At 40.6% G+C, this 144,179-nt stretch overlaps 1 protein-coding gene across 1 annotated transcript; it reads right to left on the reverse strand.

Annotated features, from left to right (window-relative positions):
• Window positions 1-36,144: 36,144 nt before the first annotated feature.
• klf7b (Kruppel like factor 7b) lies at window positions 36,145-104,457 on the reverse strand. The gene is made up of 4 exons (XM_004568940.4): window positions 103,970-104,457; window positions 61,985-62,636; window positions 50,897-51,020; window positions 36,145-44,234 (listed from the first exon to the last, which is right to left on the reverse strand). Exons 1-4 carry the CDS (start codon window positions 104,069-104,071, stop codon window positions 44,183-44,185), a joined length of 930 nt encoding a protein of 309 aa, XP_004568997.1. The 5' UTR covers window positions 104,072-104,457; the 3' UTR covers window positions 36,145-44,182.
• Window positions 104,458-144,179: the final 39,722 nt, after the last annotated feature.

The raw sequence follows: 144,179 nt of genomic DNA on the forward strand, positions 1-144,179 counted from the left end.
GCACGCACGCACGCACGCACACACACACACACACACACTACTTAACCAAGTTCTTGGTTATTGCAGTCAGTTAATGTTAACTGTTGGAATAAACATCTGAAAGCAGTCTGTGGAAAGTCCTGCTGTCCACCCCATACTGTAGCTTTACAGATAATTACTGTGTTCAGTGCACAGAAAGCCATGGTTCAAAACCATTGGCTTGTTATCGTCTCCAAAACACTTTCTTTCCTTTAGTTCTCCTACAAATCATCTGAAACAGTCAGTTTCCACACACACTCTAATATATTTAAAGCCAAAAAGTTTGTCCTGTTGTGTAGTTTCACTTGTCCACTTTGTGCAGAGAGAGACACAGTTGTGTCCTTCTTCTTTTGCACAAAAGTAGGAAATATTAATGGAGAGTGAATAGTACAAGTAATAAACAAGTATCAAATAATTAAAACAAAAGTAATATAAAAGTAAAAATATATATACAAGTAATCAAATAATAATCATATCAATATATTATAAAATATATTAAACAAATAGCATGTTTGCTTCGTTAACTAAAATACTAAGGTAACATTAAAAAAAGGTTGCACTGACTGACTCGCTCTTGTATCTCGTAGTAATAAGTAGCATAACAATAAAGTATAAATAAAGTAAACAGTAAAGTAACACACTGGCCTTAGTTCAGCTTTTGTTGACATCGTTGGCAGGAAATATAAATGTTTTGTTGCTTAACACGCTTTAGTCTTTTTTGGATATTTCTGAAAGGTTTTTAAGTAAAAAAAAAGACTGATAATAATAATAATAATAATAATAATAATAATAATAAGAATGATAATAATAGAAAATAAAAATGTAATTTATGATAAGTACCTTTAAAAAATAATAATAAAAAAATAATTTCTCAGTATTGTCCACCTTCATTTATTCCTTACGTAAATATTACAATATATAAAAGAAATAGCACAAAGCCTTCACATCTAGACTGTTTCTTGCTGTTTTTATGTTTTGAATATTGCGATAAATCAATAAATTGTGCCCAGTGTGATAAAAACTCAGTCCCGTGTAGTAAGTTTGGCATAACCATAAAAGGAAAAGCAGGACATTTGTTGAAAATCTGGAGTAATCACTGATTTCACTCCAGTCTTTAGTATTAGTCATCCAGTGGGCTGCATTGGACCCTTCGGTGGGCTGTGTTCGGGCCCTGGTTTGACACCACTGAGTTCAAAGCCGTTTTAGTGTCTCACAACACGTGTTCACCTGAGACTTTGAGAAGAGTGAAAGCTAAACTTTCAGACCTCATTATCTTTATCACACAGACATTAGCTGTTTCCTGACAGTTTTCTCAGTCTTTAATGAGCAGCTGATGCCATTAATAAAAATCACAAAAATCCCCAAACCTGTCACAAAATCAATATTCTAGTTGCAAAAAAATGTAGAGTTTTTTTAAACGTTTAATCGATACTTCAAAATACCGAACACACTTTTCTTTACTACACCTGCTATTAGTTGTGTGGCACAAGTTTTATTAGCTCTTAAATTTGGTAATAGTATTATATAGCAGCAATAACAATAAAACTATGAAATATAGCTGTTAACCACATATTTCAGTGTAATATAGATTTTAATATAGTATAAAAGATTTGAGTGTAGCCACCAAAAAACCTTGTAACGGATGTGTGTGTGCATGCGTTCATGTGTGCTGCTCCTATCTCTTCCCTCCACAGTACATCAGTGGGAGCTGTCAGATCAGCATCAGGCCTTGCCAGTCAGATTAAGGATGTTACTGCCGCAGCACCCTGTCCGTCTGCAGATAGATTACACTCTCTCTCTCTGTTTATCTCCGCCCTGTCTCTTCCTCAGTCTCCGCCTCTCTGTCTTCCATGTCTCTGCAGGACGCTGCTGCTCCGTCAGCGCAGGTCCCAGGGTCGAAGGGAGGGGAGCTGAGGTGAGTGGCGGAGGTGAAGGGACAGGTGGCCCAGCATAGCGTCCCCCACAGCTGCAAATGAATCTACGTTAATGAAAAGTTCTATTATGATCTAAAATAAATTCATAACTCCGCTGCAGCTGCAGCTCGAGTGGAAGAATAGCAGAAATAGCTGGGGAGGAACTTGACAACAGGTAAACTTTCAGAAGCGTATTTTATTTGTTAATCATCAACCGTAAAAAAAAAGAGAGAGAAAAAAGCATTAAGTTAAGATTAATTACCATCTGCCAGATGCAGTAGTGACTCTATCAGTAATGCACAATCATTTAAAACCCACATGAGTTTCTAAATGTGCAAGATCTGCGGGGTGGAATAATGAGGAATTGTTTCCTGTTACTGATTTTACAGATGTGACACTGCAGATATTTACAAACACAGAAACTTGTTGTAAATTTTAGTAAATTTTACTGTGAGCTTAAATGTACTGTGTAGTAAACGTAGTAAAATGTACTCGAGCTTAGAGGTACTGTATATGATAGATTTCAGTTATTACTGAAATTATTAGTTATTACTTCCAGCTGTCACATACACTCTGGCTTTGGCAAAGGATATCACAGTGAGTGTAAGTTTATTAACAACGTAACTCTCTATGTGGGCTGGTGAGTGGGAGGTCACGTCTGGAGTACAATGATGTAAACACTGAAAATGTGAAAACTGCATGGTGATAGTCGCTGATGGCATTTGCAGTTCACACTGAAAAATCAAGGAAAAACTTATAGTGAATATCAATATGTTTAAATTCATGTATTATTCTAGGAAACTGTTTATGTTAATATTTATTGGTGTTGGTATTATGACTTGGACAAACAGAGTGATTCCCAAAGAGCTATTAGCTGAAAACTTGGGATATCTTAGCACAGTGTGCAGTGTGTCCTTAAAAGAAAAATAAGGAAACAGGACAAAAAGAGGGCAAAAGAAGTGGTAGGGCTAGAAACTATCTACAGCAGACCAACAGTAGTTGAAGGTCAAGTCAAATCCAGCAAAGACCTGACACACAACCTGAGAGATGCATCTACTGTTCACTGAAGCCTCATCAGAAATGGTCTTAATGGAAGGGAATGCTGGAAAGGAGACTGAGAGAACTGAAACCCTGAAAAATAGGTCCAATGATGTGATGATTCCAAATGTAAAATCTTTGCTTCAAATTTTTGTTTGCTAGAACGTACAGAGAAGGTCAGAAAAGAGGTACAACAGGTATCTAAAGCAGCTGGTTTAGAACTGCATTTAAGCCAGTGGTGTTCAGGATCTTGTCAAGACCGGTTGAGTTCTGAATGCAGAAAACTAGCTCAGATTTTGATCTGCAAGGCAATACCATCTTCAAGAAGTTCTTCAAGAAGCCTGGAGAGCTATTCTGGAGGACTACTTAAATAAGTTAGTTGGCTAAGACAGTTCAGGTTGTGTTGAAGAATAAAGATGATGATACAAAATACTGAATTTCAGACTCGTTAGAATCATACAAACTGCACATGCTTCAATAAATTGCTGCAGCTATTTTCTAATTTCCTATCAAATATAAAGAAATCAGAGGCTGGCTCAAGACTTTTGTGCATTGCTGAACCGCTTGAGCAAAGAGACCCAAAACCCAAATTCCACAACTAACTGAAAACAGTTACTGCTTTCTCTTCTTTGATAAGTTTACATGTCAGTTTTATTCTGTCTTCTCACATTATAGTGGGATACTACCAACAGTTTCCAAACTGTTACCAAAGAAAGTCATTCACATGCTTAGCCATGGATGAAAAGTGAAAAAAGGAAGAAAGGCAACAAAATCACCATACTTGTGAATCCAAAGCTCACTGATTAACAATGCAGCTCTTCAGTTGTTATATAAAAGCATTTTGTAAAAGAAAACAGCCTCATTAATGGGTTTATTGGGTTTTACATGATAGTTTATCAGTCACTTAATTTCCTCAATAAATTTCCTATAAAACACACCGATTCTCTGCCTCTGTTTATTTTTTAAGACATCCTGGTGTAAATAGGATATCTTCACATAAAATAAACCAGCAGATCCTATTATAGCTCTACTGGCCCGTCGCTGAACCTCAGTGTCTTTGTAAGACTGGTGTGTAAGATAAAACTGCTGTTATGCTTGAAGCTCCATTGTCAGGAAACAGCCTTCATGCCAGTCTGAAAGAGGGAGAGGAGGGCTGAAAACTGTGCACAGCAACAGCACAGAGGGGTTTTACTGTGTGCGACATGACCCTGTGAAGGTCACTCATCCATTTTAATAATAGGCTTGTATGACCAAACACAGTGTCTGCAAGTCAGTGATGCAAAGACACGAGGATATGATGTGAGTGCAGATAAGAACAGAGATAAACCCATGTATATGAGATATATGAAGCATAAATAAGCAAAGAGAAACATCTAAAAATCAAATAAATATATAAATGGAGAGCTCTCTCTCTGTCTCTCTCTCTCACACACGCAATTTCCAGGAATCCTCCAATCTCTCCGGCTCTCCACAAATCAGATATGTTTGCTTTCCCCGGATCAAAGGGAGGTCATCTTAATGACTATTCCCAGTGTGCCCTTCTTGGTAAAGTACTGACAGGGGAAGAGGTTTTTTGGCAAATTTTATAGAAGTACTAAGAAAAATGCTTTACATCTGGAGTTCAAGCTTTCCTGTTTACTCCCACTTTGGGAATGCACTGCATTGCTCAAAGGCACTTTTACCTCTACAACCATTGAGGTACCACTGGGAGAAATACAGTGTGACATGTGACAACAGTTTGATGTCAAGGTGACACATGTTGTTGGGTATCAGGCACCTGTGCTGCACCTGCTCGGTGTCATTGTTACTGAGCTGGAAAAATGCAATGGAGCGATCATCAAAAAGGCATGCATCGAAGTATTCCTTCATTTTTTTTCCCCATCATCTTTTGCCAGGCCACTTTTCCTCTGCCGCTAAAAGTGGATAAAATACACTTTCCTCATCTACATTATACTATTTATTTTCTGTAATGAATTACCAGCTGGTTCTGGTTGGTTGTCATAGTAACAAAAAATGCAACTTGAGAAACTATTTGTATCATTTTTCAACATTCTACATTCTCTGTGCACAAAATTCAGCCCACAAAGTATCTTTCCCAGTCTGGCGTAAAGACAACCAAACTGGCTTGCACAGGCTTGACCCCCAGTGCCTTTGGGATGAGCTTGAGCTTTGAGCCAAGCCTTATTGCCCAACATCGGTGTAGGAGCTCAGTAATTTTTTCGTAGCCAGTGAGAGCAAATCTGTACAACCAGTTTCACAAATCTGGTGGAAAGCTTGAAAAAAAAAAAGGAGTGGAACCTATTAAAGCCCAAACCAATATATGTGTGTGTATATATATTTCAAACTGATCTGCTCATGATGGGAAGTTATGTCTTTTCAGTATTTTGCTAAACAAACAAATATGCAAACTTTGTTTTTGTGTATTTAAAGGTCAAATGAAAAAGTACTGGGCAGTTTTCTGTGGGCTAAACAGGTTAGTTTGCAGTACTGTGGCAAGTTTGCACTGATGCACTATGTTGTACTGGTGCAGAGTGGCTGTGGTGTTCATGGTCAATGTTAGCTTACATGAAGGGTATAAGACATCAGTCTGAATATAAAGTGATGATACTGATTAGACTTACTCAGTAAATTCCATGGTGATACTAGCATTACTGTTTAACACAGCGGTCCCCAACCCGTGGGTCACGGACTCGTTTGGTACCGGGCCACGAGAGTTGAGGCTTGGGTGTGAAATGTATGGTTTTCAGGGATTTTATCGTTAGCTCAGTGTCCCTGGGTCTTTTCCCGTGTTGTAGTTGTGTGTCTTATTTTGAAAGAAATATTTATGCGTTACCATAGCGACCAAGTTACACAATTACACAGTGGAATCGCGTTTATTATTACATTTACAAAATACCATAGTTTTTGTCTTGATCGTATCATTTTATTTTGTTGTATTTATCCGCAACACCTTAATGGCGGGGGGGGGGGGGTGTTGCTCACTGCCGTTACACAAGGAAACACTAGGGCACGCAAGAGCAATAATTCTAAGGAATTCTTTTCCCAACACTGCACCAATAGGGTTTCCCCCACCTGCCATATTCCACTATAACCCCTATTATACTCAGTTTTCTGTTTAGGTGTGAAAGCGACGTTACCCATCTACAATGCAGGGAACAGAAATGTATTGTTTGTTTTATTTGCCTTTGTTTTTGTCTTGTGTTCTAGATCATTTTGGATTTCTCCGTTTCAAAAATTAATAGTATATTTTCTTCATTTAAACGATTGGATTCTCTTTGTCATTCACATGTGTGTTTGTTGAAGGTATGTCCATAATAAAAACAGTCTTAAAGAGACAATCATCTCTGATCCTCCTTTTTATCCCCAGTATGTTCAACTTCACTCTAACCTGGTGCATATAAATTCACTGATTTACATAAACTTTATCAATCCCATTAAATTCCATCTGTATTCACACTTCCACAGTCTTTTAACCAAGTTTCATTATATTGTGCCAAAAACAGCATAAACAGCATTAATGGTTAATTAGTCCACTGCATAAATTAGAATAAGGCCACAGTCTGAGGATAACATGTAAGAAAATTTATTGCGTAGACAAAGACACACACACACACACGATTATCCATAATCAGTACTGACAATTCCACAGCCCTCTGATTCTTGTTCAGTCCTGTGTGTGTGAGTCTGTGTATGTGTGACTGGAATAGCAGGTGACTTGTTTTGGTGCTGAGCCCCATATGTGCCATGTAGAAAGGACTACATATGCGTGTGTGTCTGCGTGTGTGTGTTTGTCTAGCTAATCATGTGTGGCTGAGTGCACTCAACAACAACAACACCCCATCACCAGACAGACAGGCTGGCCGGCAGGGACCCCTGTCCACCATCTGTGTGTGTATGTGTGTGTAAATGACACACACATACACACACACAATCACACACAGACTGGTGGTAGAGATGGTCTGGTCTCCACCTGTCCCCCCAGTCATTACCCAGGAGGTGATAGAGGGGAACAGAGTGAGAGAGAGAGATATGAGGAGGGAGGAGGAAGAAGGGCGAGGGAAGGTGGAATGGGGGAAAAATGGAGGAGGTGGAAGAAGGAAGAAAGAGGAGAGATAAACAGAAAAAGAAAAGAGACAGAAAGAGCAGAGAACTCAATGTGACAGAGTCGCAGGTGAAAAAAAGCAGATAGAGATGTTGAGAGACTGCAGAGCTGAGCTGATGTGGCAGAGACAGAGAGACGAGATGAGGATGGACAGACTGAGATGTGGATTGTGAGGGAAAGGATAGATCAGAAAGGAATGGTGAGGAGAGAAGGACTGAAATATATAAAGAGGCCCAACAGTCTGTTTAAGTGAAAAATATAAACCAGAGCAATAAAATCACCAGTGTTCAAACAGACTGAGAACAAAGGATGTGAAATTAAGATACGCTGCAAATGAGTATGATAGGAAGAAAATAAACAGATATTCTGCATTTTGTTCCTCCTAATTCAAATATTGCTCAGGGTACTTCTATTAGTGATTAAGTCACTGATTAAGTGCGTTAATTGATGGTGGCCCTGAGAGGTCAAATGCAAATTGAAAAAAAAAAGCTGCAAAAGCACAGAAAACACAAAGGAGGTTGAATGAAACAGAGTGTAGGTAGAAAAACCAGAAACTCACAAGACACAGGGATCTTTGGCAGCATTCTGATGTTTTCTAGCTAAACAGAGAGCAAATGTTTTTGGGGACACAATAATGTGACGGAACATCAGCGAAACCAAAACATGCAGAACACTAAAAACACTGTTGCATCACATTATTGTCTCCCCCAAAACACTTGTGTTGTGTTTTCTGACTTGAATCTGCAGGATGATTCATTCAAACTGAAAGTATCCCTTAATGGAGGCTGATAACAAAGTTAGCGAATCTAATTTCACTGTTTACTTTTCATCTCTAAAATAAACATTTTAACATGATTTATGTAAAAATCACATTTTTACCTTCACTACGACGGTGATTGACTTGGTTTGTTTGTCTGGCTGCAAGCAGGATTACCCAAAAAAGTTAAGACATGAAAAATGTGCCTGAGGTGGAGCTTAATCCCACACAGAAGTGATTAAACTGTGGAGTCATTTTGTATCCGCATCTGGATCCAAGAGATTTTGGAAGGATTCTTTACAATTGCAAAATCTAACATTTGCTGTTTAAACAGATTCAAAGCAAATGGAAATAAATAAATATTGAAAAACAAAAACTAGGGGCTGTTTTCTCACAAACTAGTCCAGATCCACACACCCATTTGCATCTTGGGATTTCATTTGTGCGGTATGTGGAGGGAATTTTCAACCTTGTGGTGCAGTATGATGCAGCCAGTGGCTTGTTACCCAAACATATACATTGTTTTTCTTTTTGTTTCTCCAGGTCTCTGCTATACAATAGCCCGATTAATGGGACCTAGACCAGATTAAAATAAACTAGAAATCTACTTTGTCTACGAGGCTGACCATGGTTGGTTAATGCGCTCTAATAAGATGACGTGACACTAATCTAGATTTAATAGTGTTTTCTCTGGATGTTACTGTCGTTAAACTCTAAAACATCTTTGGTAAAAGAAACACATTGCAGTAGTGAATATGGTTCCTGCATACTGGGGTGATGAAGCAGTTCATTGTCCATCTGTCTTCTGTTTAACTTGCTCCATCTGGTACAGCTAAGCAGCTACAGAGCAGCTGATTCATTGTTTCCTGTTATTCAGTGTTTCTTCACTGTTGGATATTTTTGTTTTCATTTTTTACCAAAAAATGGAAAAAGACATTTTTAAACTGATGTAACACCAAAACTGTTTACCAATCACTGTTCAGACTTTGATCACGGAGCTTTGTGGGTAAGAACATGATTCTGGCCACTGCAGGTGTTACACTTTGTGCCTTTAGAAACAATCCCAACATGATCCATCACTTTGGGGAAGATAAAAGGCATCTCTGTGCGCTATCATCTTGGCACTTGTTATAATCATCACTAAGGGCGTTAAGCAGGTGGATCAAAATCAGTGTTTGCACACAAACGAGCACTTTTGCTGCTTTTATGTGCTCTGCTTTGGGTAACCTTTAGGTTTACATAACAGCTTATGAAAGTGAGAATTAACCTTGAACTCATCCAGCAATAAGCCACACACGCAGTCACACACACACACACACACACACACACACACACACACACACACACACACACACACACACACACACACACACATATGCACACAAATTTCCAGGACTCCTCCCATCCCTCCAGCTCACCCCAACTCAGATGTCATATGTGTGTTCTCCCCGGATCAAAGGGTGGTCATGTTAATTAGCGAATTTCACACTTCTTTGCCAGCACGCACGCACACAAACACACAAACACACACACACACACACACACACACACACACACACACACACACACACACACACACACACACGCATGCTCCACTGTCACACAGACATGTTAATTAAAGACTTTAGAGCACAGCAGTGAGAGCTAATCATTTCCCATAGTCCAGAGTAACACGTCTGTTGTACGATGAGTTGTATACGATGAAGTCGAGTCTGACTGCCAGGTGTGACTTAACCTGATGTTTCCCTCGGCTGATTCTTCTTTCCCTAGTTAGCAACAAACATCTGTGTCGGCATTCATATTTTTTTCCTTGTTGTTTCTTATAGAACAATAGAGAAGTGGAGAAAGAAAGATTAGATATATGAAGTCCTGCAGCGCTGTAATAAAGCTTATTCCTAGTTATTAACAGGCAAATTATGGTTGCTGGTGTTATCCTTGCGCTTGATTGGGTGTGCCAAAAATGAGGCCCAAACTTTGGGCGCGTGTTGTTTCGCCTTGTTGGCAACGTCCTGATTTCTGTAACCTGGGGTTAAGGTCTCTGTAGGCACCCATAACCAATCAGTGAAGGAGGATAGAGATGGACAGATGGAAACTGCTACAAGAGGAAAAAACTTTCTGCAAATAAGCCCTTTACAAACCCCTCTGTGATCGCTTTGTTTCCAGTTTTAACTTCTTCTGTCCCACCTGTGAAGTTTTTTTTTTCTTTTTTCTGGGCAGCAACATCTGTGGTTGGAAGACTGTAGAGAGGCAGAGCCCAGGTGTAAGTATAACTGGTTACTGGCACTGTGAAGACATGACTGTGCATGGAATGACCAATGTGACCATAACCTCAGAATAAATGTTTGTTTGTTTTTTTTAAATATTTGACTGAAAGTTAAATTGAGGTATTTGTATAATACCCTGATAATCGTGGGTGTTCAGTTTAAACCTGGTTATGTCTGTGGCCTGTCAGGTTCAGTGTATTGTAGAGGCATATATTGAAAACATCATCCTAATGGAAATATATTTTACTGATATTCACTGAATGCCTAAGAAGTTATTGATATATATAAAAAAATATTCAGAAATATATCTGCATAGGGTTAACAACTGCTACAGAAAACTGCAACACCATGAAGTTAAAACCACCAGATCTGACAAATCTCAGTTTTCCAAATTCCCTCCCAAACAAAAGAGTTTGAAACCAATATGTGTTTTCAGAAACCGATTCAGATTAAAAACAAGAGTTTTGAAAACCTTCCCTCAGAACATTTAACTGTTGTTTTTACATAAACTTCGTTTGTCATCTAAAACTTTTTCAATTAAGGCAGAGTTTTTAAAAAGTATGAAAAATAATAAAAAATATGGCAGACAGTTTGCATGCATGATGCTGTTTACACATGTGCATATGAAAGACTCTGGAGACTCTGGCCATCTGTGCATTTGTTGTGTCTCTGCAGGATCCACACCTGGTAAACACTAAACCCCTCTCTCTCTCTCTTACACACATTCACCTGCATGCATAAGGAAACAAAGACATGTCGAACATAGATATGCGCACTCACTAAAATCAGGATTTTCTCTGTTTTACGTTACATTTCCAATATTTCATGTGAGATTTTGCTCGCACACAAAATCTCACATCACCTACACGGTCCAGTTCTCTGAAAGCGTGAGTGGAATCAAGTCAAAATATTTGCCCTTTCACCATTACTAAAGTGTGGCCTCATTTCTACAATATACTGAATCGTGGTTTTATTTCTTTAGGTTTATCAAAACTCCAGAAAAGTATCTGGTTTTCCTTCTGAACACATTTCATAGTAGCTGTTTAAAATTTGAACATCTCAAGGCAGAGAGATATTTAAAGAACACTTGGCCACTGATGAGGTGTGTGACGTCGCCAATATAAACTAAGGCCTCAGGCGTATATACTTGAGAGAGGGGTTTCAAGTGTGGGCCTGTGTAGGACTGTGAGTTAAATCCAAACGGTTCGTGAATTGCATAAAAAAGCAGAGACAACAGAAAAATGGTTCTGCACTCCAATTACTTTCTTTCTTAAAATATGTTTGTCTTCTGATTCATTTTATGATTAAATTAATTATTTAACCATTTGAAAAATGAAGAGTCATCTTTGGTTGGACTGCTTACAGCTTATAGATAAATGTGACCTACAATCAGGCGATATAAGTACACTTTACTATCTATGTATCGACACAACAAACCAGTGTCTTCTCCCATAATACTAACATTGCTACGAAGAAAAAAATTAAACCACACATAAGTAATGACTCTTAATGCTGCAGCTATACTCTGAGCTCTAAATCTGTAGCATGTTAGCTTGCTGACATTAGTATTTATCTGAAAGCATCACCTTGGCAAAATACAGGGAGTGCAGAATTATTAGGCAAGTTGTATTTTTGAGGAATAATTTTATTATTGAACAACAACCATGTTCTCAATGAACCCAAAAAACTCATTAATATCAAAGCTGAATGTTTTTGGAAGTAGTTTTTAGTTTGTTTTTAGTTTTAGCTATTTTAGGGGGATATCTGTGTGTGCAGGTGACTATTACTGTGCACAATTATTAGGCAACTTAACAAAAAACAAATATATACCCATTTCAATTATTTATTTTTACCAGTGAAACCAATATAACATCTCCACATTCACAAATATACATTTCTGACATTGAAAAACAAAACAAAAACAAATCAGCGACCAATATAGCCACCTTTCTTTGCAAGGACACTCAAAAGCCTGCCATCCATGGATTCTGTCAGTGTTTTGATCTGTTCACCATCAACATTGCGTGCAGCAGCAACCACAGCCTCCCAGACACTGTTCAGAGAGGTGTACTGTTTTCCCTCCTTGTAAATCTCACATTTGATGATGGACCACAGGTTCTCAATGGGGTTCAGATCAGGTGAACAAGGAGGCCATGTCATTAGTTTTTCTTCTTTTAGACCCTTTCTTGCCAGCCACGCTGTGGAGTACTTGGACGCGTGTGATGGAGCATTGTCCTGCATGAAAATCATGTTTTTCTTGAAGGATGCAGACTTCTTCCTGTACCACTGCTTGAAGAAGGTGTCTTCCAGAAACTGGCAGTAGGACTGGGAGTTGAGCTTGACTCCATCCTCAACCCGAAAAGGCCCCACAAGCTCATCTTTGATGATACCAGCCCAAACCAGTACTCCACCTCCACCTTGCTGGCGTCTGAGTCGGACTGGAGCTCTCTGCCCTTTACCAATCCAGCCACGGGCCCATCCATCTGGCCCATCAAGACTCACTCTCATTTCATCAGTCCATAAAACCTTAGAAAAACCAGTCTTGAGATATTTCTTGGCCCAGTCTTGACGTTTCAGCTTGTGTGTCTTGTTCAGTGGTGGTCGTCTTTCAGCCTTTCTTACCTTGGCCATGTCTCTGAGTATTGCACACCTTGTGCTTTTGGGCACTCCAGTGATGTTGCAGCTCTGAAATATGGCCAAACTGGTGGCAAGTGGCATCTTGGCAGCTGCACGCTTGACTTTTCTCAGTTCATGGGCAGTTATTTTGTGCCTTGGTTTTTCCACACGCTTCTTGCGACCCTGTTGACTATTTTGAATGAAACACTTGATTGGTCGATGATCACGCTTTAGAAGCTTTGCAATTTTGAGACTGCTGCATCCCTCTGCAAGATATCTCACTATTTTTGACTTTTCTGAGCCTGTCAAGTCCTTCTTTTGACCCATTTTGCCAAAGGAAAGGACGTTGCCTAATAATTATGCACACCTGATATAGGGTGTTGATGTTATTAGACCACACCCCTTCTCATTACAGAGATGCTTAATTGGTAGTAGGCTTTCGAGCCTATACAGCTTGGAGTAAGACAACATGCATGGAGAGGATGATGTGGACAAAATACTCATTTGCCTAATAATTCTGCACTCCCTGTACAGGCAAACATAGAGCTAGCAAATCTAGAAAAAGACTTTAAATGAGTCTTATTACCTAACATATGGTGCTTTACATGCGGTGCGGATTTTGTGCTATGAGCACACTTGTTGGCAAATGCAGTGGTCTGACGGCTCAGATCTAATTATTCAAATGCGAAAAATCTGACAAAATGAGCCTGATTCGAAAAATAAATGCTGCAAATTTATCTTGTACAATTACTCGGTCGGTGTGAATGGATGCATTAAGAACAGGTCAGTCCCCAAAATATTTTTAATACACATAATATTTGCACGGATGTGTAAAGGCCTTTACAATTAAATGCTTCAGTTTTGCTCACATTTCTGCAAACTTTCTATTTTTTGTCTTGCATTAAAACTGCATCAGTAAGCTGGGCCTTCAGTCCTGATTATCTGTGGTACCACAAGAATCTACAGTCTGTGTGAGAAGCACAGTCAAAATGAATTTTTCACCAAAGCTAATATATTTTAACTCGTGCAAATGTGGATTCCCCTCTATTTGTGTTGTGTGGTGCAAATTCTTGTCAAATCACCTCAATGCATAGACTCTGTATGTAAGTGTGCCCTGCAAAACATCCCTTTGCATTATGTAAAAACACAGAAAACAAATTAAAGTTGAACCTTTTATGTCCTTTCATCTTCTGTTTGTCTGTGCAAAGTTTAGAACTTAGAAATTTTCCCCTCAATATTCATATAAATATTGGCTTAAGCTGTCTGTCAGACACTTGGCTTTGTTTAACAATGAAATAAAGCACTAAACAATATTTATCAGTACTGAAAGCTTCATCACTAAATACAAAATTGTTCTGTGACTATAAAAGCTCACCATGCTTTCTGTATGAAGATGAAGCACTGCAACTAAATTCCAGACATGTTCCCTCATTGATCCTGCCAGCTCTTCTCTGCGGTGTCTTCACTCATTTTGCCGTGTTAAATTGAGTGCTGTAACATAAAGGTCAGAGGTCAAACCCTCAGGATGCTAAACAGCCTCGTGCAGCTGCTGCTCCCTTCGACCCGGGGACCCTGATGAAAAGGCCCAGAGGATGGAGACCAAAAAGGGGGACAACAAAGCACGGAGAGAGCAGAGAGGAGTGACTGCAATGCGTGTTCAAACACAAAAAAACATAAAACATTGTGATCATGTACACAATAACACAGATGCGCTTTAAAATTATCATTTTCTCTCCAGTTAGGCCTCCAATCATCGCTCAGTGTGCAGAAGGTACCCCGAGCTTTTCAAAAAAGCTCCTCTTGAACAGATGTACCCTGCCTCTCAATGGAGACCAAAACAGTTTTTTAATGCATGTTCATATCACATGAGAGGAGTGGATTATAAAGTACAAAGCAAAAACTGAATAGGGTTTAATATGTTTTTAATATATATTTGCAGTACTGTGCCTACAGCCATCTGTAAAACACAATAGAGGTGCCATTTTTCAGCTTGACAATGACAAACACAGTGACAATGCAGGTAAGAGCTTTCCTTATTAGCAAAAAAACACACAATGGAACACTATCAGTCATGGATTGGCCTCCACAGAGCCTGAACCCCAACATTATTGAAGCAGTGTGGCATCATCTTGACAGAAAACTGAATATAAAGGAGCCAACATCCAAAGAAGAGCTTTGAATGTCCTTCAAGAAGTCAAACGAACTATTGCTCAAGACTACTCAAAGACATTACAAGTTTGTTAGAATTGTGACTCTGTTTTTGCCTCATATACTGCATCACCATGTATGTTTGCATTTTTCAATAAACTGCTTCACCTGTTTTCCATTTTCCAAGCAAAATATAAATAAAAGAGGGATAGTTCAAGGCGTTCACTCAGTACTGTGTCTATTCAAAGTGTCCTTCTGCCTCAATACAGTTACAAGTAACCATTGGTAACAGGATACTGAGAGGCAGGGATAAATCAATCGTACTCTGGAGCAGACCAACAGCTATATATGTAGCAGATGTGCGGGGAAACATAAGTCACAGAGAAAGGTGGAGACACACCGAGGACATCTGCTGGACAGGTGGAGAATGGTGTCTAGTTACACCATGATAACTTCTGGCAGCAGGTATTTCTCCAGTCATGAAAGGTATCTACCAGCAGGTTATTGAAACAAAAGTCAGTCTTAGGAGAAGACTAATCCTAGACTGGAATCAAACTTTGAGCTGGGACAACAGACCTGTGTGGCTGTGCAGACCCATAAGTAAGTATTTGATCTGTTTGTTATCTGGACCATTTTCTACAAGGGCAAAACACGAGTAATAGGTCTGCTCCTCATTCAAAGATACAAGGATAAGCATTGATCTGATCATATCAAACTTGTCTCTATAAAACTCTTATTACTGGAAGTGAAGGAAATGCGGATTTGACATCATACGTTTGGAAGAAAGGCATAAAGTGTGGACGGGATGGAGAATTTCTCTTTCCAGCTGATTAAAATTAGTCTTCTCATAACAAAAGAACATCATGCTACGTTGCTTTTTCGACAGCTGCATGTCTGAAATGCTAACACCAACGCATCTGTGAGAGGAGCCCTCTCCAGACTGTCAGAGAAGGATTTTCTGCTAAAAGTCTCCTACGTTAGAGCAGCTCCACCACATGTAAGTGAGTGATGCCGGCATCAATCTGCATCATCCATGCCTTAAAACTTAACCGAGTACAGTGACTGGCATTAATCATGCTTTAGCTGCCAGAAACAAATATTCTATGGAATATAAATGGCACACTGTATATTGTCCGTCAGCATTTACGGATATGTTGCTATGAAGATTTTGAAACTTTGCACATTTTCTGATTATATAAAAAAAACTGTTCAGGCAGCATCATCACTTCTTGCAAACTAAGAGCATAGAGATGTAATTTCCATAAAACAGAGCTGACAACAGTGGAGCAGAGACATGAATGCACAGCTCAAATAAGGACACAATATAATAATGCAGTCTAAATGATATTAAAGTAATTGATTTTAGTGTCCAGATTTCCTGTTGTAGTGCTTTATATTCTTAAATAAGCAAAACACAAACACAAAATCTGGGCTCAAGGCTTCAAGTCCCACTGTTGCCTTCTTTGTTGATTTTAGCCAAAAACAAAATGCATGAACATCCTACAAGCTTTGGTTTAAAGCCCTTGTAGCTCTGACGATACAGCAAACGTTAATGGAGCAGTTTAAAGACAGAAGTTTCTTCATCTCTTCTCATCCAACACAGGGCTATACTGGAGCTAGGGTTGCCAACTCCCTGAAAAATAAATAAGGGACACCTCGTGGCCAGGGCCGGGCGACCCAGTTGTCTTCACCCTTCCCAGTGTGGTGAATTTTCTAGCTCTTTTTTTGTGTGTGAAATTATTTTTTTAACCATTTGACTTGAATTTGATTTAAGTACATGCATATTCTATTCTTTGTGATATGAACACATGTGAAACAAATGATCATTTAGCCATTTATTTTTAGCTCAAAATGACAACATTAACACAGTAAAACAGGTCTCCTTCTTAAACAGAAGCCTGTCATGCTTAACTTTTGAGAATATAAGTAAATCTTTCTTTAAAAGAACTCTGTCCTGCTTAACTTAAAATAATAGAAAACAATAGAAAGAAAAACATTCTTGTAACAGTGCACATTTAGTGCATTTAGTACAATTGGCTTCAGTTGAGGTATTATTTCAGCTTTTCTAATGCTAATCAGCTGCTCCTGTTTGTAAACCCGCTTGTTCCCATGATTACGCATCTTAACTCATCATCATTATTCATCTATGTATTACTTTTATGTATTAGTCATCTATTTGTAATCATCTATCCTTGCAGTTGTTTATTACACAAAATAAATTATATTATCACACTTCTGGCCACATAGCGCTGATATTCACTGCACATGCCCATATTAACTTTTTCCAGCCAGGTGTTTTCCTTTTCCCATTCTTCCCTTTCTCTGAGGGGAACAAACATTGCTGCTCTAATGCTGGGCTTACACTGTGCGGTTTTAGGCCCATTTTGAGCCGATTTTTGAGTGATCTTCATCGTGCATCGTGTAGTATACGTGGGGTAACGAGAAGCGATTAACACCTCACGACCAGCTCCCGATCATCAATCGCTCGTGAGGGTCTCATCACAGCCGCTCACACTGCTCGCGCGCAAACACGTAAACGTTGGTGAAAAAGATGGAGCAGCACGGCTGTGCAGCGTGTGATCTGGACACAAGCGACGGAGGCACAACTTGTAGAACTTTTCAAAGCTCATCCGAGCCTTTTCGATGTGGCCTCACAAAATTATCACGACCACAACAACCGTGAAAATAGTGGGATTTACACTGCTGCTCAATCACAGCTGCCTGATCAATGTTTTTCATTAGCAATTTAGCAAAGTTGATGGTGGTGGTGTGTGTGTCTGTGTGAGTGTAATGCTGGGCTTACACTGTGCGATTTTTGGCCCATTTTGAACCGATTTTTGAGTCGTGCGACCGATTTGGCGATCGGCCCGATTTTGGCCTTCATCGTGCGTCGTGTAGTATACGTGGGGTAACGAGACGTGATTAACACCTCACGACCAGCTCCCGATCATCAATCGCTTGGCCGTGAGGGTGTCACCGCAGTTTGTCACACTGCGCACGCGCAAACACAAATGTCAGCGAAAAAGACGGAGCAGCACGGCAGTGCAGCATGTGATCTGGACACAAGCGATGGAGGCACAACTTGGAAAACTTTGAAAAGCTCATCCGAGCCTTTTCGATGTGGCCTCACAAAATTATCACGACCACAACAACCATGAAAATAGTTGGATTTACACTGCTGCTTAATCACAGCTGCCTGATCAATGTTTTTCATTAGCAATTTAGCAAAGTTGATGGTGGTGGTGTGTCTGTGTGAGTGAAAGACAGAGGGAGAGCGCGACAGATTTTCTGTTATAACCTTCATGTTATGGAGGCACAGTGTGAGTACTCAGGTCGCATCAGAGCATCGGGCCGTATAGTGTGAGACCCTGCATCGTGACCTACCAACTTCTAACCCCTGCGAGTCAATTGTGCAGTTTGAGCAGGAGCTGAATAACGCGACTGAAAAAATCGCACAGTGTCTGCCCAGCTTTAGGTGTACTGTCGTCCGAGACTTGCACCGCAGTGTCGGCGTTTGTTTCCCTGTTGGCCATGCTTCTTGTTGTGGTCATCTGTTGTCTTCCGGTATTTTCTCCGTAAGCGACCTTTCCTCGACCAATGAGATGAGCGGTAATCTGAATTGTCATACTCGAATTGTCATAAGTGTGCTGTCAGCTCATTGGTCACAAATCAGGAGAGGGGCTGGGAATTATGTTTTCAAACAAAGCGTTAATTCCATTAACATTTATAGACTACTTTTGATTCTCACTGTATTACGGGACAAAGTGCGTCCCTTATTAGCTCAATACGGGACGTGTACTTTTGTTTCGAAATACGGGACGATTCCGTTTTTTAAGGGACGGTTGGCAACCCTAACTGGAGCTGGAGCCTAGCTCAGCTGACTTGCTATGAAACGCTTTGCCAGCAGTGCTAACCACTGCACCTCTGTGTCTCCTCTGTCCCTATCAGATTACATAACATTTTTCTCTGCTACCATGGTTACTGCATCAGATTATTAGGGGTGCAACGATACTCGTATCGATATTGAACCGTTTGATACAGTGCTTTCGGTTCGGTACGCATATGTATCGAACAATACAAAATTTTAAATTTATTTTATCAATTTTTCTTCTGACGATGCTGTCTGTGTTGAGAGCTCAGTAGATCTGCGTTCGACTTCTCCGTCCGCCTAGGCTGAGCGCAGATCCACTGAGCGCAGCACAAGCTAGCGAGACAGAAGCTAAGCTCGTTGCAACATGGCAAATTGAACCTCCCCCACCCTCATTCAGATCTGGCGTTTGGAATTATTTTGGTCTTCATGTGAAGTATGACCCTGAAGGTAAGTGCGTCATGGACAAAAGTAAAACAGTATGTCGGATGTGCCACGCAATGCTCAATTACATGGGTGGGAACTACTGCGTTAGCGCAGTTTGCCATCCAGCCCCACGCACGGGGCGATCCGCGGTAGCTCGTTAATGGAGATTTGCCGTGTTGTGGCGTTAACGTCATTTCAGATTAACGCTGACAGCACTAGTGGGAACACAACGAATATGACTGCACATTTACTCCGACAACATCGTAGTGCAAAGACAAGTGGAAGCAGACAAAAACAACAAGCACGCATGCTACAAACTTTACCCGAGTCATTTAGACAGCCGTTAGCACAGGATTCTCCTTATGGGGACCTGATATGTTTAATATGCTGCTGAGAATATACCCCAGAAGAAGCGTATAGTATAGCTTTTATTTTGGAAAGAGCCATTTCTCTGTAATAAACTCTCTTTTCCAAAGATGAGTGATTTCTCAGATTTATTTTTTTATTACTTTGTTGTTTCAGCAACATTAAATTTAAAAACTGTACGTTTGAGTTAAAATATATATTTATAATTTTAATAAATGACAAATGAAAAAAGCATGAAAATTTTTTTGTATCGAAGAAATATCGAACCGTGACACCAAAGTATCGAACCGAACCAAACCGTGAATTTTGTGCATCGTTGCACCCCTACAGATTATGTGATTTTAGGGACATTTAATGTTGCTTTTTTGACTGACAGGCATGACATGTTCTTCATTGTTCTCCTATCAACCATATGGAGTGCTATAAGTCATGGATTGGCCTCCCCACAGTCTGAACCTTAACATTATTGTGGGATCTTCTTGACAGAGAACAGTACAGAGTGTCGCCCAAGACGCCCAGATAACTATTTTGTGGAAACTACTTGAAGAAATATTGACTTTCAAGCTCGTTAGAATTGTATAAAGTGTATAAATTGTATAACTTGTCTTGTATACTTTATTATAGCACATATTTTAATACATTTCTACACCTATTTCCCATTTTCCAAGCAAAATGTGGTGTAGCTCAAGACTTTTGCACATTTTAGTTTTGTATAACAGTGAACTTGTGTGAGTGGCTTCAGCTGACCTGTATCTATTTCCCTTTAATTTACTCATATCTTTCAGCCCGACACTTGAGGCCAAGCAGCTTGTCAGGCCACCAGTCTGTGCCCCAATGACCAGTCTGCTTTTAAATCTAACAACAGTTGACATGGTGTTTGCACTTGTTGCTCTACTCTGAATTAATGTGCGTGCTCATCCGTGACTTCAGTACCCGATTAAAGCTATAGGAATGCTTCACAGCTTTATATGTACCTTTCAAACTGCAGTGCTCACCCAGCAGAGGAAGGCATGGAGTCAGAACAAGGTTACTGAGCTGCAGGAGCATCAGACTGGTAATTACTGAGGCAGCTACACAAATACACACACATTCAGACACACACACACACACACACACACACACACACACACACACACACACAGGCATCCGACATCTGCAGGCAACTGGTGCCATGGCAGCTAGCAGCTAATTGGATCATTGTCTGCAAAGGAGAGAGGAGGAGCCAGGATGAGGGAGGAAAAAAAAGGAAAAAAAAGAGTGGAAAGCAGGCAGGGGAGAGAAAACGAGATTAATGAGACCAACAGCTCTCAGAAGACTGCTGGGCAAGGTGAAACTTACCAGGGATAACAAGTGCTGTGGATTCATCTGTTTTCTACCAGTTATACGAAAAATAATTTATATATGATAGCCACACACATCACCTGGTTTTCTGCTAAATATATGCAACATTTAATCATTCCGCTTGGTTTGATCCCCGAACTAAAATACAACGAGATTACTGGCTGAGCGAAGAAATATGAGAATTTCACATGAAAAAATATGCAAATGCACCGTTACTTAAAAACTCCACTAATCAATATTCTTCAGTGAATCGAGCAAAAGTAGCGATCAGATAATCCCACAGCTCAGCGTAGCTGTTCGGGCCTCTTTTGGCGAGTGCTTTAGGTTTTATGACACATTTACTGCTTCAGTCTCATAACACTCGTCAACATTGTTTACGGCAACAGCAGGCAACTCTTTTCAGCAAACAAGCTCTGTTAAGCCCACTACTTTCTGTCCAGCGCCAAACAAACAAACAAATAAAAGCCTATTGAATGGCCATCGCATTCGTGTACATACGGCCATATCATCCACCAACCAGCAGGCTCAGTGGGCAGTTATTACCTCATAAAATGGGTAGTGAGAAAAGCAAGAGGAGGAAAAAAAAAGAGGACAGGGAGGGGAAAGCAAGATAGTGGAGAGTGAAGCAGATAATAACAAATAAATACAATACTAAATGCTTTTAGTCCAACCTTACCTGTGAGAGAGACACTTGGATAAAGTTAAATTTGAATAAATTAATTCTTTAGTTGACTTTGTTTAGCATTAGTTAACTCAGATAGTTTGTCCAGCTCTTCTGACCATGACTGATTTTAATGTTTAATGAGTCAGAGTTGGGGCACCAACACTCAACCTGCTAGTTAGCTAGCTACAGTATTAACACTTCATCGCCAGCCAACTTGGTGTTGGGTGTTATAATTCAATTCAATTCAAGCGCCAAATTGCAACAACAGCTGCCTCAATGTGCTTCATATTCTAAGTTAAAGACTCTACAATAATACAGAGAAATCCCCAACAATCAGACAACAGCGTCAAGGAAAAACTCCCTTTTAAACAGGAAGAAACCTCCAGCAGAACCAGGCTCAAGGAGGGGCGGCCATAGACTAAACATGGCCTCTGCCATTTATAGACTAATATTTTCATTGTTGTTATTTTTGTTGCTTGTCAGATTGTTTATAACATGATGGTGATTAGAGCACATCAGGGAGTGCCCCCTGGAGTTTTTGTACGGTACTGACACTGTATATGTGCTACTGGGTTAGGGTTACGGTATAAACCTTCATTTAAACGCTACTCATTATAAATATTTTCCAGCCAGACTTCACTAACAAAACTTCAAATGAGTCATTTTATAATCTTTCTGCTAAAAAAAATCTAATCTAATAAAATATGAATGACATATTGAAATACACTCACCAGACAATTTATTTAAATTGGATTGAGATGTGGTGACCTTGGAGGACATTTGAGCAAACTCATTGTCATGTCCTAGAACCCAGTTTGACATGATCTGAGAGCAGTGACATGCTGTGTTATCCTGCTGGAAGCACATGGGTACACTGTGGTTGTAAAGGAACGGCCATAGCCTACCAACAATACTCAGGTAGGCTGTGAAAATTAAACAATACTCAGTTTGTACAGAGGGGCCCAGAGCTTGCCCCCACACAATCACCCTACCAGCATCAGCCTGAGCCACTGATACAAGGCATTATGGATTCATGCTTTCATGCTGTTTACACCCAATTCTGACCCTGCAATCCAAATGTTTGAGCCGAAATTGAGGCTTATCAGACCAGGCCACATTTTTCCAAACTTCTGTGGTCCAGTGTGAGTCAGTGCAAACTATAGCATCAGTTTCCTGACAGTAGCGGTGCTGTACTCCTTCTGCTTCAGGGGTTGACTTGTTGTGCATTCAGAGATGCTCTTCAGCATATCTGGATTGTAATAAGTGGTTAAATTAGTTACTATTTCTTTTCTATTAGCTTAAAACGATCTGATCATCCTTTTCTGATTTCTCTTTTTTGTCCACTTCTATGTAAATCCTGGAGATGGGCAGGAAAATCTGAGTAGAACAGCAATTTCTGACATTCTCAGATCTTTCTTCCTCATTCTGATGCTCGGTTTGAACACCAGCAGGTTGTCTACACGCCTTATTGCACTGACGAGCAGTTGAATATTCCTACCAGACAAAATGACTGGTGAGTTTCTATTAAGGAGACAACTTTGGAGTTTCTGAAAGGTTTATACGAGCTACACTAGCATCTTCATATTGTGTCCCTGTGTGTGTTCTCTTTTTGAACTGTCTGACATCCACAGGAGTCACCTTTGAGCAAGTAGTGTCCTCCATTAAAATCGTAAAGCAATAAGCCACAAACACGATGGCTATCATATTTTCTAGTCTCATGATGCTGTTGTTTCTGACAGTAAGAGGAACCAGTTTCACAGAAACTGTGGAAAGGGAAGCAGACAAAAATCGAATTTTGACAAGTGAGGAGGAAATACCCACTGCAAGAGGAAATCATGCCCTTGCATGCCGCCTGTAAAGAGCTTATTTTGACTACAAGTGTTGATCTTTATTGTTAGTGAAAATAAGGGAAAAATTAGTGTATGTGTTTTTTTCTGGGAGCTGTAGGGGCAGTGTGACTCATATGGATCGTCTAGTGAGACAATGAGGCCCGCTGGAAGCTCCATTTGTGTGTGTGTGTGTGTATGTACTTGTGTGTTGCAGTGCTGATTGAGGGAATGTCACAGAGCACTGAGAAGGAACCAGGCCAACTGCCACCAGAGTGCTGGCGGTCAGCTTTGGACGGACTGTCACAGAGGCCCGCTTCTCTTCCACATTGCCTCCTTCTCCCTGTTGCTCTCCAAGCGCTAACAGCAAACTGTCTGGATGATCGGTGTGTAAGCGTGTGCACGTGTGTGTGTGTATGTGTGTTCACTGGCCTATATTTGACATCGGTATAGCCTTATAGCCAGATGGTAATGATGCCCCACTGGCCTCCATGTGGAAAAGAAACGCTGACACGTTGTGAGTGCTGTGGATGTGAAGCAACTATGAGCAGTGACAGGTCCAAAGCTTCTGCTGTCACCGCTGGACACAGCAAGGACAGACGGACACATGCACCAACAGCACACACACTGACCGAACAATTAAACCGATATGTGTTTATTACAGTTGAAACTCCATTAAACTCATTTTGTTAAAAAAACAAACAAAACAAAAACACAATATGTAAATCAAGTAAATGTCTAGAAACTAAAAGCCTTGCTGCAAAGCTGTATCTCTGGTTCACAGGCCAGACATGAATCAAGATGATTCGCTTTCAGTTCCTGAAATGCTGGCCTTAAAAAGGAAATGATGTTTAAACGTTTTCCCTTTAAAGTTGTGTCGCTCTGTTCTTGTAGTTTCTCGTGAATTCTCTGCTCTGAGGTCGCGCGAGGTCAGAAGCCTGACAGTCTTTGCTTTTAAATTCTGAGTCAACTTTAGAGAGTTAAAGGGCCACACTGACATTTGCTATGTTTTGGAAATATAAATGGAGGAAGTTCCATTACCTTACATCTGAATATGCATTTTGTATGTATTGCCCAGTGTATGGTTAGTAGTTCATAAATCATTTGCACTGAAGCAAAATTAATATTTGTGCACATTTTTGTATTTGGGGTTCTTTATTGTGTTGCTGTAAGTGATTGAAGCAGGAATTCAGAACTGTATACATGTTACTGGCATTATAAACTCTGATAATACTCCTCTTCTTTCTTGAAGTCTTGAAAATTACTTGTGTGCTCAACTTATATGTCATATCAGTAGGACTAATCTCTTCCTGTTGGTCTCTTGAGCAGACCGTGGGACTAGTGCACAGTATTTTGCTGAAATAACAGTCTAGCAAAATAAAAAAGAACTCATTTGTTGAGTTAGTCCAGCTAAAGAGGATTCTTTAAGATTTCACTTTTTTGAGTACCTTGCATCAACCTTGATTATTGTGATGGAAAACAGTTGTGTAGGGGAGATTTGTGTTGTTGTGCGCTTTGTTGCAGTTCTATCAGAGCAGATCCTCCATCGCTGACCTGAGACTCAGAAGCAGAGGATCATGTATGCATGTGAACTGAATTGCTCTGTGCGTTTGTGTGGTGGAGCATGCTTCCTCTTCCTTTTCCTCTTCAGTGAGGGCCGACACACAGGAAGCACCAGGTGCAGAAAACAGACAAATGGACTCGCTGTTGTGCTCTCTCTCTCTCTCGCTCTCTCTTTCTCTCACACACACACACACACACACACACACACACACACACACACACACACACACACACACACACACACACACACACACAAAAGAAATCTGAACAAATATCAAACGGTTCGTCTTCCTTGCGTTTCCCTGTTAGACCAAAGAGCGGCTCCTTCTCCAGATTAACAGACCTGTCCCCCCGCCGAGCTGGTCCTCCCTCTGTTGAGTCCTTTATCTGAGATCTCGCCACATCCACTCACCTGCCTGCTCACCTTCCTACGACTCTGTTCACCAGACTCAATCAGAGCAGCGGTCCCCTTCTAAGAGTCCTCCTCCGATCGATCAATTAAGCAATCGCACATGCCTCAGACACGACACACAAAATCTGGAACATTCTTGTGGACCGCTTGTCTGTAGACTCACTTAGATTACCTTAACTTCTCTCTGTCAGTGACACCAGTCCCTGTAAACCAAACTGTCCTCTGGAATCCTGTTGTCCTGTTGCTGTTGTTAATAAATCATCTGAACCTTGACTTGGTCTGCTTTGCATTTTGCTTTTGAGTCCACTTTGCTAACTACCCTTTGACACATGACATCCTCTGCAGCTAGAAAATGTTGGCATGATGAGCTTCTAAAGCTCAAGCTTGTGAAGCCAACTTTGTCTAAAAAGAAATACCTGTTTCCCTTCAACCATTTTCCTGTGAGGAGAAACGGGTTCTTCAGTAGCTCTTTGGTTTCCTCTTTTTTTTTTACACTGTTTCAAGTTTGATGATTACAGACTGACAGAAGAGACACAAAGAGCTCGAGGCTTTTAACTGCACAGACAGGAGGAATTCACAGTGCTCTTTCAGGTCTTTTATCAAAGGCTAGAGTCTGATGAGAATCATTACCTTTTTGATTAAAGGAAAATTCCCGTGTTTCTTTAGAACCTACAGGCTCTAACCTCTGCAACAGCGCTAGCACCGAGTCCATTAGGGAAAGTAAAGCAAGCTGAGAATCGACAAGTCTTAAAGAAATCCTGGCCTTGGTGAAGAAGACTCTTCCCTTCAAAGACCCACCATCATTAAAGTGATGTCCAGTGTTGTCCACTGTGGCTACAGAGTGAGAGAGTTTCATTTCCATGATGGACCACAAGCTTCTGCTCAAATACAGTATCGATTCAGCCGAAAGTACCACAGGGCACAGAACACTTTACAATATAGTTCGTAAGTTTCTCAAATACAGTTTGGTGCTTATAGCACAACAGGCAGTACCTTGTAAGTTTAGCTTGTTTTTGCTTTTTCAAGCAAAAAATAGGCTTGTCTGTAGACAAATTTCACATTTCCACATGTTTTAGCTGATCTGCTGTGCAATGACTTCTATGTTTACACCAAATGTTAGCTGAACACAGTGCTTGCTCCACATGAACGTACATGTTAAGTAAATTAGTGGCTATGAATTAGCAGCAGGAGTGAATGTAAGCCCGTTTGATATGCCCTGTGATGAAATCAGTGGTTGGACAGATTATAATAAAACTTGCTAAAGAACACTATATATTAGCAATTATAACTAATAATAATAATAAATGTTACAGTTTTTACTTATTTATATCCAGTTAATTGTTAGATGGTTTACAACTCAGTTATAAACTAGCTACTACACATTATTAGTTATGATTTAATTGTTTTTTGACAATAAGCTGGGAATTAAGTAATAAGGCTCTCTTCCTCAGCATATCTCCAAAAGTTGAATCTGTTCATCTGGACGTAGCGGGTTTTTTTTTTTTTTTTTTTTTGTGGGACAAAAAAACGCTACATCCAGATGAACAGATTCAACTTTCAGAGATTTACTTTCCTGGATGATTGAGAATGCATCAAGACGCTCCTCAGCATATCTTCGTACTGTCATCCTCTCCTCACTCCAACTGCTCCCAATAGATGGCTGCCCCTCCTTGAGCCTGGTTCTTGACATTTCTTCTTCTTAAAAGGGAGTCTTTCCTTCTCATTGTCACCAAAGTGCTTGCTTTAAGGGGGTCATATGACTGTTGTGGTTTTCTATGTTTTCTTTGTATTATTGTAGGGTCTTACCTTACAATGTAAAGTGCCTCGAGGCAATTTTATAAATAAAACTGAATTGAATTGAATGTTTAATGTGCTTTTAATTTCCGATGGTTGTTATTTGTTACTGCAGTTTATATCTCTGCAGTGGTCTAAATGTCGATGGTCTGAAACACTTGGAAAATATGAATCAGAACACTTTATTAATCCCTGAAGAAAATAAGTTTTCTTGTCCATTGGTAGGTTTGCAATGACGCTTTGACCTCCAGATCTCAATGCCAGTCCATGAGAAAGCATTATGAATTGCATTACAGTCATTAAAGTTCTGATAAGCGTGTACGGACTAGATAATCCACAGCTGTTGAGTAAAGTTACCACTTCTGCTGGCTACGGATTCATCTCCACAGAAAGACAAGGAATAAGAAACCACCCAGAAGACAGGAGAGAAGAGGAAGGAGGACAGGGTTTATTCTGGTAAACACTGTCTGAACTGATGTGCAGCGAGACGGAAGAGGAGAAAATAGAGGCTGTTGTTGAAGACAGCACCTCGCCCTCTTCCCTCTCTCTCTCTCTCTCTGGATCTTGGCATGCACTAAATAATTTAAAGCTTTACAGTACAGCCGGTGATAAAGTCAATCAAACAGCAGCAGCTCTGACTGAGACAGAGAAATGGAGGTAGAAACATCACTGCTCGATATTTGACTCTCTGTGATAAGCAGAACACGTCGCGCTCATCGTCTGCACAAAGAGGACAATTTCCAAGATTACTGTTCTCGATAAACCTGTAATGGCACCATATCAAATCTCAATTTTACCTTGTCATTTTTGGGAGCCTTATTTGAGCTGTGTGTCTGCTTCTGGGTGTTCGTCCTGTGCAAGGTGGAAGGAGAAGAGTATAACAATACTGTGCAAATACAAAAATGAAAAATGAAATCTTTATATTTGATATTGATATTATATTTAAATGTGGAAAGAATTTTTTTGCTGTCACTGATGATGACTATAATTTTTAACTAATGTGGTTAATATGTTTCCTGCACAGAAGACTGAGACCCTTTAAGACTGATGCTCTGGTGAGAGCAGACACTCTGCAGTGAAAGAGTCCACAGGTTATCCTTTTTTTTCTTATTAAAAATATTTTACTGTGGAAACCTTTAAGTTTCAGATAAAACTGAGGTCCCTTTGCCGTGCACATGAAAAATCCTCAGGTTGAAAGCTGCTTGCATTAACAGAAAACCTGTGAATTTAACTGAAAGAAATCAGAAATTATTATTATTTTTTTTTAAAAGACTGTTTTGCAGGAAACCAAAGACAAACTGGCTTTTCGTGTGCGTGTGTTTAGGTGTGTGTCTCTGCAAGAGAGTGTGAGAGAGCTATTGAAGTGGAGTGAGGAGGAAGAAGAGACTGACAGGGAGACAGAGATTAGCAGTGATAGCAGGCTAATGTGTGTTTGACCTCCTGAGTGGCTGTAAGCAGCAGATAAGGTAAAGACTTGATTGCCTGTAGACCTCTGCAGACACTCACTGTAATTAGTTCATCTATCTGAACATGTAAAGACAGAATTTACACAGACCACTTCTCTCTGCTCCAGTGGCCCATGGGAGTACACACTCCTGACCTTTGGCCTCTGCATAGTTAGCCGCTAAAGTCTCAGAGAAGTTGTTTGACCCTTCTTTCCTCCCACTGTTAGCATCCTTATTATGCAGGCACGCTTCCATATGTATAAAAAGAATATATGGTGTTGGAAAAATCTAGAGAACACTTTTGTTTCAGAGTATAATGACTGGGCAAAACTCAAACCAAGAGACGAGCAGTTAGATGCTGTCAACCTTGACTTCTTCTCCAAGCTTGTGTTTAAAACTTAGGAAGACAGAGTCACAGCTAATCAGAGTTCCCACCTTCAGAAGCTGGCAGGCGCTGTATTGAGTCTGGCAGCAAGAGATGAACCAGAGCACCAGGAGCCCAATAGCAGAGAAACACACCTGTCCAAGGGCAACACAGTGGGAGCTCTGGGTTCATTTATTGACTGCAAACACTTTACAAGGGCAAGATACTCCTCCGCAGGCCAAAGGAGTATTTTATTAAACAAACTGTTAGTATAGCTTAGAAAAAATTGGGTGGACTCGACCGCTAAAGTTTAAAGGTCAAACTGACCTTCAAGCTACAGAGCATCTGGTCAAAAGATTTTTACTAATGTTTCACATTATTTTTAACTATTAACTATTAACTTTTAAAACTGTAAATGGACCGATATCACTCACTGCCCATTACTGCCCACAACCCAGCTGTTTGTTTTTGAAGTTGATTCCATCTGCTCGCCAGTTGTTAATCTGTGAAGAGTTAGTATCATCACATATTTCCAACGGTTTTGAAGAAAAAGCTAGAGCCCACAGAAACTTAAGCTCTATTTAAAAAGTTGTGGTCAGTTCATCCTTTGCTTTTCGTGCCCCATAAAGACAACATTTGATGACCTCGCCTGTACTCGTACCTATACCAGTACATATCAACAAAGATGTGGTTTAATAACCATTTGAATAGTTTCTGGTTTTTGCAGATGTAGCTGCTAGCAGAGTCCACCATCACTAACTCCTGATGCACACTCAGTTATTTTGTTCTATACGCAGGCTCGAAATGTGACAGAAAGCACTCAAGGGCTTCAAGGGTTTCTCCTTAAGGTAAGTTAAGCTGTCTTTGGATTGGTTGCCCCTCCCAAAAAGAAGGTTTGAAGAGCAGGTGGGCGGGTCTGCTGTTCTCACAAGCAGAGCTGTGTTCCAGTGATTAGGGATGTCCACTTCCTTTGACGTCATTCCGATGCTTTTAAGATTTTTAAGATGTCGATGACTTTCAAATTATAAACGAGAGTACCTGATAAATGGTACTCTGGTTTGCAGGGTTACACAGCTGACCCAACATGTTTGTGCTTTAGTTCTGGTGAATATAATTCTAGTATTTTATCTGTATTTTGTATTGCTACCACCTGTTTCTGTGTGATGCACCTCAGTGTATGGATGAAAGTTACTAATCAACCTTTACCTGCTACAAGTGAGAGACATGAATAATTATGCTTAACTGACTGGTTTCTGATTTCTGCAGCTTAGCAAAGAAAGGTGATAACCACAGTTCTGAGACCAAATATCTTGAAGTGGGTTTTTAGGTTTTATCAAGCTTAATGCAGGGAAACTCTGGCTATGTCAAACTTGCTTTGTAGTACAGTCTCTTACTTGTGGGTATTTGTGGTTCCCGGGATATATAAAAGTATTTTACATTTTTCTTCTTCACTCAGTTGTTTTTGCTGTCTATATGTTTAATGCATCGAATCATTAGTTATTATTAATCTCTGGCTCTCTTCCACAGTGTGTCTTTTGTCCCGTCCATATTGTACAATATCTGTACAACACATGTATGATCCTCTTGCATCAGTCCTACTAATAGGGTTGTTGGTATTTGTTTACTGAATGCAGCTGGACACAGTGGCAGAATGCACTGATTCCTGATCCTAAACAACATCCAGATGTTATAAAGATCAGATTTACCCACTGTGACATCACCCACTGGTTTCATACACAGCCAGAAGTGATCACATTTCCACGAGAAGGTGGGCGATAAGTTACCAGCCAACAAGTTATACAAGTACAATACAAAAACACAAAGCTATTTTCAGCTGCTCCCTTATTTACAAGGAGTTGCTAACACGTGCAGCCCAAGAAATTTGTGTCTCCTCCTCACACCAGAGATCTTTTGAACTGCAGCAGAAACTTCTTGGGCTGATGGTACCTTGAAATAAGCCCCAGTATTTGTCAGATAAGCCTATTAAAATGCTCCAAAGGCACCAACAGCACAAACAGCTTCAGAGACTCCAATTAGTGGAAGTGGGGCCTAGTAGACGCCAACAGGCTACAGCTGAATGTGCTGGGACACCTTCCAATCAAGTCAACCCCCCCAGGTTGTAAACATGCTTTATAATATGAAGTTCGATATGGACTGACTTGCAGACTTATGTCATTTGCGCTACAGTTTTTGGCATAGGCAGTTACTCTGACATGCCACGTGAAAAAAAGATGATCGGTTGAGGGTACATTCATTACAGCAGTCCCTTTGTGTGCTTTCTTTTTATGCTACAAGCTAGGCTAACAAGTCTCGGACCTGTGAGCCGAGCACACAGAAATGACATTTGTGCTGATATATTTTCATCAAACTCGTAGGAAAAGCTTACTTCAAAAATTTACAGCATGTTTCCTTTTTGTTGAGCAATCAGAATTCACTTTCTCGTGTCACCAAGGCCGGTTTCTGTATAAACAAATTATAACGAATGTCGTGCTTCTTACTGCAGCGCCCATAATATGCACTAACACACTTACTCTGTCAAATTTCACAGCAGGCTGACTCCTTTCTATTAGACTCCAGCTCTGAGACAAAGAGCTGAGAAACGCTGCAAAGCTTCAGTGCTAACATATTATTTAAGAAGACAAGCATGCAGCGTGGTAGAGAACTGTAACTACTGTCTGTCACTAAAAGTCCATAATTAACTCAATTTGCAAACATTAACTGTATGAACATCTTTGAAATCACAGCCACAGTCTTCGAGACACAGTTTTGACCTTTGAACCAGTTAGATGCCCATCATGGCTACAAATTAAATTGAACTTTATTATATTAATATTATTGAAATAAATATTATAAATTTCCTGCATCTCAGTCATTGCTTAGTTGGAATGGAGCAGATATGAGGTGCAAGAAGACGGCACATTTTGAGGTTGACTAAAGGATTCGTGCAAGTTCAGTAGACTCGTATCTTTCCATTACCTAACTTCACTAATCCGAACAACTGCAATCACTCTAAGTGGTGTCATGGCGGTCTTTATCAAGTCATTAAGAAAATGAAGGGTTTCTAAATCATGTAAAAAAAAGCCATTGGGTCTATATGACCAATCATAAAGGCTGACAAGCGTACATGCTTCATCTCTCTTCATTCTTTACTATCATTGCACAGTCACACTGTACATCAGAAGCTGGGGTATTGTCCCACATCAGTGCGAGCAAATGACAATAATTAAATACCATATATACAGAGTGGTTCATAGTCATTTCAATATCTCTGCCCTAACATTATCATCATAATTACCAGTCTGTTTGACAGTGAGACAGTTCATACTTTCACTTGCAAGCCAGGCAACATTCATCGGTCTAAGAGTTATAAACAGTAAATCAAGTAAAAGAAAGTAAAAGTAAATAAAAAATAGTGATTCACATTCGTAAGTAAGGAAAAAAACGTATGTTCAAAGTTCAAAACATGCTTTGAAATGTTGCTAGATCTCCTACTGCCTACAGTTAGTTGTGAAGTAAAGCCAAAGGTGTGTGTATAGCTTTGTACACCACAATTACACCACAATCCTTGGATCTTTGTGAATTATGGTGCCTTTTTCCAAAAAAATCAAACAACCAAACAAACAGCAAAACCCTGGCAGGTCAGTAGGCAGTGCTTTCATACAACCTGGCGTAATGTTGCAGATTTAACATGTTTTGGAACAGGGTGGGACCTGGTCTAATTACACTGGCTCTTTATATAAAGAACAAAAAAACACATATACATCAGATATTTCTGCCTGTTATGATATAAGTTCTGTGTCATTACAGGAAGTGATGACACACTGATTTTACTTGAAGTGGGAGCTAAAAAGAAGGGTGTGGCTATCTAAGGCTGCAGATGGTGTAGTGTTTCTTCCACATTCTCTAAAGTGTTTCAGTTGCCTCGTCCTCACAGTATAACAGTAATAACAGCTACTCCTTGTTGCTGAACCTCTCATTTTCAATCTAAATACTTACATAGCAGTGTTGCTTGCCAGATCTTCTTTCTGTTGCACTAAAGTGGCCAGAAGTTGGACAGCAATAGCTGGTCTGTCAGTACTAGACAGTGTATAAAGTTAGCATTTGAGCAGTGGTGAAACACAACATTGAAAGTAAACTGAAGGTCTTGGATAATTGTGCAATACTGAGTGACGTCCCTAAGCATGTTGAGTTACTTAAACTCACCATGCTTTTTTTTAAAATAAAAAATGCACTAGCATTCATACTATTTCAGCTTGTTTTCCCACCATCATGAATAATTTTAAATCTTCTGCTGTTGTTCTGTGCAGAGCTGTTGTGATGATTTCCTCTTTTAGTACAGAGCAGCATTATACTGGGTGGCTGCTGGTGGGCAGTTGGGTCTAAGAGTCACTTAAATGAGCTGACACGGTCCTTCTGGGAGATAAGTATAGAGCGTGCTATGGGGCAATTCACCACATTTCTGTTTATTTCTGCTGTTAAGAAAGGCTGATGGTTGCTGTTTCTGTAAACACTACACCAACACTACACGGGCTAATGCTGCTGAATAAGATTATAAACAGCTCGCTCGCCTCCCTTCCCCACCTCTGACAAGAAGTGAATAAGCTTGCAAAACTTCAAAATGCCCACACTAATCAGCATTGTGAATTCCCATTTTCTAGCCAACACAGCCCACTGCTGAGAAATGATAATAATCCTCCGTGTTGGCTCCGCTGAGATGTCTTCATCGTCAGTGCTCTGTAAGCAAAGAAAACATGGGCAAATGTAGAAGTGCCAAGTCTGTATTTACAGTAAAAGACCTGTTAAGATGATTTAAATCCAAGGAATGAGCATCAAGTCTGTCTTGCCAGGAAAATACAATCACACTTTGGTCCCTTTTAATTAGTTAACTGGCATTTTCTATGTAAGAGGACAAACTAACAGAGCAGATATGCTTTCTATGAGCACCGTATCTTCTGCTTAATTGATCCCCAGTTAGCCATTAATTATTTGATTACCTCATTTAGTCCGCATGACATGGGTTTGTGTCAGCTCAGTCACTGACAACTTAGCTCTAATTAAAAACCATGAAGCCATTTACCAGGAGGGGCGCAATAGATATTCATGAGATTGTTTTAATTTGTAATAAAGAGCGAAATTATCACCAGTGTTGAGACTATGAGCTGTTCTGTCGCAGCTACGTGCCATTGTCCCTCCATACGTCTGTGCTCTCGCCTGCGGCCTGACAGGATGTGTCCATCTGCCTTAAATGGCCATTACGCAGGAGTAATGTGCTACCATGTTACTCATAATTACATCTGGCTGGCCACACCGGGGTGATTTCAGTAATTCTGTAGAAGATTTTTTCTTTTTTGCCTGTCTTGTCAAAGTGCTCTGGAACCGAACCCTTTAACAGAAGAAGATTTCGCTGGTTTTTACAGCTGCATTGAGCTTTATGGGGTACATAATATGGAAATCTCAAGAGTTATATTGGAGAGGTGATGTTTATGTAGAAATTCAAAGCAAAAGGAAATCGTCCCACACCTGCACTGTAAATGTGAAAGCCAGATTCAGACTCTGAAAAAAGGTGACTGAAATCAAACAGACCCAGAGCGGCCCAAGGGCATCCTGTACCAGGGGGATTTTATATTTCCTGCAAGCTAAAATTAAATAAGAAACATCTCTTTGATTCTCTTAAGGATGGATGGATGGCTGTTGTTTCCTCGGTCGGTTCGTTGTAATCTGCTGCTGAAAAGTCACAGACTGAAAGTGTTTCCGGAGAGAAAAATTATTATTCACAAACGTTTCTGACATGATCAAGGAACAGCTTTTCTGCACTCTGGTACATTGTGTTGGATTTTCCTTCAACTGATCGGGAAAAACGAAGTTTAAACTGTGATGAAATATTTTTTTGTTTTCTCCCATTTCATGGATCCTAAAATGAAATCGGAAGATAAATCTGTAATGTAAACAAACAATAGTTTTTTTCTTGTATCTCAACAGGAAAAATAAGTCCTGCTGTTTGTTGTTGAGACAAATCTTTTATTCGCTTTTTCTTCTTCTCTCAGCTACACTAGCCTAACATAAATCCCTTTTTGTGTGTGTGAATCACAAAGTGCACAGTAAAAATGTCATTTTGACACCCACAGCAAGCAAAATGTGTGCGTTATATGCAGAGACAGGGGCACAGTCCAGAATTCGGGGCCCCATACATAAGCAGTCTCTGCGGGCCCCCTTACTTTCTCGATCTCTCACACATCGTTAGACTGCTTTTGAACAAATAATTGAACCAACAACTCAATTATACCTTTTAATATAAAGCGTCTTAAGGTGACTGCTGTTGTGATTTGGTGCTATACAAATAAAACTGAACTGAACTGAGCCTGCTGGCACATCACCTGCTGCTGCTAGCTCTCTCTGGCTGTTACTGAAATTAAGGCATTTCATGGTGCTAAGTTGTGTTGTTAACATTTGGCTTCCCTCAGTTTACTTCCCCTTGTTGCCCTTTCTTTCCTTTCATTTTTGACTGTATTTCATTAGCCCTCAGGCTGTTTTCACAGAGTGTGGGTTAACCTAAACCATTTAGCCTCTGTAAGGAGTAAAAAGGCCATCAGTAAAAAGGCCAATCACTACTTTTTTGTTTGGTCACCCAACCAATTTATTCAAGAAATTTAATCGTGGCATTAATTGCTTAGAAATAAAAAGTTGTAAAACAAACTTTTCATTCCAGGAGTTAGGACTGAATTATCAGCTCATAACACCATCTGTCCTTCAGCACATAAATGCATTCCTGTTTTCAGTACCATATCAGTATCAGATTGTGCAAAATAAAAAACTAAATAAAAAACTGGAATTTTATGTTGATGTCATTGGTGATTCAGTTTGGGTCACAATGTTCAGCTTTTAATAGGAACAACCAAAAGAATATTAAAGAAAAGATTGTTCAGTACATTTGTCATTACAACAATAATAACCACTGTAATTAAACAGCAACATTAATGTGTATTCATGCTGAATCACTGTGTATCACTGTGTTTGTCTTCTAACCTAGTGTGTTGGGAGATGACCAAACATTTCCAGGCAGCGGTAACAGCATGCAAATAACGTGATAAATTTTAGTTACCGTATTTTTCATTTTAATTTGAACTTCACCAGATGGGATCACTTTGTGCTTTGAATCGTCTTCATTAATGTTAAACGCTTATGTGAGGTTTGACTGAACAAAACCGAAAAGAGCCAAAAGCAGATTCTACCATTTATTACACATATTACATTCTTAAATAAAAATGCTCCACTTAACAGTTCTTGCATAGATATCTTACAATACCAATTTAGAAAAGAATTATGAAACAGACCAGTAACAAAAATAAATTTTCTTCTTCCTTAATAAAGAACATTACCATACTAACATCATATAATACAAATAATATTTTAAACACTTTGTACAGCAAAAAATCGTAAGTAAAACAAGAGAACGGAAAAGAAACTCAACTCAACAGAGGTGACAGTGAGAGAAGAGAGGAGGGCGGGGTGGAGTGAAGGGTCATGGATCCAAGGTTGATATGAACGGAGTTACAGAGCCCTTGCAGGGCAGGTGAGAAGGATGTCGTGATGGTGAAAACACATCTGCTTGTCTTAATTCACTTTTCTACATGTCCATTCATCCCAGAAAATATATAAGTGGGATCCCTCAACAGCTGTGGTTTGAGTACACACAGTGGGCCATACAAAGGTGCTGAAATACCACTCACAGTTAATACAAATATTGGATTGGCCACACGATATGTGGCATAAGGATTGGAACCAAATAAACTTTCTGTTAGCGTGGACGGTAATACTTGAAAAGTGCATGTCATTTCTACCATGTTACTTACAACAAAAGGCATATAAATACACAGTCACTTTGAACAAGTAAGATCTTTTCTGAAAGCTAAGGTTAAACCTAAATTACACAAGTGTTCTGTTTGAAAGATTTGAGGTTGCCTGGCAGCATGATTGCATCATTTTAACAGTTACGTTATATTTCCTTCAAAATCATTTTGCTGTACTATTTCAGAAATGTAATCTCTAAGGAATACGGTTGATAGCCTGCTAAAGCTATAGACTTTTGTAGACTGAAATGTTGATGGGAAGTCTTCAAAAGTGACTGTAACTAAAATAAAAATTGTATAGATTGCATATGATTGCATAAAATTGTCATAAAATCACACGTAAAAAAATGTTTAAACAGACAATAGCCATTCTGGACTGAACATTTTGATACCCTAAAAAAATAATGTGCCAAAAATCAAATATTTCAACGCAAACTTGTTAGTCAGTGAAACAAATATTACCTTGGCTGTGACAGGGCACTATTTCCCATAACAATATAGCACAGAGAAACCTAATTCTTTGGTACCAATCCTTTTGCCACATACATACTGACAGAACAGGATTCCAAGAAGGAGTCTGTTAACTAAAAGCATCAGGCATCAGGCCAACTGAGCAGATTAACTGACAGAGTGTGTAAAGCACCTACAAGGATGAGTCATTTGAGAAAAAAAAAAAAACTGTACCCAGTGAGGACATTAAGCTGGTAAAGTTGAAAAGTTATTGCAGTCTCACCAAAGAACTGCTTGGGGATCCCAAGCTGCATAGCTCTTGAGAATACTTCTCAGAACAGCTGGATATCTATGAGCGTGTTGGGTCCCAGAGGGCTCTGATGGTCGTGGTTTTGGTAGAGAGGGTTTGGTGTAGGTGAAGTGAAACATACAGACACAAGGAGAAGGGTTAAGATCTGTGAATCTCTTATATACTGACACATCAAGCATGGACAAACACAGTAGTTACAGACAGCGTCACTCTGGGATGCCACTGATACCAAGAAAGTTCAACCAAGTCACAGCATGACTGAGTGTTTTCAGAGTACGACATATTCCTCCAGAGAAAGAGTGATGAAAAAGGCATTTAACTGGAGTTTTAAGCAGATATGTCAGTCTGATCTGCTGCAAGGTGACCTGTGGAAAATAGTTCTTGGTGGCCATGTGCATCCTGGTCATGTAACAAATGTTAAGTGGATATTTGACAGAGTGCTCCAACAGACTATGCTAGCAGTGCGCGCACATGAAGAGTGCAATAGCTAAGTATGATCATGTAGTGCAATGTTTGCAAGAACTAAAGCAGATCTATAGAAACGCTGAAATGTCTGAGCGATGCTGTTCGCCACATATGGTTAATTACAGACAGAGCGGTCTGCATGAAAGATCTCACGCTATTTACAAAAGCTGCCAGAAGTGACAATCCTTCATCAGGACGATATGGTGGAAAACTGTGAAAACTGAAGCCTTATCCATCAAAGGACTGTGTCTAAACAACTAACTGTGGCCACAGAGAATGTCTGAAGGTCGTTTTCACACTGGGTTTGATGCCTTTTTCTCTGGTCTGCTTTTATGCTTTTACACTTGTACATAATCAGTGCTCGCAAGCTAGTTCTCTAGCTACATATGTTTTTATATAGCTAGTGCTTTTTGGTGTAAAAGCACTACTATTATACATAGCTAGTGCTAGCTAGCTATTTAGCCAGCGAATACTAGCTATATACATAGCTATTGCTCTCTTACTGAAAAAGCTTACACTTAATTTAAACAGCATTAACAGGCTAATCATCTAAAACTGAATTTCAGGTCACTAAATTTAGAATTAGTAAGTTTTCTTTGTCAGAGAAAATGTTTATTCCCATTAACATAACCAAGGCTTTTAGAGAGCTAACAAGATTCAGACTCTTCCTTCAGTGTGAAACCACCTTCAGCAAATTCTCCAGATTCTCCCTAAACTCTATCCATTTAATGAAAGGGAATGGAAAACCTGTCTGAAGTTGCTTATATAATGGTTAAACATTCCCAAAGACTCAAGCCCACCTTGACTTTGAAATGAGACTTGACAGTGCTATCTGCAGTGTGCTAAGAAGCTAACTTAAACTAAAGCTACTTCACTCCTGCTTAAGCTGCTAGCGCCACTATACCAGGCACCCTATAAGACCATGAAAACGTTATTTTACATTTGTGAACAATGAGTTCGGCTCCAGCTGACAGTAGACGAGAGGACCGAGAATGTTATGAAGCATGAAGCGTTGGAGCATACCAGTAATTACGCTTTAACAGGAACGGTTATGTAAGATCAACAGTCCCTCTCCTCCCACCGTCCATCCACCACTCCTTTTCTGCACCTCTGCATCTCAGCTCTTTCCACTACATCTACTACATTCACAGCAGTTAACTTGCAGATATGCAAATCTTTGGGCAAAACGTGTAAAGTGTGCATTCAGCATTCCCGCAGCTGATAGTGCATGGACAACTGCTGTGGACAGAAAGGGAGAGATGGGGTGAGGATGGAGGGAGAGAGGAAAATTAGAATGGCACTAACTGTGAACCACGGGGGAGGATCGGGGGACGTGGAGTGGATTAAATATCTGTTGGGACTTTGCAGATAAATGGTAATTTATTTTATCTGTAATCCATGAGATAAAATGCAATGGCTGATTTAATGATCTGGATATTCATGTAGGTAAATGATTTTTTTTTATTTGTTTTTTTTCCATGAAAGTTCAGCCTCTTCAGTGAGTATCTCACCGTCTCCTGATATTTCTCTGCGCTAACAGGACTTTCTGTTTGTTCTACATCAAATGTGTCCACTGGGTGTAAGTCGGGCTCAAGGTCCCTGTTGTTGTTTTTTTTTTTTTTTCTCTTTCTCCAGACCACTAAATTTCCCTGTGACCCAGAGCTATCTCATTAGCTGAACTGCAACTTGAGAAGAGGACCGAGAGTTAATGCTAATCAGAGCTGTGGGACGGCAGCTAGCCGGGCCTGGAGGAGCCTGAGAGACGACAGGAGACCCGGGCAACACTGTGACAGAAAACCTGCTTTGACAGGCTCAGACGTGAAGGGAATGAAATGTGAATTTGTATCTGAAGTGACTTTGCGATCTGTCGAATGTCAAGAGGGGTTATCATTTACGAGGAGATGAACTGTGAGTTGCAATCGCTTCATGCTGGCAAGCACTACAATCTTTAATTTTGTTTTTGTAACAAACAATTTAGCTTTTTTGCCCGTGTGGCGAGTGGCACAACTGCTCAAAACCAACACAGAAATGTGCTCAAAGCGACAAATCTTCTTAGAGAATCCTTTAAGCACAATGTTTTTGCTTTTTAGCATTCTTTAATTCAAAGTTTGTGAAAGATTAATTTAAGTCAAGTTTAAATTAGCATGAATGCAAAATGCTGCTTCCTATTTTTTATAAATAGGCACAAAAACCACTAATTGATTTTTTTTTTTTACGTTTTTTTATAGTTACATATAAACATATAAACGACAGCCGTCTTCCAAATAATTTGAACCGAATGCCAACTAATCTGTCAGGCAGTCTGATTTTACATGGTTTAAGATAAACCTGTGTAGTGCAAGGCATGAATTAGCATCTCTTTAATGCGATGCAAGTCATCAAGCTCAATGACTTGTATGCATGGATGAATGAATAATTGGAGGGTCAAAAGGAAAGAAAAAGAAAAAAAACCCTAATAAACACATTGTCAGCCATTGCTTTGACCAAAGAAAAAAATCCAACAGCAAATGCATTGACCAGTTCTTCCCTCACACAGCCGCACACTTGTTTACCAGTTTAAAAAGTCAGTTATAAACCTCTTTGCTGAATGACTGCTTCCCATCACAGTATGCCTAACAGGGACACATACATGCACACATAAACACATTCATGCCATCAAAAGCCTCACAAAAGTGCTACAATCCTGATCCCTCTATGATTGTACGTTGTATGGGAGGGCCTCTTTGCATGCCTCGACGCCGACGGCATGACTTTGCATTATCCAATAACGACGAACACGACCATCGACACAGCTTCTGTAACGGAAACCAGCAAACGGGGCAAATGAAATCAAAAGTGAAACACTGGATTCGCCTCCCACACGGGCTGCTTTGTCATATTTAGAAAGAGAGAGAGTTAATAGTGAAAGCTGCCACTAGATACACTGAATTCATACGGAGGCGGTCTCCCACTGATCTCTCCTGAGTGGTGAGACTCTGCCCGTGGCTGAAGGGCAGTTCCACGCTGGAGGTTTTTGGTATCGATTGTTCGAAGCTGCACCATAACCCCCCCCAACATTCCCCATCGGAGGGGAATGTTTTCGCTGTTTCACCTAATGAAGGCTGGCGAAGCCAACTGGCACGATGACTGGGTACACTGGGATGTGAAAACCTCCTGCGAGCTTCAGGAACCTGCACCCTCACCCCAACTGCACCCAGTCAGTAGCAGTGAATAATGGACTGTTTGCACGTGCTGCGGGGCATATACAGTGGGTGGTGGTGGGCGGATGCAGCGGTAGCGTCTGTTGGTGCCGAGTGCCCCGAATGCAAGGCGAGTGCATTTTTTTTTTAATTTAATTTTTTTTCCCCATCAACTATTGAGCAAAGAAAGCAGGCAGTGTGGACACACGTTTACCTCAGTTTTCTCAGATCCATCTTTTTTTCTTTTCTGTTTTTTTACATTAAAATTGTTGCTGATTACTTTCAGGGCACAGATAAAAGTCAGTGTTTTCATTGCACATTATGAACCTCAGGTGATTCAACCTTACGTGTGTTAAATCAGTCATGAAAAGGACGCATCTATATGGTTGTGGGTGCTGAGTATTTTGTCAAAAATAACATAGTTTTTACACAGCACCATCAAGTTGGAAAATACATTTGATTTGCCAGATCAAAACCAGAGCTGGAATTTCTACACAGCAAGCTTTGACATCCCCCATCAGTCTAGCTAACAGCTTCAATTTTCAGGCTACATCAGGGGTTATCCTGAACGTTTCAGGCAATTTTGTCATCTTGAAGCACTTTTTCCCACGAGCATAAACCATCTTTAATAATAATACTACACGCCTGCTGCTGGTTTAATGTTTCAGATCTGCCGCAGCTGCTTTCTTATGATTATTTCCGATGAAAACATTGACCACTGACTCAACTGTAACCAACAACGTAACCAAAGTCTCTGAAGTAAAAAAACAACAACCAAAAACCAGAAAAAACGCTGATTAAATGAGAGGCACAAGCTGTAGTGAGGGATATGTGGGTGATTGTTGGAACTGAGAACAAGCTGATTTCTCACTTCAAAGGATTTGGAATCATTTGTTACCTCCAGCCGAGAGCTAAGATACTCTTCTGCTAAACAACAGTTGCTAAATTCCTACTGTGAAAAAAGATTTGGGAGCAGAACATATAATTCCAGGAAGAGTGTGCGTGCGTGCATGTGTGTTCATGAGCAAGTGTGTGCGTTTGCAACAAAGCCTGCCATGCAGTGTGTGTTGTTTCCCCCAACTCTGTTCATTAGTTTAATAATTATTTTCCTAAATCTTATTAGTCTTATCTCAAGAGGAGCCGTGAGCGTAAGAACTGCAGTGTAAGTGTGTGTGTGTGTGTGTGTTGACGGAGCATGTGTGCTTGTTCTGTATGCAGCGTGTAGAGTGAGACAGAATTGTTTTTGTGTTGTTTTTTTTCCAAGTCTTTTATGATTTTTTTTTCCTTTTGTGTTCCTTTTATCCTTATTTTTTCGCCGTAGAAAAAGGAAAAAGCACAGATAACATTGGAAAGAATTAAAAAGAAAAGTCAGTGCAGTCAGTGGATATGAAACAAGCAAAATTGACAGGTCGATGTGACCGTGTCTATTCAGAGCCACCACACAAAGGTCGGCTGGCATCTTTAGTTCCACGTGAATAACCAAAAAGCAGCTCTTGAGCTTCCATTCTCGCCCCGCAGTGCTGCCAGGGAGATGAGATCTCAGAGTCTGTGAAAGCGCTCGAGGATGACTTTCAGAATCAGAATGAAAAAGAAAATAAAAAACAAAACAAAAGAAAAACAAATAACCAAGAAACATATTCCCAGTTTTTAAGCAATCCTCTGCCCGGCTGCTGTAGAGTACGAGACCACAGAGGTCATAACAAGGTTTTGTTTTTCAGCTGCAGGGAGTCACAGGGCAGAAAGAGCAGCACACAAATGAAGACCTCTCTACTTTCTGTTTTTTATTTTAGTCCAAAAAAAAAAGCACAGACACAAACCCCTTTTCTGAGAGTCTGTGTGATTCTGTTGTTTGTTCATCCACTGATTTCTTGCAGTCTGCAGATGCAGTCGGTGCACATGGAGATTATAAAGACCAACAACGCTCTCCTTCTCATCCCACACATTCTGTTAAAGTCTTCTTAGATTTTTTTTTTAGTTTTTTTTTTGTAGTTTTTTTCTTCTCAAACACATTGCTGTGAGTTTTAAGACATCTTTTCCTCACAGAGAGAAAAAATTTGTCATTCTTTTTTTTTTTTTTTAAATAACAATAAGAAGAAGAATTATCGTCCTCTAAGTAGAAAAAAGGGAAGAAAGTGTCGCTGCGCATTTCTGTCAGATGGCCTGCGGAGGCGGCAGGCATCTCGGTGAAGGTGAGAGATGCAAAACACCCACTGGAGGAGAGCCTGAGAGCTGCAGCGGCACCCGCTGACCGAGGCCCCGTGGGCACACCAGCGGTGTCCCGGGCCGTGGGTTCGATTGTCACCCGTGCTGGGAGTCAATCCGTACAGTCTCTCTCCTGCAGATTTGGCATTGTTGTTTTCTTCACAATGAGTACTGGAGCTGACTGCGGCAGGTGACGGTTTGTGTGTTCCGTGTATGAGAAACGTCGATAAGAAAAGAGCAAGAAAGCTGAAAAAGAAAAAACAGTCGAATATCTGATTTCAAAAGCCGGTAAAGCACTAACAGCTGACTACATGGATATTTAAAAGTTTCTGCTCATCCAAAGTGACTCGATAAGTTTAACACACTGACTACGGAGAAAGTTTCAAAAAAAAGAAAAAAAGAAAGAAGGCGAGAAAATGTTTTGTCAAGCAAGTTGAGTACATGTTGATCTGGCAGTGTCCAAGCCCCCAGAGCTGCATGAGAGTGTCCGGGGTTCACCGGGGTGATGCATTCAAAGACAGGTGTGTGTGAAGTGTTTACTATTGCAAACGTGATGTGTAATTTTAAAGAAAAACAACAATCTAGCTACTCCTCGCTTTTTCCTCCTGCCCAACTTTCCCCCCGATGGCTGTTTGAGCCTACTGGTGTTTGGATTGGGGGAGGGGCGGCGGGGGGGATATGACGCAGGCAGTCGATAGCATGGCTGCCCATCCTTCTGTCCTCCTATCTCTCCTCCTATTTCTCCTTCTGCTCCTCCTCTTCCTCCTCGTGCTCCTCCTGCTCCTTTTCTTTTCTTCTTGTCCTTCAGATGTGCCTCTTCATGTGCAAGGCCAGGTGGTCCGACCTGGAGAAACACCTGTGGAGAAACATAGAAATGTTCCTTTTAATATCCAAAGAAAAGCATGAAATATGCATGTGAAATGAGAGCTTGGGCAAAGCAGGAGATGAATTTTTAAAAATGAATTTAAAAAAAGAGTTATATAAATGACAAATGTGCAGCTCTGCAAAGGCTCAATTAGCCCTCTTTCGTTGTATATTCGCACTAAAATAAGCACAATGCATCAGGTTGGCAAGTGTTGCTAATTGATGCCACCGGCTCTGTTTATTATCTGAGAATAAGCCACAGTCCCAGGGCCCTGAAATACCCACTGGCTCGGTGTAATTTTTGGAAAATCCCTATAATCACAGGCTCCTTGAACTTCCCACCGGCAATGTGTACTTGCTGGAAACTCTCCACACTTTTCGCACCCTGATGATAACCCCCACTATGCTAATGTCTCTGCTAGCTTCTCCTCCTTAGGTTACAGCTTCTCCCAAAAAGGATAAGGAGGGGAGAGAGAGAGGGGGGAGGAAGGACACACTTATTTCTGTTCTCTAAGACGCCTCTGTGCTGCTTGTCTCCATGACATGCATTTAAGAGTTTGGAAGTTTCTTCAATGATGGCAGAGGGGATGTGAGGACATCAAATGAAAAGCATCAAGTCTACAGACCTCAAAATCCACTAAAATACTTTTCTGTGTATTTACAAGGAATACTTGAAACCCAAACTGGCAGAACTGCCCAGCCTCTACTGTGTTATCCTGTGTTTTTCTACTGTGCAGTATTAGAACTTCAGTCCTACGTGACCAATGATGCAAAGTACCAAGTTACCTTTATTACTATGACTAGCCAGGCCTGCGGCACTTTTTCAGATGTATGAATATACAATAGCAATGGAATTAGTTATCAGTGTTCCACCACTGAGGGAAATAATTTTATCAGTAGAACAACTATGATGATCACACATAATTTTTATTTCAAAATACGTGAATTTTCCTTTATTCTAAGTTGTAAAATTCTCGACCTTTTCTTTTTTTTTTCAACAACAAATCAGCATCAGCTTTCTCCGACATTGAAGTAATCATTTCTTCTTTTCTTTTCTTTACCAACTGTTGTGCAAATGTTAGCATTTAACACTTACAATACTCTTGACCAGTGTTATTGCAGTTTATCCAAGTCTGTTTAAGGTGATGGAGAAACATGTACCCAAGAAGGAATTACCTCTGGAACAGGCCCCAGTCCCAATGACCCTGAACTGGATAAGAGGAATGAATGAATATTGGTTTCATGTACAGTTCTAAACACTGAATTTCAAACTATTCATTTTGCAGTCTATAGGATAAATTCAAGTAAATACTTTCTTAAAACATGGTTTTGACACCTCCAAAAGCTCTTTGTAGAGAGTCACATCTGAGTTAGAGGTAAGAGTAAGATTCCAACATGCAACCAGAGAGAGACAGACTAAGAGAAGAAGAAAGAGAGCTAGATTATCTACAAGTAGAGAAGCACAGTAGTTCATTTCAACACCACGGTGAATTTAAGTGCTCTCGCTTCACCGGGTCACACCAGTGAAACCGTGATGTAAAGATGAATAGAGGCCAAGCCAGCCTCGGTGATTTCCTAAATGCGACTCAAACACCGCCATAAATCACAGCCAGACCCCCAAGTCAGTCCTCCAGCTCAGAGTAAAACAGTACTGTAGAAACTAATTAGATATGCACCGTGAACATGGACACTAATGCAGACAGGCTGGCAGTGCTTTCTGATGCCGGACCATTTAACTCAGTACTGGCTGCACCTGATGCAAGAGAGGGACACAAAACCAGGTGCTGGCGATACATAATATTAAACTGACAGCGTCACAAGTATTTTCATTTTATTGCCAGTACTTTATTAATTGCGAGGACATTAAAGTTGAACATCCAGTATAAAACAAATCACAAACGATATGACTAAAGGAAAGGCAAAACAAAATGTGGGCGAGACTTAAATGAGAAAATTAAAAATTCAATTTGCCAGAGGCTTTATTCATTATTAATTAGTCAAGCCTATTCTTTGTGCGAGCGTGTGCACGCGTGTGTTGTGTGTATAGGTAGGTTGTTGTTCGTTCCAGATAGAGACAACCAGACACAGCCAAACACCCAAATCGTTAAACTGCAGCACGACCTGCTTCTGCTGAGATTTATTCTCTGAATTTCAGCCTTTCGATTCTACAGAAAACCTCATTTGAAGGACGCTAAGTTGTGTGCTGCCTTGAGCTGGGCAAGCTGCTAGAAAGCCAGATGAAAATAGCAAAAAAAAAAAGAAGATCCCAATATGAAGTGAAAGCCAATCAGCTCAAAGCAAAATAAGTGATCAGACACTTTCACTAAGGGGCGAGTGATGGGCTCTGATACATATATTACTGTTTGCTCATACAAACCTCTGCTCCCCAGCGCTAATAAAATAATAATCTCTACTTCAAGGTTTGACAGTAAAAACAACAAAAAAATAAGAAAATAAGAGAAACACTGTTCCATGAAGCAACAGTGTTTGATGCAGAGAGACGCCAACAACAGGTTGACTAGGATAAGATGCCAGCCGCATTCGCTAGAATCGTAAACGTGCCGCTTCCTACTGGGTGTCATTAAATCCCTCTGACGATTGTTTTGAGTCACACCATCTGTCAGCCACTTTTGCTTTTTCATCTCTGCTCCTGTGTGAGATCCTTCTAAGCTGATTTTAATAAAAGTCATTTTCTCTCTCTCTCTAGTTTTGGCCCTTCAGTCCACAGGATTCAATTTTGCTTGCAGACTTTACCAACGCACCAGTGCGCATTTAGTCAAGGTTGCTGGGATGCTGTTGAAACAAAACATGTACGTCTAAAAAAAGAAAAGAAAAGTCAGCTTTTAAACTCATGCCAGAAGAAGACGACTTCTTGTATTTTTTTCTTTTCTTTGGTTTTTTGTCTTTGCTGTAGGTTTTCTGTATACGTGGACCAGCTGTTAATTCACCTAAAATCTAGCGTGGAGTGAGGGTGCAGCTGAACTTTGCTCCTTGTTGCTTTGTGGTCTAGTGTTTCCCCTCAGCTCTAAGCTCGCCGTGTGGTACCTACTGTACACCTGCACCAGTCTGTGTGTGTGTGGCTGGACAGATGGCCATGTAAGTTACTTTGTCAATGTTGGGGGGGCGGAGTCTCAGGACCAGCTGGTAACCCCCCACTCCCTTGTTTCCTCCTCAAAACTCTGCTTTCTCCCTTTCTCTCCCCCCGCACCTCCTCTGTCCAGCTCCAAGGAACCATCGGGGGGTCCCCGCTTGATTAGGCGAGATTAATAACAGACCGCCGTGTGTCTGTGTGTCTGTTTCCCCAGGAGAAATTGTGTCAGATTGAACATTCTAGCTAATGTTAACCTCTCCATGCCTGCCACTTCTTGCCATTCTCATGGTAATATTTGCCTGACTCCACCCACCACAGATGTGTGTGTCTGTGTGTGCATTTGTCCACTACTGTACAAATCAGCGTGCGCCCTCGCTATGTTAACCTTGTAATTTGAACACTAAAAAGCCAAAAAGGGAGACGTGAAAACACGATTAAGACGAGTTGTTCTGAAAGGCAGTGACGTTGTTTAAGATTAACAAAAAGAAAAGAGGAAAGTGTTGGACAAATTCAAACTTTTACCTAAAGATGGAAAAAATGCGCCTGCTGCACAAAGAGTCTGAATCCATGTCTGTAGTTATATTTAAAGGCAAGGACTTTTAATCAAAGCAGCTGCTATTTTTTCGATGTCGCCGTTCATGCTTTGCATTGATGACTCACTTTGGAGAGCCTCAGCAAACATCTGCGTCTGTGCGGATGAACGGCGCCCTTACCTCACGCACTGAAAGCCCTGCTTCAGGTAGAGCCTCAGCTGTGCTTACGACTGAATCGGCTTACGTCTGCGCCATTGTGTGTCAAAAGTGTTGCGTTTATACGCCCGGACATTTAATTATTCATGCAAGTCGATATGACTTTGCATCTAAACATCTTTGCGCTCAATATGCATGCGAGTGTGAGGTGTCTGCATACTGTGTTTGTGCATTTATGCATGTGCCAGGAAAGAGCTAATACAGTCCCAGCTCTCAGTCTGGATTATGAAGCTTTCCAGCAGGTTTCTGGGGGGTTTATGTCTAAAATCCTAACTAGAGAGAACCCACAACAGCCAATTACACTGTCTCTAGGGCAAAAGTTTGCGTGTGTGCGTGTGTTTCTTTCATTCGAAAGGTATTACAGGCGCATACACATTCAGAGAGAGTGAATGTTAAAGTGGAGCTGGCATCTGGTGCCACTCAATTAGCTGTAGCCTGCTTGCCAATAGCCAGAATCCATTTAACTGCCAGCACAGAAGCATGAGTAAGCACACACACTTTCAAACACACACTCTCTCTCCTCTAAGAAGCAAACACAAAACAGTGACAAGATGACTCTCAACAGACTCACAAACACATCCCTGGTTGTTTTCTAGCAGGAGACTTAGACTTTAGTTTAAAGCGTACGCCCCTTCATCTGCTTCTCTTTTGTTTTCCTCTGTCCACATCAGACATGAGTTGGTAAAGCAGGAGCAACACACACACAAAAAATACAATTTAATACATAACATGATCTACACGTTAGTATTAACATGTATTCCTCTGGGAACTGATTTAATTTAGCATTATAGCATATTTCACTATTAAATTGATGATACTCTAAAATAAAGTCGTGAATCTTCATCCTGACACTTTATCCTGAACTCCTCTTGCACACAGCTGCTCACTTTCCTTTAAAATCTCTTCTCGCATTTAATATTTGTGCTTATTTACCCCCTTGTTTGTAATAAAAGAAGGTAAAATTTGTTAAAGTTTAGATCTACAGTAAATGTAGGAAAAACATGTAATTTATTTATTAACTTTTTAAAAAATGACCTGACTTCCTGCTATTTTGGATGTAACAGTCAGCAATGTTCAGAGGTCATTTTACTAAAGCACTGTGATACTGTAGCCAACTTTTCCTGCATTTGACAGCGAGCATGAAAAGTAGAAAACTCATTAGCAGCTCTTGTCTTACCAGATGCAACTTTGATCATTTTCAGTGATTCTGATAAGATATCTCTGTGATATATTTAGCCTACATTCAATGTGCCAAATGGTCTCAGTTATACTTTTCGAATACGTGAATCCACCGAGGTCCACTCATGTCCAAATGATGTAAATTTCATCATCAGACGTGAGGGTCTGTTTTCTATATATACAATGCACCAAGTACTCATCCGCCCTCTGTGGAGGATTTTAAGCGAACTTCACAGAAGCATAACAGGAATAATCGCTCAGCTGTCATATCTCCAGCTATCTGTGTCTGTGCCCAAAATGGACTTTACATACTGGAAACATCTTTTTTGGAAACTAAAGCAATTAAAAAAACAAACAAACAACAACAACAACAAAAGCTGACAGGAAGAACTAATATAAATGGTTCCATCACAGGCTAATGCTCAGACCTTAAACATGCCCTTAGGTACCAGCAAATATGGTTGGCTAGCAAACTGTTGAGGCTGGGAAAAATGGATCTCAAGAGTCAAGGTCCAAGCCTAGCTTAGTAGAGTATTAGTACTAAACCTTTAACCTACTAGTGAAAGACTAATACATTATCTTAGTTTTCATACACTTACATCAGTGATCTCACCTCTTCTGCGAGAAGGTTTATAGTGCCATTTTCCCAATGTTGATGGATGTGTACTAGATGGCTCTGACTCAAACTGATAAAGCTGTGCTTCAACTTGAAGAGCTATTCATTTGCAACTCTGCAAATGAATAGCTCTTCATCTAAGTTTTGGACTGCTTGAATATGCAACGAGGCCTATGGCGAACTGAGAACTTCCTACCGGGATAACGAACAAAGAGGTCTTTCAAAGAGCAGGCACCCGCCCTTTAGCCGATGTTGTCGCAGAAACGCGCTTCCACTTTGCATGCCATATTCTACATCTACCCCCTTATCGCCCGGCCAAGATTGCCATTACATGGTTCCCAACACTGGCAAGCGAAAGCGAGGCTGACCAAAGATCACATGGCTTCGAACGTTTATGGATGATCTGAAAACTGTCGACATCGCCTGGGATGAAGCCGAAGCAGTCGCCGCTGACTGACGATGGAGATTGTTAGCTGCCCAATGCACCGCTCAGCATAGGTGGAAGTTCTAAGTAAGTGAAAGTACGACTAACAATCAATGGATTTAGAGGTTTTTGGTGGAACCTAATGAGGGAAATAGTCTTTTTTTTTCACTAGGCATCTTGACTTGTCCCGGCAGAAGAAGCCTTCAAGAATGGCAGGAATTACACTGAAACAGTGAAGCAGCTCGATGGAATCACCATCTCTGATTTGGCTTTATGGAGGCAGAAGAGACCATATTTGGATAAGACAGTAGTGTGCAGTCAACTAAGGAAGCTAATTTGTTTTGCAGGGTGCATCAATTGACTGTATGGGTGGTTCGCACAGGAAGAGATACCTGCTAATTATACATAGAAATGTGTCACAGTGACCAAAAACAAACTGGAAATAATTAGCTGCAAACAAAACCTTACAGATACACAACTCTTTGGCTTGTATATTAAAAACTATTTTTTATCCTGGCCAGATAAAGGACGTCAAAGTCCTCCAAATGTAAACTGCACTGCGTGTTTGCTGTGTTTGTGCCGCCTATCCGTTTACCTGTCGCAGTGGTTGCACTTGAATGGCTTCGCTCCGGTGTGTTTGCGGTAGTGTCGTGTCAACTCGTCACTGCGGGCAAAGCGCCATTCGCAGCCCTCCCATGAGCACTTGTAGGGCTTTTCACCTGCAAAGGAGAGACAGGGAGGAAGAGAGAGGGGGAAGGTGTCACATTTTATAATCATTTTTACATCTAATTTCACACGTCTAAACTACAGCTGTTCGCTAATGTACAGGTTACCACCCCTGGCTTTTTCCAAACACACACACACACACACACACACACACACACACACACACACACACACGCACCCAGACAGCCCAGAGACCAGCCAGGCAGACAAGTTTTAACACAACAGCCATTTCAATGAGCCAACACACTCAATTAGCTGTAAATGAAGTCTTTCAGCACAGCGGCATGTTAATTCATAATCCCAAATTCACCCTGAAATGAATCTCGTTTTGTTCCCTCTATTACCCCACAAACTCACCACCTCCATCCCACCATACACACACACACACACACACACACACACACACACACACACACACACACACACACACACGAACACACATGAACACATATGCACACCCTGAGGTGGGTTGGGGTGGGTCTGAAATGTAAATGAAGTTTCATCCCCCGGTTCACCAGATGGGAGAAGAGATGGTCTATTGTTCTCAGCCTGTAGTTATCTCTCCATGATAGAAAGCCTTCCAGCTGTGCATGTGTGTATTACGCTGAGAGGTGTGTGTGTGTGGTGTGCAGGAGCAGACTGTCTTCAGATGGGACCTGAAGATGTCCGACTGTGTACATGCTTGTATGAGATTTCTCTCTCTCTGTGCGTCTGTGCGGGATGAGCAGATAAAGCAGCGAATCTGGGCCTTCTAACAAAACCCCCCTGCACACTTCCACAAAAATAAATAAATAAATACCACAACTAATAATAAAATGAGTATTTAGCTATGTTACAACAGAGTTTCAGAAGTGTACATGAATATCTCCTTTATTTATCTCCTTTGGACATGAATTCATACTTAGGCTCCTAATAGCATCAGTGCTAACGACCGGTTCTGGATTGCAGTAAATGTTGTTTTAGTATCTTTGTGTCTCTGTTCTGTATCTTATGCAGGCTGAACTCAGAAGTTTTCTTCTGGCATTACCCAAACCGTGAGTTCAGTTTGCACAGATTGCTCTTTCATTTCATCAGTGCCTTGGACCTGTAGCGGTGCTGGTTTAAAAACGAAAGTAGTTTGATAGCTGCTTACTAGTTATCTAATGTCCATATGCTGTGTTTTGTTGGAGGATTTTGGCTTGTGATAAAAGCTCAGCGAGGCTCATTATTTTTGCAGATGACCTTGAACTTTTCTTTTGTTTCAGCGCTCCTCTTGCTTCAGTCCAGTATTTAAAGAAATGCGGGACAATGCTTTTAAATATAAACCAAACCTGGGTTTTCTCTACTGCACCCTGTGCAGAAGAGGAAAAAAAGACTGTCTGAATGTAATTGCAGACCCCCGGTGTGTGTGCGTGTGAACTGTGGGGTGGTAACTATAATTGGGGTCTTAATGACTCTTAATGGGAAGTAATACAGCAGCTTACAGTCAGTTAGCCAGATGTCCCTGCAGCCCCTCTACTCTCATCACAGCACACACCAATCTTCTTAAGGAGACAAACACAAACACGCACCAATTCAGAGCTAAGTGGAACTAACGTGGAGCCCGAGCGGTACACAACATGGACCTGAAAGTCAGCCGTCACTGCCATCAAAATTTAGAATTTTCAACCTGGAAAATCAGACTAGAAATACACAAAGCCAAGATGGACAAACTAGTCTCAGGCATATATTTAAAAGAAAAAGAAAAAAACCTGGTGCCAGACCCACCCACAACTTGGCTTTGTCAGTGATTCAAACAAGTCTGGTGTTACAAAAAAAAATAAAAAAATAAAACCAATCAGAATTTTGTTGGCGGGATTCACTTTTATCATCATCATCCTCTTGTGTCAGAGCCAGAAAAATGATGAAAAGCTTGAGCAAGGTTGAGACAAAGTAACTGCTGGAGGAACAACAGATTCTGCCTTAACTGAAATGATGTTGGTGAGACCCTAAGTTGCTCGCTTCTGACGGGCCGAGGGATGAAGAATGCGTGCAGCATGAAAGACGACTAAATGGTTGGTTCACCAGGCTGCCCACTAAGGTACCATTTTAGGTGCCTAGCACAGAACTGCGTGAGTTGAAATGGCAATCTGGTTTGAAAATTAAGTCTGAGTAGTTGAAAGAAACATGAACATTTCAGACATTTTTACATATACAGCTTCCTTCCTTTCTCTCAGGTTATTTATCTTTTTTTGCTTTTTATGTCCGCAGTATTACTGCAGGCCATAACGTCTCTGTCTTATAATTTTTTTATGAAGTTTAATTGTCTCAATTCATCACCTTGAATCATTGCAGCAGTATAGTACAGCTACAAGAAAGTACACCTTCATGCGGACCATGATGTGAGGTGGCGAGCCGCTCTGACAGCAAGGTGATGCAACGAGAAGTAAAAGATGATGTGCTACAGGAACATCCGACTGTGAATGATGCCCTTCTTCCCCTTTATTTCCCCACAGTTAGTGCATCTCTTTGATCGGCTGCGTGTTTTCTCCGTAGACACAACATCACTGCAGTTTCAGTTGGACTAAATTAATTCCAGATCACGAGCTCTGCTCTCCAGGATTTGCATATTCAAATTTTCCAGTCAAATCTCATGCAGCCTGACGCAGATTCCCACAACAGGGATCTGGGTTTCGTTCCCGTCTCTCTGCTGTAAATTTTTAGCGACAGCTCTTCTTAACCACCGTAGTTTCTGATGTGTTGTGGATCACTGTGGACAGAGTGTCTCGGGGGGCTCAGAGCAGGGTAATCTCATCTCTCCAAACTTCTGCAGCTGCCATCTGTATTTCATTGTGTTTTATCATTAAGAGTCAACTATAATGCTGAGGTTTGTTTCCATAAGTGACACCACATGTCTTGAGACAGTACAGCTTGTTGGCTGGACCTAGTAGGCTTCACATAGCACATCTACCAATGGTACTGCTATAACTGGTCTATATGAAGATTTAAAGTTTTTTATGAATGAATCAGTGAAGTTTCTGATTTAGAAACTATGCTGATGGCTTTGGTGTAAAATTCATTTGATCATTTAGTCTGAGAAGTGGCGATGACTGAAGGTAGCATAAATGGTAGAAGGAGGTTTGACTAAAAAACGTAAGAGCAGCTCATTTAAAATACAAGCTACTGCATTTCACTCCTTGTAAATTAAACTCTCACCAGGGCACTTGAATAAATGCACAAGCACATATATCACAGGAAAGCAGCCCATGAGCTGTGATGAAACAAAAACACGCTGAACATTTCCAGACCAGTTATGTCAGATGCCAAAAGTAAAACCAGGACTGGATCATAGCTTTGAATAGATTTAGCGCGTTTGACTATCTGATTCAAAATGCCACCTAAACTGGACAGGTACTTTAAAATATGTGAGTAACACATAAAAAAGACTTTGTACCAACAAGGTAAAAATCAAAGGGCTATTAGCTGAAAACATGGCATATCTTTCCATGGTGTGCAGTGTGTCCTTAAAAGATTTGAGGGAGCTGGACAAGTGTAGGACAAAAGAAGCAGTGGAGGAACTAAAAAAAAAGAAAGAAGAAAGAAATCTATGGCAGATGTGTCATGTTCTGAGTGAGTGTCTGCTGTTTTTAGATGTTTTTTCGTGCTGGCTTGTTTCCAGACCTGCATCACCCATCTGTGATTCCATCAGAGGCAATCAGCAGGCCACTGCAGCCTTCTACTCATCGCCAGTCCGTCAGCTACTCCTATCGTGGTAACTCAGCTCTTCTCTTGTTATTTGCATCTTCGTATTTTAACTGCAGTTTCCTTGTGTCTCTACTTTGCTTTTGCTGTTCCTGGAACAATACTCAACTCCCCTGCAGTTCGCTTCGGTGGTCATCTGCCACTACTCACCTGCTCAGGCTGCATAACCTTCGCTGGCTGTCCGTCACAACTCATCCATTCAGGCTACATGCTTCAGCCGCGTTCACCTCACCTCCCTGCCCTTCTGCCCGCCGCATCTCTCTGGATCTCTGGAAATAAATGAATGGATAAACCAACTCTCTCATTCTGCTCCTCAACCCAACACTGACTCTGTGCTTCAAGTCATTCCTCCATTTACAGGCCAACTCTTTAGTTTGGTGTCGATGAAAACATGATCATTGGCCCCGGTCTTGTCCCCCTGTCATGGTTTGGGAACGAGGGTGCACTGGGCACGATTCAGCTCTGGCGGAGTTCCACTTGTTCCCCAAATATCTTCATTGGGACTTTAGAGAAAAAAGTTGAGGGTCAGGGTCCCTCGATGAACTCTGACAGGCCAATAATCCTGATGTTGTTCCAGTGAGTACGTCCATCTAAGTCAATATTCTTGTTCTTGAGTTTAGCACAAGCTTGAATGATGCTTCGAGGCCTGGATGCGTTCTTCTGTCGAGCTGGCTTTGGTCTTCAGGTCAGTCAGTGTAGCTTGTCCGTGTCCAGTTTAGCTTTAAGAGAGGCAAGCACTGCTTTAATGTCGGAGGACACGGTCCTTGATATGGACTGTTGGTGCTCCTCCAGTAATAATAATAATGGATACTTTATTGATCCCCATGGGGAAATTACTTGTTTTTCTCTGCATTTGACCCATTCACTCAGTGAAGCAGTGGGCAGCCCACTAAGCAGGCGCCCGGGGAGCAGTGTGTAGGGACGGTACCTTGCTCAGGGGTACCTCAGGGTAGCCGTTAAGTGGATTCGATAAGCTGGCCTATATATATATATATATTATATATATATTATATATAATATATATATATATATATTATATATAGGCCAGCTCAGTGAATACCTCAGGCAGCAGAAACCCAAGAAAGAGGAGGGAGACGAGGAACCAGCATGGAAGGACAGGCCCCTGCACGGTATGTACCACCGGCAGATAGAGGAGGTGGCTGATATCCAGAAATCCTACCAGTGGCTGGACAAAGCTGGACTGAAAGACAGCACAGAGGCACTAATCATGGCAGCACAAGAACAAGCTCTGAGCACAAGATCCATAGAGGCTGGGGTCTATCACACCAGGCAAGACCCCAGGTGCAGGCTGTGTAAAGATGCCCCAGAGACAATCCAGCACATAACAGCAGGGTGCAAGATGCTAGCAGGCAAGGCATACATGGAACGCCATAACCAAGTGGCCGGCATAGTGTACAGGAACATCTGTGCCGAGTATAACCTGGAAGTCCCGAGGTCAAAATGGGAGATGCCCCCAAGGGTGGTGGAGAATGACCGAGCTAAGATCCTGTGGGACTTCCAGATACAGACGGACAAAATGGTGGTGGCTAACCAACCGGACATAGTGGTGGTAGACAAACAGAAGAAGACGGCCGTAGTGATCGATGTAGCGGTTCCGAATGACAGCAATATCAGGAAGAAGGAACACGAGAAGCTGGAGAAATACCAAGGGCTCAGAGAAGAGCTCGAGAGGATGTGGAGGGTGAAGGTAACGGTGGTCCCCGTGGTAATCGGAGCACTAGGTGCGGTGACTCCCAAGATAGGCGAGTGGCTCCAGCAGATCCCGGGAACAACATCGGAGATCTCTGTCCAGAAGAGCGCAGTCCTGGGAACAGCTAAGATACTGCGCAGGACCCTCAAGCTCACAGGCCTCTGGTAGAGGACCCGAGCTTGAAGGATAAACCGCCCGCAGGGGCGTGCTGGGTGTGTATGTATATATATATATATATATATATATATATATATATATATATATATACCTTTTACCAGTAAATATTTCTATTTCCCTCAGGGGTTCATAAGTCTTTGTTACAGCTCTGGTACAGCTGTAAAATATGTGAGTACATGTGATTCTACAGCAGATCACTTCAAGCTCTGCAAAGAACCAAAATACCACCCATGTTCAGCAGCAGTATCTGAATGTGTGAATCCTTCTACTTCACTCCTCAGAGTCCTCTGTGGTCTGACTATGGGACCAATATTTTCTACATAGAATAGAAAAGCACTTGGCAGCTTATCCTGTAGGCCTGTTGAAGAAATGTTACAATCTCAACCTACATGTATGTGCTTGAGTGTGTGTGTGTGTGATACGGGGTATGAGTGCGGGCCGCAGGTGCCAGACAGGCTGTCGTTTCACACTCGTTTTCTGTAATTGGCCCAAGCCCCTCGTCTTCCTTCAATAGGACCCCCCTCAAATACACACACACACACACGCACACACACACACACACACACACACACACACACACACACACACACACACACACACACACACACACCATATCACGCGCACACACACACCATATCACGCACACAGTGTTAGAGGAATGAAGCAAGGCCAGCTTGGGCCTGACGCCACAGCAGCCATGACGCCAGCCAATTATAGCACGGCAAGGCAAGGATGCATGATAAAGTCACCTAGCAACTGAGAGAAAGAGAGAAGAGAGGAGGGGGGTAGTGGTGTGTCTGTGTGTGTGCGTGTCTGTGTGTGTGTGTGTGTGAAAGAAAGAGAGAGAGAAAAAGAGAGAGTGAGAGAGCGACTCGGAGAGAGATTAACAGGCATGGACAATCCACCAGCCACCAACCAATTATGGAAGAGTGTGATGCAGTTGCTTGGCAACCCAAACTGAATAAGCAAAAGGGAGAGAGTGAGAGAGAGAGACAGGTTGGAGTTTTGATTCTATGGGGATGTCGAGGGGTTACAGCAGGGCTTCTCCTGACTCCACATGAGGTTGTGGTGTCACCTCATGGGGGTGGAGGTGGGGGGGGGGGGAAGTGGAGGTCTCGACTTAAACCGGAATGACCAGTGTTTTAACCTGCATGACAGAACACAGACAGAATACACCTCACATCACGTAATATTGAGTCACACAATACAAGCATCATCATTATGAGGTTATGCAGATTTCATTGAACATGCACCTCATGTCCATGGAAAGCTTCACAAATGTTAATGCGGTCCCACTGCTCTCGAATGCAGTGACTCAAGCAAGCTACAACAGTATGCTAAAGAAGTTTCCGAACCACACAGACCCGAGTGGAAAATAACGCCTCTCCTTCACTACATGAAACTGTAACCTACTGATTTGTTGTTGAGGAACTGCTGCATGTGACATAGGACTGTTGAGGAGTGTCTGACTCTGCATTTACACACTGTCACCTACACCCGCCTGTGATGAACTTGAAAATGTTGACAAGTTCACGACCCAGTCTGGGTGAAACGTGGCCAGCCGAAGTGTCACCCTGGTTAATTTTGTTTTGTAAAAATAAAAAACTGATGGAGGTGAATTTTTATTTTATTTAAACTTTTATTCTATTGCTTAATGTTTCCAAGAAATAACTAATTCTACAAACAACAAATAATCACAGGTAACTACATGCTTACCGAATCTTACGACATGAACTATACTATTGTACTATTTCAAAATAAAAAATGTTATCTTGGTAAAAATGCATAAAATTCTAATACTGTAAACAGTTCAGGATCACCACTATTGACACAGCTCACTTATAAAGGTATTTGTTGCATATTGTGGCTGGTGGTTGGTTGGCAGTGACATTCTGTGCTCTGGTTACACAGGTATAATAGAAAAGGTAAAATGCAATTTATATAATTCCTAATTTATTTACCATTCTATAATAATTGGTTATATACTCCCCCCCTTTTAAGGTTACATACCGACTTTACGTTTTTTTGTCGTTCTCCTCTCCTCCTCAGTAAAAATACTTCCAGGAGCTACTTTATTGCACACTGAGTTTATCTGTACACTTTATGGCTGTAACAAGGCTGCTATTCATTTGCTTCATTAACTATTTCTGTTGCTGCAGCTGCATCGCTCGGATACCGTGAAAGGTTCAGTTAGCGCAACATACCTGCTAACTTGCACTAAATCACTCACACTGAGTGAGGTGCTGCAGACTGCTGAGAAATTCATTTTCACTTTAACTACCATTTTCTTTTCTCTTCCTCTCTTGCTGAACTTATGTGGCCTGTGGCTGACAAACGGGCGTTTCTGCAGTTTGACTACATCACTGCTGTTTGCATCTCTATTTTATACAACAACAAAAAAAGACACCAGTGATATATGCTTACACTGGTTCAGCCAATGTATCTTTTATTACTTTGTTTAATCAAACAATGCATTAATAATTGTAACTAAATTAAGTTAGGAAGGATTTTGACTGATTGCCTGCAGAAGCTAGGCATAAGATGATAATGACAATCAGCATTCCAGCGAGCTGCAAAGTGATGCATGCAAATCCTCATATTTTATTGCTCTTATGTATTTATTCATTTACTTTTTTGGCTGTAGAACAAAACTCCTCCACACTGAGCTCGTGCTCATTCAAAAATGTGCAGCAAAGACTTTTGAAAGGCAAAGCCTCTTTCCAAAACTGGCCAACTATCCCGCTAACTTGGCTGCCAAATATGTAGTTAAGTATATTGTGTTGAAGCGCAAAGTGATACAATTAGCTGTGTACTTCTTTTAAAGATCCAACCACATCCAAGAAACTGAAAAGTAAAACAGTGGAGAACTAGACAAACCCTGGCTGCGACTCAGAACAGCGCCGGCTGGGCACTTTAGAGATTAAGTGAATTCATTTGCGTCTATCCGTTGCATCTATTAATGTTTCTGTTCACCCCTAATTGAACATTTCCGTATAAGAAAGGAAAAAAAGGAGAAATTGTTTTCAGTATGAACGCTTTAATACGTTTTCTACAAAAAAAGGAAATGAAGCACACGTGCAGCATAGCCGCTGACAGACCTCAATATAATGATGTTTCTAATGGCCTCTGGTGTGCACTATGTGACAGTAAGTGTATTGACACTGTGCAGGCTTTCTACTGCTGCTCCTCCCTGTAGTTTCTGCTATGCTAATCCCTCCCTACATGTATGTTCAATGATTTATGGTTATAATAACCCAAAAAGAGGATTAAGCTAATTAAACCACAGCACTGCGCTTGTAATGAACACATCGGGAGGGAATACACCACCCCCACATTTATGCCACACACACGCGCGCGCACACACACATACAGAGTGTGGAAGCTACTGTGTCTTCAGGGTGTCCTCTTCGTCTTTTTTCCCCACAGTGAAGGATTCTGCCTTTAAAAGCTCATCGTTGGTTAGCATGACTCGTCTGTGGAATAATCAGAAGATTAAAGATACCCGAGCTCGCGTCAGGGCACCAGAAAACTAGCAGCTCCACTCTGGATTAGCTACAATAAAGCTACAGTGGTGGGTTCCCCCAGCTATGCCAGGTGCTGCCCTGGAATGTAATGCTATACTTAAAGCAATGCAATGGTTGCTGGGGATCATATAAGCCTGTAACATGCTGGATTTATGATGCCAAAGTTGCCGGTATTAATACAGACGAGGTCTTCAGGCTACGTACTGTGATCCTGGTGAAACTGCTAACACTGTATGATGACAACTGGAGGACATAAACCGCTACAGTAAATGATGGTGTGGTTAAAGCTAAAGTTGAATAATGCTACCTTCAGGTGGTACAAATCTGCACATCCCCTATGCTGCAGATAAATGATGGGTTCAGCCCGAGTCACTCAGGCAGAAGTTTTTAAATCCAGGAGGCTTTTTTTTGTTACCTCGAAACTGATGAGTGGATTTGTCAGAATGTGAAAATCAACTGTGCACTGGTTCCTGTCACTAAAACTAGAGATACACTATGCTGCCAAAAGTATTCACTCACCCATCCAAATCATTGAATTCATGTGTTCCAATTACTTCCCTGACCGGAGGTGTATAAAATCAAGCAACTGGGCATGCAGACCGCTTTTCCAAACATTTCTGAAAGAATGGGGGGCTCTCAGGAGCGCCAGCAACTCCGCCATGAAGTGTTCGGCCATGTAAAATCACAGAGTGGGGTTAGTGGATGCTGAGGTGCGGAGAGTTTTGTTGAATGGGTTTCTACCCTGGAGCTTAATGATCCAGTTATGAGTCAGGTATTTATAAGCCATAAATACCATATTTCGGTTATTTATCTGTCATTTGTTATGACTAATGATAAATGTCTTGGTAAAATCTTTTAAATCTGAATAACCTTCAGAAACATGGATCTGCTTCTCTGTCATAATTTACTTTGTGACCTATACAGATGGATTATTACAGAGTAAAATACAAGGAATATAAAGTTTATTCATCTTAGGCTACATCAGTCAAATCCATCTTTGATTATGAGTCTACTTCAACAAGCCAAAGCCTGTCTCCTCATGCTTTCACTACAGAAAACTCGCAGCTCCCTGCCCCTTCCTGGTCGCATTAGCCGGCATGTGTTCTGTTTGAGGGTCACAGATGGGGCAGCTGCAGTAAGCAGCTAAAGCTGCACGTCAGACCCAGTTGGACACGGCTGAATTCGCAAAGTAATTTACTACCAGTCTATCAATCATCAGGCAATTACTGAGGCAGGGCCTTTCTGGCACTGAGGTGATATCAAGAAGCAAATGAATAATTCTGGAGGATCATCTGAGAAGCACAAGAAGAAGAAAAGAGCTTTTAATCTCTTTTAAAAATCCATCAGATGTTTTCTTTGCAGATTTCTGCGGAAACTCAACCAAATCATAGTGTGAAACATCATAAAACAGCACGCTAAGCTGTACTCAAAGCTTCCAGCTCCAGGCTAGAGTCTTTAATTCAAAATCAGAAGCTTCTAACCCGCAGACATCATCAGACAACACCTCTTCCCTCCTTGCCAGTCAGAGTTGTACTTTTCTTCCGCTTCACTAACTGAGGGCAGTTAAACAGTCAGGCACGTTTGTCCGAAACTTCTTAGTTGCCACGTCTGTGTGCTGCACTTTACTAAAATCATGGGGAGCATTTCACAGTGACAACTTTGAGCCCACTCTGTGCACTGATCAAAATGTTTTCAGTGTTGTGTTTTACAAGTTCTTGCATGCTTTCAAACTGCAGGAAAAAACGCCACGTGGAAAACTTTAAGTTCATCAGAAACACTAGTGGCATCGTGAATTGAATTCCTGGGAATGCAATTAAGGTTTTACCTGTGTGGGTCCTCTGATGTGCCTTCAGGTGGGAGCTCTTGGTGTAAACCTTCCTGCAACCATTAAACTGGCACCGGTGGACTCTCTTCTTGTTCTCTGGTATGTCTCCTGCCAGACTTCCCACCCCTCCCTGCTCGCTGTCACTGAGGGCTCCTCCTCGGCCTGGTGGGGATGGTAACGCTCGCGCTGCTACCAGCTTAGCCGCCCCTAATCCCACCTTCTTTGCCACCAGTTTGAGCGTTAATGTGCCGTCTGCTGTTGCAGTGAGCGTCTGTGTGGGCTTAATAAGGTGTCGGCCAAGCTCCGGTGATGATGGCGGTGTTAGGGAAGTGACAGCGGCACTAAGCTGAGCTGCACTGACTCCTCCGAGGACTTGCTCCTTGCCTGTGAGGGTTTCAGGCCCAGCTGATGTCTGGTTCTTGTTGGGATTGGGAACGTGTAGAATTTTGGCCTGCACCTTGGGGAGGGTCACAAGTAGCGAAGGTGGACTGGGCTGGTCAGGGAGGCTGGGAAGGAGGGGGTCCATCAGGTCTTCATCACTGTCACCCCCCTGCATAAACGCTGGCGTTAAGAGGCAGTCCAGCTCATCGTCAAAGAGCTCTGAGAGTCGCTTGGGCTCGGTCTGTAGATACCGCTCCAACTCTAGACACGTCTGCAAGAGAAGCACAAACCGAGGGTCAATATTTGTGTACCTTTAAAAAGAACAGTTGGCTATCACAGTTTATCCAGGATTATAACACAAGCTTCCTATTTTACAAACGCTCTTTAAACGACTGTAACTGTTACCGTTAGTGCTAAAACTCAAAGGGTTTTGGAAAGAAGAGAGGAGCTTTACGGAGGTTCACGGTGTACCAAAGCAACACAGGGACAAGCAGACAGAAAAATCAGCCCCTCCGAGGTGCGCTTCACATGACTGTGACTCCTCAATCACTCTGGGCAAGAAATTCAAATGCTTTCCTAAAGATGAAAAATCATAAATAAGTCCTGCTGACCTCTATGACACTTGTGTGATTAAGAGTTTAAAAAAGTAAATTTTCTCGTGTCCACAACTGACCACCTTGAGATTTTTGCCTATCCTGGTACTTTTACTGCTGACATAAAGTAAGGACAGTTATTGTTTTCATGCATGAAAAAGTTTGGCATCAAATATTTGAACAAACAGCCAACGCACTGCCTGGTGTGATTTTTTTTGTTTGTTTTTTTGTACATTGCTATACTCAGTACGTTTCTCCAAACTGCAGACATTTCAGAGACCTTGTTTACCAGTCTGTTTAAGTTCAGGTACCTGCTGTAGGCTTAATATTTCTCTGCAGCTGTTGACCATGTTACCTGGCACACGGCCGTCCTGAGAGAGGAGGGATTTAGCCTGTGATTGATTGCTGCTGCCCGGCCAAGCTCTCTGGAGCCCTGAACTGTGGAAGCCTTTCCTGTTCCCACCCCCGCTCACCCAAATCAACCAACCATGGACGTTATATCGCAAGACAGGGAAAAGAAGGGAAGTCAGATGACAAGAGGACAAGTCCAAGAATGACACAGAGGAAGTAATGGAGACAAGGAGGGGAAAAAATAAGGAAAAATAAGCGAGTGATCCTAAAATTCTTTATTTATCAAGCAACAACAGAGACATCTGCACTTTTTTTAAAACCACTGTTCACTTGCTGTTGGCAGCATCACCACAGTTGTTGGTCTGCCAGCCTTCAGTGCCTCGGTCAAGGGCACCTGCCACATTATCTCAAGGGATCTGAGCCAAAAACCTTCCAGTCACTAACCTACTTTTACTACTGCGAGGCTGCACTTCTCCTTTGAAAACTTTTATGCTTTCTGTGATTCTTGTTTTGTCTCTGCTAAAAATCTACCTACTGCACTTTTCAGGTCTCAGAGAAGCTGTTCGATTGATCTTGTTGTTGCTTTGAACGTTCTGACCCACAACACAGCTTACTGCCGAAATCCCGCCTGCATGTTCAGGCATGAAAAAAAAGACATGTGTACCACCTATAGAGGTGCATGATCTAAAGAGATACAAGTAAAGCTCACACACCTGCTAATATGGGGGTTAGCTAAAAAAAACAGCCTTCATTAAAGAGTAAAAAGAGGGTAAAAGGAGAAACACTGAGAAGTACATGTTACTGAATACAGAAACGGATACAAACCAGATGTTAGACCACAGGAGTTCAAAGCAGCAGCTACATTTTTATGATGTCTTATCATATTCTTTCATGTTTACAATAATAAGGCACTTTTGGTTTGGAAATGTAATCCTGAAAATACTTAAGGATGGATTTCGTGACTGCTCAAAGTCAAATCTGATCCTGTTTTCATGAGCAAATGTTTTTGCTCTCTGTATTTTACTTTTTCATATTGGTGACACATCTTTCAATACGCAACTTTAAACAACAGAAGCTAATTTGGACTAAATTGTAGCTTCCCTTCAGCTCAGACTCAATCATACTGCGGTAACAAGCAGTAAATTAACTAAATTAAATTAATGTGCATAATTTTGGAGGCACTGAGGACTTTTATTCTCTATAAAGACCTTTGACATGAGGGGTTTGCATTTGCATGTCATGAGTTTGCTTTTCTTTTAGTCTTTCCATCTTTGTCTCTATTCTTTAACTTCTATTGGAATGATTTTCCTCATAACGGTGAAAAGTTTACGAACACCATCCACAAAATGGGACGCTTATCTCGGAAACAGTAAACACTGGATGCCCGGACGCTGGTATATGTAGAAGACCAGACTGTGATATGATAAATGCAGCTACTTTTGTATCTCATCACAATGTGTTTCATAGAAAATACAGTTGGAAAACCTGGCTTCAAACCATGTAGTAGACAGAAATATGTTTTCAATGTCTGTGTTGCTGTTCGGTCTCACAGGAACTAAACAAAATGTTTTGATCTTTTTTCTTTATGTCAAAAGTCCCCCACTCTGTCCACTCAGCACTTTCTGAAAGCTACCTGGCTGTGGCACTGTCTGTCCTGCTGCATGATGCATTTAATGTCTCCTCTTGGAAAATGAATTTCCTGCGTTTGGCCAACGGCCTTTGGCAGCCTCAAAGTTCTCATCCTGATCCTCTGGCTCCTTCCACCTCTGTCATTGAAGCAAATTACAGCTACTAGATAAATGTGTGTGTGTGTGTGTGTGTTTTAGCTGCAGCTGGTTGACTCCGTCCATTCAGACGGGCCGGCTCTGGAGCTTTACTTCGCTCAGCCTGAGTGATGAGACAAACCAACACATTTAGTCACAACATCTGTTGAGTGGTGATAAGCTGAACTTCCTCTCCGTCTTTCTTTTCCCTTTTTTTCCTTCTGTTTAAAAGAATGCCCTTTCCCCCCTTAAGGATGCACATTTGCATCTGAATAAAAATCAAAGATATTTCTTAGGGGGTGGGGTTGGGGGGGGGGGGGGGGGGGCGGGGGGGGCTTCCATAAAGAAACTTGAAAATGATAAGCATGTTTGTACCGACATCTTGCAACAATGACTTTTGTAAAGCTACCAGTGCTGCAAGGAAAAAACCTTCTTGTTAGCCTTTTGTCCACACAGTTGCTTTGTTTTGTTAGCGTTTGTGTTCAACTCATTCATTGCTGTGTGCAACACAACAGAGCAGGGCACGCTAAAGGGTCTGTTATATCTCCGTTTAAAGATTAGGTACCGCTAATGGATCAGGAAGCAAATCGAAACTCAGGCTGCCAACTGTTTTATGGTGAGATAAAAGAGCCTCATGCTTGGATATTGGAATAATGATTACAACGATAGGAAGCTCTACAAGAAAAAAATAATGAAATGACACATTAGTCACCTTCAATGATTTGAAACTTAATGGAAGAGGTTATTTGAGATGGCTTTGGATCTTTGAGAAAGGATTTAATTTTTCAATTTCTAAATAAAGACCAAACCAATAAATGTGGTAATTTAAACTTAATTTACCATTCTTGTTTTTTGTTGTTCTGATTGGATTCTGATTGAATTTAGTTGCTGAGATTTTAAGTTTTACAACAGAATCTGGCAGGTGCTGGAGAACTTGGTGCAATCCTGGTTTAATCCTAATCCTGGCATGAGCAACTGGAAGAAACAATGACTCACTTTCAACAGTATGAAATGAGTTTAGAAATGCTTAAAAAAACCTTTTCCCTCCATCTCCACATGGATTTGACAAATGTGACAACGCAGCATGTGATAAAAACTGAATGGAGAGAGAATATTTTCATATTTTCATGACAGGTCCTACTTTTTAACCTTTTTTTTCTGTGCTTTTGCTTCTTTATTAAAAACAAGTCTGTCTGAGTTGATTTTAATAACATTTTATAACTCAACGGGCTTAAGACGATATCGAGTTGTAAAGGTCATCTAAATGAGGAGCTCTGAATTTATGGGCTTCTTTGTTTGTGTGTTTGTTAATATTATTGGAGATTATGCCTTCATCCTGAGGGATTAGGCTCTTAAAGCTTGCAGAGTACATGCAAAGTATTACTAGAGGTAAAAAGAAAAGTTTTGCAAGATTTTCACTAAAACACTGTTATCCTCTCCGGGTCTCAGCAGAATAAAGTTTGGCTGCTGTACTGTATGTGTTACATACATAATTCATCATCCTGGAACACAGCCGCCGAGCCATTAATATTAGCTTGCTTTGATACTGTAAATACAGCCTCTGTCAGTGATTTCTGAGAGCATGCTGTACTATTGTTTTATCTTGGACTAGAAATCAAAAATAGAAAGGTCTGCTTGTCTCCTGGTGGGGGCTGGACCGATGCTGACGATAGTGGGAGGTGGGTGGGGAGGACAGAGGGTAGAGGGAGCCCGAGGCTGTGCAAGAAGAGCGAGCGGCAATCAAACCCACGGCCAGCATTGAACGCGCCGCCTCTGACATCACACACATGACCTTCTCCTTCATCTGTCTCTCCTACACACCATGAATATCAGGTAACAATGACATGTTGGGCCTGCAGCATATTAGTGTGTGTGTGTGTGTGTGTGTGTGTGTGTGTGTGTGTGTGTATGACTGTGGATGCTGGCTAACAGCTCAGACTGATAGCATGTGCAGGGCTCACCTCCTGTTTCCCTGCTTAGTCCCACACCATATGGAGAAAGGTCACATCGAATAACACATACAAACACACACACACACATAGACACACACAGACACACACAAGCACAGCGTGGATTTTACAACGAAACTCTCCTTGTTGAATCATCAGTGCAAACAATGCAACACGGAGCAGAAGAAAATCTCGTTTACTGAGAAAAAAGGTTAAAAACAAGCAAACCTTTGCAGGACAAAACCAAAAAAACTCACTGTAGGATGGAGTTTCGGATCAGCAGCTAACATCCAGAAAAAATGAGCAGATGAATGAGAAACAAAGGTATTTTGACTTGCGAGCAGTTATTCCATTAAGATGCACAATACACGTCAAATTGCTTTACTTAAGTACAGCTGCAAGCAGCAAGGGCTTTGCAAACAAGTACGACAGGTAATAAACGTCACTGTAAATGTGCTAATGTGACAGCAGAGCTACAGATTGGCTTCTTATCATTAGCAAAGGAGCCTCAATAATTTACAAACATTGTTGAATGATTCAGGATCGTCAGGTATTTCTGTGAATTTGGAAGAAATACTTCCAGAAGCAGCAGCTCTGCTGTTCATTTTGCTTTTTTTAGTGTTCCTTCATTGAAGTAAATGAAGAAAGATTCAAAGTAGTCAAGTCAAACGAGGTTAGGGGCAAATATGGGGGGCGCCGCTGCCGTGAGCACGGACCAATTTATTTGAAAGCCATTCCGAGATTCTACAATTTATTTATCTGTAAAATCAACTGCAGTGCATTGGAGTGAGATCAGCAAGTGGATGTGCTCCATGTGATCGAATGAAACAAAAACAATCAGGAAAAAAATAAAAATTCAATCTTTGTCCCCCTTGAATCCTCTATTTTCCCTTTGTATCTGAGTGCCTGATTGAACATCTCTTCTAAAAAAGCTAGCACTAATATGCAGGTCCTGCCCTGTGTGTGTCCTCAGCCTGCTGAGGTCCATTAATAATGAATGCAGAAAGCAGAGGGCTTTGGATGGAAGCGCTAAGAGCTTTTGACAGACAAAGGATCATCGAGGACGCAGCTCAACAAACAGACTAAAGTGGATTCAGCAGGAGATGCTCCGTCTGTGTTTACATGCGCACGGTTATCTGACTATTACCAACATTTCCATTAGGACAATGGCGAGATGCAGCCATTTATGTTATTCTGTAAAGTGATACTTCCAACAACGATCTGCCTCGCATGTGGTCAATGGCTGACTGAACGCCACGACAAATACGAAAGGCTCTTTGCCCTGCGAGGCTTTAGATTTCATAAAGCACTGAAACTGATTAAGATACACAACCTGTACCAACCAGTCATTAACTAGTTGGTGGGTGACACGACCACACAATCTTTTACACACTCTATCATCTATTAGTCGAGTCAAGTGAAGCATCGTTTTGCAAATTCTCAAATCTGCCCGGTTTATTTTCCAAACAAATTTTTTGATGGAGCAGTAGAGAGCAAAGAGGGCATGATGTGACCATTATTATCACGGATGTCAGCAGGCGACACACACACACACACACGCACACGCTATACAAGGAATCTCAGTTAAAAGCTCTTAAGGCAAAGCAGGGGCACTAAAAACACAAAGGGTTTGACAGCAGTCTCCTTAAAGCTCAGACTTACAGCAATAACAACCGAACTCTTAAAAAACCCTTGTATTTTTTTATTTCTTTTTTGGTCCCATTGTGAGGGTAAAGACATCTGTCTAATGACAGACAGAATGCAGAGCAGCAGCTCAGTCAGCAGGGGATCAACATGCTGCGAATCACATGACGCGAATGTGGAGGTTAGGTAAAAAAATTTAAAAAACAACAACAAAAAACAGCCTTTTTGTCAAAGAGAGGCATTACTGCTTGTGATAAGCTGAGTAGCCATATTAGTTGTCCACATTCCAGCTCCTGCACCGTGTCCATACCTGATGGATTCACCAGTGAAACGTGGATCTTGTATTTGCTTGTAGCTCTTACATCCTTACACACAAATTCCCAGTTAAACACAATGATATAAAACATGTTGAGTATAGCCAATATATCCACTCCAAATGTCTGCTTCAGGTACGTGAATGCAAAGCAACCACCTGGGTGATGTGATCATTTTAAAGTTTGCTGTGTTTTCTTTTTTTAATGCTTCTGGTTCAAAAGAACCCAGGGTTTGCATGATTGTTCTCGCCTCAGTCTCAGTATAGCCCAGTGTTTTCTGTGCTTCCTCACATTAGTCACCATAAATATAGTGGTGCGACAGCTACCCTTGTGCAAACCTCCCCACAGACTGTTACTGCGCTCCGGATTGTGGAATCAGTTTCCTCTCATGTTGCTGTAAAACACTTTCTCCGGTCTGATCCTTTCAGTTGGTTCCTGTCTCTCTTTATCTGCGCGTGTATTCCAATATGTTTATTCCCCTCCACATTATACAGCTTTTGGCTTCAATTTATGTTTTTCTCTTTACTTTCTCATACAAAGAGGTCCTAATTAAAGTGCTTTGGCTCCCATAAACTGCTCTTTGAAGCGCTACCTCTTGATGGATCTCGGTCTCTCCACGCAGCGGGCTCTGATGGCTAATTAGCCACTCAAAAGAAAAGGCAAAAAGAGGCTCTTTATTCAGTTAATTTGCTGATGTGACTGTGTACACAGAGGATGTGCATGTTTGTGAGAGTGAGAGGAGCATAATGACTTTTAACTGATGTGTGTGAATATGAGACGCCTCGTGCTTGAGAGTGCTTGTGCGCAATATCAAAGCTTCAGTGTCGGCAGAGTAGATGCGTGCTTGATGTTTCGTTGAAGACTGAAGCCGAGCTTGAGCGATGTGACGCTCGTTCAGCTGTGTCTGCACGGAGTTACGGTTTATAACTAGGCGATGGTGGTGATGTGGCCAAAAAAGATCATCCAACAACCTTCCAGAATCATTTCTTTTAATTTAGTGTGGCAATTTAGTAAATCTTTAATCTTAAAAATGTGAAACTTCGACAAGGAGTCTAAGATTGTTGAACGAGGAGCATTACTACCCAGGTGAGGGGGAGAACGGCGAGGGATGGAACAGCTTGACTTTTCAAGCTATTTTCCTCACGCTACAGTTACGATGTGCATCTGAACACCTAAAACAGCTATTTTATTTTATTTATGTAGCGCCAAATCACAACAACAGTCAGCTCAAGGTCCTTTAGGTTGTAAAGAGCCTACGGCGAAACTCCCAACAAGCATGGCAAGCAAGCTCTTGGTGACAATGGGAATGAAAAACTCCCCTTTAACAGGATGAAACCTCAGGCAGAATCAGGCCCAGAGGTTAGCCATCTGCCGTGACTGGTTTTGGTTATTTTTATGCTAATCATGCAGCTAATACAAGTCTCCAAATAAATAAATAAATCAAATACGTGGACACCTGAACATCCCACATAAGTGGCCATAGATGTAATTACAATGCCATGCATATTCACGTGCTACTGTAACAGCCAAAACTCTTCTAGGTTCACTCCTGCCACATGATTTCTGAGCCTGGCTCTGCAAATTTGATCCCATTCAGTTACAAGAGCATTAGCGAGGTCCAACACTGATGCTGGGAGATAAGGCCTGGCTCACAGTCAGTGTCACAGATGTAGCTGAGGTCAGGATAGCACAACATCTGCTGGCATGCCACTTTGTACTGTTTGATTTTATAATTTTATAATTTCCTAAAAAAAAAAAACCCAGACTAAATCTATATGAGCAGAGGTGGTCAAAACCATTGCAAACCACTGCGCTACGAAGTGTAACACAGCAGCATAAATAATGCAGTCTGCACCTCAGCACGCACACAGACAGCTGCCATTTTGGAGACACCAGTTTCCTCATGCCTGCACTGCACTGGCCAGCTGCAGTAATGAGCCAAAACTGCTGGATGGTGACCATTCCCACACGCCTCTGCTTCCAATAACAACACTGCAACTGTTTCCAATAGCAGTGAAGCCTCATTGACCAGGTCGCCGTTCTGACATATCTCATGTGCGCCGCAGAGGTAAAATATTAGAACACAAAAGCCATCTGACTTTTAAGAAGTCTTACAAAAACCTGAAGTCATTTCTTTATTTTAATACCAGTGGGTGGGATTTCATACACTTTTACTTAACTAAAGCAGCAGAAAGCCTTTACCTTTACTGGTAAAGGGAAAGCTGAAGGATAGACTTTCATTCTGGTAGCACAACTTGAATCTTTTTGTATATAACTTATTTATTTATTGCATATATTTATTAGAATCATAACACATAAATCAATTAATAACCAATCTCACAATTTGTAATACTAATGCAGCATAGTTGCCTAGGAACTGTGAATAAAAAGGATCGAGGCTCCTCCCACACAGCTCTCACATCTTAAGACACCATTAAATCCACAAACACCACTGATTACTGGCAGTAAGTCCAAAAGAGGGTTCAGGTTCATCCTACCAAGCACGCGCACGCACACACACACACACACACACACACACACACACACACACACACACACACACACTGATGAGCAAAGAAAAAAAAAGACACCACTGAATACTGCTACAGTGACAGAGCCGACTGTGTTTGTGCGAACACCTGTGTGTGGTGTTAGTGAATTCAGCTATCCTCTCACTCCGCCTTGATTGAAAACGCAGCACGATAAACAGAGAGTCCTGTGGGGTCTGATTTGAAAAGCAGGAGGAGGCTTCAACAAAAGAGGTTAATAGAGACGAGACCCGACGGAAGAACAAGGCGACATGAGTGAAAATCGCTCGGATCAAAGTCTGGGCGAAGGTTAAGGTAGAAAAACACGGCTCAGTCAGTCAGGGATTGCTATGAATGTATATTGTCTTTTTTGGTTTTAATCTTTTAGTTGTAAATTTGCAACAGCCCCACTAGAGCAGAATTTCAAATATGCTTTAAAAAAATCATTTCTATATTGCCAGAGTTTAAATTATAGCTTTTAAACTGTTGTTGTTTGTGCAGATATATTGTCACTAGTGGCAAAAACAAGTAATGCAAACGGCCATGTTTAATCTAACATAAGACAGATCGAAAGAGATGACTCGAACAGCTGAGAGGAAATTAAAAAGCAGTGAGCTCCAAAGAACGAGACAAAGAAATGTAATTAGCCAATGAGAGCGAGAGAGAGCGCTGGAGTGAGCGAGTGCATGAAGGCGGGAGGCTCGAAGCTTTTAGCGCTCACACACAGATGCACACACGCACACACACACCGCATCACCTCTGACCTCCAGCCTCAGCCAATGAAATTTTAATCAACGGTCTCTGATGGAGGAGAGCACTCAGACTCTCCTGCTGTGTAACTGCTCTCTCTCCCTCTAATTCCATCTTCCCTCTATTCTCTCCATCTTTTCATGCCTTTGAGCAGCCCGTCCCTCCCCCCTCTCCTCCCTCTCCTCCTTCTCACCTCTATAAACTCCATCTTTCTCTCTCCCTCGCTCTCTCTTCATCGTGCACATTTCACTCCTTCCTTTCTCATTCACAAAGCAAAGGTCACCTGCTCCACTTGTCTTCCACTTCTCTTTAGTCGTCTCAGCCTCTCCGGTTTCTCGTTCTCGCCCCCGCTTTATGTCTCCCTCTGCCTATTTCTTAACATTTGAAGAATCTCATTATTCTTCTTCTACTTCTTTTTTTTTTAACTTACAAGCATTAAAGCAAATCCTGCCTTCAACTTTAACTGATAATTATTAAGTATGATTGCTTTTTTTTGAGTTTTTCCATATGCACTCTGGCTGCAGAGTCACAAATAAATAAAAAACAAAACAGCCAAAAGCCTCTTATGGATTTTTGTATAGAACTTAAATAAAAATTATAGAGATTTATGGGCTTTACTGCAGTGAAGGTGTCAAAAAAAAACAACAACCCCAAAACAGATCGTATATCCAATCAACTCCAATTTAAAGACTGTAACTTTAGGCTGTGGTCTGCTCGCTGTTATCTCTGAGTTATTAAGTCTAGATCTGCACACTGCTCGACATTAAGACACTAAGAGTAACAAATATACCCCAACATCGATATCACTGCTACACAATTGCTCCACTTATTTACAAGAGAGGAAAAAAAACACATTATCCTTCAGTTTAGCTCACAACAGTAACCAGCATCACCTGAGTTGTGACGTAACTTAAAATGATGCCGTGGACACACAAGTTAAACAGTTAAAAAAAAGCCCTCAGAATATAGTGTGTGTGTGTGTGTGTGTGTGTATGTATGCATGTGTGGGATTTTTGCACTCCAAACTGTCATAACAGACGCTCACCAGAACACACTCATCAGCTCGTTGTCTTTCAAATAAATACACACACACTCACACACGCGCCATTTTCACTGCCCGTGGTAATTAAATACAAGGACATAAAATTAATTAACAGCTTAATCTCACACACACACACACAGAAAGAGAGAGGAAAAAGGGAGAGAGGGAGCTCTAAAAGGACAGGGCAGGTACAGCCTTTTAATTTGAGGAATAATTTAATAATGCTTAACCAGGCTTATGGCCTTTGTCTCCCTTTGTCTCCCTCAGTCTGTATATGACAGTGTGTGTGTGCGTGCGTGTGTGTGTTCTAGCTATTTCAGTAATTGGCTAAGATGGAGGGATTGAAATCTGTGGCAGAATCATCTGTTCCTCTGTCTGTTGTGCTTTCTGTTAATGAAGCTGCTCTCTCTCTCTCTCTCTCTCTGTGTCTGCAGGTCATTACTCATGTCGGGCGGCCTGTCCTCCACCATGAGGCATTTGTCCAGGCTGGAAAAATTATGGGGTAGCTGTCCACACGTTACATTCGCACACATGCATGCATAGACACACAGACAAACGCACACTGAGACAGCCGTGTAGCCTTTAAGTGGCGTGGGTTCAGCTGAAAGAACCCACGCGTTTCTTTCAGTGTTTTTGCATCTGAAGTTTAAAAACAAAAAACTCAAACAACCCCTAAACAAGTATTTTCTCTTTTCTGTTATGCACGTGTACTGAAAGATATTTATGCCTGAATCCCCCATTAACGACATTCTTATTTATATTCTATTGTCTTTGCTGCATCTCATTCCAGTATTCTGCTACAGTGACTCGATTTCCCCCACAGGGATCATTAAAGCCCGCTCCTATTTAATTTGAGAATAAAGCACTGAATAAAGCTTACCCATGTTTTTTCTCATGTAAATACCCTTTTTATTAGCCAAACAGTAACTGAGATACTTGAAGCACTGAGTGGTTTTTCTCTCCGAGGGCCTTCGTTCTCTTTGATTAACACTACAGTTTGAGAGCCACACCCTGAAAGTGATTGTGCAACACTTGACTGTAGGAAAGCCATTGACTCCAGAACTTTAAAAAGAGTAAATGTGATAGCTAAAGAGTCACTTATGCAAAGTGCTTTGATAGAAGCTTCACGCAGCTCCCAGTGGAGAACAAAAAATGATGTGAATATAAAGAACATAATGTTTAAGGTTAGATTAAATACTATATGGTTTGGACATCACAAATGTATTCATTTACATTTAAGCTGCTGACTTTTACCCCACTTCTTACACCAATTTACATCAATGTAAATTGGTGTAAATTTACATTGCAAATTAACAGCAATTGAGAAAATTAGCTTTGTCAGTGAAAGAGTTAGCTACTTTTCTCATCATGGCATTAAAATGTTTTCTGAACTCAACAAGTTATTCTTGAAAAATTAGCTTGCAGCTGCTGAGATTGCGGCAACATCATGGGCCCAAACCTATGAGCCCACACAAGGAAATCTCTGAAGTTAACTGAAAGGTAATCACGCAGCAGCTTACTGTACATGCTAACTGTATGCTAACTGCCTAGCATGAAATGACGGATGATCCTGGATAGCTAATCGAAGGAAGGTCCGGCAACTGGTAATTAAGAAAATGAAGATATACAGACCTTAAGGGCAATGAATATTGGACAATAATTAATCATATGGATATAAACATGACCCTAAATCAATGGTAATGTGTTCAATGCTGGCTGTGCAGTAAAGCTTCATCATTAGCATGTTTGCTGTTAGCCTGAAAAAGTATTTCATCAGTCTTTCTGAAAAGCTAACAACAGCGCCATGTTTTTCTGTCCATATTCTACAATTAATTGGTGTTTGCTACAAGACAGGACATCTTGTTAACATCCAGAGTTGCATGTGACTGCAACTTGCAATATAATATTATTTACGTTAATAATACGGACAGTTTTTTCTCTTGTATTTGATGAACTTTTAAATTGAAATGGGCACATGAACAGCGATAACCCCCTGCCGAGGTCTATGTTGTGATTCACCCTGCAGGGTTCATTGAGTCATTAGGGCTTCCCATTAAGCTGCTGTTAAAACCAATGAACCGTTTCATTCAAACGTTTTTTCTGTGAATGTATTGTGAGAAGGCGAGAGAGGGTGGCGGGGGGAAACTGTACAACTCGATTCTTTTTCAGCAAACTAAAAATATCCTCCGCTGACTGCCTGCTGCAACAACTCTCTGAGGTAAAACTGCAGTAACACAACAGAGAGACGATGCATAGTTTGAGAGTTTCTTTGTGTGCGCGTGAAACAGAGAGCAGCATGTGCACGACTCAGAATACCGAAAGGTGTGTGCCCATGTACTCAGGTTTAATGAATTGGCCATTCCCATAATTTGTCAGGGCTGATGTTGATGATACATTTACATTTAGGGACGGAAGCTGTCACTACTACTAACAAAAAATATATACAATCATCAATTTTAAGATCTTGTAATTTTGGTTTTGCATATGCTAAATCTGTGATTCCAACTGTGTACACAGAAACTAAACTTAACACAAGAAGTAAGGAAATATATGTTTGGTCATTTACTTGTCAATAAATCTTATTCTGTTGCAAAGCCCTTAAATGGTGCCACATCTGTAAGGAAAATGCATTTGTGAGTTGAGCAGCAGAGTTGAGTATGTGGGTTGCGCTCACGAAAACTTGACAAAGATCTTACTCTTTTGTTGACGCTTGTTTTGAGCTTTGGTACCCCAGGTATTGACAATCAGGTATGTATGGTCCATTCAGGCTTGAATCATTTGATCTAATAAACAACACCAAACGACAGTGCTTTCTAACTAAGAGTCACACTCTGACAAATGTGTCAGGACCAACCTTTGGCTTCAGCAACTTGCCCAATGTCATCTTGGCATGTAGACTGGAGCAGCCATGATTGAACCACCAACCTTCCAATTAGTACCAGCTTCACCTCAAACGCCACAGCCACCTTGGTGTTGCCTGCAGAATTCTGTAGAGCATTAACATGAGCTACTATTGCTTCCTAGTCTAATGGAAGCAATCGCAGTATTAAACCACACCCATTCTTAGTCTAGAACTGCCCTATGCTGTAATGTGTTCTTTCAAAATCTGTTCAACTGTAGAGCTCCTGTGCTACAGGCAGATTTGTTTTGACACGAGCTGTGACAAGTTCGCTTTTGTGACCAGCCGCAAACTGTTGAGCTGTCTCACTATCACCAGTTTTAGGTAACCCCCGCAATGCCCTGCTCCAAAAAGCGTACTTCCAGTGAGTCAACCACATTAACCTAATGTCCCGTAAGCACCTGAGGGCACACACAGTCAGCATGTCACTGAGCTACCACCACCGTCTATTTGAGTACTTTCTTTTTTCAAGCTTCCTCTACTCTCTGTTTCTTTTTATACAAAAATTTAGGAGAATAGTAGTAAATGACTGAAGTCACTTGAGAACGTTATCTCAGTTCACCGTGCCTTGGGCAATCTAAGAGGAATAAGGTCCTACAGTACAACATATTTGTCTAAATTTATACTTTGTTGCTTCTAGGCAATCGTGGCTCAAGAGTTGGGAGTTCGCGTTGTAATCGGAAGGTTGCCGGTTCGAGTCCCGGCTTGGACAGTCTCGGTTGTTGTGTCCTTGGGCAAGACACTTCACTCGTCACCCGTTGCCTATTGGTGGTGGTGTGAGTGCCCGGTGGCGCCAGTGTCCGGCAGCCTCGCCTCTGTCAGTGCGCCCCAGGGTGGCTGTGGCTACAATGTAGCTGCCATCACCTGTGTGTGGATGATTTGTTGTGTAAAGTGCTTTGGGGTCCTTAGGGACTAGTAAAGCGCTATACAAATACAGGCCATTTACCATTTCTAGTCCATGATTACCAAACTTCTCTGGCTAGCTGGTGGCAACTAATTTTGCTGCTCCGCATAACGTTAGCACCTGCCAACAGCAGCTGTTTAGGTTTAGTTGAGTCAGATTTAGGTCAGGTTTTCACCACAAATGAAGTGTCCCAAATTTTAGTTTTCTTTTTTTTTTTTTCATTATGCTGAGGCAGCTTCCTCTGAAAGACCTCACTGCTGTTTTCTTTTGCAAGCAACGGCCCTAAGAAAATTTATAAACCAGTTGTCATGGTTTCTGTTAAGTGCATTTTATAGGATCTGTTACTTATTCTCCTTGCACTGGATTACTTTTGAGCAAAGAACACATTTTCTTTTAGATCCATAATCACATTTTTGTTTTTACTGGCGTTGAGATTTAATCGGCCAACTCATCTCTCCAGGTCAGATCTTTAAAATTTTATATACGACCCCCGAGGGCCGAATCATCCGGACATATTTGAAGATTAAAGGACATTTGGTCACACCTGCAGCCAGCTGTGCAAGAAGTAATAAAGAAGGTGATAAGATGGTTCCACGGGGAGATCAGATTTCATAAAAATAATGTCAGGCTTTATTATCCAGTCCGACATACCGGGGTCTGCAGTATTCCCCGGTGACTATTTTTACTGATATTAATCCTTAAAACTGCCCCGTCACATGACTACCTTTTATATGACAGGGATTATGACCTTTGATTGTCAGAAAATTTATTGTGCGGGTGTTCAGTCTATCTGCTGATCACATTTGTGAACAGCATGACCGCACTGGCACAAGTAGTGCAGCTCAGGAAAATATTGACAAAAACAGGCGTAACCCTGTCTAAAGCTAATAAGCTCATATCGCACACAAGAACACATGCACACACGCTCACACACTAACCTCCCCTATCAGGCCTTTCTCCTCTCTCTCCAATCCTAATTGACCATGAAAGTACCCCATAAATCGAGTTACTGCATTGTGCCTGTCTACTCATATAAAAGTGCTTTAATGGTTTTGCTAGAAGCTCTGTTGGGAACATTAGGCAGAACTCTCCACATTCATTAGCCCATTAGCCTGTTTCAATATTGACACTGTCTCATTTGTCCCCTCCCCTGTCTGTCAAGGCCGAGACACTCTGGGACCGGGTCGGAAATCTGCCCCCTGGCTCTTCCCTGGTCCAAATCAATTGGTGCTATGCCGCTGTTTGTGAAAGGATTTAACGGTATCGAGTTGGGAGATGTTACACAGATGAATACTGGTGAGAGAAATATTAAAAGAGACATTTTTTGTGTGACATTGCCTGTTTTTTTTAAGCTGAATTGATGATAATTAAAGAAAGAAAAGGATTTATGCCATTTTTAATCACTGATGTCATCTGGTTTCAAATGAATATTACATCTATGAAACTGTGTAAAACAACATACTGGACTAATTTTCACACGAGTGCATTTTGTGCGTGCATAATGTCGGTGATGATGACTGAATAAGCCTATTCAGGAAGAACATTTTTCCTTTTGTTTTTATCAACCAAAAGGAAAAATGACCTGCAGTCAGACTTGATGTGTTCTAGTTCTTTTTTTCTTAAATTCACAGCGCTTTAGAAGAAATTATGAACAATTATGTGGGCAACTGTACTGAATTATGTACAATTATGCTTTAATGTGTGATGTGTGCAGTACAGCCTTAAAATTTGAGCATGGCAACAGGTGGCCCATATCAACCGATGACTCATCTGAGAGCCTTCAATGCAGCTAATTGGCAAATCTTATATAAGCGCCACTGTTTAAGTCACTTTAGCCTGCCCGCAGTCACTGCGCATCTGCAAACATGCACCCTGCTTTGCATCCTGCCTCCACCCCAGCTCCAACTCAATCAGTGTCATAATTATTGTGATTGTGGCCTCCTCTGCTCTGTACCAGAGTCTCGATGCCACTTAACCACCACTGACTTTCCATAAATGCACATAGAAGAACGGGAATGTGTAATTTCCACGCCTCATGGTTTCCATGGACGTGTTAAAACCTGAGAAAAGACATATATGAATTACTGCACAATCTTCCTTTGACTGTAGCGCCACTGACTGAACTTTTATTCAAAGGTCACACTGCATGTAATACAGTGCATACAGTTGGTGCACTGTAAATATAAATCACGTACACGTACACAATGCCTGCATCAAAGTGTATAAAATGTGGCTTAATAAATGGCGTCTAAGAGGTTCAAAATTCCATAAAAGCTTCAGTACAGAATGATATATGAACGCTCTTTATCAGAGACAATCTCTCCTTTGCATATATATGCATATGATTATATATCTTTTCAAAAGAACTCCTCATTATTACAGCATATACTATAGATCCATCAAATAAAAGAAAATCTGAATCACAATCAATGAAAAAATGAGGCTGCGGCCCACAAAGATCGTTTGTGTATCCACCAGCTTTTCTGAACTACGCTGCAACGAACCCAATGAACCCTCCGGAGTGGAGCGGTAATGCTGACGGATGAGCCTGAATTCCTGCCAACTAGCTCGGGACGAGACTGCATGCATGTGACTCTAAAAAAGGAAAAAAAAAACAACCCACACACACTCGCACATTATATCTTCTCCACCCATCTACATCAGGTTTATTAAGGCGTGTGAAAACCACACTGCAATATGTGAATGGCAGCTGGCCCAATCATGATAAGTATGCAAATTATATGTGAAACTTTTATACTTGTGCTTTGTAGATTGCGGTGAGTTTGAGTCCATTATCAGCTGCTGTCAGCAGGTAGCACTGCTTTGAGCCCTGCTTTAGAAAATGCTGATATTACTGCCGCATTTTCTACGGTGTGTGACAATATGACAACCCATCTATAACTGAGTATGTGTGTGTGTGTGTGAAATACACGCCTGTTTAAGGTCAGTCAAGCTGTGCTGAGCGTGCCCTTTACTTTCCCGTCCCACTGAGGAGGGTCCTGGAGGGCGATCTGCATTGCGTGACCGAGTTCACGGACATTTTTTATGCCGTGTTGGTGTCACGAAAAAGGAGCGAAAGCGTCGGGCTGAGCCACCTGAGTCCTGCAGATGCTGTCAAAGGGCAGGGCCAGTGTTACATGTAACAAAGCCTAAGACTGCAAACCTATCCGTGACCATACCACAGTGTTCCCTAAGCTGGGGGATTTGGAGAGGTGAGAGGTTGTAGCACTTGTTTTCCCAAGGACAAGTGACTTTACACAAGCAGCAGGAACAGCTTCAAAAAGAAGGAAATGAGCCACAACTGAGTATCTTCAAGTGCTGTTACCATAGAGTGACGACTTTAATCTGTGTATCTTTAATGAAGACACTGATGAACCATGAAATAACTGCCAGAAAAATTTAAACTGGTGTGTTTATTGAACCTTCTGACACTTTAAAAAGACACAAAATTAAGTGAAAGTGATTGCAAAGACAGGCAGCTAATATTATAAAAAAGACCCCTCACCTATATTTGGATAAGCAATCAAAAGCACTCACAGAAAGATTCATCCACTCCAAGACAGTAAGTTTCAGTTCCTGATTATTATTTTTCTCCTGCTAATTCTTCAGTTTATTAACATGAACTTGCAGACGTGGCCCTGCGCTCGCACTAACCAGCGACGCGACTGTATCCCCACCCTGGAGTGAGCGAGCTATAAACTAATGCATAAATAAAACAGAAAATTATAAATCCATTCTTTTCCAGCTGCAGCTCCAACTTTCTTTTTAAAAACGCCACACTGGCAGAGAGCTCATTAGCTCACCCTGCAGTTATTTGGTGAGCTGTCGCTCATCACCCATTTCTCACTCAGTTAAATGAGGTTATTGTTGCTGATGCTCATTTAGTTCAAATGGCTGCTACTCTGAACAACAAGCCTGATTTTATCACCCACACATCACTCTCAGACACCACAAGCTGTTAAATGATGTTCTTCATGATGATGGTGTTTATATATGATGTCAGCATTGTGGTGCTGTGGGTGTGTGTGGGCGCGCACGTGTATTTGCGTGTCCTTACATACACATATATACTAAGGCACACATGCTGACTTTTACCCCTGATGTATTCCTGGTATATTGCTGACAGCCTGCAGTCTGAGGAATACATTCCTTTAATGATTGCTGGGTGTATACTGTATGTGTATGTGTGTATCAGCAGGGCCAACAACAGCCTCCTAACTGCTGACAGAACAGCATGCGTGAAGGTCAGAGCACAGAAATCCGACTGAAAAAGATGGAGGAAACTGAACTGAATGAACTAACAGCAAGAACTCTGTAATTAACATTTTGCTTCTGGAGCCCTTTAAACAATTATATTTTCAAGTAATGGAAGTGAGACTGTGTGTCTGTTTGTCAGCCTTTATATTACATCACATGACATAAATTAGGAATTATTCATAAAAGCACTTCTAAACATCACAAAGTTATCTATTTCCAGGACCCTGTGCTTGCCAACAGACATGTAATTCTAGCAAACCTTGTTAGTCCAGCCAGTGTGCCAACGCAATGAGAGGCTGCATTTGATCATCTTTCTTGGGGGGTCTTTTGTTGACCTGATTTCAGCCTAAATACACAGAGATGTTGGAAGTCTTCTAATGCATAAACACTGTTCTGTTTATACAAGAGTTTGCATACACTCACGAGTTCACACAGTTGATGACACAAGGTACCACAGTTGTGTATCTGGAGCATTGATTTGGGCACTCATGGCCCCTTGTGTAAAAGTGGAAACTATAATTTTGGCGTCATCCCGAGTTTGGAGAGATCGTGCAAACTGTGTCACAGTTTGCAGATGGTAATAATTCTAAAAATAAAGCTGAATCAATCAAATGCATAAAAGTCATCGATGCCCTCCGCATGACTGCTGACAGCAAAGACTTTACACGCTTCTTGTCATTTCTGTACTGTTGGTTATAAAAGTGCTATAAAAAGACATCAGTGCCGTTTGAAACTCTATGAACACCGTCACAACGACAAGCAGCCTGGAAGAAGAAAGAAACATCCCAAACTCTTAATAACCCGAAACACAGACAGAGACGAGCAAGGGGAAGAGTAAATAAAGTACAGAAGTGCGGGATGAAAAGGAGGTATCTCGTTGCAAACGTGCATGTGTGTGTGTGTGTGTGTGTACGTAATCTATTCAGGATATGGAGATTACCATTAAATCGTCCGGCAGGGATTACACTCCCTTTCACTGAGCTGATTTGCAGGCCACACTTATAAATGGGGGTTAACAACTTGTTATAAGACCCTCGATCGTGTGTGTGTGTGTGTGTGTGTGTGTGTGTGTGTGTGTGTGTGTGTGTCCGTGTCCCATGTGTCAAGCTAATCTTCATTGCTCAGAGCGATGTGAAGGCCAAAGAATAGCAGCCGGCAGGGTGAACATCAGTGAAACAAAGACGTGACGAGAGATGGGAGGAGAGGGAGCAGAACAAAAGAAAACACACACACAGAAAATTAGTTGGATGCACTCAGCCAGGTCACATCAACAGCTCTGCAATGTCTGAATTAGAACATATAACTTTGTTACTTTATGCCTGCACTACTGAACATGTCTGCATCTTATAAAAGAACAGTTTTAAACTCACTCCTCACAGAAAGTCTTTGATCCTAACAGGACTGCTTATTCCTCAGACACACACACACACACACACACACACACACACACACACACACACACACACACACACACACACACACACACACACACACACACACACACACACACAAATAAACCATCTTACAAACAGATCAGCAGTATTCATATCAATTTCATGTAGCTATGGTTACATGGGTAAAACTTGTGCTTGTTCCGCAGTTGCTGACGTGTGCGTTAGTGCTGTGCTCTCACCTCAGTGGGAGCTGCAGTCCAACAGTAGTTTGCATTGTAAACAAATCTACAGGAATCACAGCTGAAAGTCAGCTGCCGGGAAGCATCTATTTGCAGGAAAGCTGGATAAGAGAAAATTGTTCTGTGTGGCCACAAATCGACTGGCCGAGCTGGACACCAAGAGCCAATCATCTCAAAGGACTGACTGACTATTGTTTGCCCTTTTATAACCTTTATAATTAATCTTCTGGGAAAAGGGAGGAGGGTTCTGTTTAGAAGTACTGCTACAAGTAGAGAAGACAGACCCGCTCCCCTGTTTACTTAGACACACATTTCCTTGCACTTATAAAAGCAAGGCTAACAGGGGGAGTGCGCAGAGGAATTGCTGATGTCTATCAGCGCCAGCGAGTCAACAACACCACTGACCTGCCGATGATGCTGTTTGAACTGTTTACAGATGAAAGAGGAGGAGAGCGAGAAGCTTTAAGTCAACACTCGAACCGACTGGAAAATCCGAGCGCGCGTATTTGTAACGCAGCGCTCCATCTCGACATAAGTCGCTACCCTGATTTCAGCACACTCTGATCGAAAAACCAGAGCCAAACTCTGAGAATCGAAGTTATGGAAGCCTAAGCACGCTTCCAAACGCTCCTCTAGTTTGCAAAAATGTTAAGTCTTTCATCCAAAACTGTCTTTCTGTCCTTTTCATAAAGCAAAGCACATCTGGGTTCACATCTGTGCTCTGACTCAGACATCACCTGGCAAACACATGCTGCCGCTTCACGCTTGATAACAGAGGAAAACAGAGTTCCCACTTAGCTTTCACATGCTGAACTGTTGATGGAAAAAGCAAACTTTAATAGTGGCACTGCTGCCAACAACTTAAAAAAGAGCATAAAGTCAATCAAATATGATGATACAGACAAGGCTCGCTGCAACGTGAAAAAACAAAATGAAAGGATTATATAAACATGTATGGTCCATTCAAAGTGAACACATCCTTCAGGATGTAAAATAATTGAGAAACTAGTTCCACCATCTAGATTGTTCCAATTAGATTTGCATCACTCACAACATGAAAATATCAAAATCCCCAAATTATCAGATTCATCTCAGCTTGAAATGAGTTTATAGAAATGTAAACGGTGAACAGCTGATCAAAATCAATAAACACACACAACACTGGACACACAACACTGCAGTTTTGGGCTTTCTCACGTCTTTATTCACGCACAGAAGCTCAAGCAAAACTGAAAAAAGCTCAAGTTTTTCTTTCAGGCACGTAGATGTTATATTCACAATAAGCATCATAAGCGACGTGTGATCGTGACTTCCTTTGTTTAACAGCAAACAACAGAAATAGGTGATGCATCATATTATTGGACGAGGAATCATGCAGTATCTTCCTTGTGTTTTGAAGTTTTGTGAGAAGTGTCCTAAGCAACCGTATCTGATTTGAGCAGAGTAAAATAAAAATGTGATAAAGTTGTGACCTCAGCGTCCAAAATCGCTGCGATAAGACTAGAAAATTCTCTTTGTTCTTTTTTTTCTTAGCCTTCAAAGTGGTAAACACACACACACACACACACACACACACACACACACACACACACACACACACACACACACACACACACCTAACACTGATCATAAATAAATGCATAACGAATGAAGTCATCATTTATACACACACACACACTTTCAGACGCCTTTATTTCACACACACAAAGAGTCACGCATGCTCACACTACACTATGACCTCATCCCCCACATCATCCCTCCTCCATCCCATCAAACCACACACACACCCTCATACACACACACACACACCCTCATACACAGAAAGGGTCAATCCATTAAGACGCAACAGCAGCTGATCCCTTCCTTTATTTTCCGCTTGTTTCATTTCATTGTCTGCGCTAAATGTAAATATATCAAAGAGAGTGCTTTAGGATATCAGGATTAGTAGCTGAGTTGGTCTGAACCTGAATATGTAATCACCAACATGATGTCAAACAATTTCATAAAGCGTGATGTTGTTTTTGCTTTATTACAGCACAAACTGTGAGCGGGGGGGTAACAGACTGGATAGATTAAAGGCACCACGAGCTTCAAAAACAATACATCTTATCACACTGAATCATTTATAAAACTGTTACGACTTCAAGAAGCTCCAAACAGATTTTTATCAGAATCTCATCCCAGAGCGCATAAATTAACCAAAATCACCAAAGTGCTGCAACAGCGGAGCAACCACCACCTACCACGCCGAGACATCCAGCGTGTTTCCATTCTGCTTTTACTGCACTGACAGGCGGAGGAAACTTTTCATTTTCCTGTTTTTACTTTCGTTTTTTAAATGCACCAGTTGTAGCGAATGACTGTTTTCAGCTCTTTTCGGGTTGTTTTCAGTATCAGCCTTCTGCTCGTTGGCTGTAACTTGAATATTTCTGCTTTGGGATGGTTTTCGAATAAAACAAAGCACAGATGTTAAGTGTCATAAACACCAACTCCATATTAAGCGTTTTAATGATGGGTGTGGAGGGCACAGGTGGTGAGTTCCTTTGAGATCGTGACTCACATTATTTTCCCAAACGATTCAGGGAGCCCTGGTGCCCACAGGGGTTTGTTAGGGTTCTTCGCTCAGCTTTTAGTTTCCCCCGTTACTCCTCTGTGTTCAGGTACTGTGAACGAGAAGCCTTCTTTTCTGCACTGATACTGAAAAGATATTTTAAACCTCATCCTGGGAGAATGAAGAGCCTTCTTAATGCTGCAGTACTTGCATCCCTGCTACAGATGTGTCCATGTAAATACATCCTTTCTTATTGCCAAAGTATATTAAATACATTTTATATGTAACTGGGAGTGCTGGAGCTCTGATAGATTGTTTTTTTTTTTTTGTTCATTCAGCACCTGTTAAGATTTTTTTTTAATTTTGCATTTACATATGGGTGTTTGCCTTTTAACACAGATGAGATTAAGGCATTAAAAATATGCATTAATACTGTTTTGCTGAGCCTTTAATGGTAATAAAAACACCTGAACGTAGTTTATCCATACTGCACTGATTTCATGTTTCTCCCTTTTACATGGCAGCTACTTTAACAATAAACGTTATTGCTACAGGTTTAATAGTAGAGGAAAGTTTTTCACTAGAAAGCCATCAGGGAGGATACATGTATGAGATTGGGAGTGTGTGTGTGCATTTATGACTCCAGGGAAGCTGCTACTGTCATCACACTTTTTCTTTTCTTCACTGGGGTCTCTGTTTTTTTACCTCCAGAGGTTTTTGTATTTTGAGGTAGTCACTGATCTCATTGGCCTTGCTGGAAAAGCCAGACGGGTGTACGCATGACTCATACATGCCTGTGTGTGTATGTGTGTGTGTGTGGTTTACAGACCAGGCCGATAAAATCCTCTCTATATTACAAAGTCTTGGGGGTAAAAGAGAAACACTCCGTTTCTCCACTTTCCTGTGTCCTGCAGTTCATCCCTGAATAATTCAGATGTCTTCCCTCTTTCCCCCACTTCCACTCACACACATCATGTCTTCAGTTGGCATCAAAGTTAATTTTCCTTTGATCTGGATGGAAACAGAGGTCATGTATGAATCGGAAATCCATCTTGGGTCATAATTTTGGCTCCAAGCTGTTTTCTTTCTAACTCCTTGTAGTACTGCCACACTGGTCTGCACTGGTGAGACTCAGTTTTTTAAAATAAGATTGATTGATTAATGAATATATTCACTGATTAACTGATCTATACAAAAAAGCAAAGAAAAAGTATGCTTTTATTTTTTAACTTTCAGTGTTTGATGATTAATCAGACCAACAGCCCCAAACTGAAAAGCTTATATTAACATAAAACAGTGAAAATAAGCTCATTTTCCAAAACCTTACCACTGGTACTCCCAGTATGTACGCACATCATCAAAACATCTGTAAACTTATTTGACACATTTTAAAAATGAAGAAATGAAGAGACTTTCCTCTAATTCCACACCTTTTCTCAGACATAAACTGCCTGTCTCTCCTCTGTCCTTGGCCCCCTACATGCACATGTATACCGTATATGGATTGGGTACACATGTACTCACACACACACACTGCAGCACTTGTCTATTCCCCCAGGTATTCCTGGCAACATTGTGGATTAAAATAGCAGGCGACCCACATATCCCCTTATAGCAAGCATTGCAGTGTTTCACCAGACAACAGACAACAAAGTATTTGTCCACTTAAAGCAGCACAGCTGGTCCGATTCAACGCCTGCTATTTTTAACAAACACTGAAAATGGTGTTGTTTGAACACTATTATGAATAGATTTACTTTTGATATTTGCTGAATTGACATTGGTTGGTATGTGGAGATTTAGGCCTTAAAGACACAGACGTGGAGACTGGTCTGTAACACCTTGGTAACTTCAGTGTGGAGTGTGCTAGCAGTTACTAGCATGAAACTGGTTGGAGGTTTAGAGTGGTGCATGAAAAAGCAACCCTCCTTTTGATTGCTTTGGTTGCTAGCAAGCTGCTAATTTGAGTTATATGTGCAAATATTAAATTTTTTGCTCTTCTAGCATTATTTATACGTTAGCACAAATTAGCAGATCAGACAATGCATCCATTCAGTCTATGGATGTGCCTTGTTACTCAAGCATGCTTGCATTTGTTGATAATACACAAAGTTCACAAACAAATGGGCTGACATCACCGAGTCTTTGCCCATCATTTATATGCAATCTATGATAGTCTATGATTAAGCTTTGCTAAATGAACCAGTCAGTTATATTTTAGTCCCAAACTGAAACATTATCATTCAAAACATGATTACATGGTAACAATAAAACGTAGATCAACTTAATGACTCACACATTTTACATGGATTAGTCTGGATTTTTGTTCATGTTCAGTAGTTCATTTTGTTTTATTTAGCTGTAATTTAAAGTCAAAGCAGGTAGAGGGAGAACGAGACCGGGTTTAGATTTACTTCAGCACAACAAGACTGCTGGCAACATGAGAAACCCCATCTTCAGTTTGTGAAACGATGGTCTGTGTCTCTTCTTCACTGTACTCAAAGTTAAAGGAAATCTCAATGCTACAACACACAGCTCTACGCAGTCGACATGTTTCCAGCTTTGTGGAAACAGTTCAGTCAGCTTTGCGTGGCTCTGGTGCATCTATTGTTTCTGAGTTGTCTCACCTCCCACCACACCCCCAACCCTAACCCAAGACAAAGAGTACAGTCGTGAAGAAAAACAAGACAAATTCCCAAGGTCATCCCCCTCACTGCATCTGACCCATTTACTGTCCCGCTCTGCGCACTCACTCACACACCAATCATGCATGCATAAAGGCGCACTGAGACCCCAGCACGATCCGTCCCCACTTCAACTCTGTCTCAGCCTCAACACAGACATCTCAGTCATACCTACACACACACACACACACACACACACACACACACACACACACACAGACAGAGTTGTGCTGGTATGCTTTATTATGGCCTGAAATCCTTAATAAAAACCTCATACATACACATTGTAACAGTGGGTTTAAGTGGGGTTCGCTAATTATTCAATATTTAGTTTAAAAAAAATCACAGTTCTATTCAGATTATGTTCAAATATATGTTGTTAATCTGGACTAAAGGTTGCCCTGCTATAAATGTGCTATTCATTAGAGCTGGGCGATAGAACGATAACGATATGTATCGCGATATAACTTTTACTCGATAGAGAAATTAAGCTATCGCGATAGACCTCGCCGCTCTTGTCCTCTTAAAATAAAATTAAAAATTAAAAAAAAAAAAAAGGTCAGCCAATCCAAACTAAGTAGTGCAGAGCCGAACCAATCACAGCCGCAGCGTCACGTCGCGTGACTTGTTACGTACAGCACAAGTGCCAAGCCGCACGTGTGTTTGTTTGGGAAGCAGCCAGCGGGTAATGGAGGAAATGAGTGTGCCGACTAGAAAAATCAACCGAGCGTGACCGAAGAGAAAACAGATGATGGTTCCAATGCCAGAGAGATTGTCGAACGGAAGAGCCATAGAAGTTCCGTAGTGTGAAGGTATTTCGGCTATTTCAAGTCTGACAAAAAACACAGTAGCGCGCACTGTAAATTGTGCCGAAAGCAAGTCTGGAAATACAATAAACTGGTGCATGCGTCACACTGTGCGCCACGTTATTGTTTCGGTGAAATGAATTTCTACAATACTGTTAATTCTACTCTCTGCAGTGTTTAAATGCTTACATATACACACAGTTACTGTCCGTCCACACATACGACTCGGTTCTGCTTCTATGCTTTGTTTACTTTTTCCCACCGAGGCTTCTAGACTTCTGATTGGCCAACATTTCTGCACGGTTAGGAATCTAGCGCCACCTGCTGCTTTGGCATGTTCATAGCAGCGTTTTCCTTCATTTCTGCCTTTATGTGTGGACGGGATTATTTTTTAAAACGAAAACGGAAAATCTCCATTTTCAAAAATACCCGTGTACGTGTGGACGTAGCCTCAGTCTCTGACTGGAAGCGCTAATTCGTCATTCGGCTTTTGTCAGACTAAAGTAACTGTTAAAACAGTTTGAAAAGCTCAGCTATACAACAAGGAGAGATTGAGAATTTCCTTTTAGTTCTCAGTTTATTTGATATTGACAAAAGTTAGTCAGTTTTGTCTGTTCTTCTGTAAAACAAACTAAGATTTATTTTTAGAATTAATATTTTGTTTCTAAGTGGAATTGACAATTTAGTCTGTTTCGTTTGTTCTATTTTGAAACTTAAACGCTTTAGTGGCTGCCTTTTGTGTAGTTTGCAATATTTGCCTTTATTTATCTGAAAAAGTCTCATGTTCCTTAAGTACATCTACCCTGTTGAACTTATTATGGGAAATAAATATTTAAATAAAAACAAGCTGCTGATTATTTCACATTTTACTTGTGAGCAACGGCACATTTAAATCTTACAAATATAGTTATTTGGCTTATATCGTGATAGATATCGTTATCGCCTGAAATGAAAAAAACATATCGTGATATGAAAAAATCTCATATCGCCCAGCTCTACTATTCATATATACTATTTTAGTGATTTTTGCCAGCCACCCTCATATGGAGCAAACAAATGTTGGATGGTTGTTTATCACAATCACTCAAGAGATATGTGATGAACTCTAATGTGTTCTGGTGAAACCCAAACAAGAAGATGTCGGGAATAATCTGTCTTTAACGAAGGTGGTTGTTGCAAAGGACTTTCCTTCAAATGTCAACAGCTGGATGAACCTGCACATGTACATTATTCTCAAACTTTTAGTTTTCTGCTAGTCTGTCTCAGAGCTTGACTGATGACACATATGACACATACAGTAACTGAGGATGGTGCCCTTTGACCTTGAACATAAGTGGTCAGCTGGGTACCTTAAAGACACGTGACTGACAAATGTGTAAATGGCCATGGATCGCAGCCGTCCACTTGTGAAAAGAAGCAAACAAGTGTTGATATGGTCCATAAGTAGACACTGATGTGTAGTCAGACCAATGCACCGGTGTAGGTGGGATTTGGGGTGTGCAGAGAAGTGAAGTAAAATCAATAGGAATAACAGCAATTCGTGGTCTCTGTGTAAAATAAAAAGACTGCACACTCTTCTTTCTTCTTCTTCTGCTGTTATTGCTCCTCCATTGTTCCAGCTGTTTCATGCCTCAGTGTCAGATAAAACAATTCAACTTGCTGGAGTACACATACTCAAAGCTGGAGCCAAATGGCCATCTTTGATGATCTTTTGAGTAACTGAGAGTGCGTAAAAACGTCTTGTCAATGCCAGAGTTCTTCGAGCTGCTTGGAAGGCAACAGCGACTCAAATAGCAACTTGTTACAAGCAACACTTAACATGTCAAACTTTGAAGAAGATGGACTATAGCAGCAAAAGACCACACCAGGTGCCACTCCTGTTAGCTAAGAACAAGAAACTGAGGTTACGATTCTTAAAAACTTAAAAACAAAAACTGGACAAAACCTGACGAGCCTTGAAATAATGGATCCATCCTAGGGCTGAACGATATATCGCATTTGCGATAATATCGCGACATGATCAAGTGCAATTTTCTAACCGCAAAGGCTGCGATTATACTGCGATTATATTATACAATTCATGGGCTGCATCCTCCTGAGGCCGCATTTGTAGACCGATTACGTCACAGCGACGCGCCGAAGGCTGTCCAAATTACTACCATGTCCCAGAATTCATATCCCATATCCCAGCCAAACTCCAGTTTCCAGCAATGGCGGCCGCTACTAAGTTTTAAAATTACTCATACTAATCTTTCTGGGTCACAAAATAAACTTTTAACATATTTTCAGGCGAGAAAGTAGTTGTGTAAACATCAAATATCTGCTCGGTTTATCAAGATATCCCATATTTGCAAAAGTGCTTCGACGTTTTCAGAGGCGTCTGCTACCCACCAGCTCGACAGCTAGCCGGGAGCTCGAGGGTTACTGATGCGGCCGAGAACGGCACAACTCCCGGCACATCATTTTCAGATCACCGCGGAGTTTCGCTGCTCGGGTTAAACGTAATATATAAGTCACTTAGACAACCTAAAAATGTTATTGTTGGGCTTTTTTCAGTGTTTTGTTTGTTCGTGAGTAAATCGGTTTGGCTGAGATTAAAGTTATTAGATTAGATAAAATAAAACTTTATTAATCCCCCGGGTGGGTTCCTCCTTGGTTTTCACACAGCTGACTAAACGTCAAACAGAAAACGTATTAAACAGAAGTATGAGACAGTCGAGAATTTACGCCAGTGTCTGGTTATATTTTAGATAGCAAGAAGCAGACGGCCGAGTTTATTAAACTCCACCGAGACAGCGGTGACGCTAATCAGAAGGCTAGACCGTCCAATTTCACGCCTTTAAATTTTAAAGGCGTGTTTGTGTGTGTGTTTATACAATTGCTATTATGTTTGCACTTTATGTGTAATGTTACTGACTGCAGAGATCAGTAAGATGTGTGTATTTTTTATTTATTAGTTTTATTTATTTAATATTATTTTTTAATTGAATGACTGTCTAGTAGTTCACAGATGTCGAAAAACTGAGTGTGGTAAAGCCACTGATTTTGTTTATGTATATTTCTGCAATCTGCACATTGTACTGACTTTCATTTTAATGTTTACACCAGGGTTCCTTGTCAGCACTTTATGCTCAGATGTTTGTAAGCTAAAAATAAACTATTGTGTATGTTCAAATATACTGTTGTGATTGAAGAAGTTAAATAAAAATGTCAGTCATCAATTCATGCATCACCTCATGTCATCATAACAGAGGTCTGTCTTCCAGGAAAGAACAGTTTAAAATTAATGTAATATAGTATTGGCCATACTATATGATGTATTGCTTGTCTTTGTTTAATAATACAGAAGACAAAGACCTTAAAAAATAATCGCATATCGCATCGCAATCGCAATATTGGGGCAAAAAATCGCAATTAGATTATTTTCCATAATCGTTCAGCCCTAATCCATCCTGTCGTGTATCAATGGTTCAGACAAGTGTTGCTGGTCTCATCTAGAGCAGGGCGATGTGACCAAAAATATTTATCACGATATACATTTGAAAATTTGCGATAACGATATAACTGACGATATAGTTGACACTAGACAAAATACTTTACAACTCCACAACTTTATTAGTGAAATAAAAAAAAACCATCAATGTATTTTCACTTAAACAAGCAGCTGTTTTTTATGTGCATTAAAGTTATATAAAAATTAACAGTGCAAATGCAAATTCCTTGCTGACAGTTTAACCAAAAGGCATTTCCAGTGGAAACTGGCCGACATATCCTCAGCATAACCATGTATAATATCCACAAAACTTAAAAAGAGGTTATACACACACAATACGGTAATATTATGTTGAAGCACAGTACGTATCACTCCGCGAGGCTCCTGCCTACGATAGCCGTAATGCTCCGACAATCCATCAAGCGGTGCGGCTTCGTAGCTTAGCAAAGTCGTACTAAAACATTTGACAGATTGCTGAGCGTCGTGTACATAAACTCGTTTCGAGGTCAGTAAACACAACCAGAATTCATACATAAGGCACACGGGATTATAAGGGGCTCTGTCGACTTTCAGAAAAATCAAAGGATTGATTTTAAGTGTGCCGTATTTTCCAAACAACACGGTAATAACGACGGCCCGCTAGCACGCTCTACCAAAAATGTGCTTTGTTGTGTATTTGACAGACGAAAGCTAAACCAGTTCCACACCACTGAAGTTGCAGCATTTTTACAAACCAGTTCTGGTTCATCTGTTTCATTCAACGATCCGCTTTTGCCCTTCTTATTCTCCATCGTCGTCATGCTTTTTCCGCCATGTGCGTATAAAAACAAAGGCACTGCGCATGCGCGTTTTACCCATATTCTATCGCGATATTTCATTTTCTTATCGTTGCCCAACATTTGGAACATTTTGGGCCCAAAGTGAGAATTCTTTTCTTGCATAACTTCATGAATTGTTAGGTTTTTTTTAACTAACAGACTGAGTTACAATTTAATAAAAAATCTACTGGCACATTTAAAAGCCATAGTTTGGTCTTCACTCTATTATATGAAATCTTTGTGAAATCAATGGCGATGCATGCATGTGTAAGTCCTTCCTGGATGGTGTACTGCCAGCTGTTGGCCTTGGCAAGCTAGCACACACATACACTCATTTCCTCAGCCACTGTCAACATCCTCTGCACACTACGAATGATGTCATTGCCCAAACACAAACGCACACTCACTGCATGTGAGCACCCAGGTGGCTGATGGTTAAGTACAAACTAAAGGCTAGAAACTAAAAAGAAATGAAAAGCTTGCAAAGCTTAACAAATCTGGAAAATAGTGCCATCCAGTTAAAAGTAAAATTTTACATTTTGTGCATTTATTGGCTAAAATAAAAGGGAGACTCCCAGAAAATCACATTATAAAAGAGCTGCAGCAGCACTTCTGGAACATCATGACATTTCAGTGCTGCTGCTTTCAGTGCACGAAAGATGTTTCTGGCCAAACACGGCATGTTTTTGTTAGCTGCCCTTTTTGGGATTTCTACCAATGTTCCACTTTTGTAGTAATAAATGAGAAAAAAAACCCAGAAGAACAAAGGGGGAAGAGGAAGCCGGCCCTACAGTGTCATTGTTTATTTGGAAAAATAGGTTTCTGTCTGCCTTTATATGACAACTTGATCAACTTTTCCACCTCGGTCCAGCGAGGCAAGTGAGGCATTTCCTCGAATTCCTAGCATCGCACTTCCATTTTAAATGTGCAAATTCAAAATGTGCATAAACAAAGAGGCGTCTGGAAGACAACGGGGGGAGCAGTAAAGGAGGGAGGTGGGCAGAGAGAGAGAAAGAGAGATGGCTGAGTAGAGAATAAGAGGCCTGGATGGATGCCAGGTCACAAGTCTTTATCCCTGAGCCAATTGGTCTGCAAACACTAGCTCAGCAGGATGTGGAGACACAAACACATACACAATACAACACACCTGTGTGTGTGTGTCTGTGTGTGTGTGCGTATGACAGTGCGTCTCACCCGAGCTCAGCCTGTGATCACCACGAGGACTTCTCTTAAGAAAAGCGGATAAAATCAGACACGCCTGGGTTTTTTTATTTTCCAATAACGTCCCGAATACAAGTGCATTTATCTACAAACTCCATTCTAAAAGGAGAGAAGCTAAAAAAACAGACCTGCTTACTGTAATTATTGCGATACACTGTATCCTGTAATCCATTTAAACATCTGACAGAAAGAGCTGCTTTGCAATTAAACTGACATATTTTTCTAATGTAAAAATCTGCTTATTGAAAGATAACAGCGCTGTCAGTTACTGAGGATGGAGTCATAAACTTTTCAGGTGTCAAATCAAGCTATAATTAAAAGAAGGCAATGGGAACCAGACACAACATCATCAGTTATTTCGATGGGGTCTATTTAAATAAACAGCTTCTGGTTTTTTTTTTTGTTTCTTTTTAGTTCTGATGTCCTACAGAACACAATTATATAGAATTTAAATGGTTATAAATCGCAGGCTGTTCCCAGGCTTAGCACCTTCAGTGCTGCAGAGCGTTTTGTAGCATCTTAGCACCCATTCTTCCACTGCTTCCAGTGCTCTCTCCACCAGAGCCACACGAAACCGATAGCTCTTCAGATCTGAAGGCAGGTAGTGCGGCAGACAAGAACCGATCCTAAAATACCACAAAAAAGCAAGTGGGAAATCGATATATATGCAACACATGACATATAATAGGATGATTCACTACACAATAGCACATTCCCACTGTGTGCTTGAAGCATGAAGATATGAATGGGTAAATCTCCTTGTAAACTGTAGTAATCGCGCTCCATGGTGAATACTGCTGGAGAGTTGCCCTCCATAGAAAACCACTCATCTTGAAAGATCAGGGCTATGGCTTTCACAGTATAAGCTCTCTCCATCACGAGTGCAGTTCATTTGTTCTGCTTTCCTGCCGCGGCAGTCTGACTGCTCACTTTCTTATCTAATCTCTGCCACCGTAGACTGAATGCCTTATTCACTTACTGAATTATGGGTTCCAGGGCAAGTGCCTATGTGTGTGTGTGTGTGTGTGTGTGTGTGCGTTTGACTCGAGTGATTTCAAATTATGAGGAAAAGACAATAACTGTGTGTGTTTGGAGCACGATAAAAAAGAAAGTGAATGAATGCAGTGATTAGAGCGGCTCATATTGAAGGCAGAATTGGCACCAGCTTCCACACTGTAAGAAGTGGAGCAGCGTGCTTGTGTCTCAATGCCTCTGTTTACTGTTACAGCCTTAAATGCTTCTCTGATTTGTGCCGGTCACTGGATTGTAATATCTGCAACTACTTCCTAATTGTGAATATGTCAGAATTTCATAGTGGGCTTCATTTTAATCATTGAAAAGTGTCACTTTTTCACCCAATCAGCACTTCACCCAAACGCACAGCATCATCTATGCCGAGCTACGCACTGTAGGTTTTTTGGAGGACTGCAAGCAACTCTTCTGCATAGGCAAATACCTACGCAAACAGACACAGCCGCTGTACCATAAAGTTCCCGGGTAGTCCAACCCAGCATGCAGAGGGCTAATAGTAGGTCAGCCTAGACTATCGCCAGGATGAAAAACGAAGACAAACAGGGCTTCTGCCAATCAGTCTAAGCATGGCAAGTTTCAGTTAGGAATGGAAACACTCGCATTAACACGATGAAGTCTGGTGCTTCTAAAAGTTGTAGCTGCAGATGTGAAATATTTCTGACAGCTACAATATCAGCAAAGGTGTCAAAAAAAGAAGTGTAAGAGATGTATGAAAATTGACAGAAGCACTAACACAATTCAGCTGGAGCGATCGCGTTTTATATATCGTGGAAGACACAGCTGCTTTTGGTTTAATTTCCAGTAACACAATCTTCCATCACAGAAGAATTCTGGTCGGGTCTACTGGAACTGGAAGAGTGTACACCTGGACCTACTGGTGACACAAGGCTCACTGGTGCACGTGAGGAGTGAAGGCTGTACCAACCGATTCAATAGATGAGCTACTGTAGCTCAAGCTGTCGAAAAAGGTGATGCTGGTTCTGACAGAAAGGCATCAGAATACACAGTGGATCACAGTTTGTTGCTTATGGGGTTGAATAGTCACAGACCAGTCATGATGCCCAAGCTGGCCACTGAAAACACCAACATTGGGCACTTGAGCATCAACACTGGACCACGGAGCAATGAAAGAAGGCGGCGTGATCTGATGAATCATGTTTTCTTTTGCATCATATGGAAAGCCGAGAGCAAGTGTGTTTCTTTCCTGGGACCAGGACACAGTATAGAAAGAAGGCAAGCAGGCAGAGGCAGTGTGATACTTTGGGCAATATTCTGCTGGGAACCCTTGGGTCCTGCCATCCATGTGGGTGTTACTTTGATATGTACCACCTACCTAAGCATTTCTGCAGACCATGTACCTAGGGCTGTTCGATATAACAATATATATCGGATGACGATATAAAAACGTCTATCATTTCATTTTATGCTATCATTTGTTTCGTGGTGTCGCAAAATAAACTGTTTACGGCAATATTTTTTCATGGTTTTGATGGTCACTGTAGTGGCTATATTAATTTCTTAAAGTTCTCTCTTTCTCTTATATTTTATATAACCACACTACTAACAGACAAGCGCCTGTTTTTATGCGTTGTGGTTAGCAACAACGACGGTAAAACCATCGCGTGTCCGCTTGTTTATGTTCCACATAAACCTTTCACAATAAAGCTCAAGATCCTGTTGAGACTTTTCAAAATAAACTGAATCACGTGAAAGACCAGATTTTTTACGGATGAGAAGTAAAAAAGAGCCGTCAGGTGCTAAAAAATAGACCTTAGACTCAAACGTTAGAACAGGCTTTTCCCCGCAGCACGCCGTGTAATAAATACTCACAAAGAAAACGGCAGCCGTTACAACTTATGTCTAAAAATGTATTGTTTCATGCATCGGTTAAAACACTCGACTCCAGCTACACGACGCCCAGCTGGAAACACTTCCGAGCTGCCCGAGATTCACAGAATTTACAGAAAATGTTACATTTTTGTGATTTATATCGTTATCGGGACGATAGAATTCTTATATTGGGATATGAGATTTTGGTCATATCGCACTGCCCTACATGTACCCCTTTCATTCCATGAAGACTACTGTTGAAAGCTAATTATAATGTACCTGGATAATGCACCTTGCCACAAAGCAGAAATGTTTTAGGAATGACTTTGAGGTGTTGACTTGGCATTCAATTGGCAATTTCAAGATTTCAGTCCAATCGAGCATCTGTGGGATGTGCTGGACAAACTAGTCCGATTCACGAAGCCTCCACCTCACAAATTACAGGACTTAAAGAATCTGTTGCTAACATTTTGGTGTACCACAGCACACCTTCACTGGTCTAGTGGAGTCCATGCCTTACAGAGTCTGAGGTGTTTTGGCAGCAAAAAGGGGGACTAACACAATGTTAGGCACGTGATCATAATGTCTGATCTGTTTCCCTCTAGACTAAAGGATGGATGCTGTATGAACAGCAAAACACTGTCCGGTTAAGATGTGTTAATAAGTAAGCATAGCCTAAAAAGAGAAAAAGAACTGAAAGGGATGAACTGTAAGGATAAAAGAACATTAACTAATATTATGCATTAAAAGCTGAAACCAAGACATCACAATTTTTATTCTTCATCTCTGGCACTCTTCCAGTGTGTCTCCCTCCTCTAACTCCCCCAGCCGGTTATTAGAGATGACTGTCTCTTCCTGAACCTGTGCTAGAGGCTTCTTCCTGTTAAACGGGAGTTCTTCCTTCCCACTGTCACCAAGTGCTTACTCATAGGGGCTCATCAATGTATCTGTATTATTCTAAAGTCTTTATCTTACAATATAAAGCATCTTGCGGTGACTGTTCTTGTCATTTGTCGCTTTATAAATAAAACTGAATTGAATAGAACTTATCAATTCAGTTTTAAGTGGCTTTGTTTAAAAAGTTGATTTTCCGACATTTGAATCAGGCATTACACAAGCCACGGCTACATTTCTCTGTTCTGCTGTCTCTTTCTTTTTCTCTTCATTCCTTTGTTTTTTTTCCTCACCCATCTTCTTTTTGCGACCATGAGGAAGCAGCTGTGTTCCACATACAATTACATAACTGTGTGTGTGTGTGTGTGTGTGAGTGTGTCTGCATTAACACATGCCGGGAAATGACACGGGCAAAAAGAAGATGAGAGCAGAAAGGCGATGGACAAACATCTTCTCTTCTCTCTGACTAACTTTCATCTGCCTTTATTCACTTTATCTGTCTTCTGGTGTCTCTCTCATCCTTTCCTCTCACTCCGTGTCTCGCTGCCCCTCCGTCCCCTCCATTCTTTCCTCCACCGCCACATACAGAGTTACTGGGCTGTGAAATGTGAAAAACTGCAGCATGCATGGCAATTCATTATCTTGTCAAACTTCCCCGGGCCTGCCCCAAGCCACGGGCAGACACAGAGAGACAAAAATGGGAGTGAGAAAGAGACATAGACAGAAAAAGGGGTTCATGTAATGGTCCATGCAGTAGGTTAACAGGTTACCAAGAAGATGAGGAGAAAGACAAGTTTTTGAGCCGAGTCGGTCAATTATTACTGGCGTGAGTTTTGATGTTCACGAGTAGTGCTAATACATTTTATGATTTGAATCTCTGCTTCTGAATTTTATTATTTCATATTAAGGCAAGCAATATGAAAGATTAGATTTCTGAGGATTCATTCTGAAAAGGCACCGACTGATTGGCCAGAGCTGTTTCATGGTTAAATCTACACACACATAGGCACAACACTGGCAGACAGCATTCCTGAAAAGGATACAGGGTTGTAGGCTGGCCTAATGGAGACACTGTATCTCAGTGACACTGAGCTTGCTGGGCCAGCATAGTGCTGTAATGGTACCACAGCAAATAAATCAATCAGCCTGAAAGGAATTATGGCCACACAGAGCATGTAAACTAAGGGATGAGATGAGAAAGAGACCGTGCGAGTCGGCCAGTTAAAAGCACCGTTGGGCGTTGGAATAGGCTCAACACCTGCAAAGATTGTCGACATAGCATATTAGACTGTAAACGCAGATTTACAGCAACCACATGAAACCTAAACGTCTGCTCCAGGGTTCAGTTTCGTCGTCCCTCTTTTCTCACTGTGTCCATTTTCCCCCTCATTCATCAGATTTTGGAGTAGCCTTGCTTTGAAATAAATGGATTACATCTAATTGGGGAGCCTGCATTTGCTATTTGATCCTTGAGCCACTCGGCACACACTCACAAATCCCCAAAGCCCATCACATCATCCCAAACCTGCAAAGATGCAGCAATTACACACAGACCATGGGCTCAATACTGTCAGAGGCACTAAGGCGGATAGGCAGGAGAGAGAGAGCGAGAGTGTGTTTTCCACATGTTTAGCCATGATGCAAAGAGCCTGATAAAAGAGGCCTGTATGAGGAAACAAAGACCAGGAACAGGGACAGTCAGGAAAGATAAATGACATCCACAAATCTGCTTCCTTGTGTGTGTTGTTTGCCTGAGTGTGTGTCTGTGCGTGTGTGTTGTTCCGTCCATCTGACAGCAAACGGCCAATTACTGTCGAAAGTGGCGGGATGAGTCCTGCCAGACCACAGCTTTCCATTAGTGCATGCCAGCCAAGCGTGTGTGTGTGTGAGTGTGTGTGTGTGTGTGTGTGATGGAGTGAATAAGGGGATAGAAGAAGACAGAAGGAACAAGAGTAGGAAAAAAAAAACGTGGGTGTGCCTGGTTTATGTGTGTGTATGTTTGTCTTTCTCCCCTCTGCGTCGCCACTTGTGCAGATAAATTCGACAAAAACACATTTACATTTTTTTCCTCCCTCTTTCAAAGCTTTGGCCTTCCATCCATAATCACCCAGCACTTTCCACAATGAAAACTGAGTTTTCAATCAAAAACGCTCCCTCTGATGTAAATGAACTCTCACATTCAGCTGTTTAAGATAAGATAAGAGATAAGATAGAACTTTATTAATCCCTCGGGTGGGTTCCTCTGGGAAATTCGACTTCCAAAAAGCACAGCAACGACCGAAGTTACAGAATTGTTATACATATATATATATATATATATATATATATATATACACACACACACATATATATAAATACAGAGACAAATATAAATAAAATATACAAAGGGGATAAATAGAATAAATAGGAATAAAAAATAAAAATACAAGTGAATTGCACATTTCAAGTATTGAGTCTATTGCACTGTTGACTATTTACAAAAAGTATTGCACAAGGTGTTGTACAGTGAGGTGAAGAGGCACTACAGCTTAGTTGTTCCCCCCTCCTTTGTCCTCCTGTTTCCCCTCCCTCTCCCCTCCAGAGAGGAGTTAAACAGTTTGATGGCGTGTGGGACAAAGGAGTTTTTAAGTCTGTTAGTTCTTGTCTTGGGGAGTTTGTACGGCTAAACAGTCGCAGGGTAAGTAAATAAATTCTTAATATTTTGGATGCTGTTTGAATGTCTTACCTGGAGGCATAAAATAGTATTTGCAATTGTTTCTGTGTGTTCTGTGTAGAGAGAGGTCAGGGAGGTTGCTAGCATAGCTTAGCACCAACACTGTGAGCAGGTGAAAACTGCTAGCTTCCACCCAAAGAAAAGCTTGAAGTTAGCCTTCTTTTCATTTAAAATGTCCCTACTAAGAAAACTACAGCAACTGCTTTGTACGTCAAAAAGTAGCCCTATGCTATGTAGCTTGCTATTTGCTCATTAACTACAAGAGACTTCAGTATTTAAAAGTACATGTTATAACTTTGATAACTTGGAAGGCAACTTTGCCTTAAGTATTGGTGATAGGCTAGGCTAAGCATGTTTGGAACAATCACTGCAAAAAAAAGAAAGAAAACCTACTGATTAATTTACATGTTATTACTAACCAGTCCTGCTGATTGGCAGGAAGTTGCTCAAAGCTAACTAGCCATAACAGGAGCGAGTTAATTAGAAGAGCCTGCTTTAGACTGGCTCAGTAATACTGTAGATATGAAGTGGCTGACCTACGAAAGGCTTTGAGTCTTCTACACGTCTTGTAAGCTAAGTAATGAATGACTACATTTCTGTTGCATTTAGCATCAAGTTAGCGCTTCTGTCTTGGAAAAGCTTTAAAAAAATCTCTTGATTACCCTAATTAACCTGATTACTGTGTGCATTACTTTGCACGTACAGTTAAGGACTTTCGAATGCTCAGTTTGTAACACAAGAACGAACATGTAACTATGATTTTTGGTATGAAGACACCACATACACTTCAATGGCAAAGAACAACAACCAGTACAAATTTTACCCCAGTGTGAAGTACAGTGAGGGGGGGGGGGGGGGGGGGGGGGGGGGGTAAAACTGCTCAGCAGAGGGCAGCGTCAGCTCTTTTTGTGTGGCAACTATTTTATTTACCTAGATGGTATTGCTTTTGTTGCTGTGGAGTAGCTGTGTGTGTGTGTGTGTGTGTGTGTGTGTGTGTGTGTGTGTGTGTGTGTGTGTGTGTGTTTTATGTATGTATTAACCTTTATTTTTTATTTTTTCCCCAGATCTCCAAGTAAAAATTTGCAAGAAAATCAATAACTCAGGTGTCCAAGACATGGTGTCCTGGACAGCAAACAGGAATAAAGACTGCTCCAACTCACCAGACTAGTCCTAATTAGTTTTCCTCCTCAACACTCTTAATCAATTAACATATAACAGACAGAAAAAATAGGTTACTGTGGCTGGAAGTGTGTGCTGTTTGCACTAAAAATAGGATGAGACATTGTGAATTTGTGTCAGTAAGACAGTCATAGAGGAGAACCGCAGTTTGGGCTTTATTCAGCACCGTGGGAATTATCATGGTTCTACTACTCAAATACATGAAACAGAGCAATCCAGCATTGTCGGAGTGGACTGTGCCATGCAGGGATCCACTGGGGGATTTTTGATGGACTGATTTACTGAACATTAGATTTCATATAAAGGCACCCACACACTTACAAGAGGCTGTAAGGCGGATTCCAATTAACAGATATTTCCATTTCTCAAGTTCAAGCAGGGAAAACTTAAGTGAAAATATCACCCTGTGATTGGTTAGCAAATCATAAAACATGACCCATACGATATACTGTGTTGCTTAGCCTTTTAAACATCGCCTCTGTGTGTGAAACAGAAAAAATGAAAGATGTGGTACATCTGGACCCACAGACCACAAAACTCGCGTGGCTGTACGTACAGAGAAAATCGCGCTTTATCTGATTCATGCCATTAAAATTAAGATTTTACATTTGAATAAAAATGTTATAAAATAGTCTGCGGGCTCGCATGAAGGGTCCACTGTATGTTCTATAGAGGGTGACGTGCTTAATGTATAATTCAACAGGATTATCTGCAAACAAACAGTGGCAGATGTGAATATATTATTTAAGATCAAGTCACTTGCTATTAAGCATGTGTCCATTTTCCACAGCTCCCCTCTCTCTCCTCCAGTGTGTGTGTGTGTGCGTGTTAGTCCAAACATATCTGATCTATCGATCACATCAGCATCGGCATCACGCTCTCGGATTCAGACACTTAAATGTTCCATCATGGGCTCAGACTGCAAAGACACAAATTTCACTTTCACCTTCACTTCGCGTCTGACCCTGTCAGTTACATTCTACACAGTCTACAACAGCGCAGATCAATCAAGGTTTCCCAGTAAAGTTACCAAAAAAAGGTTAATTTTAAAACTACATAAGAGCGCTCAGACTTTTCAGTCTAGCGTTAAAAACAACACTGGAGTAACTTTAAAAGCATCCTCATCTGCTTTTCATCTGACAAACTGAACGCCGATCCCTTTCTCTCTGCCTCGTGGAAAAAAACTATCATCACCAAAACTACAAGCAAAATTAGACGGAAGCGGCATTTTTCACTTTCAGAGTTTCATCCACAGCATTCAAACGTTGGCACTATGCATACCCTGGATGTGGCCACATGTTTCTCACATTTAAGCCATTTAAGTTCAAAATCATAGCGGTGGATTTCACGGAGCGATAGCGTCATGCTTCTGCTTTTAAATGGTTAATAAGATGCTTTAATGAAGCCGAAAGTGTGGTTAAAGGGAATGAAAGGGATCATTGGTATGACTAGAGGGTTTTTACGCATTTTTGGGGGGATACTGCTATTAGTGCGTAAAGCTCCGTGCTTATTCCCCCCACCCGCGCCTGTTTTCCATGCGTGTGCGTGTTTTCTCCTGTCAGCGAACCTCGCCGTGCTCCATGTGAGCAGAGAAAAAAAAGACGCAACTACACGGGGCTTTCGCTGGCGCTCATGAGCGCTCCGCTGGTGCAAAACACTACAGGCACACGCGGAAAACAGCAACCCAGCGCACGCATCCCAGTTTCTAAGCCCGTCAGTTTCCCGGAAAAGACGAGAAAAACGCATCGTCTCTGACCTGCTGCCAGTTCTCCTCCAGGGAAGGCATCGCAGAGAAATAACCAGTGTCGTGGACGAGTTGGAGTTCCTGGAAAATACTGTAATTCGCCAACACATCCATGCTCGAAAAAAAAGAAAAAAAAGAAGAAGTCAGTAAAGAAGTCCAGAATCCAAACGATAGAAACGCACTTCTTCGTTCTTCTCCTCACACTTGACAGATTAAAGAAACAAATTTTAGAAAACAAAAACCCCCAAAAACAAAACAAAAATGTAAAAAAAAGCCCAAATCTGGTGCGGATGAGCGCACCTGAACACTTTGATGAAAAAAAGAAAAACAAAAAGCTGAGAGGGAAAGAAGAGTTGATAATTTGATCTCTGTCAGTGCTATCCCGTCTCCTCTCCGCTCGCTCTGTCACGCCTCTCTCCTCAGTCCTGGCTTGGGGGGTGCCAGATCTATTTCCGCATTGCCAGATTGCCAATCGGTCTCAGTACAAGCTGCCAGGTTGCCAGGTTTGCTCCTCCAGCAGCAGACTGGACCCCGCTGCAATTCCAAGCGACCGGTGCGAGAGGGGAGGGGAGCAGAGGAGGAGCCACCTGTCAGTCAATTTCATGCGTGACCTTATAAGGTAAATAGGGTTGATGATGTCACTGGCGTCCAATTAAGGAGGCGAGGAGAAAGAGTGAGAGGGGCGGAGCGTTCAGGGGATTCAGAGTCGCTATTGGCTGGAGCGGGCTGTCATTCCGGCTGTAGATGGAAGTGAGGGGTGAGTTATTTTTAGAGGCCTATATAAAAGCGCCAGCATTCCACTCTCAGTTATTACAGACTGCACAAGCAGCGAGGAGAGAAACGAGAGAAGCCACCGCCGCTGCGAGGAAACAGTGACAAAATAATGTAAGCCGCCCTATGAAACTGCAGAAAGAAGTGGAAGTAGCATGAGCAATGGGATGAGGTGTGAAAATAAAAATGTGTGTGTTTGTTCTTTTCTTTGGTGGTGTTACAGCTTCACCGCAGAGAAGCTTCCATGTGGTTTTCACGTGGCGACGTCTACACAGAGAGCACTGATGCAGAGGGGAGAGCTCAGCGCCATCCACCCACCTGATCAGTTTACATGTTGTTGTTTTTTTTAGTTAAAATAAAGCTACATTTTACACTTTTTTTCACACAATAAATATAACCTTCACAGTTTAACACCCACTTCTTCAAAAATAAATTTGCCTGCACTCTACAGTTCAGTTTCCCTTCCTAAGATATTTTCTTGATTGAGTGATTACAGGAGAATATGCAGCTTTTGAAGCACGTGGTGCATCCATACCTCCTCTATAAGTCTCACCTGTGCAACATCAGGTCCTGAACATAAGACTGGATGAGACTCCATAAAACCATTATGCAAACCTCTTCACCCAGCTGCAGCCATTGCTTGCTTTAAATATTATTCAGTATGCAGTATTCTGATTGGCTTCAGGTGAACCTGAGGCCACTCCTCCACCAAATTGTTCTAGTTGGGTCTGAATAGTGCAAATTATATGTAAATAACTTCTGAAACAATATGCTGGAGCAAGCAGTACCCTGTGGAGATAGATTTAGAGAAATCAAACCAAATTTGATAAATAAAATAGAGACTTATTTAAAATAAACGTAATATTCATAAAAATGAGCCGTGAAGGCTCTGAAAGCATCATTTTGTTAATATTAGGGCTTAGAGAGAAAAAAAAACATAATCAAATATAAATAGCTTTTTACTGTTTCTGTGTCTAATGTTCATTGTGATCTATTTGATACGACTAACTTTTTTTTTATTATTACTATTGAAAACTGAAGTAACTGTCTGTCTTCAGGCTTCAGGATCCGACAGACGGGATCCGCTTGACTTGTTATAGGCTTTTAAAGGATCAGATGGCAGAAATAATTTCCACGCTCTGAAAGTGTTTGATGGGGAGCACCGTTTTATAAAACCTCTGTGGGCAGTTTTTCTCACAGGATGATTGGATCTTTTGTCACATCCTTCCTCTCTTCTCTGCTTAATTTCTTTCTTTGTTTTTCCATCACTTACCTCCCGTCAGTTCCTCTGCTTCTCTCCCACTTTCCTTCTTCTCTAGCTACTGTGACAAATGAGAGTAACTGCTGGCAGTGGCGGATCTAGAAAATTTGGTGCAAAGGAGGGCCAAGATGTCTAGGGAGGGTGGCATATACCACTTCAGAGAAGTATGTAAAAATCTCTCCATATGTAAATGGAGGCAAAATAAAATATCCACAAAAACACTTTTATAACAAATAAACAATTCGTTTTCACAAGTATTTTAACTTGTAAAGAGGGGGCTTTACTGGAGGGGCAGTTGCCCCCCCCGCTCCCCTTTTGCCCCCCCTTGCCCCCCTGACTGCATGTAAATGTGACAGATTGATAATCAGCCTTAATAAATAACGCTGAGGTCACTAAAGTTCAGAAATTTGACACATGGATGGAAAGATTGGCTATGATAAAGAAGGAGTCATGAATGATCTGAAACTGACAGGCAGTGTGCTGAAACAAGAACATCATGCAAAATTACTTGAACGTGTTCATCTAAGTCGTGGTAGGACAGAATAGTGCAAAATCAAAATCCCAGTAGAGCAGGTTATTTTCCACTAAATCGATTTCATGCTCATCCCACAGCTAAATGAGTGAAGGGCCAGATCAAATGTTCCTGAAATAAGCTTAGATTGCTTCCACCTGTTCTCTTATGTAACAGCCACATAGTGAGGATTTACGTGGCGTCCAGTTAACACTTGCCTTGTGCGCTTGTGCGTCTTCTTGCTCTGTCCCCGCTTCTTCTCCGCGTGTCTCATCTCTGGAGACCTGCGGCTCGTCTCGGAGGAATATGAGGGCCAGATGGCTTCTAGATCAGCTGTTTCAGGACACTTTCCCCATTGATTTTCACAGCTCTGTCTGCCACTGAAGGAAGAGAGGAAAGAGGAAGGAGCAGGAGTCAGAGAGCAGGGGTCTGGGGGTGGAGGAGTATGGATCAATATTCTACTGACCCTCTATAAGATGCCCTCAGAAGATTTGCATACAATTAAACAACAGAATAAAAGAATCATTATCATGTTTACTTTGAATAACTTCCACTCAATGCTCCTTTCACCCCATCTGCTGCCTGTACTGTTACCATTAAAGTTACAGCTGTACTTTGCTTTCTTCTTCTGTTGTTGTAAAAAAGATGGAGAACAACAGAAAACAGGAAAATAAAAGAAATGGAAAATGATAAGAATAAAAAATGAAAAGAAAAGAAAAAAGAGATTTTTTTTCATTTAGTGGTGAGATGAATCTAAGTGGTTACATGTTTTCAGTTTCTTGCTAAAATTACCAAGCTCCATAAGAGGAGAAAACAAAGGGAAAAACAGAGAGAAAGTGTGTGTGTGTGTGCGCGTGTGTGTGTGTGGGCTGCATTTTTGCCTACACACGGCTACACAGGATCTGGGCATTGCTTCCTAGATCCTCACACACTCAGTGTTGTAATCTTATTATTGTGTTGTGTTGTTTTGGAAAAAAATGTTGCAATGAGAGGGGAAGGAGAAAAAAAGGATTGTTTCACTGAACTGGAATTTCATGCTTTCAAGGATGACATTTATAATCCTTACCAGACTTAAATGATTAAAAAATACAGAACTACAAAACTATCAGAGGAAATGAACCTTCTATTGCTAAGTAAGTGTAAAAAAAATGAAACATTTTAAGGTTTTGCATTAGACATTTATGTTCACTCATATTCATTTTATACCTTTAGAAACTCAGAAAAGCCTCCATGCTGGCAGTTACTTGTGTTTTCACTGGTAAATGTCAGGAGAACCGTCATTGTCCAAAGTTTCTTGTTCTAAAATGTATCGCACAGGAAAGGACTTTTCCTGTCATTCAACTTCTCACTACTGGGAGGATTCTTTTTGGTTTAGGCTACAGTGCCATCTGGGTAGAGCGTGCAGGAGGCAGGACACGCGCTGAACACTTTGTAGTTGTAAATTCAGTAGACTGGTACCTGCACTAATGTCACAATGGTGCAAATCAACTTTTGTGCTCACACACACCACCGCTGTCAGGTAAGCTCTGAAAACTCAGAGTGCATCTGTAAAAAAGAAGAAGCAGAAATAATCAAGATGTCGGGGAAGAAGGTAAAAATTTGATCCAGGGTTTTGATTGGTGCCTGCTGCACGATCTGCACTGAGGCAACAAGAACCTTTTAATTTTCTTTATTGACATTTCATCAGTCATCCAAGAGTCTACTGCTGGCTGGCATAAAGCCCCATGCTTTCAGAAGGTATATTTACATGTCTAACACTGTGGTGAGAGGGCCAAAGTGTAGTTTACTTTGCATAGTGAAATCTATAAGCTGCAAAAAAAAAAAAAAAAAAAAAAAAAAAAAAAAAAGGAAAGTCTAAGAAAGATCTAAGAAAAAGAACTGTAGATTTACACAAGTTAGGAAGGCCTCTGGAAGCTGTTTCTAAACAACTCTATGATCATTAGTTCAACATACTTGACAGTTTGAGTCTGGAAGAACCCAAACTGTCACACTCAAGTGACAGGAAATTGGTTAGGATGCTCAGGCACAATCCAGAAACCACCAAGCCTCAAGCCTGCCATCAATTGGAAACTGCTGGAACACCACCGTCATTCACCACTGTAAAAGTAAGTTTTATATTTGTATAGGGTGGCTGTAGCCCAGGTTGCTCTGCAATGCATTCATAGGAGTATAAATGTGTGAGAATGTTTGATAGAAAGCAGTTACACATTTAAAAACAGTGCCTGTATGAATAGGTGTGAATGGGTGAAGGGGCATGTTGTTCAAAGTGCTTTGGGTGCTCAGGTAGAGTAGAAAAATGCAAGAATCAGTCCATTTACCATTTATGTCACCATGAATGAAGAGAGCACAGCCCAAGAAAGAAGACTCTGCTTCAAAATCAATACTTTCCAGAAAAGTTTTATTGTCAGACAAAGATTGGCCACATTGAGAAGAAGTATCTTTGGAAGGATAAAGGTAAGGGTGTCAAACGTAAGGACCCTGTCAAATCCTTGTCACTGTCGAGAACAGCTGCCAAGCATGGTGGTGGCAGCATCACGTTCTGGGGCTGTTCTGCTACCAGCAGAACTGGACCACTGCTCAAAGCAAATAGAATAATAAAGAAGGCTCCCTCCAAATACTTCAACATCACCTCAAACTAGCATCGAACCAAATATTAGTGGAGGTGTTACATTAGAGCCTGCATGTATAATTGTCACGGTCTGGCTGGCAGACCGTGGGGATGTGGGGAAAGGAGGACCCAAAACGCAGACTCTGCGATGCAAACAGTGCTCTTTATTTACAGTGAAAAGGCTGTAAATACAATAACTCCCCGTTGCTCCCTCGAACCCCGTGTGCGTGCTTCCCTCCGATATCTGTGCTCGTGCTCCCCGCTGTTGTGTTTCCGCACCCCCGTGCGTGCTGCCTCTCCAGACCACTCCTCCTCCTGTAGGGAAACCAGAGACGCAGCCGTCAACACTAACCCTCGGTGGGCATATACGCACAGCACAGACCTAAGCTAACACACACTGACTTGGTAAGATAACTCAATGATCCCGCGTCGGTGGGAGCTCCAAGACTCTCCTAAGTAGCTCCCCCGACGAGCCCTGATCAGCGGCAGGTGTGTGGCTTCGGGTGTGGCCAGTCCCTCCGCAGGGCCACACCCCTCAGGCCTGCAGGTGGCCGAGCTCCATCCTCCAGGCACACCCGCAGACATACACACCCATACCTCGCCTAAACATATGAGTGGGACACAGACTAACACAGCACAGAGAAACACACATATGTACACGCACAGAGAAGGGGAAACGACACCAAAAATACATAATAATAATACACAGGTCCATGACTGCCCAGGGATCCTGGGTCGCCCAGTCCCAGGACCCTGACAATAATGTTGATCCTGTGTAAATCATAGAAAATCTAAAATAAATTCAAACTTGTTTGTTTTGTTTTATAAAGTCATTAAAGATGTATCGTGTACAATCGTTCCATCCTGGAAACAACATTTCAAAGAAAACACTTAATGTCCAAAATTACACTGACATTTATGCTCAGGATTAGTGAAAAGCATTTCTCTATTCTAAGCCCATTTAGGAAGGTACAGAAGAAAAAATTAGAGCTAACATATACTGTAGTTCAGCGGTCCCCAACCCTTGGGCCTCGGACCGGTACCGGTCCGTGAGTCGTTTGGTACCGGGCCGCGAGAGTTGAGGCTCAGGTGTGAAATGTATGGTTTTCAGGGTTTTTATCGGTTTTCAGCGTTATTTTGTTATCGTTTGTATCATTAACTCAGTTTTCCTGGGTCTTTTCACGTGTGTTATGAATAAATCTTCTTTTTTTCGGAACCGGTACTACTTTTATTTTGTTGTATTTATCCGCGACACCTTAAAGGCCGGTCCGTGAAAATATTAACCGGTCCGTGGCGCAAAAAAGGTTGGGGACCGCTGCTGTAGTTGACCACATCAGCCACACTACGGTACAGTATCTTACCTTTTAAATGATACAATACCATCTGTCTGGATTTGTGATGTCATTTCAGTCACACTATAGTAAAAAGAGGATTGTTATTTATATATATATAGATATCACACTGATGAAGTCAGGCTCAGCATGAAAAAAGGATCTAGGTGGGTTGCAAAGTATCTTTCAGACTTCCATCAACTACAGGCTAAAGTAGCTTAAATGGTGGTCCCTATGGGAGGTATGTAAATTTTCTGTAAGTAATGCCAGTCAAGAAACTGCCAACGAATAAATGAGAAGATCAACAATTATCTTCTTTCAACAAATCTTATCGTATAATTTTATCTTGGCAAAGTTGGGAAACGGCTAATAGAAATCTATCGACTGCTGTGAAAAATCAGAGCCTGCCTGAAAAAGTTAAGGATGAAAAACTAGAGCAACAGATTTTTGTATAACCCTGGGGTGGGCCTGAGGTCTCAGTGCTCTTCTCTCTCCTGGGATACAAACACAGTCCTCCTCCCTGCAGAGGGGAGTGCATCTCAAAAAACTCCCCGATTCAAGGTGGACTACACACCAAATAGAGCACAAACACGCCTGTCTGTCTGACTCTGGCAGAAGGAGGCGACACAGACACCATGTTCTGCTGTGAGAGTCACAGCTGGATCACTGAACCCAACATCACGAGAAGCAGAACATTTCTGTGCGCCAGAGAGAGCCTGGGGTGAAACCACAAGCTGTGAACCGTGAGCAGCAAGGTGGTCTGAAGGCTAGTGAACAGCAAAAGAAACCAAAAATGACTCTTTACTTCAAAAACATGACTCCATATGTTTGTATTCTTGTTATCTATCCACTCACTCATCTTTCTTAACTACTTACCAAACTTAGGGCAGTGGATGTGTGTGTGTATAATTATCTTTTTCATCAAATGCCGAGAGAATTTTCTCCAGAGTTTCCAGCAGATCTATCATCTATTAAAAATGCATCCTTTATTCTTTTTCTTTCCACTGCTGTCAATATTATAAATTGGGCACACTAAGATAAACAGATTGTGGTGCTAAATTTCCTTTTGGGTGCCACTAAATTAAAGGCAAAAGAAGTATGCAGAATGTGACTGCAGAATTAAGAGAGTTCTTGACAAAGTTATGTAGTAAATGTGACAGAAACGTGGAATTTGTGTATTTTTCATGTATTAATCTAGGGAAGTAAAGTTTTGTCTCTATTTGAATTCAGTTTAACTCAGTCTTATTCACATAGCGCCAGATCACAACAGCTGACATGGTCCCAGGGTCTCTGTAGTTCTGTGGTTTTGTTTTTTTATTAGAATTTGTGAGGATTTTGAGCTGTTTTGTTACTTATTGCCATGTTTTTAGCTGGAGCTCCCAGTTCTCACCAGTGTTTCCTTTTGTGTACACTGGCATTGTGTTGTGTGTTCTTACTCCATATTTGTTACTTCCTGGTTAATTTTGACAGTGGTTGTTTTCTAAGTCTCGTGTCTATGTTTACTTCCCATCAGGCTCATTAGGTTAATTGTCTTGAGCCATGTTTTCACCTGTTCCCCATTTCCCTCGTTATCTGGTGTGTTTATATCTGTTCATTGTCACACCATCCGTCTGGGCTGTGTGGTCCTTTGTTCTGTGCTTCCCCTACGTTTCCTAGTTTTGGATCCCTTACTCCAGCTGTGCTTTTGATTTGTATTGTTTGAAAGTACTCGTCATTAAAGCTGCTTTTTGAGTTTACCTACTGTTTTCCGAGTCCTGTGTCCATATCCTATCTGCCATGTAGCAGAACCTAGACAACAACAGCTGCTTCAAGGCATTTTATACTGCAGGATAAACCCAACAAGCAGACGACCCCCTATGGGTAAGCACATGGCAACAGTGGGAAGGAAAAACTCCCCTTTAACAGGTAGAAATTTGTCCGGGAGAGGCAGCCACCTGATGCGACTGGTTGTGGGTGAGGGGAGGGGGAGGGAGGGAGACAGGACAGAAACTCACTGTGGAAGAAGTGTTTTTATGCACTTTGCTGTATTTTGTTAACGAATAAACCAAATTTTTTTTATCTCTAATTTATAATAATTAATAAAACAAAATGTAGTTTCTCTGATTATGCAAAGGTGAACATGCACAATACAGTATCAGTGGGGGAAGCAGGCCAGTGGAAGCAGAAATGACACAATTTTAATGGCTGCAGTTTCAGGGATATGACATCAGGTTGAAAAACTGCCGTGAGACTGTCATACATACACATTTCCATGTCAGTCAGTGAGGCGCTGACACCGTCGTAGCTCACGGACCTCAACGGTCGAGCAATAACTGTCGTCATTGTCATATTTCACATGTAATGCCTGCGTCTTATACTATATGGACACGTTCAGTCTTTCCACCACAACACATTTCCCAGCCTCCACTTGCTAAACATGAAACTGTGATATTTCCTGTCTGCTCCCCTCCTCCGCTCATCTGTTATTTTTTTAATAATGGAGAAGAAGAAGCAATATATCCTCGAGCTGAGGGAGCGATACAGGGTTAAGCATATTCTGCAGCTAATTGTGCTTTCTGGTTTTTAATAAAGAAAAACCACATGCCTGCAGGCTTGTGTGCATGTGCATGTTTGTGTGTGCACGCGCATGCGTGTGTACATGTGTGTATTCAAGCGCCAGGGATGTGGAAACAGTTAAAAAGTGATATATTGTTTGGCTATGTGTGTGTGAGAGTATTATGCACAGCAAGAGCAATGACTATCATTTTCTAGCAATTGGGGAACAGTTGTCTGTTGCCTATTTTCAGCTTAGTTACTATTAAATAGGGCTGTTAAGGTTTTGAGCCAGAACTGCTAGACGTAAAAATGTTTTATTCACATTCGAAAGTAACTCGGAAACATGAGGCGACTCTAAAAGTTGCTGCCGGTGACGATTTCCACAACGATTAGGCAGAGAGTGGGTGGAAGAATAGTCCTGACATAGTGCAGGTAGATGATAGATGATGATGAGCAGTTGTGCCAACCAGGAATCCAGCAGGAAGTGGTGAGTAGCAACACCAGGAGGGAGGGGGAGAAAAAAAGAAAAGCAAGATGGCCCCGGGTGCACAAGGAGACCCTGACCATGCATTCATGACCAGTTAGAGGGTTTAAAACCAGTCAGGCAGTGATTTAGTCAATAAATCCCACCTCAAACACTTTTTGGTCTTCTTTCAATCCCCAGTGGATTAAACATATATTGCAGTGATGAACAAAAAACGTATAAAAAAAGGAAAGAAAATTCTCACATCTACAGAAGCAGCACAATTAGATTCACTCGGTGATTAACCCAAGTGATTAATTGATCAATTATATTAGACAATTAAAATTATAATCATTCCAGCATAACAAATAATGGCACAGTGATTAAAGTTAAATGAGCGAGTTTAGTCCTTGTCTCTGCAGAATATTTACTCTCAGACCTGATTGGCTGCCTTGGTAAGAGATATTGGCCTTAACACTGCGATGCTTGCTGAAAAAAAGAGAGAAAAAAACAACTCATAGGTAAAGCAGCGAGACAACTGCCGGTAATGTAGCTGAGCATGTGGGAAAACAGGGAAAGACAGAAAGGCGAACAGAGAGTTTAACATTCTGGATTAGCCTTCAGCCTGAATTGGTTATAATCGAACATTTGGAGCATGCAGGGAGTAAAAGTTCAAGGTCAGTTCTGTAGTCTGGTTGTAATATATTTAATAGTTCCACTGAGGCGAACGGGGTTTTTAATAGTGTTTGCATGCATGCGCAGTATTCTGTCTGTAAACGCGATAGCTCAAAACGTTTTAAATGAATTCTGATCAAACTTTGTAGGGGTGTAGAGTGAGGTCATAGTTAAAGTTCATTAAAATTTGACTTATAAGAAAGTCTTATAACTTAGAAACAACTTAGAAACTATGATTCTACTGGATAAAGATTGAATATATCATGTCACATTTGACCTTTGACCTTTTCTTTGGGGTCAAATACGATCAAACTTTCATAAAATGTCTTTTATCTTCAAAATTATGCTTAAAATTCTTGCTACCTTTGTTTGTACTGTCAACATTTGGGAAATGATCCTGGTATATGGGGATTCTACATATTTACTTTTAGTTTACATCTGGGTATCATGTCACATTTGACCTATGACTTCAGCTTTCTATTTCACGTGTGCCTTTTGCGTTGACAAGTTGACCCTGAAATGTGTTGCATCAATACGAAAGTAAGGTCAAAACAAAGACAATGAGCTGCTATATTTAGTTAGAAATATACTGTAGTAAAATATTATGTAATACGCTCAAGTTACTCATGTCCAGTTTTATAAATCAATAACTATCATCCATCACATTCTCCGACATAATGTTTGTGTAAACAAGGTAAACATCAGTCATGCTACACTTATCTGATTTTTACTGCACTACAAACTTCTCAAAGTGTCTTTAAAATAACAAAGAAAACAGAATGAAAATATACAAAATACAGTGTTACCAGAGATGGGCAGTAACGCGTTAAAAGTGACGTGTTACTGTAATCCGATTACTTTTTTCAAATAATCAGTAAAGTAACAGGATTATTTTCTTGGAGAAGTAATCAGTAATTAGTAACTAATTACAATTTGCAAGTAACTGACCAACACTGAGTATTACACACAGTATAGTAGAAAGAAAATACTGCTCAGAAAGCTGCCTTAGCGGTGGTTTGGACTCTTGGGGTGCCTCTTGTTTAACACCTATAGAAAGCTCAATTAAGTATAAGTTCCTATCACTCAACATATATAAAATATTGAGGAAAGAGGCCAAGTTAAAAATTGTCTTTTGAGAAATACCACACAATATAATCCAAAACAGCATTTAGGTGGAGCAGAAAGCCTCCCAAATCTCACAAAACTTAACAATAAAGTGAATATGTAAGTTTCCTTCACCCTCTGTTATTATTCACTAGTTACTGCTTTAGGGCACAAAGACTTAAGACTTCATTTGCAGAAATGAAAATATGTGAGTGTTGAAGCTTATCACTTTGTGGATTGTAGCTGCCGTTTTTATCTGAAGGGAATCTTAGGAAACAATAAGGAAGAAACACAAGTGTGGGAAAGGAAAAGCCATGAAACTGAATGGTGGGTGGATGTTGGATGGCTAAGGAGCCCATAGAGACATTATGTTCTTTATGAAGCCATAAAACAAAAGGCTGCTGCCTTTCCCTTCATCCCGTCACCACAATGACCTTCATTTGATGACCAGCCCACTTCACGGGCTCTTTAAAACCCCCGGTAATGGATGTTTATACATACTGGACATATACCACCACATATAACCATATCATCATCCTTGCAACAGCACATTGCACTGGGCAGTAATCTGCCTCAGGCCCCGGAGATTATGATTGACAGATCTGAATAAATCTTCTCATTTGGATATGCTGTGACAGAAATTAATTACCAGGCAATTGTGTCTAACATATTAATTTAGAGAAGATTATACAATGCATTAGTGCAGCGCTTATTAAACATGGTTATGTACGCCTGGGTTTGTGTATTGAAATCACACAGGCGGAAAATTCAGTCCAATTTGCCATGCTTGGCTCCCGTTAACACACTGCTGTGTCTGAAACCCTCCTTCCTTTTTCACATCCTCTCTTCTTTCTCTCCTACTCGCCTCCCCCCTCCTCCCCCCTCTTCTGTCACTACCCCCCCTTTTTTTAACTGTCTAGCATCCCACATCTCAGAGATAAAAGTGTACTGAAACCCTGAGGTCCTAACTAGTGTCAGATGGGCAGAAATAAATTTTGGCCAGGCTTGTGAAAAGAATAGAAAGAGCAACTTATTGTTTCTCACCTCAAAGAAAGCCCACATTTCCTCCCTGGAGCTGTAAGCATTAAAGAGGGAAGACATCATCCAAACTTTCCGTCTCCATCATAGAATTAGTCTGTGTACATGGAAGTAACTGAAGCAAAGTTCCAGTTTTCCAGATGATGATAATTGCTATACGGTGATGTCCGCATATTAAAATGCAGAACCGTTTGACAACAGAGCCGTAAACATCCTGGTTTCCGTTTATAGTCCACTATCATATATTGACCAGTTATATTTGATTAGGTTTGACTGTCACAGAGGTAAACAGACACTTTATAGGACAAAAGCGAGAATGAATTGATGAGTCAGTCTAATGATGACTGAGTTTTTCATTACTGTGGAAGTCAGATACTGAATTTGGCATTTCAAGTTAAAATTAGAAAATGACCTTTACTAAATAATTGATGATCTGAAGGTAAATGTTTGTCCTGGTATCCATGGAAACATACACATGACATGGAAAAACATAAAAATGAAAAAAAAGGTGTGATATATGTCTACGTGTGATGTGCGTTAAAGGATTGCAACAGTGTCTCAAAGCTTACATGTATATTTTCATGGCACACTGCTGCTACCAATACACATCATGAATTTCTTCAGCAGTATTTATAACAGCGCCCATCTTCCTGTGGTGTGAAGAACTTTGTTCCTCAGAATAAAACTGTGCTGTATGATGCTGCTTTTCGAACAACATAAACTATGAAACGTCTGTTCTGCTGGTTTCTCGTCACCTTCAGGAGGACTGACAAACAAATGAAGGCAGAATTGGGCGCACTGCTGCATCGCTGAATAGATTAACTCTTTGGAGGCTGTTGCCATGGTGGTGTACTCTGCTGGGATGCATGTGAGGCTGTGTAGTCGGATTTGTGTGCAGCTCTTGTAGAAGTAAATAGTTGCTGTCTGCATTTATATGTCCTCCGTATTTGGGGAATTTTTGTGCGATATCTTTTTTCTGTGCGTGCGTGTGTGTGTGTATGCCTTGAGTATTGTCAGTATAGCGTAGCGTGTTGCTCTAACAGGCTTGTCCTCCATTAGTGGCTCAGCACTGGCTTAAAACTGTGAGGGAGAAGAGAGGAGGGAAGATGGACACACACACACAAACGTGCACGCACACACTTGAACGAAAGGCAGTTTTTAAATGTAATAGCAGCATGAGCATTCAAGATGCACTACATGGACAAAGTACTGGGCCACCTACACATTGCACCTCCAGGAGCTGCTCGGCCATGGAAAGCCATGCCGTGAAGCTCCTGGGGGGCAGTGTTTGTGCTGATGTTAATGCCAGAGGTCTGAGTCAACAGAGCGTTAGCGACTTTTACGCACCTCAACACTCTGTAACTTTGTGGCTGAGTTATAGTTGCTATATGTTACCACTTTGCAATACTACCACTTACAGTCGATCGGGGAATCTCTCGAAGGGAACACATTTCTAGCTTGTCCCAACACTGGCATCCTATTACAGTAGAATTTTTAAATGGGCTCTTTAGAACAATTCATTCTTTCATAAATGTAAAAATCCAATTCTCTCATAAAGGCTTACTTTATGGCTGGCTACTTGATTTTATACACCTATGAGAACAGGACAGAAAACACATGAACTGAAACATTAGGATCTCGAACTTTGATACTTTCATCCATAAAATAAGCCTTTATTATTCTGCTATGATTGTCATGTGCATATTGCTTTGTTTAAAAGATGAAAGAAGGTATAAAAATTATCCATCCATTTTCTTTCACATATCCAGTATGGGTGGTGGGTGGGGCCAATCCACCTCTGAAGTCTGACATTTTTAGCCATTTCAAGGTCCAAACTCTTTTCGGTTCCCACGCTCAAGCAAACACAGTGGTATCACAGTTCAAAATAGCCCAGATTCCTTCATCTCTAATCAAATGTTCAGTGTGGCTGCACTCCTGTTGCAATAAAGTTTTACACCCAGGCAACCATAAAAAAAGAGGATTTGTGAAGTTTAATGGTGCTTGTAGTTAGCAAGAAGTTATCCTGCTAGTTTCCCTCTAAAGGTGACATTCAGGTCTGCTATCACTTTAGACTGTCAGCATTAATTTCGTTAAAATAACGTTAATGCCATAACCGCATTAATGTGGTAAATCTCCGTTAGTGAGTATGTGTGGATCGCCCCGTGCATGGGGCTGCACCGCATCAATGCGTTAGCGCGGTTAGCTCGTTAATGCTAGCGGCGTACAGCCCCACGCACACCGCCGCAAAAACTCACTAACAGAGATTTGCCACTTTAATGCGGTTATGGCATTAACGTCATTTTAACGAGATTATCGCTGACAGCACCACTTTAGACATAAACGAAGATAGAAAAACAACATTTGTAGGGGTATTGAATTTGGGCTGGCTGGTGGCTAGCTACAGAGCTATGATTAGAATAATACAAACACATTAGCAGAGTGACGATGTTAAAGTCAGCATGAGGGTCCCTGATGGGCGGAGACAAATGTGGTCATAGGGAAGGGTAAAGATGCTTCAACGAATACTGTAAATACTGTACATCTCTAAGTGTATTGCAGTTTTAAGAGTAAGTCAAAATTATATGAGCAATTTTTCAAATACTTACACAGTGAAATCCACAAGAAAAAAAATGTACAAAAAAAATGATAAGACTCCACATCGCATGCCATGTTGGATAAACTGATGCGACTGTGATTACTGCTACTGACTGATGAGATTTTCCAAAGTTACACCATGTTCAGCTGTTGCAGTGTGAAGTTCATGTTCAATCTTTTTTTTCCCGTAAATCAAACTATCAACCTTAAACCGATTTCCACAAAAATAGGAACATTTTATTGATTGAGTTAAAGCCAGAGGGCAAAAAGAATTTTACACGTTGCCTTTTTTTGTCAGTTGCAGCCATATAAATGTGTGATGGATTAATATAGTCTAATGTGGCACCCGAGGCCAGTTACTGTACTCCATAAATCCCATATTTACTGACAGTGAGGTAGCTGTCAGTCAGACACACAAGGACAGTTCACTGCACCAGAAACATACTGGCATCCCCCTCTGTGTGTGTGTGTGTGTGTGCGTGTGCAGGTGTGCGTGTGTGAAACTAGGGTGTGACTTTGAGTCTCAGTTTGACAGAGAGAGATGGAGGTGTAATCACTCCCTAGATGTTTCATGGAGAGAAAAGTGAGACCAAGGAAGAAATGGCAGCAAAGATATATTTAGAATCAAGCTTTTCAGTTTTTTGTACAAAACAAAGAGAAAAAAAAAACAGATTTGGGTTTGAAGGTGCTTTTCAAATTTTCACACACAGGGGTTTGATATTGCAATACATTTTTGACTATTGCTTTCTATAGAGAAACAGCTTCTTACATTATACGCAGTATTTAGACATCAAAACATGTTGCTTCTGTGGTGCCTACCAACAACATCTAGCCATCTGAATGCCAGCCTTCCTAAAGAAGTGTACAATATTCTACTTTTAATTAATATTCAATTTTACACACAGCTATTACAGTTTCTAGGTGTTGTTCTCAGGTTGTTCAGTAGCATTCCTTTTTTATTCATCAGGCTGTTCTAAAAGCTCCCTGAAATGCCTCCAGTTGATCCAAAACACTGAGGTGAGAGCACTAACAGAGCCTAGAACAAGAGATCATATTTCCCCCATGATAGCTTTTTCTTCCCCCACTGGCTTCCTGTTAGATTCACAATTGAATTAAAAATGCTTCTTCTCACTTATAAAGGATCATATTATCCCAATGGGATTTGGATATAGGGATACTTGTAGTTCCTAGAGTTTTCAACAGTAGAGTGGGAGGATCCACTGGAATCGGCTCCCAATTTGGGTCCAGGAGATTTTAAGATGAGGCTTAAACTTTCCTCTCCACCAAGTCAGGCTTTGCTTGTGGATCAAATCCTTATTTCACTCATATAAATCATATAAATCAATTTAGAACTTTTATGTCATGTGCTTGTTTTGGATTTTTAGTTGATATTCGGTTTCTCTTCATTAACATGAAACTACCATGAAAATTAGAGCTAGTTTAATGTTACAGTGCATGACTGGGTCATTGAGAGAAATAACCATTATTTCAGTATAAGCAATAATCATCATAGTTGTAATAAATGGCTGTGAGAGAGTGCAAAAACTTGAGGGACAAATGTTTGAAAAACCAAACAAACAAAAAAACTAAACAACCTTTTTTCCTTCTGGGTCAGGAGGAGGAAAAAAGTTTATTTGGATCATGGGTGGCATCACATGTAGAACAGCAGGAACCAAAAGTTTATTATCACCACCAAAAAGCATGACTGCTGAAAACTTCATCATCCACTTTACGTAGCTTCCTCTCTACAAAGCTCCACAATGACTGATCAGAGAAGCCTAAGTCAGCCATTACTCAGTCAACCTATATATAAAAGAGGAATATTAGGGGAGAGAAAGGAACAAAGGTATGTGTGTAGAAGAAGACGTAAAGAGAGGAGGAGGAGAAAAATATTTGACCCCTTTCTCCTCAAACTCTCTTTCTGAACACACACACACACACACACACACACACACACACACACACACACACACACACACACACACACACACACACACACACACACACACACACACACACTTCCCAAAGGTTAATGTGATGCTAATGTGGTCTATATTGAGAGGGTGATCATTATTTTCAGACCTTTGGTGCAGTCCTCACCTGTGTGCGAAATTTATTTGCAGAGGTAGAAGTACCACCTTCACTTCACTTAAGGCTTAAAATAGCGACGTCCAGATGTGCATTGCAAGGAATACTTTTAGCATTCAAGTGCTATCAGGGTATTATTTTAACTCATTTTGAAATCTACCACTTTTAATCGACAAATCTCTTTATAAGAGTTAAACAATGATCTTGTTATCGAGTGTTTCCTGCATAGCCAAAGTCTGACACAGAGTTCAGCCTGTGACTGAACAACAGAGAAGTAAAGAGGCTTCAAGGTAATTATTGTATATTAATTATTTATTCTAGGTCTGTTTTTTAAAGAAAGTGTACCTATTAGAGTTTTTGTCTTGATATTTGTTGCTGTGTATTTTGTTGCCCAATGCAGGATGATTTTCTCCTACCAAAGACCATAAAGTAATCTTCTCTTATCTCATATAGCTTATTCCCAACTCTGCCACAGAGCTCAACTGCTGCCCAAACATATTACAAGCTAATAAGTCCCACGTCAGTGGATAAGAACACTTTCACCACTTTTGACAAAGCCCTAATGTCTGATATAGGTTGTTTTTTAATAAACTGTTATTGCAATATTAAAATCTATAGGGTTTTTAGCATCCATGTAATAATGTAATATTAGCATTATATTTGAATGAAAGGAGCTCCTGTTAAAAGCAAGAAAATGCAGAAAAATTATACCGGCTTTATCCTTTATGATTACTGCCTGTTTTATAAGCAAGTAGGGAGAAATATCAGCCTGCTGCCGACACGTGCTGAAATTTGACTGTGGTAGGTACAGCGGGGAAACGTTTCTTCATTAAATAAATCAAGTGCTTGGAAAAGGTTAACATTTGCATTGCACCAATAAAAAGAAAAAAAATCTCAATTTTGTCAGCGGTAACATTTCTCTGTCTGTGCTGTCAGACTAATTAAACTGAAAGAAACAGTGCAGTCGGTTAAAAACAACCAACTATAAGGATTGCCCGAGTGTATGAGCTTGATTTATTTCAGTGCAAACAATGAAAGAGACATTGTATATTGTAAGTTCTCAAAATAATATTGATGTATAAGGATGTGTGTGTGTGTGTGCATGTGTGTGTCATGCGCAACATTTGGCTGGGAATAGCTAGAATGGAGTTCATATGTCACAGCAGGTGTTGGTTTAATTGAATCAATCAGCTCCCGCTGTGGCCAATCACCAACTTAACAAAATGCCACAGAACTCCCCCCCATTTCCCATCACCGACATGCTGCACTGTGAAGGCTGCAGGGTCACATTCTCATTTTCTTCTCATACTGAGTCCAAGAAATAAGTGGGAAAAAGGAAAACTCTGTCTGCAGACTTACTTTTTGTTTGAAAATGGGAAGTCTTGTTTTTCCATCTACTATTTTATTTTTACATCATACCACTGTGTTTTCTGCTGATGTACAGTTAGGGACCATAATTTATCGAACAAAGACACAATTTATGTAGTTTTGCTTGATTTAATTAAACAATTAAGGTGTAATCTAAAGGGTTTACAAAATATAAATTTTTTTTAGGTTGGTGGGTGTAACCACTTGCCACACAAGACATCATGAGCACCACTGCATCTATGCAGTCCCAGTGGTCACAAGACTGTGTAACCAGCCTTAGCAGCAATAACTGGAAGTAATGGTTTTCTATATGACTGTATGTTTTTTGCACTGTGCAATAATTGTAAAAAAAAATCTCCACTTTGGTTTAATTTGTTGTCTTGTTGTTATATCCTGATGCAACTTTGCAAACCCAAGCTGTGCTGCCATCCTCTCAGTAGAGAGAAGAAACAAACCACACTTTAAATTTCTTCTAACTGTACTGCCATGAACTTTAACACTTAACATGCTACCTGTGGCCTGTAGAGTCTGAGCTGTTGAGATTTTTCATTTGGTTTTGCAGTTTTTCTGATTGTTGCACGGTCTGACCTTGGAGTGTATTTGCTGGGATGTCTGCTCGTGGGAAGATGGTGGCCTTGTGTTCACACACACCTGAATGCGCCAGATCAGCAAACTGCTAAAACCAGAGCTGCTCACACTTATTAACTGATCACGCTGATGATCAGTTAATCAAATGCGTTTGATTATAAGCACGTGGCCTGACACAGGATCAGAACTCTGCATTAAACGTGTTACTGGCACATATTTGTATTCCTGCTATATAAACAGTTCTGACAGGGATTATTGATTGTGAGCTCCCTGCAGTGTAATTACCAACCTACAGTTCACATCTCTCATCACTAAATATTTTTCTTAACCTAGCGTAATACTTCATGGCTTGTGTGAAAGGAAACCTTTTCACTGTGTCGTATTCTGCGAGGTATTGATTTATTCTCGCTCTAATTGCTCTATAACTGCCAACCGCTTCAGTGTTTGCATTTTGCACTGAAAGATAAAAAGACAGTAGCTCTTGATCTGGGTTTTCTGCCCCCGAGGCTGCGAAAATGTTGATATTTTCTTCTGTGAAAGTCTGAAAGCACCGTTATTACCCATAACTTTAACTTTTACACTAAATCTGTGTCTCTTATCAGTTTCATGTGTTTCTGGCAGGTTATTTATTTGCCCTTATTTATTTGTCTTTTCTCACATTTCTACACAGTGAATCCTTCAACCTGCGAGCAGGAGCGGGAGATAAATCATTATTAATCGGGTCTGTGGGTAATGAGTGCAGCTTTCATAAAAGCAGCACCGTCTGAAGGCGGCATTGCGTGTGGCCTGTTTAAGTTTTGTAAATGGAGGAATTTTTCTTTGATTCCCATCTGAGTACGAAAGCATGTGAAATTTCCCATGGACAGACATAACATTTCACAAAACTGAAACTCAAAATCATTTGGAAAGAGCTTCATGTGGACACCTGGTGTAGACCTTACAGCTGCACAATCACTTTAGGGTCGTGGTTGGAGAGTTCATGCAACCTGCTTCACACTGTGGAAAAGACTCAATCACAATAAAACTTTGAGCCTTTGACAACAGCTTATTTTACATTATTGAATATGCTCCTGAAAATAAATAAGGGATGACTTAAATCACACATTGGATTTTAATATTTAAACTGTATTATTTCATTTAATTTATTATTTTTTAGAACAACATGGCAGGACAGCAGCAAGTCAGCAACACTTTGAGGGCTGGATTCAAAATCCATTCAAAAATAGCCTGTGATGAACCTGCCTATTTACTGAAGCCTTATTTGCTTAAATTTATAATCTCTCTTTTGTGTTTCGTGGGCATCTAATTGAATTGCTTTGATGTATTTATGTATTTTTTCAGACGGGAGAGAGGGAAGAGACCAACAGTTATTACCAGAGCGTTTTACTGTGGGAGAGGACGCTAATTCCTAACTAACAGCCAGTTAGTGTTGAACACTAATTGTGAAGAACAGTAGAACTAACATGGGAGTAGAAAACTAGGTTAAATCGTGGCATAAATTGACTGTAGATAAATATAAGGCAGAAATACACACAGTGAATCCACAAACCTGAAATAACTAGATAGCAGCTTTGCAGCAGCAGCCTGTAGGAAGACGTCTCTGAAGACCGAAGGAAGCAGCTGAAAAGGGTGAATTCCTTCGAAAGACAAAGAACCTGAACTAAGCAGTAAGAGGAGTAGGGCTGAATACAGGATATGTCACAAGTTTGAGCATCACTTTAGCTACAAAAAAAAATCAAAGAAGCAGCAATAAAAATGTAACATCTCACTGAGATGCTCTCTGAACATAGTCAAGTTTACTTCATGGTTCATCTGCTGTTTTGTTTTTTCCAATGCAAATAAGGTCACCTCACCACTGCGCTCAGTGTTCGTCACCCCTGACCTGAGTCTGAGAGAGCTTCAATGCACAGTCAATGAGACTCTGGGTTCATGTCATCGGGGACGAACAAAACAGGTTTTTCTTTGTTTCATAACATGATCTTTGAAGGATGACTACGCTGCATCAGTGCCGCACACTGGTGACCTAAAATGACTCCACCCTGTGGTGAGCACTGCTCATTTTAGCGATTGTGTGCAGAGGGCCCAAGGCATGAACTGACAATAACAGTGAATCCTCTATAGACTGTAAAAATTGGGACGTGCAGGTTCACACCCCCTGACCTTCAGCCCTTAAGGGCGAGCTGCTACCCTCACAGGGGCAGGAGCCGGAGACGGGACACAGCTGCATGCAAAAAAATCCCCCCAAAACACAGCTCTCATTATAATCTCCTTTCTCTCTTTATTTCAATCCTCAGGATTTGAGTTGGAAAAAGGGAGCTTCCCGTGGTTTCTGTCCCTGGGGTTACACTCTCTCGTCGCTTCTGCAACAACTCAAAAGCATCGCAACTTTGGGCTGTTTGTCTGATTCATCTTTGTTTTCCCATGAATACATTTATGATTCTGAAAGCACTACCCCCTTCTTTCATTGCAATCTTCAAACATTCACCCCACCTAACTTCTCCGAAATTAGAATTCAGTAGCGCCGCCACCTTGGCCTCAGTGAGCTGGCAGCGCCGAAGTGTTTTGACTGTTTACCAGGTTGAAGTATCATTAGCACTGACATTATCAGCTGCCACCTCACAGCCTCTGAACTATAAAGACTGCTGGGGTTCAAAGACTCTGCCTTCATAAACAGATCTTTGGGAAGGGGGCGGTGGGTGAGTTGCAGGGAATATCTGAAAGTGATTTGGTGAAGGTGAAACAGGGCAAAGTTGCAGAACTTAAAAAATAAAATAGTCAAAAATCCCCGTGGTAGCACAAGAACTGTCTCACAGTAGGGAAATAAGCAAATATATATATATTAAGAAGCTCATAATTACAAGCTGTTCTTCCTGCTCCTGATGACATGTCATAATGGCTACATGTCTGGCTAATTGCATGGTTGACTTTCAAGCACGCTTTTGAACATGGCACTGGAAAAGTGTGGCGTGTGAGTGCATGTTCTGGTGAGTGCTGGTGATGGCGTCCATTTAGTCCATATAACACTTGCAATGCCAAAAAAAGTTTCTTTCCTCCAAAGTCTTAACACTTTTAACAGACTCTAAATTAAAAACACGCCACAAACATAGAAACAGTGTTTCTCTGTCTGTTAAAACACGGCTGCTCTTCTCTTTCTTACACCTTGTCTTTATGGCAAGAGCTCTAAAAAGTTGGAGTCTGACATGTGATCACATCTTATAGATACAGTACATCAAGTATAGGATATCGCTGCAGTGGCAAATAAGCTTACTAAGAACAATTTTAGATAACAAATTAAAATTTATTTCAAAATGCACTAGGAAGTGCAGAGCAGGACCAAAATTACTGTGACCGTATACAATGAACTTGCGATTTGCCTTTGATATGATTGCTTCGTAGACTAGGTCTGCAACCACCCAGTTTTTAAAAAGTAACTTTGGAGCATCAAGATGTTGATGAAAGGGCAATAAGCCAGAATTAGTCTGCAATTAGTCTGCAACTGATTGGGTTAAGTTGTCAATAACGTGCACTGTTTACAATACTAGGGCAATTCACTGTGATAAATATGTGAAAATTAATTCATTTTTATGTAAACATCAACAGATTTGTAAAGTTTGGAACAGAAATCCAGAAATGCTCCCACAAACAACCTTGATTCTATCTATCTATCTATCTATCTATCTATCTATCTATCTATCTATCTATCTATCTATCTATCTATCTATCTATCTATCTATCTATCTATCTATCTATCTATCTATCTATCTATCTATTTTTTATTGGCAGTCTCTCTGCATTTGTATATTAGATTAGGCAGTTATTTGGAAACCTTTTGCCAGTCTGTCCAAAAGTGATCGTAATCACTCGTGATTGGTAATCCGATCTGTGGAGTCACCTTGGAATTAAAAGATACTTACAATTGGTTGCCGAACCCAAAAGGATCAGTTCAGTCGGTGGGCACAGGGAGGCTGCCATCTTAATTTTTTACTCCAGTGTGACTGACTCATAATTGAGTGTTAATATTAACTAGCGGTCATTAACAATCAGTATATTGTTTCTGAACCTACATTAATTAGCAATGTTTGTAAAAGTTAATCATAAAGGTATGAATGGTTTTTACAAAATTATGATTGTTTACCATTATTCGATACCACCCTTTAAAAACAGCACAGATCAGCTTTGGTGCGTCTTTGCTCAGTCTTTCAAGACTTTGGCAGGTAGGGAGTTTAAGCGTTTAGGAACACTTAGGATTTAGGTTGTCTCATCTCCTCTCTCCTCTTGTCCACGACAGTTAGATAATATCTGCTGACAGAACTCTTATTTTATGTAGCTGAAGATAGACTTTAACAGCACTTCTGGGATTGTCATGCTTCAAAATGAAATGAAAAAAGATTTTTTAAAAATCCTTCTCTTTGTGTTGGTATTGTGTGATATGTTAGAATCCTCCTCAGGTAAACTACCTAAAACCTTTGTTCAGTGTTATAACTGACTGATCAGTGCTTTAGAATAACATAAAACCTTTTTTTGTAAATAATACAATGTTCTGCTGGAAAACCTTTGGTGCTTGAACATATGTGCAAGTTTTCATCAAGTACTTTTCATGTATATTATATAAAAAGTGGGAACTCTCTGTTTTTAAACTAACAAATGTATTTTGTTAAATCTAAAAAGGTCGTTTTGAAACGTGAAGAAAACACAGCTCGCATACACAGTAGTGAGAACTCTTGTATGTGCCTGCATGAAGTCACGGGCGCAGTGAGAAGAAAGTGGGATTAACAAAGCTGATTTAAAAGGATTAGAGGGTCCAGCAGAAAACAGAGGACCACAGGACAACTTCTGATCCACACACGTGCACATGCGCACACACACATGCGCTTGTCATGTGTCCTATAATCTTTTTCAAGTGCATTGTCACAAATTGTTTGGCTGTATAGTCATTTCAGTGTAATCCATAAAGGCTAATGCAGTTGACGGATATGAAAGCAGAGGAGGAAGAGGACAACATGGAGGACATCATGGGAAGATTGTAGGAGATTACTGTGGGGAAGAAGAATGACAGTCAATGTGACTTGAAATGGTGCAAGATTATCACAGACGGAACAAGAGCTGCTAATGTGACTCAGAATGGAGACGCTCTCTTGAGAACATGTTGAAGTGTCTTCGGTCAGTGTGGGCCCCATTGTCCACCTTTGGTGTGGGAAGGCTTTGTCTTGGCAGTGGTTTTAAGAGGCTTGGAGAAGCTCAGTTTCTCTAAAATGATCATAGAAGCAACGACATATAACAATCTTTTGGAGGCAGTAACACAACAAGTGTAGACAGTAGATGAGTAGTTTAAATACATATTGTAATGGTTCAGAAACAGGATCTCTCTCTACATACACACACACACACACACACACACACACACACACACACACACACATATATATATATATATATATATATATATATATATATATATATATATATATATATATATATATATATATATATATTAGGGGTGCAACGATACACAAAATTCACGGTTCGGTTCGGTTCGATACTTTGGTGTCACGGTTCGATATTTTTTCGATACAAAAAAAATGTTCATGCCTTTTTAATTTGTCATTTATTAAAATTATAAATATATATTTTAACTCAAAAGTACAGTTTTTAAATTTAACCCTAACCCTTGTGCGTGTTTTTTATTTTGACAGCGAATGCGCACCTGCGGACCACTTATGTGCAGCCCTGGTTATTTCGCTTGTCATATTGCAGCCACAGAAATTCTTTTGTCCATGAAACCATAAAGCTGCACTTTCTTTTTGCCTTATAGTCTGATTTGTCATAACTTCTCCGTTTTGTGGTAAGCTTTTCTTTGGCTGTCACTTCTTCACCCTGACCTGTCTTATTTGGCTCAGCAGAACTAAAATATATATCTGTCTGTGAAGATTCTCAGTCATCCAGGTCATCATAGTCAAATATAAATCCTGCTGCTTTTACACACGCACTCACATAAGCTCAGCGATTCTCTGCGTGATCAACCTCTCACATGTTTAAGCTGCGGGAGATTTCACTTGTCATGTTTGCATAGTAAGCTAACAATTAATAAGACGATGTCAGAGGAATTGGTGCGCAAATTATCATCACTCACAGATCAGTGCTGTCGCTCTCTATACACAGTTCACACGATTGCAAAGTGAAAGCAAAAAAACAAGCGCAAATTCAAACGCGACTTCAATATGTCACATATTGACAGTGGCTCACCGATGCCAATGACATAATTACCCAGCTACATTTCTGAAAGAATGCAAAAGCATTGACATATATTTTTCCTTCCTACAATAGCCCGACGGGCAGGGCAGAGATAGATTTTGGTAGCCCGACTGAAAGAATCGCTAGCCCCGGGACGTTGGGCTAGCGATATTGCGAGCCCTGTATCTGATTGAGGAATCACTCATCTTTGGAAAAGAGAGTTTATTACAGAGAAATGTCTCTTTCCAAAATAAAAGCTATACTATCCGCTTCTTCTGGGCTATATTCTCAGCAGCATATTAAACAGCTGTCTAAATGACTCGGCTAAAGTTAGTAGCATGCTTGCTTGTTTTTTTTCTGCTTCCACTTGTCTTTGCACTAGGATGATGCCGGCGTAAATGTGCAGTCATATTCGTTGTGTTCCCATTTGTATTGTTCGATACATATGCGTACCGAACCGAAAGCACTGTATCGAACGGTTCAATATCGATACGAATGTTGTTGCACCCCTAATATATATATATATATATATATATTAGGGGTGAGTGATTTCTCGATCAGATAGATTTATCTTTTTATTACTTTGTTGTTTCAGCAACATTTGTCACATGCATAGTTATACAAGTATAAGACACAGTGAAATGTAGCCTGACACGCTCCTCGACATGTGCAAAAATGGGGGGGGGGGGGTAGAGGAAGAACATTATATGTATATAGTATATACATTGGGTGAATGTGCAGTAGTAGCAGCAGGCAGGTGAATTCTGTACATTAATAAGAATAGACATCTGACTATCTTACAGAATAGACAATATAAACATATTTAAAATTAAAGGAATTTGAAATGTACATTGTGCCTGGGTTTAGAGTGTCTGGAAGAGTCCTGTCTCAGTCAATTAGAGATGATGTGAGAGGGCGGGTGTGTGTGTGTTTAGGGCCCGGATGCTTGGGGATAGAAGCTCCTCTTGAGTTTAGTTTTCACGGTTACACTGGCCTGAAAGCTGTCTTTTATCACTGTAAATACAATGGAAGCATTATAAAAGTAAAACACAGGCGTAAAATTCAAAGTATCCAATGCTTACATGGACTATTTCACTTCAGGACTGTTACAGACTGTTGAAAGCAGTTTTCAATCAAATTTCGGCTGAGTGTTGGAAACTCAGTGAGTTGAGTCGAAAGATGTTTTGAGTCCCATTTTACCTCCCAAGATGATTCTTTGCTAATAAGATGCAGCAGATTGTTTCAAATTTTCAAATTACCTTCTAAAAGACAAAGAACCTGACTTCACTGAAGCCAGCTGGTACCTGCAGCTTTAAGCCATTCCTCAAATCACTCACAACAATCACTGCTGAACGGTATATTCACTCAGACACTCACTGACTCTCCTCATTGACTAACTGCTGCTTGACAACCGGGAGGGCTCCTGGGGGAAAATCTTCTCATTGCCATGGCTACAGGGACCGGGTATGACGGCGACAGCATTAATTATTTTAGCATCGGGAGCGACAGAGGCTGACGCCCGGTGGGACAGCAATGGAGGACCAATAGTAATTAACCACTGCCTGCTCTCACGTGTCACTTCCTGTGCTCGGGGTGTGCACGCAGGAGGTCGTGATGTTCTCCTGTAATTACTGCATGTTCAGTTTCTCCTCTTTGCTCTCATTAGTTTGATTAAAATGATCAGCGATGAAAATGACTGAGAAGGTGTAGATGCCAACTTTCCAAGCATAAATGACTTTATTTCAGAACATTTAAATGATTTTCTTCACCCTTTTTTAAAATTTGTTTTGATGTGGTGCTGTAAACATTCAGTCTGTTTGCACCTGCAGTTTTGGGCTTGAGGATGATTTCAAATCACTCATGGATAATTTTATGATGCCGTTGTTGCAGAAAGAATGAGCGAGCTGGCTGCACATTATGCTTCCATGGTCATTACTGGTTTTGTGTGTGTGTGTGTGGTACTACAAAGAGGGACTGGTGTGCAATTCCCCTCTTCTTTCAAATATTCTCCCAACCAAAGCCATGCAAATTGTTCTTTATTAGTTGCAGGTCACATGTCACCCTTTCTAAATAAATATGAACAACAAATACATTGAAAGGTAATGCAAACATGAGGGGTTTTTTTAATATAATGAATGAAACGCTTCCAGTACTCAGAAGGTGAGTTACAAACACTTTCACACTAAGCATATCGACAATATATCCACCCCCACATGCACTCATTTTCCTATGATTAGGGTCTGGGCAACCGTGGGCTGGAGGATATCCCTGCTGTCAGAGGTTTTAAAGGCAGGGTAAGATCTGAAAAGACTGCCATTCTATTGCAGGGCTAACATGGGCAACTAATCACACCTATAGCCAACTTCAAATCATCAGCTAACCTAACATACTTGTCTTTGGACTATGGGAGAAATCTGGAGATCCCATGCAGGCACAAGGAGACAATACAAACTCCAGCAGAAAGGCACCAGTCAGCCTGTGGATTCAAACCTATGAGGCGACAGTGCTAACCGTCACACTGCAATACATCAAGCGACCATGTATTTTTTACATTTTATAATATGTGCACCACATTATCCACTTGTAGTGACTTCAATTACAGTATTTTCCGCACTATAAGGCGTCCTTAAAATCCTTTAATTTTCTCAAAAATCAACAGTGCACCTTATAATCCGGTGCGCCTTATGTATGAATTCTGGTTGTACTTACTGACCTCAAACCGATTTTATGTGGTACACGGTGCTCAGAAATCTGTCAAAAAATGTTTTAGTTCGACTTTGGTACGTCTCATAGTAATCTGGGTCCAAAACTCCGTCCGCTTCAGGTCCCAAAGTCTAATGAACACTGCAACATCACTGAGACTTAAATACCATCTAAATTCTTTCATCTGTAATTAAATGATCAGTGTTGCTGCTTTATGAGGTGTAACAAATAAGTTTAACATCCAGGCATCCATGAAAACAGAATTTATTAAATTGAAAAGAGTTAGAAGTTAGCAGGAAGTTAGCTGGCTAGCTTCCACCTAAGCATGATATAGCATGTTCTGAGAGATTTGTGAAAAAATGAAAACATACAGCTCTGCTATCACTTCCAACATAAATGAAGACAGAAAACTAAACAGCAGTGATGTTTGTAGGGTTACTGAAGTTGGGCTAGCTGCTATATAATGATGTGCTACGTGATTGCTAGCGACACAGCTATGTTAGCGTAACATAAACACAGTGAAGCTGGAGGACGAACGTTAACTTTTTTTCCACTCGATAAAAGTTAACGTGAGGGTTCCTGATGGTTAGGGACAAATGCAATCGCATGGCAGGAGTCATTAATATACTGCAACAACATGGGAATAGAGCAGCTGCGAGAGAATTCAACATTAATGAATCAATGGTACGGAAGTGGAGGAAGCAAGATGAATGAGTTGAGTAAAGTTTGACTTATCTGACTGTTTTGTTTTACTTAATGCGCCTTATAATCCGGTGCACCTTAGGGTCTGAAAAATATGGTATTTAACTGCTCACAGAAATGTATTGAAGGAAAGATTTTGGTGTGGTTTAATACATAGATGAGGGACAGAATGGGTTATTTAAAACTGACCCACTGGAGGGACTCACCTGCAGTCCAGTCTCTTCAGGGCTTTGCAAGCCCACCATCAACTCCGACCACCATCTGTGCCGGTTACACTGAAAAAAAAGTTGCCTTCGAACAAAATTCAGCCAGTGAAAACAACTAATACTGTAAATATAGGATAGGAAGGTGGACAAGATTTAAACATCATGTCTCCAATAATACCAGCAGATGTTTCTCGTGTGTCTGATTGATATACAGGACAAAAGTCTGGCTTAGCATAAAGACTAGAAACAGCATTTTTAGCTTTTTAACTTCACCCATGGGCAGGATTCAAAGATCTGGTGCAGCTGTTGAACCCTTTAGAAATGTCTGACACAGTCAGCGAGTGCACCATTAAGTTTTGATGATGGGTTATGAGTCATTCTGCAATCACAATGTGTGTGCATAATGGGTCCAAGTGTGTGCGAGTTGCTATTGCATTTTAAATGCATTTTAAATGAAGTCACAGTATATTTGAAGATGTGATACGGTGTGATGACGGCGGTGTTAAAACCTTTTTGTGCCAAGCAGAAGATTTTTTTTTTTTTGCTTTAAAACGATGAGATCATTCTTCCAATGGAGAACTCTTGCTCTGCTTTGGCATGTTTTATTCAGAGATGACATCATGTTACCGGAAGACTTTGCTTCCCTCTTCACTGAAGGTCATGTCAAGCAGAAACCAGCCTGAAATCAAAGTATGTGTGGTTGTATTTAAAAAACACACACACGCACAAACACACACAATTTTGTTTCAAATGCTCTAAAATAATTTTTTCTACTTTTGTGTTTCTGCTGCTTTTCTCCAAACTTCTGTGAACCACAAACCTTATCGCACATACTGTATCCACCCACTCACATACTGTACAGACACACGCACCTACACACACACACAGTTGAGCTTCCCACATGGATAGACTTGAACACACATGCCTGTTTGCCCCTCTGAAACTCTTCGCTGTGCAGTCTGAAAGCTCCCAAACTGCTTCCCGCCTCCTCACCTCCTGTCTGTACTCCATCTCCATCTATCCTTCCATCCTCTCATCCGTCTTTCGGTTCATATCTCATGTATCGTCCTCCTCTCTTACTAATTCCTCTGCTGTTTGAGGTCCTGGCACGGACGTCTCTCTTGGGAATAAAAAAATATAGAAACCACTGATTGCAGCACACGGTGTATCAGTATCGAGGTAAAGGAAGACAGATGATTGATGATCTCCCCTTAAATTTTAGACCGTAGTAGACCCAGTGAGCATTAATGAGTGGTCTTCTTAAATGTAATAAAGTTTGGTGGCTCCTCTGTACCTGCTTCAAAACAACAGATGCATCCAACCATTTGCCGCATATTACCTCATACTGTGTCAGATAACTAAATCTCATTTATCCAGCAATTGTAAAAAACAACAAAAACCCACTTGCACTAAAGCACTTTGTTGGCGCATTGTTGTAGAGGTGGTAAAAAGCAGCATAATGGACCAAAAAGGGGGGGCTATTTAAAAGTAATGAGCCTTGTGGGTGGTTTTTATACCAGGCATTTAAACTGCTGATTTTATTACATATATTTATTTCTATGTTTTCAGCTTAACGCTATATTGGCTCTTGCATTTTCTGCAAAACAAGAAAACAATATATTATTGATATTGTAATTTCAAGAAACGCAAGAAGAAAAATCTAACATATGGAATCTTTATTGATTTGTACTGACAGTTACGATACCTGCACCATCCTTTGTAGCAGTACTCAAAGCCAACAGTTCATCTCCTCTGAACTGTTCGCCAACACTGCCGTGTTTAGATGAGGACACCAGACAGACTCTACAGATTTCTTATCTCCTCTGTGCCATCTGTAATTCATTTGAATAAATGCCACAGGTAGTTAGCTTTTATTTTGGTATCTTTGCCTGAATATCTGCTACAGCTCTAAGAAAGACACTATCAGGATATAAAACCATCTGCTTCTCAGATGCATATGAACACATTGTATTTTCTCAATGCAGGCTTGGCAACATTAGTTGCTTTTCTTGTATAATGACTAATATTTAGGAATTGAATAAATCAGCAAAAATGATTAAAACAAGAAAAAAAAAGAAAAACAACTAATATGTCTTTGACTTGTAGAAACGATTACATAGCAGGTTTTAAAATTAGGTACATAAAATCGCACAAGAACAACAAAATATGACATATTGCAATACTTCCCATGTATTAATCAATAATTTCTTGTGTATTAAAAATAATAAATATTCAATATTTATTATTTAAGTATTAATTAAATCATGTTCTCACTCATTTAAGGTTGTATTTACTTGATTTTAAAATTATTTTATCTTGTCCTAAAACATAACTGCTGCCACCATGACTGTACTAATGAGGTACAGCAGAAAACTCCACATAAATGAAGTAATGCCACGCAAATAAAGGAAAGAAAATCTGAAGCTGGAGAAAAAGAAATCTCAAACTTGAAATTTTTATTTACCCATTTGGCTCGTTGCTCTCTCCTTCAAACCCTCACAACCCTGCTTATGTCAGAGCTCTGACGGTATAAGAGCCTGACGTGAAACACAACTATTGTTGTAGCTTGAAGCTGTTCTGTGTTAAGAATTAAAAACATTTGCTCCTATATTCTACAGTAAATGTAATTATATTTGAGCCATAAGCTGGCAGAACGTTCATCAGCCCAGGGGTGAAGTGCAGCTTTTCGTAGCAAAACATTAATCTAATAGGTATCTGTGTGTGTGTGTGTGTGTGTGTGTGTGTGTGTGTGTGTGTGTGTTAAGATGGACCACAGGCTATAAAATCTGTCTTGTTAGAAGGATAGCTGGAGGTTAAAGAAGAATCTGAAACAGAAGACGGAAAGCTCTTTAATTCCATATGAGCGAGGCCGCAGTGGTATTATTTTTTTATATTTTTTTCTTTTGCTGTTGTCCCTTAGGACATCACCATTGAAATCTGTTTCTGTGTGTGTGTGTGTGTGTGTGTGTGTGTGTGTGTGTGTGTGTGTGTGTGTGTGTGTGTGTGTGTGTGTGTGCAGCCACCTGCTGAGCAGTGCATAGAAACTAGACTGGGATTTTGGCGTCAATACTTCAGGGTCTGTCTGATAAGCCTGGCCTAGGGGAAGAAACTAAACCAAAATAACAACCCAGAGACAGAGAGAGAGAAAAAAACATGTCAAGGGACAAAGATGACAAGACAGCACAACAGCACAGAGTATAGCTAATTCCCAAAGTGCTTGGAGAATGTTCCTTTTTTTCCAAATTAAGACAAAATTTCACTTTGCCTTTAAATAAAAATGATCCACTAATATGGATTACCATGAATAACCACGCTAACAGCCTGTTCTCTGGTTTGTTTGGGTCCGCTGTTGTTTCAAAGTATGGGGATTTAAAGTAGTGTGATCTTTATTGGACATCTGTTAACCACACGAACAGCTAAATAACAGACTCTGGATGACAGGAATCTTCTTATGTGACTGTTGATATTGTTGCTGTTTGTTTCCGAGGGTATCTTTCTGGGGGTCTACCAAACGACCAACAGACCACAGTGTGATACACGCTGATAAACTAGATCTATAATCATAAAACTGATGATGTGTTTAAGAACAAATTTTATGATTCTTCAGTAAGCATTCAGAATTTAACTGAAATGATTAAAGAAATAACAGCTCTGCATTTATGTTGAAGACCTCAGTGTATTGTGAAGTTAGCGCACTAACCAGCTAGCTCCATTATATTTGTCTCTGATGAATCCACTGATGTAACAAATGGAAAAGTGAATTTAATTCAATTCTATTCTATTCATATAGAGATAAATCACACCAACACCTGCCTCAACCAATGATTTGCAAATTTGCAAACAGGCTCAATGCTACACCCCTTCCCCACACGCTGCTCACAGCATCCCCTCCCAAACCCAACCAACACCAGGGAAAACCAAGTTGTTGTAACTTACCCAGCGCACCATCATGCAGGTTGATTGTTTAAGGATTTTTTTCTTTGTTGTAGCAATGTCAGTTCAAAACAACAGGACAGGCATCAAGGAGGAACAACAGTGATCTCCTTTAGAGAAAGATATCAAAGATCTAAAGGGAAACGGTCAAAAGAAATCAAAGAGCTTTTTTCATTTAAATCTGGTCCGTCTCTCCTTCAAGGTCATCTTCTCGTGCGCCTGCGAGCCACTTTAAGAGTGGCTGCTGTATTTAAAAAGCTCTGTGGAAGAACACTTGATTAACTGAGAAGCACTTTTTAAAGAAGGAACTTTGAGTACTAAAACAAAAAAAGTTTCAGTTGACTAAATATGTTAATTCATAGTTATTCATAGCATGTGGTTTTATATCTTCTCTGCCAAGGTCTGCCAGCTCGACATTATCAAATCAAAATCAAATCAATTTATTTATATAGCACTTTTCACAGGATAAAAACCACAAAGTGCTTCACAGTAATATAAAACAGAAATACATAAAATACATTAATAATCAAACATACAGCACAAATCTAATTAAAAGCCAACCTAAATAAATGAGTCTTAAGCTGCTTTTTAAAAGAATAAATACAATCAAGGCAACGTAATGCTGGAGGGAGAGCATTCCTCAACCTGGGGGCCACCGCTCTAAAAGATCTATCACCTCTGGTCTTAAAACGAGTTTGTGGGACTACCAACAGCCTTTGATTAGATGATCTCAGGCTGCGAAGGGAGCGTGGGGTTCTAAAAGATCAGAAATGTAGGCAGGGGCATCACAATTCAAAGCTTTAAAAGTCAGTACCAAGATTTTAAAATGGTGTAATGTGCTCTCTTTTTCGTGTCTTAAGCCTTGCAGCAGCATTCTGGACTAACTGGAGACGGTCAAGATTCCTTTTGCTCAAACAAAGAAAAAGGCTGTTACAATAATCTAAGCAAGATGAAGTTACACTAAATTATTAGCCTATTTCTCCATACCCACACAATACTAAACCTGAACTGAATTTTCTGCCTTTTCTTTTTCCTTATTAATAAGGAAAAAGAAAAGGCAGAATAACCATTTCTAACTCAGATTTAGACAGCAAAGTTCACAGTTTGGAGATGTTTCTTAGCTGAAAAAGGCATTTCCTAATCAACTGGTGAGAGTGTTGTTCTATGGACATGGGAGAATCAAACATCACACCAAGGTACCTGAGGCTCCGTGAACAAATGAGCCAAGAGAACCAAGATGCTGTTTGATTAGAGATATCTGGTTGTCGCGGGCAATAATTAATGTTTCTGACTTCTCAGAGTTCAACTGTAAGTAGTTGTCACCAAGCCACTGTTCAATGGAAGCTAAACATTTAATTAAAGATTATTATTATTTTAGGCTTACAAAATAAGTGTCACCATTACGCATGTAATGAGCATCTTTATTGTGTCGAATTATGTATTCATTCATTTTTGTGTCTCTACAAGCTGTGAAGCAGGTCATGGAAGGCATTTTAATGCTATACATACATATATTTCTAATTTAGCATATATAATGCAGCGAAATAACATTCTCTAAAATTTAGTTCAAAAATCTCTAGTGCGTGTACTCTGTCATTTAACGGAGAGAGAAAGAGGAAGAGTAAAAAGATTTTTAAAAATGTAAGTGAACAGACAAAAACACTTTAATCCGTGGAGTTATTCATATTTTCTACCCTGAGTTTAATTTACTTCAGAACTATGGAAGACCTGAAGATGGAGCGGCGTTGTGTGTGTGTGTGTGTATGTGTGTGTGTGTGTGAAGGAGGGGTGATACTGAATAATTCAAGTGTTCTGTCCAAATTCTTTGGTGAAGCCAGGCAGAACGAGGACAACATGCAGTGCCTGTCCCCCCCCCCCCCCCCCCTCTCTCTCTCTCTGTGTGTGTGTGTGTGTGTGTGTGTGTGTGTGTGTGGGAAGGGGCAATAGGGAAGGTCAGTGATGTTGGGGGGCTGGGGTTGGAGGGGATTTAAATGGGATTTCAGCTTTAAAAAAGGTTCAGCAGAGACACAGCGCTGAAACTGGGTCAAGGAAATGGGTGAAGGTGAGTGTATCCACCAACAAAACACACACCTACACACACAGGATGTCTGCAGGAAGCCCCCAGTGATGGAGAGATCACTTCAAAAGTGATTGCTCTTCATTTATTTAAAAATGTATTTTGGGATCTTGGTTGTTTTGTTTTTTGGGGGGGAGGGGCTGAAAAAAAGAACATTAAATAAACTACCAGAATTTACATTAATAGGACTAAACAACCCTCAGTGCTATTTTTAAAGCGTTTCTGTGCCTCTCCTCTGTAAGTAACAAACCAGTGATCAAGCTTTTTCCCTGTTACCCAGTCGACAGTATCCATGGATGCAGTTATAAATGTCTGTGAGGGTTTTTTTTTTGTGTGTGTGCTTGTGTTTGCTTTGTGGTTTCAAAATAAATTGGACAAGCTTGTGTTAAGATCTGCACGAAACAAATTCTGTTTACCTGTGTCCTGTACAAAATGTACCACGCAGATATGAAGACAGAGATCAGGGCTGAGAGAACACAGAAGACCAGAAGAAAATGCAATGGTTTGACATTATTGGAGCCAAAAGAGACCACCAGCGTAAAGTCTCTTTTACTGCAGGTTCAAATTGTCACATGATTTCTGATGATAGCAGCAATTTGACTGATTCATCAGTGCAGCAGAACGGGGTTTACTGTTTGACTGGTTAACACATACAATTTATGAGTTGTGTTTAATCACAGTTTTTTCGCTCATCAAGTTGTCTGATAATGCAGACATAAAAATGTGTAAATGAGAACCACTGAATAACAAGCTGCTTTAAAACACAGTGACAGGCAGCTGGAATGTGAAGTGGAGAAGGAGCTGACATCAACAGAGGAACTTGACTGCGAGTCCCGCTTCTTAACCGGACGGATCAAATACGATTCAAAGGAAGAGATTTATCTGCTTTTGTTCCAGTTTTTCAGTTTGGGTGAAGATTTTTCTGAACAACAACCTGAAAATTGGTTTAGTAGCAGCTGGGGGTTGAAATATTTCTACCACAAATCTTATCTCTTCTTTGTTATAGGGACCTGTGCACTTCAGAAAAACAGTTAAAGCCAGGGGAGGATGGTCCTTACCTGCAAGGGACATTAAAAAAGCTTGTTTGATGAGTTTGTTGGGGGGTTTTGTATTCTTTGGTTCCTTCAATAAGCATATATGGTCTGGTAAGAACAACTCTCACTCTTTTCTATTTCCTGTTCACATAAAAGCCAAATTTTACACTGGTTGCTAAAATAGAGCAGGATGTTCTTGCCTTACAAAAAACTTCCCCAAAACAAGACTGTTTCTTAATGGTATTTAAATAAAAGGAGGACTAGCAAAGTCAAGTTCTCTGTATTCATTTTGCACATTTAAAAAAAGAATCAAGACAGATGCTCTAATTGCAAATTCATTTGGAGTGGGCTTAAAAGCAACCATGAGGGAACTATATTACGTTAAGAAAAAGAAAGGAACACAGGCTTAATTAAAAGGACTAAATTGATCAAATACTATGACTTTGCTTTTAATTATCACTCCCAAGTGGACATTTACACCCATATGTGCTCCAGTCTTGATTAAAATGACTGACCAGGGCAGGTAACATTAAAATCACCCCTGCTACCCCTGGAGAAATAAAGCCTATACAAATGGGACACTTATCCAGATGTTTCCTCTTTGTAAACCCAAACACTCAATTAATTAAATAAATGAATTAATGTAAACTTAATCATTTAAAAACAGTCCAACTAACTTAAATAGCACATTAAGTCCTTCTAAGAAAATATAATTTAATTTTACTTATTTATTTCGATTACATGGCAGTCAACTTAAAGGATATTCATCTTTAGTCTGACATAATGCCTGATTTAGAATCTAAGAAAAGACGATGAAAAAAAGTAATCTTTGTCTTTTTTCAGTTGCTGACAGGTTCTTCTTGCACTTACATTGTGCACAAAATTTAACAAATTGTGTTTTTTATTTGTTTGCTTTCTGATGCTTTTATTTATTTTTGAAACATTACATAAACGTTTTAAATATTTAAAAGCCAATATATGACTTCAAAATAATGAACTTACTATAGTAAATTTATTGGGGCATACCTTAAAAAGAGTCAACTAAACTTTTTATGTATGTATGTAGTTTATGTAATATTCAATACTCAACTGTAAATTCATTCTTTTTCAAATACATTTTTATTCAGTGTTTTCATGAAAGCCTCATTTTCATGCATTGGCTAGTACTGAGGAGCACACACACCAGGTTTAAGGCCTCGTTTGAAACCTTTTGTTACAGTCATGATTAGAAGAATCACTAAAAATAAAAACGGGTATCCTTTTAACCAGCTTCAAATTTTATAAAATCTGCACTCAGCTTTTGCAGACTCCATTATCAGACGCTGTTCATTTTACGTTTTCGCTCTGACTCCCTGTTTAGCTGTGTGCCTAGCCTTTATCACTACACTTGCTACCTTGTATCGTCTGCCCCCCTTCCTCCTTTCACATAATGGTATGATCCAAGTCTGTCGTAGAATGTGATTGGCTGCATGGTGAATAAAGCAGATGGAGACAGTGTTATTCTTTTTTGATACAATGCTCTCTATCGCAAACAGACATTATAACAAAGTAAAATCCTTTCAAATTTAAAGGGGTGGAGTTAATGAAAAATTCAGAAATGATGGAAAAGGCCAGGAGTAGTTGTTAGGTAAATGGCATGAGCTGGTTAAAGCAAAGAATGTGTACTTGATGTGTACTTCTTATATAATCACTCACTCATTCTTCGAAATGGATCTACTTTTGTCAGACTCAGGCCAATGAACTCCGATATGATGTGAGAATGTAATCAACTGTTTGTCAGTGGGAACCATTAGCTAGCATAATGTTAGCTTATGAGCAGCGGTTGTTGTTGTTTAGCCGGCCTGGCTCACAACAATATCAGGAATAAATAGAAATGTTTTAAATGCAGATTTACATGTATGTGGTCGTCAGCCAAATTGCTGTGTGCATAAAAATGTTGACTTCTGTTGTCTATAAATACTGTGTAGTTCATTATTGACCAGAACAACAGTTCTACCATTCTTTGTTTTCACCAGCCTAAAAATAATTTAGCCAAACTTTCCCAAAATTTCATCACCTCCAAAACCAGGATTGTTGTGTTGCTGGCCTTCAGAGTAAATGGGCCTGCCACACAAAACGCTAAATTAGGTTTTGTGTATTACACTATACATCCTTTTAGCTGTGAGTACATGCCTATTGGTGTCTGTTTGCGTGTGTGTGCGTGTGTGTATGTTTTTCTTTGTGTGTGTGTGTGTGACAGTGACAAATGGAAGTAGCCTCCAGTCCATCTGTAAAGTGGCTGCTGCTTTGTGTGGTTGATAATAGCTAACAATAATTGTCATGAGATTTAAAATGACTCGTAATTATATTGCGCATTTCATAACTAGGTCCTGAGCTTGTTACATGCCGAGTTTTGTTTTTTAAGTCACGTTAACGTCATCACTTCTGTGGCACTGACGAACGACCGAGCCTGTGCAACGCTCAGCTCGGGCCGCATCAGCACAAGGCCTAATTCAATTTAGTTCAAATTTGTTCTAGCGAGCTGCTCATTAAGTTGGAGGTTTGTTTGTCTTCAGAAAACATTAGCTGAAAGTAGCTCTATGCGCTGTAATTGAACTCCTGTGTAAACCAGGCGAACACAAACTCATCATTCAGAGTAATGACTTTCATCTTTTTCTCTGATAGCCATACATAAGACAAGCAGGGTGCACTGGCATATGAAGATAATTAATGTGCTCCCGGAAAACTGTTTGGTGGTCAAAATCTCCTGCTGAACTGTACGTGTCACTGCTGCTCAAAGCCTCAGTCCTCCTACGGGCCTCTGTCTCCTCAACAAACAAATTAAATTAAGGGGTTTGCAGGCTATTAAAAAGCTAATCTGGGAGTTTCTCTCCCTCTCCCCCACTGATGAATTGGATGTTGAAAACAAGTTTCAGGCCTCTAAGAGACAAACAGTACTGAACTTTACTTGCAAAAAGCTAAATGACAAGAGGAAGCACTGATGCACAGGTTAAGTATTAAATTAAGGCATATGAATAATTTTTTTTAAAAAAAAGAAGAAATCTACAGGAGTCAAAAAGTAGTCTTGGCTAACAACTGAAATTTTTATACCTTGATTATTAATGATACAGGTTAAGAATTAGAAAGTTTTAGTTATGTTCAATTCACTCTAATGGATGGATGTGGTGTTTGTTTGTTAACTTTTGTAAACTACACTGAGTTTGGATTTTTGCCTGTGGCCATTGTATTTGTTTGTCTTTAACGGCATCTTAAGCTAGCTAGCACACTTGGCTAGCACACTTGGCTAGCACACTTGGCTAGCAAGCTTGGTTAGTAAGATGCATCTGTTGACTTGAAAAAGGTCATGTTTTATGATGGTTCACTGGGCAGTGAAGCTTCTTCCCTTCTTAATAATACATAACAGTAAGTAATTCAGACTTACATGGATGAGGAATGGGACAGGATATGTAGGTGCATTAAAATGTGTGAATGTCAAGAGATGCAAGGACACAAATTATTCAGTTTAAGATCCTACATTCATTCAAGTACCAAACAGGTTATTTAATCGTACGTGAGATACAGCTATAGCAATGTATCTCACACAGATTTGGTTGTTAAAAAGAAGGGGAGTTTCTAGGATCACACCTTTAGCGGGGCCCAGCCCCTGATATGCTGTTTGCAAACGTAGTTGATCATTTTCACATTCACAAACCTTCATTCAGATGGGTACAGATTAGAGTCTTGCCTTAAAAACAAGCTCATTCGTTGGATGACCTGTTGCAGTTTCTAAGAATAGAATCACACTACATTAGATAAAATCAAAATGGTGTTTTCAAAAATGATAATAGTGATAATAGTTTTAATCTTTATGAAGACAAAAATTATGGCTCTTAATTATTTTAGTTTTGTAAGAGATTGGGCAGCGTGGACACCACAGTTTGTGAATGCTATAACTCAAGAATGAGGCGATGTAGAATTTTCAAATCAATATCTTGGTATTTTCTTATTAGCATAATTTTTTTAGCTGCAGAAGTTGCTGCTTGGAGACAACATACAATACTAACTAAAGCCACCACCAGAACTCATTAATCTGCTCCTGTTAGACCACTTCCTCTTCCTCTCTCTCCGACAGTAGCGCGTCTGGCTGTATTGATCTCTGCTGCTCTCTGTGTCCATTAGCGACCCAAGAGGCAGACGCTCTGTCTGTCTGAAGTGTGCGTGGCTCTGTGTGAGGGTTCATCAGATCCTCATCAAACACTCCAGAAGTCTCCATAGCAGAGGCCTCAAATATCACAAGTCTTATAGAGTTAGAGATGGGAATTATAGAGATTAGTTAAAGTAAACTGAGTTTGAGTTGATCAGTCTTAACTGCATCACGTACACTCTGATAATCAGAGAAATTGGGTTAAGATGCCACAATT

This window comes from Maylandia zebra, linkage group LG16 (assembly GCF_041146795.1).
Source record: "Maylandia zebra isolate NMK-2024a linkage group LG16, Mzebra_GT3a, whole genome shotgun sequence".
Classification (NCBI taxonomy): Eukaryota; Metazoa; Chordata; class Actinopteri; order Cichliformes; family Cichlidae; genus Maylandia; species Maylandia zebra.

Coding starts and splice junctions, on each gene's coding strand:
- klf7b (XM_004568940.4), bottom strand. CDS start 104,071: ATGGATGTGTTGGCGAATTACAGTATTTTCCAGGAACTCCAACTCGTC. Junction 62,637..103,969: donor TGGAGGAGAACTGGCAGCAG/GTCAGAGACGAT, acceptor CTTCTCTTGCAG/ACGTGTCTAGAGTTGGAGCG. Junction 51,021..61,984: donor ACATCAGAGGACCCACACAG/GTAAAACCTTAA, acceptor TCTCCTTTGCAG/GTGAAAAGCCCTACAAGTGC.